The 121,148-nt window shown below is 41.9% G+C and overlaps 5 protein-coding genes across 5 annotated transcripts; 3 read left to right on the plus strand and 2 right to left on the minus strand.

Annotated features, from left to right (window-relative positions):
• The first annotated feature begins 11,107 nt into the window (after positions 1 to 11,107).
• Positions 11,108 to 79,811, plus strand: grin2bb (glutamate receptor, ionotropic, N-methyl D-aspartate 2B, genome duplicate b). Its single transcript, XM_041934169.1, has 15 exons — positions 11,108 to 11,134; positions 11,481 to 12,167; positions 40,196 to 40,339; positions 42,048 to 42,318; positions 45,008 to 45,200; positions 56,699 to 56,813; positions 57,006 to 57,211; positions 59,462 to 59,633; positions 61,919 to 62,072; positions 63,346 to 63,471; positions 64,767 to 64,996; positions 66,755 to 66,915; positions 68,819 to 69,006; positions 74,159 to 74,397; positions 77,400 to 79,811. The coding sequence occupies exons 1-15, from the start codon at positions 11,108 to 11,110 to the stop codon at positions 79,809 to 79,811; spliced, it is 5,325 nt and encodes a 1,774-aa protein (XP_041790103.1).
• Positions 79,812 to 83,915: 4,104 nt separating this feature from the next.
• si:ch211-243a20.3 (uncharacterized protein LOC100151507 homolog) lies at positions 83,916 to 89,729 on the minus strand. Its single transcript, XM_041934276.1, has 5 exons — positions 89,567 to 89,729; positions 88,279 to 88,413; positions 87,875 to 88,004; positions 86,463 to 86,854; positions 83,916 to 84,190 (listed from the first exon to the last, which is right to left on the minus strand). The coding sequence occupies exons 2-4, from the start codon at positions 88,391 to 88,393 to the stop codon at positions 86,506 to 86,508; spliced, it is 594 nt and encodes a 197-aa protein (XP_041790210.1). The 5' UTR covers positions 88,394 to 88,413; positions 89,567 to 89,729; the 3' UTR covers positions 83,916 to 84,190; positions 86,463 to 86,505.
• Positions 89,730 to 92,086: 2,357 nt separating this feature from the next.
• On the plus strand, positions 92,087 to 95,873 carry si:ch211-243a20.4. The gene is made up of 6 exons (XM_041934165.1): positions 92,087 to 92,278; positions 92,664 to 92,933; positions 93,985 to 94,100; positions 94,953 to 95,081; positions 95,227 to 95,337; positions 95,430 to 95,873. Exons 1-6 carry the CDS (start codon positions 92,185 to 92,187, stop codon positions 95,490 to 95,492), a joined length of 783 nt encoding a protein of 260 aa, XP_041790099.1. The 5' UTR covers positions 92,087 to 92,184; the 3' UTR covers positions 95,493 to 95,873.
• A 291-nt stretch (positions 95,874 to 96,164) lies between these two features.
• Positions 96,165 to 101,048, plus strand: f8a (coagulation factor VIII associated). The gene is made up of 12 exons (XM_041934061.1): positions 96,165 to 96,255; positions 96,711 to 96,757; positions 96,876 to 96,948; positions 97,878 to 98,037; positions 98,266 to 98,334; positions 98,481 to 98,601; positions 98,735 to 98,827; positions 99,070 to 99,134; positions 99,590 to 99,671; positions 99,820 to 99,866; positions 100,264 to 100,319; positions 100,432 to 101,048. The coding sequence occupies exons 1-12, from the start codon at positions 96,197 to 96,199 to the stop codon at positions 100,511 to 100,513; spliced, it is 954 nt and encodes a 317-aa protein (XP_041789995.1). The 5' UTR covers positions 96,165 to 96,196; the 3' UTR covers positions 100,514 to 101,048.
• Positions 100,785 to 105,763, minus strand: emp1 (epithelial membrane protein 1). The gene is made up of 5 exons (XM_041934062.1): positions 105,649 to 105,763; positions 104,711 to 104,801; positions 104,075 to 104,174; positions 103,583 to 103,723; positions 100,785 to 102,400 (listed from the first exon to the last, which is right to left on the minus strand). The coding sequence occupies exons 2-5, from the start codon at positions 104,783 to 104,785 to the stop codon at positions 102,246 to 102,248; spliced, it is 471 nt and encodes a 156-aa protein (XP_041789996.1). The 5' UTR covers positions 104,786 to 104,801; positions 105,649 to 105,763; the 3' UTR covers positions 100,785 to 102,245.
• Positions 105,764 to 121,148: the final 15,385 nt, after the last annotated feature.

Consider the following 121,148-nt stretch of genomic DNA (forward strand, 5'->3'; position numbering starts at 1 on the left):
CACTCATCCAGTTTTCACTGATATCTGTCTGTGCAGGCTCTGCTTAAACTGAGCACTATACAGACTGTAGCTATGGCTATGGAAGTCATTTTCTTTTTCCCTGAGGCATCAGATGCAGAAATACAGCCGCAGATCTGTCTGTCACCCTGTACATGTTCACTAATAACATGATCAGAATGTCTGGGCTGGCACATGCAGAAATTTCATCAGAAACTGTCACTTTTCATTCCATGCCAACGGGAGGCTTTTTGATGCTCTTCCACTGACAGTCAGGGAAGAGAGTCAGAGAGTGTTTTTTCATATGTTTTTTTCACATTTTCTGACGGACGGATGAGACTGATTGGAACAAAAGGCAAGCTCTACGGCCTGAAAAAAAGGTCGAGGTGGGGAGATGAGAGGAGCTGATGGAGGGTTAGATAGCCGAACGAGACTGAGCAATATTTGATGATACTGTCCTCAAAAGGCGCATAAGAAACAGACATCAGGACTCACAAGAAATCACATCGTGCAGATGGCTTTGCTTAGAGGGGATGATATGGTGATAATTACGTCTTGAACGAGAGAGAGGGAAACGATTAAAGAAAGAGGAGGAACCCAAAATATTTGATTGAATCAGGAGAAGAAATAAGTCTCATCAACGGCCTTAGTTTACTTGAACTAGGAAGAAATCTTGACGGGTTCAGATCTTACTGGTGGCTAATTCATTCGTGTGTACACCATTTATAATACCTGTTGCAAGGAAGGATGCAATTATTGTTTTAATTTTCATCTTTTATCATTAGAAAAGCTATTATGTCAAAATTGCACTGCTTGCTCTGTTGTCTTGTTGATATTTCACAACTTTTTAGCAGTGCCATTAGCTGGTGGCAGCTATTTAACATCTCCAGAGGCCGTGTTTGCTAACCTCTTCCAAGTGTCAATGAATCTGTCTCCATTTGACCCTCTGTGGGGCCAACTTGTCAATTCATTAGCCATGACTTGAGGCTTGAGAGGAGTGGGTTTGGAGTGCAGACATCTGCAGAGATCAGGAGGAAATTAGACTCGAACATGAAGGATCAACACAAGCTTGTCCGTTATTTATTCTTTTTTTTTTTTTTAACAAAGCAGAGGAACAGGTGATCAGTGACCCAGAGGCAAAGAAAAACCTCACGGGAGAGTAAATTAGAAGGTGCGGAAAGAAAAATAGAGGACATGTGTCTGGGGCTCTGCTGCTGCATTTAGGCCTAAGTGAAGGGGAGTGTGTTGGTTTATATTACTCAGATTTATTTGTGTTGGATCAGGTCTGTGTGATTGGATCTTGAATTAAATGTTCCAGGTTCATGTTGGATAAAGAGCTGAGGTGATTAGAAAATTAATTTGGATTGGACAAAACCAGAGATTTGAAAATGTCACTTTGGGCTTTGGGAAATTATGAAAGACATTTTCATTTTTCTGACATTTTTCGACTATAATCTTCTGAAATCGAGAAAATAACCGCCAGATCGATTGATGAGGAATATAATCATTTGCTGCAGCTTTAGTTGGATTAAAGATTTGTTGTCAGTGCAGTACCTAATGTTTACATAAGGAGTGAGTACATTACATACACTGTAATATCATTTTACACTCCCTGACAAATCCAGTTGGTTACAAGACAGCAAAAGTCAGTTTTACATATGTCTGAAGTAGAAAGATGGATTTTGCTAAATAGATCTATTTGACAATAATAAAGGTAAATGCAAGACTGTAAACATCCAGTCCTGTCATAGACTCAGTGGCCACTTTATTAGGTAGGTTCAGTTTTCATTCAGGTCTGTAGTTTGGAGGGGTGTTGCAGCTGGACTGTTTCTAATGTCAAATAGACATGTCAATATAATGTGGTCCAGTTCAATACCTCTAAAAGTGTAGAGAGTAAAAACAGACCAAACAAACAAATATACCAAACAGACTTGATATTGATTAGTTAACAACCATTTGCAAGTCAAGAGTGTAAAAGCCTTCTCAGTCTGCTGCTGTGTCAAGAATTCTCACATCTGTTTCAGAGAGCTCCAGCTGTGTATGTGAATGTGCTTCGACCACATCTGAAAGATATAACGTTAGTTAAGCTCGGTCATGCTGCATGATTATGGCAATCTCTCACGAAATCCAAATAGCTGCTACTAAAGCCTTTACAAATCAAAAGCATAAAGAATTTCACGCTAACACGAGGTGGAGGATATAATCAGTTGTACGTCTCAGGTTATCAGCGACAGATCTTATGGGAGGCTTTTTTTTAAGTCTAAAAGCTCTTGTTAGATGAGCCAGTTCAGAGAGAATCAGTAGATCCACTTAGATTTAAATGAAAGCCCAAAATCATGGCATGATTCCCTACTCATATAATTGTGCGGCTGTGATGATAATGAATGAGATGGTCAGTGGTTTTCGGCTAAGAATCTGAGAGAGCTGATGAAGTGTGGAGGTCTAGGACCAGCTGCTGTGCAGAGATGTCTTTCCAGTCCAGATTAACAACTCTTTGGATGCTCAATTGAATGTGTTTTATTGAGTTTGCTTTGTAGACATGAATGTTAAATGAGCAATGACACCTTTGTATAAGTATTGAATAAAATACTCGGATGTAGAAGTAATGAAAAGCAGCCCGTCTCTACCTGAAATACAAAGAAAAACAACAGAAAACCCTTTTTTTTCACAATTTAGGAAACTCTCATGACTTGTGTGTTGATCTTTCCACCTTTCTTTACCACTGTAATCACAAAAATCTGCACTAGGTCACAAGCTCAAGGCCAGTCAGTAAGAGTGTAAGTGCACATTTGGTATTTTTGTTCAAGGATACAAACACCAAGCTGTGCACAAAATGGGTTGATAAAGTGGCATGAAAGTAGTAATGATAAATAATTGATGCTCAGCCAGTCACATTACTTGTCACACCTTTTAAACAGCTGTGCGTGTTACAATTTTGCCGTGTGTGCTTGGCTCACACAACGCAGGTTCTCTAAACAGGAAAATAATGGCGCCGGAGTTGGACATGAATATACAATGCCACAAATATGCAGCTAAATATGCAGCAAATATGCAGGTTATGTTACATTTGTGGGGATACTTAAACCCAGTCACCTTTTTTCTATACAGAGTAATACATATTTTTTTGTTGTGAGACAGTAATGTCCAAATATTAACCCCTAGCTCAGCACAGCATGTGAATTACGGTTATATTATCCTCATTTTTTATGTAGTATGTCTACTGACTGAAGAGAAATAGTGTTTGTGTAGCGTTATTCTGTAATTGCCTTACTCTTTTGCATTTTGTTTGGTTTGGCTTATGCAATCTCCAAAATATCCTAAAAAGATTTTTGGGCAGATCTCATCTTAAATACTGTATTTGAATTTCCATTTTTTTTAACCATGCACACTCTGCAGGATAAACGCCTCTCCCAAACAAATGGACAAAGCGCGTTTGAAGAACAGGAAAATAACAACATGTCCCAGCCTTGCATGTAATAAGTGTCTTTGCACACCCACGCAAACTGGGCTCAGAGGGGTTTGTGGTGACTGAAATGTCTTTGGATCATTTAGACCTGCTCTAAGACACATCAAAAGTGTGCCGTCTTTGATATTCGTTATCAGTATGTAACAGTCTGGGTATATTATTTGCAGAACACTTAAATAAATTCAACAAATGACACGGTGTGGCACAGAGGGCTTGCTTGCAGGCAGTGCGGCTACAGGTGCCGGCAGAGGTGTAAGGATAGCTTGTCGGGGACTATAAAGGTCCTGGGCCGCTGTGAGGCCTCCGGTAATTAAATGAAATTATAACACTTGCATAGTGGATTGCCGGTCTTTCATTGCGACATGTGTCTTCAGTCTTAGGTGCCATAGGCCTGCTATCAAATCCTCAAGAGAGCTATAGGTGTTCAGTGCTCAAATTTTGCAGCTGGTTGAAAAGTCGATAACAAATTGGCTTAGAACGTGGATAGAAAACTCCAGTATCATGCTTCAGCTTTTCAGAAAGACCAGTGAAAGAAACCAGAGAAAAATATATTATGGGCTGACGCTGAAAAGTGTGTGACTGGCTCTCTCTTTGTATCAGAGTGAGACAGAAAAAAACAGACTGGTGTGGACTCTTGTCCTGTTGTCTGAATTCTACTTTGTTTTATTTTTTTACCTTGTTTTTATTGTTTCATAGCATTTTTTTATCATTTGATTTTATGTTAAGCACTTTGTGTTGTATTTTTTGCATGAAGTGTATTATTATTGTTATTATTACTGTGACATATTGTACATATTGCAGAGACATGGCATAGCTCCTCTTGCACTGTGTAGCTGTGAAACAGTGGTGGTCCAGACCCTCTGAGGCTGCACAGACCCCTGTATTGCTGCAGAGAGGGACACGTCACTTTGCTGCTAAATTAAGTCCAGAGCAGGAGATACTGTGTAACCTCAGTGGAATAAATGGCTTCGATGAGGTAATGAAGACTTTGGGGAATACATAGATCCTGTCTCAACCTTGCGTTTTCTTCATCCCTTTGCCTCTCAGTGTGTGTATTTTGTTGTGTATATATGTGTGCCTATGCATTGCACTGGTGTGGTCGTGTGCGTTTGTGTGCGCTCGCAGTTTTGCGCATGTGTGTGTGCTCTCAGTCTCGGTCAGTTTATTTGCCTGTGATGAAGAGACCATATAATGTTATTTAGAGAGCTGAAGCGGCCCCAATACGACAGTAGAGATCTGTAGTGCGTCTCATTATAAGTGCAATTAGCAGAGAGAGGATTCTTGACCAGACGAAAGTGCACTTAATGAAACACCCAAGGCCCTGTTCAATAAACTAGTGATTTTTTTCAGCCATTTTGGTCCTTCCACAAGACAGTCGCGAGGTGACAGATTATTCAAGAGAGAGTGCAGTGTTAAAAGATTCCTTAAAAAACTCTACATGCTATCATAATACACACTGTGGGTTACTGTCCCTCACATGATATATTCCCCGGATGATGCTGTTCTCTGTTGCCTACGCTGCTTTGCTACTAATTCTATAACAGTGTCTCCATTTTTCTCTCTTTTGTCGTGCCGCCCTGTTGCTGAATAAAAACTCTTTAAGCGTCCAAAAGAATCAACATGATTCAAGGATAGGCCTGGTGATATTCTCTATTTTTGTCATTGTCAACAAATCCCATAAAAAGACCAAAACCAACAATTCATTGATCAGAATCTGTGTGGCTAAAGCGTGATGCGGTTTAATCCTCTGTGCCGTAGACCTCCATTTTATTAAAAAGATATAGCACAACTGTTGCAGTGGGCCATAAGTTCCTTCATTACAATGAAAATAGGCACTGTAGTTTATTTCTAGTCAATCTCTAAGTAACCATCCTGCTGCAGTAAATACTCACAAGGCCACCAAATGTGTATTAATCCACATCTGAATGTAGCTGCGATGTAGCTAAGTGCCAACACACATGACTACGTACAGCAGAAATGGTGAACTTTTGGCTCAACAGCAGTAGAGTATATTTTTATTACATTTTGACCATGGCAGTGTAGTGGAGAGTCAGTATTTACAGCAGTCATTCAGCTCATGGTGGCAGTCGACTTTGTGAGAGTGAATTGAATAATTACAGAGGATGTAAATAGAACTTGTGCTGGCTTGCACCACCCCTGCAGAAGAGTCATTACAGCTGCATGATGTCTGATTACCTGACTGAACACAACAGTGTCACACAGCTCTGACTGACACATCAGGATGAACATCATTCACCAAAAACAACACCAGTGCCGGTGATTTAAAACTGTGTTTTTCTCAAGATTCCACTCCCCAACAATATTCTCATTCTTTATTTAGTAAGAGTAAACAAAAGGCAAGTATTGAGTTCAGTCTGAAACTAGTGAGGACACACATGCAATTTTAGAGGCGTAACTCTCTCCATCTTCACTAAATTTGCTTGAACCCAGAGGAAGCGTTTGTAAACAAAATGTAATTTTCTTTTCCTCTGCTGCCTTTTTTTTGTATGCAAAGGTCACCTGCAATGAAATTTGAATACTAGCTTCTTACTGTATTCTCAAGGCCCCTCTGGACACTGAGATGTGTGAGACACTCTCACATAAATCACATGCTAACACTGGAGATAGTGCCCTTATTTTGTCACTTGTTTACTCTTTTAAAGAAAGAACAGAAACAGTTGTTGCTGCAGTCTTGTACCCACACAAAGCTTTTATCATAGGAACTGTGGCGGCTCGATGCGTAGGCAAGCCATTCTTGTGTTAATAAGTACATTTTTGAATTATTGATGATTTATTGTAGTTGTGACAGTTAACAGAAATGTCAAACATTGTCACCTGCTGTGGCATCTCTCCAGGGGATAACTAGACCTTTAAACGAAATGAAAACACTCAACTCTCAAAGATTTTCCTGTTTTACCGTCGTCAGGGCACACTGACAATATATTGGAGCGACAGTGCTGTTAAAATGCCTTTTATAGTTTGTTAAAGCTCACTGTTATTTGTTGATTTGCTATCATTTATAAATCATGCCTTATGCAGTGTGTGCTTGAGTGGAGTTGACAAAAGTACCCCTCTTACCTGTAACTGACCACCCACTGAATGTAAATGGGCTCCTTAATAGATATGCCTGTCAGCTTATGTTATCCACAATGCCTTTCAAATGCTATACAGCGCAGCCCACCACATCGAGTCTCCAGGGATATAGTAGAGCCTGATAACGATGGCCTACGTGTGTTTTAAATAGCGTGGCAGATTCAGTTTTAATGTCTCAGGCTGCTGCTTGGAGCCTCTGCAGTGTATACACTATAGTCTGTAATCCCTTAGCAATATTAACCATTAAAGCCCACAAGTATTCATTACTATGGGAACTGATGGGAGACGAGCTGATCGCTGCTCATGGTTCATGGCTTGATTGATCATGTGGAATCTTTATTGGCAGATTGGAAGTCCACGAGTGTGAGTGTGTGCAGCTACGCGTCTCAAGCAGCTCTGCTTATTCTATTGGCGGTTTGTGCCATTTGACAGAGTGCCGTGATCAATGCTCTTTGTAAATGTTAAGTGTGCTTCTGTCTTATTGGCTTGATCCAGCTCGACCCAGAGCCTGCGGTCTGCACTTGAACCCGATTTTGTGTGTGTGTGTGTGTGTGTGTTTGTGTAATTGTGCATGCATGGGTATAGGAGAGCGAACGCGTCTTTTAAAGTTGGAAAAACAGAAGCCATATATGCCATCAGGAGGGCATGGATGTCATCTGAACCGAACTGTTGCCTGACCCACAGTGCGCTTGTTTAAACCGTTTGCACAGCCAGCTCAGCGCTCATGCATGTGGCTCTTTATTGAAGCGATGGGTAGAACGTTTGTCACGTCTGCAGCAAATTGCTGGATACAAGCAATGCACACATGTGGGTGTTTTATGTGGCCCTTCATCGCCACTTATTGCGTGTTTCCCTATGCTGCGTATGTTATTATAATTGCTGTGTAAGTGCTGTAATGGGCTCACAAGGGCACATAAATTCCTGAGTCATCTTGGGTTTGTTGATGCAATATTAGCTGGTTTACTTTTGCTCTGAGTACATGATCCACTCTTGACACCCCACATTTAAATGATATTAATTGGGGGCCATTAATGACAGTGGAGATGCTGTATGTAGGTCTGATTAGTCCAAATGTCACAGCAGCTCCTGCGCAGGCTGTTTGCTCCCTCCATCGTGTTATTTCTGTTTATTTGCCCGTAGCCCTTTTGAGATTCATTTTTAATGTGAGGTACACTAAAAGGCGGAGCAGTGGATCATCTCTATCTGCAGGAGTGCATTAACTTACCTCGTACGTGTCTATGTGGGTGTGCATGCACACGTTTGTGTGAAGGCACCATGCTATTTATTTTATGTTACAAGCGTTTTATTTTTGTCAGTGAGAGTTGGGCGCAGCAATATGCGCCAGCTTGGATAAAAGTAAATTGTGTATTATTAGGAGAGGGCACGCACTGCATGGAGTGTACTGCATGAATTAGCGCGAGTGCGTGAGTTGTGTGTATCTTCCTGTCCATCAGGGTGTTATGTGGAGGCATATTTGAATTGTTACTATGGAAACCGTGCACTGCTGTTATACAGAAAGGCATATCCGAATGGGTCTCTGTCTCTTTTTGCTCCCTCGTTTACTGTCACACTTCTTGCATTATTTTGAAAGATTTTTTTCCAACAGTTTCCCTCCAGTGCTGCCTCTCAGTAGATTCATCAGCCCTTTTGCAGAATTTCCATCCTTTTTTTCTTGTGGATGCGACCATCTCTTTCCTCTCTTCATTTTTTTTTCTTTAGTTTTCTTTAACCTCCTCCCCACCCTTGACTCTTCTTCTATCATCCTGTGCTAATCATGTCCTCTTTTCATCTTTCTCTCAGCTGTGTTGCCCTTCCACACCTCCCTCTCTCTCCCTCACTCCCTCCCTCCTCTTGGTTTCTTATTGCTGTTCCTTCCTCCACCTCCATCTCTTTTGTGTATGTCTCTATTTATTCTCTTCCTCGCCCCACTCTCCTCTCTTCTCTTCTCTTCTCTCGGCTGCCTTCCTCCCACTTGTTTCCTCCTCCTCCTTCTCCTTCTCCTTCTCTCTCTCTTGGCTCCACTGTGGCGCCCCCGTGGAGAATTCAGCTCGTTTACAATTAGCATGTGCACCTGCAATTAAGCCTGACAAACCTCTGGTAATTAGACCTTTTAGACAAACTGCTATTTACATGAAGATCACATTTCGTCCTCTTCTGATTTTCCACACTGTCCGGCCTCCTCTCTCCGTGCTCACCCTATTTCACAGATTACTTCTTGCTTTCTGCCGCTGCTTTCTACCTCTGTCACATTTCAGTTCTCCTCAAAACTTCTCTCTTTCTCTCTTGTTTTGTTTGGACTTCTTGTTTTCGGTGCCGACTGGATCGGCTCCACAACACCCGGGGTGCTTGATAAATAAAAGATTAGCAAAGGTGTTGTGTGAGCAAAGAAGAGGAGCGAGCCTTTTGCTCTGCCCTTCATTTATCCCTCTCCTTTGTGCTTAATTTAGAATATGAGCATGAACATATACTCATTAAGATTCCTCGTCTTTATCTATGCAGAAAATATGCCCAAATTTGTACTCCTGATACACTCGGCTGTGCGTGCACTCACACACATACACACCACAATTTTCACATCAGGCTATGACTAATTGTGTTTCTCCGAGCCTGTCACCTCCCTCTGCTTACATCTTTCACTCTGCTTCTCTTGTTCTCTCTCACTTTCTGTCTCCTCCACCCTTCCTCCACAATTTCTCCTTGATACTCTACTCCGCTGCTCTTTGTATGCCTGCTAATAGAGGAGCAGTAAATAATAGCAATAATAGTAAATAATAGGTCTGCAGTTGACTTCAAAGAGCAGTGAAGGGATCTCGGAAGGTTGGAGGGAGCTGCTGAAAGAAAACAGGTTTGTAGGGTAAAAGGGAGAGAAAAGCAATGGAAAGAGTGTGGGAGGGGGAGAGAGATGGAGACACAAAAAGGAGAGAGAGAGAGACTCAGTGCGATCGTCTAATGGTCACTTAGCCTGGCAGCTAGTCCATGAAGCTGTGAGGCTGTCAATCTGTCAAAATGCACCCAGTGCTGTCCCGAGTCTCTCAAAACACACACACACACACACACACACACACACACACACACACACACACACACACACACACACACAGAGCTCACTCTCTTTCCCGCTCTGTCTTTGATGTGTGCCACAGGGTTCCTCCAAGGAAGGCACAGCACAGTATAATGGATGTGGCGTTGTCACTTGATGCTCTATGAGAGCTTGCAGGCATCTCTCAGTGTGTGGTGCGACACCCGGCTATGTGGGTCACTTAGTTTGGCAATTAAAGGGTTGACTCATCAGTATCGTTTAAGATCCCGACCAATACTGGATTTTTAAAATTCTTTTTATTAGCGCTATACATAACATCGAGCCAGCAGCGATAGTGTAATCACAGAATACTTTTTCAGTTAGTGAAAGTTAGTGGATCCGTCAGATGAGGGGAAAAAAAGGAGAAGATAAAAGAAAAAGAAATTATAGAATGAATAAATTCATATGCACATGAATATATTCTTAAAAATAGAGCTGTGTTTTCTCAGTTCAGCAGATTGATTCAACCAGTGTCATCTCATGGGCTGGCGTATAAATAGCGCACCACATGTGAGAACATTTCACGTGTCGTGTCATTTCTGGATGTGCAGGAAAGAACAAAGTCAGGTGGCCTTCGTCATTTGTCGTCATACTCGGGTGACCTTGGTCGTCATGGTAACAACAATAACTGTTGCTAACATTGTGATATGGTTGCTTTTTGGTTAGGTTTAGGAAAATTATGGTTAAAATAAGTTAACTTATGTAACATACCTGACATTTTTTTCTGTCTGACATGCACGTCTAAAATGGCACGTGAAAAGCTAAATGGGATACTGGATGATGGAATGGATGATCCTCTGATAGCAAGCAAAATGTCTTGGGGTGTTTTTATTCGTATGCCATTTGGTGAGCCCGAGCTGACTCAGCCATTTCCTTTCAGCGTCTCTCATACAAAGGTTAGCTCCATATTCATTCTTATGTTTTTTCAAATGTTGTGTTTGCCCATTTTGGCAGTTGTGGATATATTTTTACTGCAATTCAAACTGTTATACTGAGATGCTGACCTCTTTGCAACAATCGTCTCTCTCGTTTCTCTCATGTTTTCCCTCAAATTACAAAATGACAGGTAGTACGAAACAAAAGATGAGTGACTTGCTCCACAGTTTCACCGTTGTTCCTCCACAGTTTCGATGAAATTGATGATTATTAAACCCCTTGACGCCTGAATTTATTTAGAATTATATTAAAAAATTAATTATTTGTGTTTTTGCTTTCAAATTGATCCTAAATCAAGAGGAGTTTTTTAATTTTTCTGTAGCACATACAATAGATATAAATTTAGGTGGGTTCACCAACTAGAATAGGGTTCAAACAAACAGAATATGTCCACTTTTTTCAATGCTTAAATGCAGTAAAAACATTATTTTTGTTTATTCAAAATTCATTTATTTCATCAAAACAGCCACAAAATTGGCTTAGAACCATTACATTGTAACAACAATTAGAACAGGGGTTCTTTCACTGTGACCGGTATGACGGGAAACCAGTGCTTGCAAAAGGTTCCTAGGTGTGTGTTGAATATGCACAAACCGGCATTGGAGGAATGCATGCGCGATTCAGCTGCAATGTGGATTAAAGCGGTATGATGTGAATTCGCGACAATAGGTGTTAAGGGGTTAACTTGCTGTAGGTATAAAATAATGCAGATATATCCTGTAGTGTGTGTAGTATGTACTGGATTTTCCAGGCACACAATATCCACCCAGTAAAAGGTTCAAATTGAAAATGGAGATTTTTATGCCTAGCTGTTTGTGGTCATTAATGTTTTAATGTTTTTCACTTTTGGTCAAATCTGAGGTGTTACATAATTTTCCTCTGTCTCTCTTTTCCTCTCCTTCCCTCCAGGGACGGCATTTACACTCCTCCACAATGCTTGTCAGCCTCCACCCTTCTCCCTCCCGTCATCAGGACAAGCGCCTCACCTTACCGTCCTCCCCCCATCATCCTCCTCCTCTGGACCAGCCCTCTCATCATCCTTATTCTCAGCCTCGGATGACCCTCCCCTTCCTCTCCTTGTCCTTCTCTCTGCTCCTTGTCTTCGTACTCCTCTTGCCCATTTGCGAGTCTCGCAGGGGTGGAGGTCCAGGTACAGGGCCTGGAGGTGCCCCAGGGGGACAAGGTGGCCAGAGGGGAGGCGGCACCCAGAGGGGTGTTGTCATCCCTCCTCAATATTCTCCTGGCTTACCAGCTCTTCCCCCAATCAGTCCCAAACAGATCAGCTCACTCAGTATTGCTGTAATCCTGGTGGGCAACTCTAGTGAAGTAACCCTGGGGGTTGGACTTGAGAAAGAGGACTTCCTCCACATCCCGTACCCTCCAAAAGTCGAGGTGGTCACCATGAATGAGACCGACCCCAAGAGCATCATCAATCGGATCTGCGCACAAATGACGAGGAACTCTCTGCAAGGCGTTGTGTTTGGTGACGACACGGACCAGGAGGCCATCGCTCAGATCCTGGACTTCATCTCTGCGCAGACACACATCCCCATCCTGGGCATCAGAGGAGGCTCTTCCATGGTCATGGCTGCCAAGGTAGGAAAACTCGTTGTTGCCTTTTTTTGGGGGTGGGGGGCAGTGAATTGAACCATCAGTAATTTGACCACACTGCACAGTCATCGGGACCAAATATTGGATGAATGGTGAAGTCACAACTGACTTGTTTTTTAGTTGTTGCTACTTCATCCAGCAGTAATTATAATAATATTTCATGGATGTGATTTCGAAAGCTTATTCTGAAATATTTAGCATTAAGAATATAGCACCTGGGCGGATCTCTGGATTACATTGAACAGCCACCTTAAAGAACCTGCAAAATCATGTTAACTGCAACAGTTTCAATCAAGAGTCAACCAAACAAATAGCTGAATCATTTATATGTAAGATAATCTGTTTATTTGGGTGACAAATCCATAAAAGTCATCATAACAGTTTTATTTAGGGTGTTTAGTATGAGCTTTTTGGATCCATTTAAGATAATAAGGAAATGTGGAGAAAAAAGAGAATTTTCTCTCACACTTTTTAAAGATGCATCGTCCTCACACCACTCAGTGCTGCTTCTCATTCTAACCCAGCCTCTCTGCTGATTGATTTTGCTGTTAATTGACCTCCCCTGTGAGCCTGACACCGTATTGAAGCTCCTGACAGTGAGTCGACTCAACTCTGAAAGGACTCGCAGCATGAAACAAAGGAGTACATATCAAGTAAAAAAAAAAACAACATCTCTGTGGGATCAGGATACAAGAGAGTTGGCATAAACCAGGCTACACGAGGAGAATCTATGATCCGAAAATGGAACAATAGCTTTGAAATGTATCCTTAAATAATGTTGTGGAAATAGGCTTAGCAGTGTTTACGTCCCTCACAGAAGAATGACAGAATCTTTACGATGCTGAGGATGGGTTTTTGTTACATCTTTGATGCAGCCTACCTCTTGGAGAAAATGGGATGTATAAAAGAGATTCTCTGCAGTTTCCTGTTTGGTTTGGGTAATGGCATTGGTAATGTACGACATTTGAATGTTGAATGCTTGTGCAAACACACAACAGGTAAGGTAAAAAAGGTGGTAAAAGGTACGGATGTGCGCAATCAGTCCGCCAGTTGATTAAATGTTGCTTCCCTTGCTAATCGACACCAGAGATATTTGTTACTAAAAGTTATTATTGTGCACTTTTAAATTACAGGGTAATGTGCAATGCTCGCAATGCAGTGTAACTACCTGGGGTTTTTTTTACTAGGAAAATCTGTTCAATTCCAGTACATTTAAATCTCATAATGTTCTGTGAAAATAATTCCAGAGGCAGATGTGACATTATTCTGGCTCTCCATGCTGTTTTCCACCTCTGCTCCTCTGATTTCGGTGAAGTAAGGGTTTAGTACGACCAAACCAGTAGTGTTGATTTTTGGAACAGTGAAAGATGAACCTAGATGGTTTTGGTGAGTTGTATTTTGTCGCTCTCGAGTTTGAATGAAGTGTGTTTTACAATGATAAAATTACTGTTTCTGTAAATGGAGTCTGGTGTCTTTTACAGGAAGAAAGAGGATCTTACTCTAGGTCTGCCTCTGTAGGGATCCTTTCTGTTCAGAATAACAATCTGAGCCTGTCAGTGGTATAAACAAACACTTTTAGTGGATGTATATTGACTGTGCAGAGGGATTAAGTCTTTCGGCTGTTGGCTCCAGCCATCTCACTTAATACTGGACCAATTTCAGAAGCTGTTGTCCCCATTAGTCATGTAGACATAAAAACATGGAAAAATTGGATCCATTATCCACTTGGTATTTGACTGGAATTTCTCCTGTCATACTGAAATCTTGCGGGACACGTGGACCTGTACCAGTTTTTTCTAACTGAAGTCCTGACGCACAGCACAAAGTGTCACATGTTTCACATTTAAAATTCCATTTGGTTATTGAATAATGTGATTAGTGGTTTTAAGTGGCTCTTATCCACGTATTTTTTAAGACAATGTGCAACTTATAGATTAAACTGGGTTCAATTGTCTTACTTTTAAACTAGTCGAGTAGTCTAACCTCAAGCTTCCGTTTAAACATCAGGGAAAGTAGTTATGAGGAACATCCCTAGTAAGAGGGCATTAGATGTACCTTCAGTGAAGATTTTTTGTCAAATACGTTCCGTAAGTTTATTCACAATGCTGTATTGTGCTAGAGGCTGGTGAAGAGATAAAAGCAGGTATTTAACAGTGGAAACACTTGAACTCCAGCGTCTTAATCTCCAAACTAAAACTTAATGAAATGTGTTTACAGAAAATTACAAAACAGCCCAAAATAATCCAGATTCAGAACTTCATTGTCTGTCCCATTAATTTGCCTTTGGCTCATAAATAAGTTAGTAAGTAAGTAAATATTGCTGTGCAAGAAGTAGCAAAGAGCACAATATGTACCAGCATGCATACTTGTTCACTGCTTGTGTCTACTGTTAATGGCAGGTAGAATTAAAGTTTTTTTTTGTGTGAAATTGTTCAAAAAAGAAACCTGTAGAATTCCAAGTGGACTACTGACTTCCAACAAGAAAATCCTTAATGATTCCTCCTTGGTGTATGGAATTGTAGGAATAAGTGTTTGCATTATCTTGGTCATTGGTGGTTTAACGTCCAGCCACCATGGTGCATGATACAGAGGACTTTGTGTTGTCATGAGACATGTATTGTTGCAGGAAGGCATTCTTGAGAAGCAAATATCTAACACACACAACACAAAGTAATAAACGATGGAAACTTCATTCTTACCCTGCAATTTATTCCTGTAGAGTCCCAGATCTGATTAGATTCTGGAGACCATGTTGCCTAAATCAGCATAATAATTGTGATTAGACGGTTATTTCTTGAAATTACTGTAGTTAAAGCTTGAATTCCATTCATGTGTAATGTGAAGACACATATCTCAACAAACATATTTACCAGTTGCTATCGCTTACTAAATGCCCTAATTAGAAAAATTGCTTGTTTGATAAGTTGCAGCGATTATGGTGGATAATAAGCAACTTTTTAGAGCCTTAAAGTTGACTGATCTGGACATCAGATCTGCCGGTTTACTTGCTGCTTCGCAGAAAATAGAAATCAAGGCTATATTTGTCAACCTGAATGAAGAAAGAATCAAATAAAAGCTCCAGTTTAAAGAGAACTGCATTTCTGTCCCCTCACAATGCCGTCAGGGCCTTTTGTTTTTTTCCTTCTTTGTTCTGTGTTGCATATGAACATCCAGTAGTGGACAAACAACTTGATGGAGTGATGATACTATCGAGATAAAGAAGGAGAAAACAAGAGAATAAATGTGTGTGTGTGTGTGTGTGTGAGAGAGAGAGAGAAAGGGTGAAGGTTATGAAATAACACAACTTGTGTGGGTGTGAAGGAGGAAGAGGATTTAGCTCAGCATATAATTACCACATTTTACAGCTGACAGAGAGACAGAGGGCACAAACTGAGAGTGACAAGGGGGAAAGTGAAGATAAGAGTGTACCAGACATGGAAAAGCTGAGGGAATACAGCGCATAAGAGTAGAGGCGGAGGGAGGGGGGGGGGGTGTACGTGCGTTCGACACCATTTGATGTTTAGTTTTTGAGGAAATCTCGATGTTCCCCCCCTCGTTCTCGGTGGTCACCATTCACTTGGCTTGGTCTCCTCAACTCTTTATTCTTCCTCTGTTGTTTGACAGCCACACACACACAGAAGGAGGGGTTGAATGCGGTGGACACGGTTGGCATGGCAACCACTTGCTTATATATATTTCTCACTCCATATTGTATGAAAGCAGCTAGAGAGGGAAAGAGAAAAGAAATGATTATTTCTGAGTCTGACATAAGCAGTGACAGACGAGAAAAGGGATAATGCCGTAGTCATGGAGGGGGTTGGGGGCGAGGTTTTGAATAGATGGATGAATAGATTAAAGTGTAAAAACAGAGGTGGACACACAGGCAAAAAGGAAGCAAAAATAGGGCTGTGAGCTTGAGAGGGAGGGATGGAGAGGTGAACTGCATTTGCCTGTTGCAAAGTTGTGATTGTCAGTGCCACTGTAGCTTTTTCTGTGCGCTTTTAATGTTTTATTTACAGCTTTTCAGTCACACAAACCAAGAGAAACATCAAAATGTCGCGAAAAACCCTGAATCCTGGCATCCATACCCATATCCAAACCTATAAAAACAAAAAAGCATTAAAATACTTCAGCTGAAAAAACTGGTAATTAAATGAATTACTCAAAATTATTCTGCAACCTTTTTGATAATCGATTAATCAATAAACAATTTTTTTTTATGCAAAAAAGACCGAAATTCAATGGTTTCGCCTCTTCAAATACAAATATTTGCAATTTTTATTTAGTTTTCTATGTTTGTAAATTGATTATATTTGGATTTTGGACTTCACCTTGGTCTCTGTGAAATTTCCACTATTTCATAAAATGTTACAAATAGCAAATACATAAAAAAGTAGAAAAAAAAGATACTTCATGACAAGCAATCTTACATGTCAAGTTACTGAAGTAATCTCATATATTTCACTGTTTCATTTCACACATGGGCCCATGGTCCTGTCTGTGGGATGCCTTCTCAGAGCATCTTGTATATATACTGCACACATACACACTTACTGCATTACAGAGTAGTACTCCACTTCTTTTCAAGAAACAAACCTTATGATAATTAATTAATCATTTAAGTATTAAAAAAAAAACCCACACAAACTAAGAAGCCTAAGTTTGCAGTTTCTTGATTGCGGGTGAATTTGTTTAGCACTGGAACACCTCTGAGCAGAACGTTTGCAGATAATGGGAGAAAGCCAAAGCTGGTGATTAAAAGGTTAGGGTTAGGATTGATTTTTTAAAGACCATGGTGGACTTGGTGGACAGTTAAGTTGTATTCTGGTTCTAAATAAATCTCTAAGGGAGACTGACAGGCTTAGAGAGGAATGACAGAAATCCCAGGTGTAGAGGCAAAGAGCTGTGAAGCCTATAGAGTCGAGGCGAGCTGTATGAACTTGACTCTGTGTGCACATGTTTGTGTGCGTGTGTCTGCGAAAGAGCAAGTGAGTCATTTTCAAGCACCAATAACTCAATTCCCTTCAGCTTGCCAAGTTCATTCCTTATCAGTCCCCAATTATGTCTAATCTGGTGTGCTCTGAATCCACCTGAAGTCCTTAACTTCAGGCTTCTGTGTAGGGCAAACCACTTGATCTCTCAATATCTTGTTACTTAGCACTTTGATTTCCATTTAGAACGACACTGAACACACACGTCCTGTTTATGGCATTTGATCTTTAAACCGTATTATTCCACATACTTAACAGTCTCAATGGTGATGATGCAGCCAAGTAAAATGGCCCAATACCTCACAGCACTCCTGGCTTTACTTTCCTTTCTAGGACCCCATTATAATGAATCAGTGACAGCTGCAGGTAGGCCCATTATGCAACAAACAATTTGCACGCTTCCATTTAGCCATTAATTCACTCCGTGCCATGTGTCGGTATTGGCATAATAGGACAACAGAGTTGGCCCCGGCCCGCACTCAACTCCGGCTCTGGGACTAATGAGGTCTTCCAGATCTATTGTTGGGACTTAAGCTGTGTGTGTTGACGCTTTTGTGCACATGTGTGTCTGTGCATGTGTGTGACACGTAGAGCATGCTGGTGCTCAGTGATAATAGCCTCTTTGCCTGTGTTTGGGGAGATTACAGCTGTTGTTTTCACTGCAAACAAGGTGCCTAGGGGCACACAGCATCCTGATGCCATTTCTCATGATCGTTCCGGGCTCCTTAAAGTTGATTTTTTTTTTTTCTTCCCAGGATTTTGTGGTTCCATTCAACACGACCCACAAGTTTTTAACCATGCAGGGGGCTCGAAATTCTTACTTGTTTAATATAAACCTCTCTCGGGCTGATAAACTATCTGTGTGGTTGTCACTAGTAAAACTCATGGATGAATGGACTGCTGTGTCGTGGCTCTCTTTTGGTGTGATTTCTCCAATCGAAAAAGAAAGACAAAATACTGTGTGCAAGAAGAACAAACAGCCATTGTACTGCTTTAGAAAAGACTTTTTTTTCTATACAGACATAGCACTGCCTGTCAGTGAAAACTGATTCACCGCTCCTTGATTGATTACTACAATTATACACCCTCTCTATCTTAAAATAGGCATCCCATTTGCACAGAAATGTGTGAGGCCTTCTCGTAAAACAGACTAGGGAAGTAAATTTCTTTGCGGACCTGTTTGGCCACTTATACCTACATTATTTGGCATTAGGTCGACCAGCTGGTAGCTGTGCAGTGATACGTAGGTCGTGCTAATCTGTTGCAGGTGACATGATTGTTTGAGCCAGGGGTGCACTCATGTTTTCTCATCCTATTGTTCTCATTCCCAATTTGTGACTTTATGAGTCCCCTCCTTTCATCCTGCATGCATCATGTATGCCATTATTCTTGCTGGTTGTACATGAGGGGATCATTGACTGCCTCTGTAATGCCCCCTTTTGCAATTAGGACCAATCCCAAAAGACAAGAGAATTAAGGAACAAACTACAATAATAAACTGCGCATATGCATATTGCACCTCACGCAGCCATTATCTGATATTATTCTTCAGGGCTCTTGCTTCTGCCACTCTCGTTCTTAAGCCCTATTTAGGGACAGGATTCATTTTATGAAAATAAATGGAACGTTATTGTTAACACAGGACATCCGTAATGTGAAAAGCCAGTTTGTCCACCCAGAGAGTCGGCTCCATTTTTGCGTTGTCACTGCAACAGAAATTATCCACACAGTATGTCAAATGAAGCTTCCACAACTGATGCAGACACTCTTGAAAAGCAACAATTTAACTTGTTTACAAGAGCAAAGGGGCGTCTGAACAAGCCTGCCAGTTTGAGTCGGTGGTCCTTCCCTAATCTAAATAGCGCAGTAGCCTGAGTTGTATCAGTCTCACAGATCTCATTTGTGACAAGACCACTTGTATAGTTTATTTTACTGGACATATTAGGATTACTTTATAGGCATGAATGAATAAAATGACTGACCAGATTTGAACGGCACTGAAACAACAGACATGCTCCAGTAATGATTACTTTCTCCATCCTCTCCCTGTAAAACTAATCCCATTCTATTAGAGCTTTAAACACACTTTCTCTCACCTAGTCTGACTTTGAGAGATACTACGGCAGTCAGCATTTGATTGATGTTCCTATTTCCCTGGCTTTGTCATACATTTAACTCTTTGAATGTGCAACAGACGGGTCCTGGGATAGGGAGAAAATCTGCCCTACATAAAATTCCTCCTGTTTTGTGTCACAAGTGTGAGGACATGGATGTCTGTCTGTCAAGCTAAAATCAAAAAACCTCACATTAATCTGTGATGTCAGGAAACTCATCCTGTCAGTGAATGGAAGACAGAGTTTGTGAACCATGTGCACTACCTTCAGTGGGAAAATGTGCCAACATAAAACCATGTTGCAGAAAATAATTTAATACTTCTCATCATCTGGTGTAATCTCAGTTAAACAGTCGTGAACAACAAGAAGTGATTTGACCTTTGTCATTGTTACAGTTCCATAGAAAGTCTGTGGAGCTGAATATTTCATGTTTCATGGGTTGTTTTCAGAGTGCTCCAAGGAAGACACGGATTTGCTCATCATACCTTCCTAAACTCCCTCAAACACACACACACACACACACACACACACACACACACACACACACACACACACACACACACAGTGAAATCAAGTGAAGGGGTCAAAGAAGTTGTGAAGCTAATACCCTTGATATCCTGATTTCCCATCTCTGTGCTCTTTCTCCTAATTTTCCGTTCTTTATTGCATTGTTCTCTGAAATGACATCCTAAACTGTTTATGAATGTGCTCCCACCCTCACTATCCCATGAATTCACTCTACGCTCACACAATTAGCTTTTTTCCGCACTCCTTTTTTGTCCAATAAATTCCTAAATTTTAATTGTGCCCTTGAAATGGACTGCAAATCCTCTCGTCTCCCTTTTCCTCTCTCTTTTTTCTCTTTCCCTCCCTCGTCTTTCTCTCCATATAATGAGTTCGTTTTATCAGCGGCCGTGCTGTGCGTGGACAGGATGAGTAATTTTGGAGATCACAGGAGACTTCTCTGCATTGCACTCAGTTACAACAGGTTGTCAGAAGGCTTTGGGAGCCTCGATTGCCTTCTCCCTGCCAGCAGCAACTTTTAACATCCCAGCATATGAGGCCTAATTACCCAGCTAATCTTATTTTGTATGGTAAAGATGCCATATTATACAAATGAAATTAGATTAACCTTTTGTGACACGGAGTCACAGTGGTGAGCTACTTTATTCCTCACCAGTGTGGTGTTTGAGACAAATTAGATTTAGACATATCTATCACTGGGACTGTTTTCACAAGAAAAACAACAGCATAACTAACTTATGTTTCCCTTTACCTGACAAGGACATCTAGCAGCCGTGTGAGTTGTGGCTCTTGTCTGTTGGAGGCAACACAGAAGTCATGTGACATTGTTAATAAGGCCAAAAAAACTAACAAACATTGCACACAGGGGTTATCAGAACACCCTAACCCTAGTCAGCATTGATTTATTTTATTTTATTTCAAGCAAAAACTAACTTCCAAAGCAGTTTGTGTGTTTGAACAACCAAACTGTAACCCTATGTTAATTTCCTTTGGCCACTTGGAGACAGTGCACCAAGGTGTAAACACAACATTTACACACTATTGCCTTATAATGTTGAAAGAAGACACGGAGCAACATGAATATTAGTATGGAGTCATGTTTCTGCCCATGTGTTGGAGTCCCATGCTCTCCTTTTAGCTCTGTTTTTGGTCTCCATCAACCCCTTCCAATAGGTGATGAGTTGTGTCAACCCAACATTGCCATCCCCAGAGTCATTGAACTAACATGAAGCATGAAACAGGATGTGTTTAGTTGCTCAATATCTAACCAAAACCACTATTTTCCACTATGTTAAACCAAACCATGTTCACTTCCTTCACAGGAAAAATGTGCCAGTGAACATAATCCATGTAGGAATTACTTTTGCTCTCTAAAAACATATTTTAGTACTTTGTAATTGCTTGCTTATTTACACATCCAACAGATACAGAGCAACATTAACATTTACTTTGAATCATGTTTCCATATTCTCCTTTTAGTATTTAGTATTTTTGGTTTCCACCAAATCCTGAGGAATCTTTGGCTGCTAAATGCTCTGCTATGTTCAGCAGCTCTTTGCTTTGCCTTTGTCTGTTTGCCATTTGGTGCTATGTAGGTAACATACAGCAGGTTCATCAGAGCTTTATTGACTAAAAACAGCTGCTGCTGCTGCTGCAGGAAGCAAAGTTGATGCGAGTGTTTAGCCTGAGCCAAAAAAAGTAAAGTTGTGGGGCACAAACCAAAAACAATAAGCAGAAAGACACAAAAATACAGTGAGGTGAAGCTAATGTTGTTCTGCCAATAGGGCCATCAGATTAGGAAACATTCAAATGTGTTGTTTTTGAAGGAAATGACATACAACACATTTTGTTGTGTAGTTTAGAGGATTTGTTTTGATCGCTGACTGACAAAGAATTTGTTCCCACAGCTTTGAAAAATAAGCATTGATCAGACTGAGTGATGGACTGTTGTGTTTTGTGCTATTCTGTTTATGTGCCAGTCACAGCAGCTGTCTGTGTTGGTTTAAAATCAGACCATCAAGTGATTGCCAGTGGGATTGAACATATTAATGCTGACAGATGTCTCAGTCATGATATCATAGAGCATCTACCCGGTGAAGCCTAGGTGCTCAGTATTAGAACATCTGTGCAGTAAAGAAAGTCTCAATCTTATAGTATTACCAAGCAGCCATATACTAAAGGCCATAACTAATACATAGTCCACAATACACAGCGGTACGTTCAGTTCAGTAATTTCTGAAATAATTTTCCACATTATAGCACAATATTCTGACACATTATATTCACCACAGACCCATCCTCAAGGCAGTACTGTTGCCTCAAAAAGTTCAAGATGACCCTCCTGCAATTTTTTACCATCCAGTGTCATAAGGGCCTTAAACTTAAAACAAACTCTCCCTATGCTAAGTCATTTTTTCTGAAGCTGTACATATTAGAGGGAGCTCTTGTGCCATCGCTCATGACTTTGAGCTTCATCATGTAGTGGTTTTTATGTTTGGGGAATACAGAGAGAAGAACAGTCAGTGAGAGATAAAAGATACAAAGATAAGAGTCGGTGCAGGGAAAAAAATGTCACATAATGTGGTGGTTTTCATGGTTTTGCGTCAGGCTGAGGAAGGGCTCTTAAATACGAAGTGAGCCGGCTGACTTGTGGGTATTTAATCCCAAACAGGCAGAAAGGTTGGGTTTGTTCTGATTGCATGGAGCTGAGGAGGGCAGTCATTTACATTCATCAGTGAGCCTCTGTTTGTTAGATAAGGACAAAGAGAGAGAGGGAGAGGAGCAATGCAGGGGAAAGACACAGAAGTGAAGTTCTGTTCTTATTTCAGCACCACCCCACCACTGCGCTCCGCCAGAGTGTACGTTCATATGGTGCATATGTTTCTATGGGTACATGTTCATCAACCTGTTAAAAAGATAATAATATATTTGTCTATCGTCAATTTTTACATTAACACATAATATAGACACTCTTGATGTGATTCCCATAAATTTAAGTTTGATTTGATTTTACGTTATATTTACGTTGTCAGTACTCTGGTCAACAAACTGTGTAATGGCAACACTGTTTGTAATTTACCTCAAACACATTTTGCCATTTCTGCACTGTAATCGTCGTTACTTATTGCTGTCATATGCGCCACTACCAGTGTATCTGCTGGTTTATCAGCACATATACTCTTATTGCTCTATATGGGTTTATAGCTGTATTAAAAAGCTGTTTATCAGAGCCAAAGGCTGAGAGCTTTTTATTAGCGCTATCAGCTCTAATAAAGAAGTAGTACCATACCAGAAATTCAAAGAAGACAAAAAAGTTTGTCTGCTTGACGGAGGAGGAAAAGTTGGCATATCACAAAAGAAAAATTAGGTTGATGCAGATTTAGATTTTTTGACACTGTGGTACCTTGTTCTTGTTTTTGTTGTCCTTCTTCTGATGTAACCATGCCATTCATGTCAGGCTGCCACTCACTGCCACATTCCTCCCACTGCATCCAAAAGCCCAAATGATAGGAGAGTATCACTTCAGGGGTATTGGGGTGTGTGTAATTGCAATTTTATGTCCAAAAGGTTACCCCCACACTAGTACCATAGCAGCCAATAATAATCATACTTAAGTACATATGCATCAGAAAGACCACCACGTGTGCTGCATGTTTTTCTTGGCCATGTGCGTTCGCCCCGCCTTGTGTGCGTTAGCGATGAACAGCGGGACGTAATTTCTGCTGGTGACAGCTGGCGAGTCGCTCCAGTAGCACGGGCTGACGCATCTGACTCAGTGGTCTTTATCTGTGGCGAGAGCGACACTCAATGAGTGGCACGTCCTCTGGCACGCGTTCACTCTCTCTTTTCTCTAATAAGCCTTGGCCTGATTCTCAACACTCACGCTACGCAGCACTCAGACCTCCTGCTGCCGTGTACAACAACGTCCGCTGACCATGAGACGAGCCATCAAGCTGTTGCTGTGCAGAGAACTGAGTCTCCAAACTGTTGCTGAGACAGCTAAACAATCACACTGATAGAGTTCTAAAATGACTCTGCCACATATTACCTCATGTACTAAATATCACTTGCTTTCAAGCCTGGGGGCTACTTTCTATATTTAGTACAAGGGATTAATACAAGCGCACAGAAAACCTGAAAAACAGTTCACGTCAGCTACTGCAGAGGTATTTTAACACTAAGTACGAGAGCCTGTGATGAAGAGGAAATCTGATTTTTTTTTATTTCCATCCAAAATGATACCTTATCGTATCACACCTTTTGAGAGAGCTGCAGTTGTGACAAGTATGGGTTAGCTTGTTGTATGAGTGAGCACTAGCTGAAGCTGATTGTACCAGGGCGAAGGCAAGAGGTGATGTGACACTGCAGCTGTTAGCCCCTGCAGAGTGTTATCACACACAGTCCTGTTTATTCAACACACACGTGGAGAGTGCCAGACTCAAAATATTCAGCTTTGTATATGGGCTGCCTGCCTCTCTTTTGCTATTCTTGGCTGTCTTCCTCTAATTTTCTTACTGTTTCCTCACCGTCTCTCCCTCTCTGTTCCTCCCTATCTTTATACCACATCGTTCTCTCTTGGCTTTTCTCTCTAATCTCCCTCTCTTTCCCCCTTTTTTCCCCTCTTCTGTTGTGCATCAAAGTAAGCCGACGCTCTCCGGCAAGCACCGGCTCAAAGCTTACATTCTCACCCTTCAAAGCCACCGCTTGCGTATAAGTTAAGAAAAATGAAAAATCATTCAGCATTTCTTGCATTTTTGACATGCTGAGACAAAATGTAAAGTGTAACTGGGGAATAATAAGGATGTGATTCATCCTCCCTCAGTGACTGAGTGGACGCAGTACATTAAAATGATGTTACATTGTGTTAGCCATTATACAGCAGGTGATACACCAGTTTTCTCTTGTCTTTCACACAGTACAGAGTTGAACAGTAGCTCTGCAATGCCAGACCTCCTATACAGCAACAGAATAAGAAGTGGATCTGGTCGGCGAATTCAAAAGCAGGCAGCTCATGTCTTCTGTACATTTGAAATGCACAGTTTGGTGATAAACATCACAGGAAGATTACAAACCTGAATGTGCTGGGCACTGATACAGACGATGTGTGACCTGCTACAGCCTCATACAATAAAGACTCTTGTAGGTTTCGTGGAAGTCATTCGTCCCTGTCCATGAAGAGCCAGCAGCCCGAGCACACAGACTTAGTGCATGAAATGAACACAAAGTTTGTTTGTGTTGTGGATGTTACTTTGCCATAAATTAGGCAATGTGACCAAAGCACAAATCAGACTTGTGCTGGATAAGACAACCTGCATCATTAGTGCTCAGGGATTCAAGAGAAACAGTCAACCAATCCGAGATTTTCAGTTTTGCTTTAGAATGGGGATGTCGTCTTCCTACATAGCTAGCTGCCTAGCTAAATCCATGCAACATAACAGCAGAAAAATGTGATGAGATTGTCACAGTAGCACAGGTTGTTGACCTACGAGAATAACAGCTATGAAGTCGACATGTTTCTTTTCCACCTACAATGAGTCGATTCATTTTTCTTGCAGAAATGACAGATATTGTCTGCTTTCAGCTTCTCACACGTGAGGATTTGCTGTATTTCTTTGTCATATATGCAACAACGAAAATTTAATATCTTTAGATTTTGGACAGTTGGTTGGACAAAACAAGCAAATTGAACCGTGTTTGTGGGAAAATCTTTATTTTGAAGCTTGAAATGGAAAATTCATGCCAATCCGTTCATGCTGCCAACTAGGAATGGTTCGCAGAGTTTTGTAATATGTTGTATATGGTATTAAAGCTGCAATTACTTGGTAGTTCGATTGATAGATGACAGATAGATGACAGAAAATTAATTGGCAACCATTTTGATAATGGAATAATCGGCATAGCTATTTTCTAAGCAAAAATGGCAAACATTCTCTGGTTCCAGCTTTTCAGTTGTAAAGATTTGATGCTTTTCCTTCGTTTTACACAGTAGTAGACTGACTATCGTTTGCCTCTGGCCAATTGGTTGGACGAAACACAACATTTAAAGATGTTACCTTGGACTGTGAGAAATTGTAGCTGTACTTTGACATTTTATAGACAAGACAGATGATAAACAAAATAATAGTTAGTTGCAGCCCTAGTATGTTATTGTGCCTCAGGGGAGGGTGTGGTGGTGGTCAGGGACGTTTTGTTCTGATGAAGCAGTGACATAACTCAGTCCCTGTTGTCGTGATGAGACCTCATTATGTTGAATCATCAGCCTTGTTCCACAAAACAGTGGAGATGGTTGAAGGACATCCACACACGACTCGCACATGCCATTCATTATAGGCATGACCCCCCCGTCCAGTACATACTGTACAGCAAGTAGGACTTTATGTACAGTCCAAGTCTGTCAGACCAGGTTAGCTTGTGTTAGTTATACATATTGTGTGTGTGTGTGTGTGTGTGTGTGTGTGTGTGTGTGTGTGTGTGTAGATGAGTGGGTGGTCCCAGCCTGCAGACTGTCATGGTCAATGAGACAATATATGGAGAATTTGGCCCCTGCAGCCTAATCTGAAGGAAGCAATTTGAGAAGTGAACTCACAACAAAACTCAGCACCAAAGCTGAAAGTAAAGCTAATAATATTAGCAAGAGAATTTGTCACTTCTTTTCCCCAAAGGGCCAAACCTATAAATGAGCTACCAGCGTAAGTGGTAGCTCATTGAGCTATTATAATTGACCTCAGGTGTGTCAGCAGATAAAACGCACTCATGTGAATCTTCTCTCATATGAGTAACTGCAAATGCAGTCCTGATGCGCAACAACGGATATGTTCCTATATTTGTGTGCATACAGTGCAGTAGAGTGTAAGTAGGTATTTTTTTTTCACACTAATGGCATCTTTAGCAAGACCGTTTCCATGGAAACCGAGTTGCCACGGAAACACTGCATGTCTCTTTGAATTAGAAATGTCTTTCTCTATCCCTCACTCCTCCCTTCTCCGCATGTCTCTCTTTCACTTTTTGCTTCCTAGTCCTCTTCTTTCTGACTTCCCCCGACTTTGACAGGCCAGCTGCTGTCAGTCAAAAAGTCTGGTGCTGTTAATGGAGACATGAACCGCAAATGCAGGAAATGGAGGGATCTGCATCTGTGCTCTCCAAGGAAAAAAATGAGGAGGGAGGGCATCTTTTTTGGATTGTGAGAGGACTTGGTTTTTAATCAAAAGCAACATATTGAAATAGGAAGGAAATGTTGAATGACATTTAAAAGATAATGATGACGAGGAGGATGCTGCGAACTGAAGAGCGGGAAGATTGAAGGAGGAAGAGAAGGCTACAAAGACAGAGAGGGGGAGAGATAGCTGATGAAAGGGGATGGGAGAAGTGATTGATTTTTGCTCTCTCTGATGCCTCTGGTATCTGTGTATCTGATTTAACTGCATGCGTGATAAAGGGAAGAGAGAGGGAGAGATACGTGCACACAGAGATAAAGCGTTTCGGAAAAAGAGGCTAGGAAAAGAGCAACAGATTGAGAGAAACCGAGGAGAATGGAGTTATTGAGGTGCGTGTGTACAAATGAGAACGTGGAGAAAATCCGCCACATTCCCCAGGCGCTGATGAATGTCTGAAAGTCGAGGACGAGTGAGAGCAGTGCTTCAAGGGAAGTAGAGGGGGTGAGGAGACACAGAAAGGGAAACTGGAGTCAAGATGTGCTGGAGAAAAGAGCGTCATGACAAGGTTTTGAACCACATGTCTCTCATTGCACACTGCGCTTGACTTTAGCCTGCACTCTCACCCTGTGTGCTTGTTAGAGAGGAAAAGCAGAATAGAAAAGGCAGGGTGCATGGACGAAGGGAAGACAGACGGAAGAGAGGGGGCGAGGTAGAGGGAGGAGAGGGGTCAAACATGCGTTGTGACACGGTTAAAGGCTGACATAAAGCTTCTACCTGTAGATCAGCCAGTGAACATGTAGTGACACGCTGCAGTACACAGTAGAGAGTTCACTTTTACTGCATGAGCTGATACATAATCCTTTTTTTTTTTCATCTAATTTTTAACAGTGATCCCAACTTGGTCACAGCACAGCACTAAATTGGTATTACATGTATGGTAAGTTCTCAAAAAGTGGGCTTTTCTTCACCTCAAATGCAGAGAGAAGCAGACCTTTGTTTGAACAGGCTTATGATAGGCTTATTATTTCGTCATAGTTTAGTTTCTGACCTGCCCAGTTTTCATTTTCTTTTCCTGTAAACTCAACCCTTCCTTCACATTTACCTGTTGTTGTGACAAATTCAGGATTATGCATGTTTTTATTCCACCTGTACATCTACAGAGTCGTGTTATACTTACCCCTACTTTTTTTTAGCAGAATGGAGACAGTAATTATTTCTAGTCTCTTCCACTTTTCTATATTTTCTTTGCTTTTCTTGATTAGCTTTTGAGTTCCTGTCAGTGAAATGAAACACTTCCTGTGTAAATGTCTCACATTAAAAGCCTTCCGGTGGCTTGAAGGACATAATTTCTCCATTTCCTGGTAGACTTTTAAATGTGAACCATCTTCAGGAATTGTCTAATTGACGGTAGCTGAACAGAAACACAAAGTAAAACTGAATGGAAATAATTAGTAATGAAAGGAAAACAGTTCATGTTAGAAACTGTAGAAGCTCAAGTAAAAACAAGACAGTTGAAATGATATTATTTCTACTTATATCAACTAAATCTCTGATTTTTCTGCATGCATGATGCACTCAGCTTTAGTTGAAGGCATAATCACAGTTGCACTGCTATGGGTCATAGAATACAGTGGCAGCAAGCTGAGGCGAAGCGTTCATCCTTCTCAAGTTATTAAATGCCACAAGTTCTTGCATGTATTTCAGCATGGTAGTGGGTAACCTCCCATAAATGCTGCATTTTGCGCTGTTGTTTGATTGATTTTGGTAAAATGTATCCACACATTTAAATGGGTCCTTCATGTTCAGTCAGTCTTGTTAATAACGCAGCGCGTGTTTATGTCACCATATATGTAATTTTAGTATAGTATCTAAGCAGGATTGTGTATGAAGGGTTCATTGGCCACAGAGTTGAACAAATCCAGGTATTTTACCAGCTGAACCAGATCCAAAAAGAAACCGACCATCTGAACCGATCTCTAACTGCAAAGTACCTACAGTTACAGGACAGGGATTTTGTGTGCATGTGTCTGTGTGTGTGATTCATTAAGGGTACCTCACTCATATGAGTCCACATGGAAGTAACTGTTATCCAAACTGCTCTTACCAGTAGTGCAGATGTGTTTGGTTTTAATAACGTCAGACCACTTAGAGAGGAGCAAACACACCTGACTGGAGCCGGGTCACTGTGATGACCTCACCTTCAGTGGGTGAGTGCAGTGAGAGCAAAGTACAGAATACATTTTGGCTCATCATTACAGGAAACTCACAGGTGCAACTAATAACAGTAACAATGGCTTGGGTTGACAAAAAAAATCCAAGCACGAGGAGTACTACTCAGTTTGGGAAAACAGATATTCATTCTGTCCTGCAGCACTGGAGGAGCTAAATTACCCTGATGATGTCATCAGGGTTATCTCTGCTTGAGCTTGGATACTTTAAATTCATAACAGGAAGTAGGCGTTGCAAACTGGGGTGTGGAGTTTGAAAGACGTGGGCGTTGACCGGAAATGGAAGGCCAAACAAAATAATGCCATTTGTTGCATTGTGGGAAATGTAGGATTCAATGTTTTTGTGCAGTAGGGACTGTCAGGATATCTCAACCTCTGCTGCTTCTCATTGAAATCCTATGAGGTGAAAACAGGTTTAAGTAATTGAAGCGTAAAATCAACAGAAAATGCAGCTCCGTTTGCTTTAAGGATTTATCGGAAAGGAAAACAAGATTTTCTCAATATTCAGTCTAAATGTCTTTATCTAGGCTTGGTGCTACATCTCTTTCTCCCTTCTTCTTTTCTCTCTGCATCCCTCTCTGCACTTCACTCTCTCACACACATACACACACATTCACAGGCACGCATACAGATGCTGGCGCACCAGTTGGTTAACCAGGTCATGTGGCAGCCGGGGTCAGATCTAATTGGGTCTCTGGCTCGTTTGGATTGGTTTGATGTGGCCCAATCAGCATGCAGCGCTCCCATGTGTCAGTGATTAATTACCTGCGTTCTTCACTGTGCTAACGAGCTTAATCAACTCCTCGTGACAGAGCTTTCCATTAACTTGCAGGGCTAAAGATGATACTAAATTGACTCCCTCTCTGTCCACCTCCTCTCCTCATCATTTCACTGGGTTTGCTGTTTCTGACAATTTTCCATGTCTTTCTTTATGCAGTGTTTTTTTGTGTCTGGCTTAAATTCTTTACCGCTCGCTTCTACTCTTCATTACTTTAACCTGTGTGTTGCATACCACTTGTTCTACGGACATGATTTCATCTGTTGTTTGCCGCCTTCATCTCTGCCACTCTGTGTTAGGACAAGGCTATGGGCCTGACTGACATGATGTGAGTGCTGCTGGAGCGTCAGATATAACAGTGCAAGATTGAATCAGACAATTAATTGTATCTTCCTCATGGTGCACACAGTGGCGATAGCGTGGTGGTGGAGTGGTGGAGAAAGCTGGAGGCAAACACTAGTTTCTTGTGCTTTCAGTGGATACTTTATGTGTGTGTGTGTGGGTTTGCTGGGCATTGTGTGCCTGTGGGCGTATGTGTTTGTACGAGAGTGAATGTGTTTGCGAGACAAAGAGATTAATTTGTCCTGATTAGACATTCACTTGATGATTGTGTTTCAGTAGCTATTGGTGCAAAATTGAAGACATTATGGAGTCTTTTAGAGAAGATAATAGAAACCCTCTGGTGTTTCAATGGATTCTGGTGTTAGAGCGCCAGCTGTGGCTTTATCACATCTGGTATACAATAAGAGAAGAATATCTCAAATATTGGTTTGTGGAGCTTAAACAATTAGTCAGTTAACTGATTAGTTGATCAACAGTAAACTAATCTGTTTCCATTCCGATAATCCATTAAGGAAAAAAGGACGTTTTTTTAAGGGAACATGCCAAAACGTCTCTAGTCCAGCTTCTCAAGCGTATCTATTTTCTGGTTTTCATAGTCTTTGTGATAGTATGTTGGTCAGACAAAACAGGACATTTGAAGATATCACTGTGGGCTCTGGGAAAAAGTGACATTTTGTTTAACAAATGATTCATTTATTTTGACTCAACAGCGAAATTGATAATGAAAGTATTGTGCAGCTCTATATACACGTTTAGATCATGAAATTATCTGTAAATTAATGCTGGAATTAAATATGTATTGAATATGTCATATTAATCGTAAATGATTAAAAGTCTTTAGTTATGTTTGCTCCTGTTAGTGGTGCACACGTAAGTGGAGTGTCAGGACAAGCTCCTACCAGAGCTGCTTGTCATGTGTCCCTTTTCAATTACATTCAGCTGCTGAGAAACTGTCTCTCTTTCAGTGCTCCAGGCATATTTGCATTTCATAATGGGGAGTAAATAAATGGGAGCACTGTGAACATTAATTGAATAATTGGCTTTTTTAAGTGACAGATTGAAGTTTGAAGTTAGTAAAACCTTCAAAATAGAGTGTAACAGAAGGGACTTTTATTCCCTGAGTGACGGCTGAATTCGGCCGCCTCCTCTGAGCCTGTCAGCAGTGGGCTAACACTGCTCGCTTAGCCAAGTACAAGCCTTGCTCATTTCCTCAGCCAGTGATTAAGCCTGTTTCTCCCTGAGATTTGCAGATGATGTCATTGTTACTAAGTGTCATATCAACTTGATAAATCAGGATAAAGTTGACTCATCTAGACAGCTTGTGAACATGTGGCTTAGCTGCTATCTGTCAGATACATTGTGGGTAACAGATACTGTCACTGCTTCGCTGCTAAATGTTGGGAAAATTATTTACATTTAAACAAGAAAAGGCCAGCTAGAGGTTGCAATATTTGTGACAGTGCACCACAGAGTATACAGTAAGAAAGAGACTTTCAACATATAGAATGTAGATATGGAGAATGGAGAGTCAAAAAAGGAAAGGGTTCATCCTCTTGGAAGCATGAATATTCAGAGTAAATTAAATTTTCCAATGGTGGTTTGCAAGATCGCTACAACTCTTCACATCCATAGTAAATTTAATGGAAGTGTAGCCATTGCTTTTTTGAAATACTTGTTATGCATAAGTGCTGGTTGAAAGGTGAGATGGGTCAATAAAGTCTTTCAGTAAATACTGGCCAACACCATCATTCGTGAACTTTTCTGCTAAAACAGTATAAAAAAAAAACAGGTTTTTATCTCACACTTTGATTGGGCATACCTACATCAGCAGTATACAGTCATATAAAACAATATGCAAATATGTTGATGGCAGTCAGCATCCTGTGGCAGAAATGTTCAGTTTTTAACCAATAACAGCTTCATGCAGGAACTGCCGTGTCGAGCCTACTCTATAAGTAGCTAGGATGTAATTTGCATGATTGGATTTGTGAGCTTTACTCACCAGGTGGGGAGGAAGCAAGAAAGCTTCTACTCACTACAGAGACACTCAACCTATAATTATACATATAGGTCTTGATACACTTTCCAGGCCATTGTTGTAAACACAGGTTGGTTATGCAGTCCTGATTTAACAGCAATAATCTGTTTTCAAAAAAAAAAAAAAAAAAAACAGTTTAAAATTTTCCCAACCTCACCTTTAGAATCAGACATTTAGTATTCTGCTGGAGCTGTAGAGAGTTATTTTTGTGTAAACTGGTGGAGGCTTGTCTCAAATCTCACTTCCCCCCTCCTCTGTGGTTATTTGGCAATATTTGTGTGTGTGTGTGTGTGTGTGTGAATGTATTTGCCAGTTCTGACTGTTTTTCATCATATTTGTAAATTTGAAATTCTAAAATATGTGTAAATATATTAGATTAACATCTCTGTACAAGCATTTCCTTTTTGATTTCATGTAGTTTGCAGTGTGTGTGTGTGTGTGTGTGTGTGTGTGTGTGTGTGTGTATGTGTGTGTGTGTGTATGTGTATGTGTGTGTGTGTGTGTGTGTGTGTGTGTGTGTGTGTTTCAGCCAGTCCTAGAAATCTCTGTCTGTTAAATCCTGCAGGGAGGTGCAGTAGTTTGGACCATTGTCTTGTTTTGTCACGTGGCAAATGGTCTCTGGTGGTTCTGTAAAGGTGCCCAAACAGTTTGTAAATAAACCCTCACTGTTAAATGCAGCAAACACATTTCTGCTTCACAACATTGCTGGCTTGTTTGTTAAGGTCACTTCCACTGGCGATGTTTATTCATTCCAGATTTTCATCAAATTAGGAACTAAATTACTGGGGGAAAAATTACAAGATTTCCTTCCTCTCTCACATCTAAATGCTGCTTCTGTATCTTGACCCTAATGTATCAGAATTAGTCAAGTTGCATTAATGAAAGACAGAACAAAGAACATAAACTACAACTGTGTTATAAGAGGCAAACCACTGATTAAATGTGTTTATTGCTGGGATGAATTAATCTGTCGTGTTTACCCATTATTATCATTATACCCTTTATAAAATTAGCAAATAACATCCTATTGTCTTTTTGGCCACAGAATGATAGTGAATAAGGTATCCGTTTCATACTCACAGCACTAACAGGACCAGTGTGTAGGATTTAGGAGGACCTATTTGTGGAGACTTCCATAGTAATGTTTTTATTTGTGAAAAATCACCTGAAATTTAAATAATTTTTTTGTGTTTCTGTTACCTTAGAATGAGCTCTTACTATCTAAATCCTACACACTGGACCTTTAATCAGTAGAATCCGACTTTAATCACAAACAATACCATTTAAAAGCAATTCTCAATTATTATAAGTTAATGCATTTTCCTTCTGTTCTGTCTTTGTTGTCGCTCACCATATTTCAGCCTCCTATCTGGAAGATTGTCCAGTATAGAAAGCGGTGCCATCATCATTGCTCCACTGGCTGCTGTAGGAGTGAATCACATTTCAGTGCTTCTGAAATCATTTTCTCGACAAAAATAGCAAGAGTAATTCAATCACAGCATTATGGGATGTTTAAAATGAAGTGTACTGAATGATGCCGGGAAAGAGACGTCGAAACAGGGTCATTGATAATTAAACAGCCGAATATGAGATTAATTAACACAGTGTGTGCGCGTTTGATTAGAAACATGATGATGAAGCACATTGGGCTCAAACTGTGGACGATTGACAGCGGCAGTGGCGGCGCTCAGACTGTGAGGCGGAGGGATAGACACAGGGAAGAAGATGAAAGGTGGAGAAAGACGAGTGTGATGAAGTGGAAAAAGCTGAGTGTTGGAGGGAACGATGTGTACGCTGCCACTTCTGTGTGTGTTTTTATGTGTGTGTGTGTGTGTGTGTGTGAGCCCCTGTCTCTGTGAGTTCTAAGGGTTTACCTGTTTTCTCTCTCTCTCTCTCAGCCTTAACAGTCCTACCCCCCGCCTGCCACTCTCTCCCTCTTCCCGTTCCTCTCCTGCTCTGACTCTCTACCCTCCAATCCTCTCCCACCAGGCCTTGTTGAGCAGTGGGCCGATATGTCGCTCTTCCTCTGCAAATCTAATTGGAGACAGGCTTTCATTGGCATGACATGGAGATGAGTTGCCAAATCCTTTCAGCCGTCCTGCTTGAGGCTCGCTCCCCTCAGCTCTCGTACAGTACTGCACCCTGACGCAGCAGCCGCAGCCGCAGCCGCAGAGGCAGGCTCGGCGTCCAATACCAATCCAGAGAAGTGTCTGTGACAATCTGAGCGCAATCAAACGCACCCAGCGCTCACTGGCTTAATGGGTTTAAATCACGTGACGCTTCACTGGCAGACATGTTTCATTTAAATGCGACACTCAAAGGGGGAAGCTTCAGCGCTGTGGGGATCAATCTGTGGAAAAAAGAGGAAACTTTGTGTTTTATTTACATAGATGAGCGTGTGCATTAACATACTGGATTTCCATCAGGGCCTCCAGTGAGTTCACTGAGAGTGTGGAGTCACCGTCTTAACTGAAGGTTATACTCACATGTTAGACTGCTCTACAGTACCTCAGGGAGCGGGGATGAGACACAAAGGTTTGTGTTACTAAGCTAGCTCTCTGGTGCCGTATCTGCACAAAGGTTGAATAAAGCCTCCCAGGTGATTCGCTCCTCTACCAGCATTTTTTTGGGGGGGCTGATTCACACAGCTAACTGTTGCAGATTCAGTGCCACTACACCTAGACTATTTTAAGATTCCTGTGCTAAAGCTGAAACACCAAAGCAGTGTTTGATGTGACTCAGGATGTGAAAGAAACAGTGGGAAGATGCAAGAGGGGAAGTGTGATTAGTGGCATAAAGAAACGACTGAAGTGACAGTAATACATTTAGCGATCATGACCTGCCACAGAATAAAAGGAGATATGAAAGTACGTCAGTGGAATATGAGACTTTCTTTTAAACCTTTGCCATCAATTTACATGATTTTTAAAAATTAAAATGCTCAAGATAGAACTCTTTGTGGGATTTAGCTCTACTCTGTCATCTTAGCATAATAAACACAGCAAAGCAAAGGGCGGGGCCCCTCCCAATTCCTACCTGATTTATTGACAAACTTATATTGACAGATAGACATTATAACCACATCTTTAGATAGATAATCTCATGGATTTTGATTTAATAAATGTCTGATAAGTCGATATCGATACGCTAATTGAGTTAACATGGCGGCTGAGTCTATGGCCCACCAATGAAAGTACTGCAATATTTATATATATTTACAGTAATAAGAGCTGGGTGTCTGGTGACATTCCTGAAAAAAAAAGCTGTATTAAATTACTGCTAATGCAAACCAAACATTTTCTACTGCTGCGGCTTTACATTTAAGGCTTTTAACTGGCGAAACACGAGTTGACTTCTATTATGAAATAGCCACAGGAAATACTTTGCATTTGTCAGTGAGTTTGCACTTTCCGCTGTTGTTCATCAGAAATGCAAATTCAAAGCAAAACAACAGCCATTTTCAGTTTGAAATATTGCAGGAAGTAATGGAAAAGGAAGGAGCAGCCAGGGGGAGCAGTTAGATGAAGAGCTGCAGCTGACAGGCAGCAAACCTCCAACTTCTCTGTAAGGCAACATACTCTTGAGATTTTCTTAATATCTTACACCAAAAGGTTTTAAATTATAAAATTCACCATCAACATATCTGAGTCTATCTTGATTTTGTATTAATTTTTTTTATCAGATCACAAATAGAGAGACACGGTCACATCGTCAAACCTGCAGTCCCTCCAGTCATCTTCAACGCTGTCTAATCACATCTGACAGCACAAATTACAAAACATAACCCACCTCACAGGCAGTAACTTGCAACCTATAGAAAGGAGAGACAAAAACGGAGCATGAAAATTAGGTGACAAACCCCCCTCTTGGGCTCATGGTTGAGTTGTGTATGATGTGAAATGACAAGCAAGAAAGCAAGCGGGCTCCGGTAATGACACACACAGAATGTGCCCTGCAGGACATTTCACACCTCTGTGATATAAACTAATGGAGCTGCAGGACATTATGTAAAAACAGAGGACAGAGAGGAGGGGGGGTCAAGAGAAAGTGAGAGTGTGGAAAAAAAGGCTGACACTAATACCATGTGAATAAAGGACAGAAATTAAATAGGGATATGAAAGAGAAAGTAGAATGAGATGATGATTAGCTGTAATCTAAGAAGGAGAGAATAAAGTAAGCGGTGCCCTCACGATCCCGCTGAATGGCAGGTTTTGGTCTCACAAGTGATTACACCTCTCTGAGCCCACTTTAAGAAAGAAAGAAGCGAGAGAGAGCGATACCGAGACAAAGAGGGAGTTTAGAGGGTTTGAAGGAGAAATGGCTACTGAGTGAGAGGAAATGGAAAAAGCAAGAGCCAGAACAGCGGAGCAAGTAAGTGATGGAAAAGAAGAGGTGGTATCTGCACAATAACGTCAAGCTGAGGAAAGTCAGTACATCCAAATCAAAAAATAAATACATTTACCTCGAGTGGTGTAGATAGTTTTGGATTATTTGTCCAGGTTTTCAGATATTTTTCTCTGAGATTCTAGAGACCCTAGATCCTGGTTAGATCCTGGTTAGTCTGGATAAACAGTTTTCGTTGAAACTGCCGTCTGCAGATGTTGCCAGGATTTGCAAGTACTGAGGTCATGAATCGCACCAACACCCACCAAACCTCCATCAGACAAAAATGACCAGAAACCAGAAGGCCTCAACATTTTCTTCAGCTGCTTGGATTTTGCATACTTTATTTATTCAGTTAACTGTTGAATTAAACATAAAGGTCTAAATGCAGTATTGAAGTCTGTTTTTCACTGCCAGGAATGCAGTACTGGTGGAGTAGTGCTGAATGCATAGTAGTAATAGTAGTAGTCAAATTTAAATGTATTGACTCCTATAATACAGGAAACAGCTTATACAAAAACCACCACCCGTTTCTAACTGTAAAATGTAAACTCCCCTCAGGTTGCTAAAATCCCTAAATTCACACATGAAATGAATAAATGAAATAATGATGACATGACTTCAGTGTCCTCAGTTGTGGCCATTACCTTCGGCAGAAGTAGCCTTTCTGTTAACTGTTGGTATGTTCTGTTGATAATCCACAGTAACCATGACATTTTTTCTTTAATTTTTTTATATAGCTTTTTACTGTTGAACATGACAAACAATTCCCCTTTATTGTGGTGGCATAAACATCTCAGAAATATCTCTAAATGTCGCTTTTTATTTCACTAATTTCCCAAAACAGTTTGGCACTGTAGCTTTTGGCAAATGTTACTCAAGTGGGAGTAAATAGCACATTTGCTGGGGACTATTTTCAGCTGCGGATTAATTCAGTTTGTATGTTGGATTGATTGAAAATAAACTACAGTGGCTATGTGCATAATAATAAAGGAACACGTCACCCAGTGTAACAGTGTTGCTTAACAATGGAGATCCATGGCACAGACAAAGAAATTATATCATGCTTTAGTGCTTTACTAGCATTTGTTAATAAGATCAGCTATTTATTGGTTTTGGTCTTTTCATGAGATTTTTTGACGATGATAGAAAAAAAAATCACTAGCCTCATCCTTTGTCAGCAGGAGGAGGTTTCTGTGTGGTGAACAGATGGAAGGTCAGAGAGTGAACATGGTTAAAAGAAACGACTGGGTCCACAGATGGAATGGTGAATTACATGTAGCCCTCATCTTTACAATTCATTTAAAACTCAGCATGTTGAAGCTGAAGTGCTCAGAACAATGATGGATTTTGATGGAAATGTGAGGTTAGAGGTGAATGGTGCATTAGCTGTCGTTCATGCGTGAGAATGCCTTCATTACCTTCCTAAGCAGTGCCGGGCGTATTTACTGTCAGTGTAGGTAAAACATCAGGTTTCAGCCAGAGCACACACACACTCTCCTTCCCCCCTCATTTCCACCCCTGCCAGTCCCTCCACCATCACTTGACACTGCGGTGTTATTACCTCATTACAGTGAAAAGTAGGTAACAGATCATTTCTGTGCCTGTGGCAGGAAAAGTGGAGGAAGGGGGAGGTGGGCTTTGATGTACAGATGTAGAGAGGAGGTAGCGCACCTAACTCGAGGAGTACTCAGCCTCATGCATGACTAACATGTATGACCGATTGCACATATGGATGGATACTCGTAGTTCACGTACGTATGTGAATGCACATGAACATGAAATTGCAAACATATACTGAGTATGTAGCAGTTCATGCAAGTGTAAGTTGGTCTTCGGGGCACATCTAAACAGTCACTGAAGGTCGAATTTTAAATTAAATTACTTTAAATTAAAGTTCAAGACAAGCGAAGCTTGTGAGAGATAATTGTAAGTCCCCACTAATCATGTAGTCCTCTCTTATCGTGCTCTAATGTGTTGATTTTACCTAGATTTTAATTACATTCTTGTCCTAACTTCAGAGTAAGTAAACAACAAAGGTGATGGACTTAAAAGAGAGACAGATTAGTCGATACCATTGTCATGTCTGTCTGTGCATTCAGAAATGAGCTCTTAGCTTAGCTTCTCATTAAGACTGGAGGCAAGAGGAAGCAACTAGCCTGGCTCTCTCCAAAGTGGAAAAATTATGCCTACCAGCACCTCCAAAGCTCACTAATTTACATGTTGTACCTTGATGTATTAATGCATTATACACTTTTAAATAGGTGTGCTTTAGAGGTGTTATCTGGTGTATTTCTGGCAATGCTAGTGGCGTCACTCTACAGACAGGCAATGTTGGTGAATCGGTCCACCACCATTTTGGTCCGGACTAAAATATCTCAATAACTCTTGAGTGGATTGCTTTTAAGTTTTGTGCAGACATTCATGGGGCCCAGAGGATGAATCTTACTTGCTTTGATGTTCCCTTAATTACTTTTCCTCTAGCACTTTTATGAGCTTTTTTTAGTGAAATTTTGGAGGAACTATTGGATGGATAGGATTGCAATGAAATTATGTACTAGCACCACTAATATGACTGTAGACTCCTCAATTTGAACAGGGCTGGGCTAGCTGCTGGTCCAGTTCCAGTCTGCAGCTCTGTATTGTGGTGTTGATATTCTCATTTGACTCCATTTATCTAAAAATGTTTTTGACTTCTTGAGTGACGACGACTATGAAGCAGTGAAACAGCAGCCAGTGTTTCAACATGACCCAACACCCATCACCTTTCAACAATGTAGTTCATTCTGGACACACAGTGGACCCATGACATGATGCTGTTCTCATTACAGCCACTCTGCCATGTCGCCTCCAGTCACTAACATTTGTGAATAATCCATCTTGACTTCTATGTCCCGATGAGTTGCTTGGCAGTTTTACATGGATGACTGTGACTGACCTTGACTAATCCATGGCACTAGACATCAGGCTCCTAGAGCTCCAAGAACTCTTCTTACTTGGTCTCTTCTTCCTCTCTCCTTGGAGAAAAAAAATCTCTTGACAGATATCTGTCTATTCGTTAGCCGGCATTATTACCTGTTATGCTCCTCACAGCACACAGCTATGTTAGCATATAAATGTGCTAAACATAGCTGTGATAGCACTCCTTGATAATGAATGTGTGACCTTGTCTGTGTAGTAGGAAAACCTTTTTTGACTTTGCATGGAAGTAAAAGTCTCTGATTTAAACATCAGCAGATTTATGAAAAATATATCATATTGTTGCATAGTCTTGAGTGCAGTTACATAGCATAAGCAGCGGATGCACAAGTCCAGTCTATAAACAGGACTATATTCGTTCCTGAGGCATGCAGTAGCTGGACACGCTCCATAATCATCTGTGCCCTACCTTCCAGTTCTCTCTCATACTGTATGACTCATGACCTTGTTTGCTGATTGGCTGCGTGTCTCTGGTTTCCAGGACGACCACTCCATGTTTTTCCAGTTTGGTCCGTCCATCGAGCAGCAGGCCTCTGTCATGTTGAACATCATGGAGGAGTATGACTGGTACATCTTCTCCATAGTCACCACATACTACCCTGGCTACCAGGACTTTGTCAACAAGGTAAATAAACACATATACAGACACTCTGATGAAGACATACATGTAATATACAGTATGTACTGAATACAGTGTACCTGTAGGCATACAGCAGTAGGTGTGTATGCCAGTTCTGCTACATTGCTACATCTTCTACACATCATCACAATGCAAACCTTTATACTGTACATGATATAGCACTTGGCGATATTTTCCGGCCGAGAATTGCAAAGAAGATAAATGTATTCCTTTGATAAAAACTGACTCCAGAAGCAGTAGGATGCTTATTATTACTTATGCACCTAATGGCTGTAAACTTTTCCAACCATGGATTCAAATGAGAGAATCACTCGCGCTCTGGGTCCCTGACACATTAGGTATTATTACTTTTGTCTTTTGGGGACCCATTACAAGAGGCCTGACAAATACGGTAGTTTACACATTGTTTTCTAATCTTTCTTTAAGATTTGTATCTTATCTTTTCATTTTTTTATTGTTTATTTTGTTGTTTATTTAGGTAGGACTATGTACAGTTGATGAAATTAAATGAACAAAGAGCAACTATTTCTGAGGACACGATTGCCTGGTTTTAAGCCATAATTTCAAGCTTTGAAAATGATAAGGTTTTAATGGAATGCTTTAATGGAAAAGGCAGATTGGCCGAACATGTCTTTTTGAATGCAGCCACTCAGTGAGGCTTCAGCCTCCTTATCTCCAGGGCTGAGAACAGACTCTTTAAAGAGGATGGTATGAGATCCTGAATAACTTTGAACATCAGACGCACATCTGAAAAGAATAAAGCGTTATTGAAAGTCAGCTAATCATGTTTCTTAATAATATTAATAACATAATGGCAGTGTTGTCCTTTGAACAAAGTTAGAGTAACAGTCTGGTTTAAGAGAAAAAATCATATATTAATGATCTAAATGAGGGTTGTGAATGAGGATATTTAGTGTCTATCCTCCTCTGAGGGGCATTTATCAGGAGTCAAACTAGCTTTATGTTGAATATATATAATGTGTAGAGTCTAAAATCACTTTCTATATAAAGCCCAATGAATTAGGCTGCGAGAATAACTGAAATCAGCTCATATTTGTGCAGCCAGTTATGATGTTAAATCTCATTATATCCAACTGTCTTTTAATAAGCAGATACAGAGCATACATATAAAATTCAATGTCTCTTTTTTCTCTTTCAAAACAAAGAAAAATGAGTGTTTTATGGGATATAATACACAAATACTTTGTCCTGCCTGTTCCTCAGCTTGTATAACTCCCTTTGCACTGACGCACTTAAGGAACAGCTATTGACCCTTAAATACAAATATAAAAAAAATTTCTGGCATCTAAAAGCCATAAATATGTAAGTTGGGAATCCACAATCCTAAAAATCACTTCTCGCTGCTTGTAATCTAATAAGGTGTTGTGCTCTGGGATTGAAAGTGCCCATAGACAAATAAAATAGACACTATCTCCATGAGTTTCCTCTGGGTGTATGAGGATATAGCTTTAAGATTTGGGAAAGGAGATTACCTAATCTCCCTCTTGTTACATTTAAAAAAATCGACCAGTGCGTCCTACTCCCAAGAGATGCGTAAAGACAGAACAGCTTTGCAATCTGGGAGCTGGAGGAGGAGACATCTCAGTCAGTTTTGTTCCAGCATCTCTTCTTAACAACTCCACTGCATGTGTGCAGCCTACACTTCAAAATCACCACTCCCTTCCCTATCTAGATCCGCAGTACCATCGAGAACAGCTTTGTGGGCTGGGAGCTAGAAGAAGTCCTCCTACTGGATATGTCAGTGGATGATGGAGACTCCAAGATCCAGAACCAGCTGAAGAAACTGCAGAGTCCTGTTATTCTGCTCTATTGCACAAAAGAGGAGGCTTCCACTATCTTCGAGGTGGCCCATTCTGTGGGCCTCACAGGTTATGGCTTCACCTGGATCGTGCCCTCGCTGGTGGCTGGAGATGCAGACCATGTTCCTTCTGTCTTCCCTACAGGTACACCTGAACACCAGGGGGCAGATTCACAAAGATAAACTTTGACTTAGATCTAACTGCTAGTCAGACTTCAGACATGTAAATTCACCCCTTACAAAGAGAAGTGTGGTTCTTGATTATTTTAAATAGGACTACTTCAAATTCTTGTAAAATTAAAAACAATATAAAAAACTTCTTGCTGCATAAAATCTCTGCTGTGCAGACATGCTGCTGAGCTCAGATGCTGTTCTTACTGTAGCAGGACTCAGAGAGTCTTCTAAATCAGTCGGAAGAGTTTCTTTGGCAACATGTCCTCAGACCTAAACGACTGAATACGTCAATTGCCTGTGACGCACAAAATGACATAAGTGACCAATGGAGAGCACCCGTCTCGTCACATGGTTAACGTTGTAAAACAGTCATAGTTTGCTTAGGTTTAGGTTTAATAACCTATTTCCACAGTTGACCTATACGGTTGTTTTCCTGGTTGGGAAAACGAAACCATCTTATTAGTCATTCCACAACATTAACATACCTCAAATTATGAACCATGTTTTAATCTGTTTTTCTCTTTTGGTGCCATTGGTCAACAGGTGTCACCGCATTGCTCTTTGTCCACAGTTAGCCTAGATATGTCATTTTTTTTGGCTTAAGATAAGTCAGTCTTATTTTTGTGAGACTATTCAACTTGCATTAGACTATTCTAAGAGCAAAATCAAGACTAGCCCAACACTAGAAACCAGTCTAAAATGTCTTTGTTAAACTGGCCCCAGATCAGTAGGGGGATGTCTCACCATTTCAGGGTTTAAAGAGAGATCTCATATGGTCAAAGCATCTCACCATTGCTGAGTGAAGAAATGCAGCTAATTGCTGTTCTGCAGAAAGTGCTTCATGTCAAATTTGAAACATTAAGTCCCCATTGCTAAATTAATTATGATGCTTTGTATTTAATGATGGCATAAACAAATAAGACCTCCCTCTTTCTCTCTCTCTCACACACACATGATGTAAAATATGTGGATGCTGCCACGGATGCCCTTGTTTCTCCACAGTGGTTGTACTTTTCTCTCAGAATTACATCTTAATAGTTGATGGATGTTGGGGCACTCCTGTGGACAAAGGGGTTTAAATCACTGAGCATGAACCTCAGTGAGCCCAGTTCAACTCCAGCTCTCCCCTCATCTCTCTACTGTCCTGTCTCAAGTGAACGCCACTTAATGTCATTATAATACGCAGTGTTTCTGCATCACTGTGGACTGAGCCACAGAAATCCCTGATCTTGGGTTATCTTACAATTCCCAAAGATTTTCTCACAGTGGGAAAAAGATGGTGGCCGGAATCTGTATCGCGTGAGAAAACCTTGTGTCAGTGCATCCTCAGTTAAAAAGTGTCACTTAACCTCCTGAATGTTGATATTTTTGGAAGTACTGGAGAATACAGTAGCCTTGATTGATCAGTCAACATATCAGTATATAATATCATTAATTCATATCAGTATAAGCTTTAAGTACTTACATATATGCAGATTGCGTAACTCTATTGAAGAAATGTAGTGACAAGATCAATGTCCGACCTTTAATGGATATAAATTAGTGAGGTCAAACATTAAACCAACAGGGTCCTTTGAGCAACTCATTTGCTGTTCTTGAACAAAACACTGAAATCTGTATTACATTATTTTTTTGTAAGTTTATGAAAAAAACAACAACTTAGTATTGAAATATGGGCACAAGTGACAGATGGGCTTGTTTGCATATATGCAAATGTTCTCCTGGTGTATTTGCACTGCAGTTAGCCAGTCAGTGCCAGAGTGCATACTGATTTCTGTTAACCTCAGGTAAGGGAGTTTATCATTTGTTTTGGACTCCTGTGTTGACTTTTCATGCAATACCCCACATACATATGAGATGAATGTGGACTGACAACCTTTATTTTTATATTGTGGACAATCAGTTCTAATAATTGTCTGAGCTTTGGCCTCAATGAAGTCCATCATTAAGAGAATTTCATTTTGAAATTATCTCTCCAGGGAATCAGGGCAGGCAGCAAAAAACCCCCTTTGTCAATTTGCGCTTGCTCTCCCCCTCACCAAGCATGTATCTAAAGCATTTACCCTCGTATTTCAACACCAAGAACACCAAGGTTCCCTGAAAATGCAGGTTTACCTTTTTCTATTGGATTTATGGTGCAGGCTCCAAATGTGAACACATAATCCAAACCAGCCACGGAAAGTGACCTGAAACCTAGTTGTTTATGGGTGTAAGAAATGGATGCTGACATCTGATAGCCAGCAGTTCCTCATGCTTGAACAGCCAAGCATAACAAAATGAGCTGAGCGATTGACCATGGTCTCGACTGACGCTCATATTCAGCTTTTGATTCACGTGTCTTCAACCATTATGAGTTTTTTGTAAATAGCAAAGCAACAGATCCACTTTGGCTTAGAACAAATTAAAATATCGTAGGTATGATTGCGCTCTTAATTATGTATCAGCGTTTTTCCACTTTTCAGCTTCCACTAAAATGTTTTGTACATCTTCTCCCCCTCCGGCAATTTTTCACTGCATTCTGCCTCTGCTTGCTCCCTCTCCTCCTCACACTTTTCTGCCTCTCTCTCCCTCCTTTTCATCTTTCTCTATATTTCTTTTCCTTCCATGGAAGTACATCCCTTCCTCTCACCTCATTCCATTTCTCTCTCTCTCTTTCCCAGGGCTTATCTCGGTGTCATATGACGAATGGGACTACAACATCGAGGCCAGGGTACGTGATGCAGTGGCTGTCATTGCCACGGCGACCTCCACCATGATGCTGGATCGGGGGCCACACACCCTGCTGAAGTCGAGCTGCCTCGGGACACCTGACAAAAAGAGCTCAAACACCGGCCACTCCAAGGAAATACTGAAGTGAGTCAATGTTAGGGGCGTGTGTGGTCAGGGGAAAGCAGGGCAGAGGGGCTGGGGCAGCCAAATACAAACATGGGTGAAGCTTACTGAAAATGTGGACGCGAATTCGCTCCCCTGAACATATCCTGTAGCATACCAACTGTAGCAAGGCCTGCTGAAGTGTTACACATGGGCCTTTACAAAAGCAAATAATGCCAACTTGCAAGTGCCAGAAACTGCAGTTCCTCAACTAGCCACTTGAGGCTGGCTCCAAAAGTGAGTCAATCCCTCCTATAGACCCTATAGACCATGTTTACAGCCTGATGCAAAAACAGTTTTGGTCTCTATAGCTAATTTCCCTGTTCATGACAGCCCCTCCCTGTCGCAGCTGCAGCTCCACCCACGTTCCATGGCCATTTTTGGATTAGCCAGCAGTTTGGCAGATTCAGGTGCTGCCAAATGGTGACGTCCAGAGCCACTGTCACTAAGCTTCACAATGACTTTTCAGAAACCTGTGGGTGGTGTCACAGAGACTACGTCCATGTTTTATGGTTCAGACAGACAACAGCAACAAAAAAAATGCAGCCCCCTCATTCATTTGAATGACAGCTGGTGTTACCCTACAACACATAAACAATGCTACTCATCATCTCAGGTGGTGGCAACTTGGTGGGAATTTTGATGTAGAGTCTGCCCTTGTTATCATTACACATTGCTTCTGTGATGTGCCACAATGGAAAGTTTGAGTGGAGTGGGGCTTTGCGAAGAGTCAGGTCATGACCGTCCCATTCTTGGTAACATGATATCTCAGGAAACCCTCAAAGGAATTTGGCACAAATGTCCTGGTGGACTCAATGATGAACTCATTAGATTTCCATGGTCAAAGGTCAAGAATTTTACCGCACTGTGACATCATAATGTTCTGCACCTTTCTTGCCAATCATAACCATAACTCAGGAACAGAAGGGGGAATAGTGACTATAATTCACATTTGATACTGAATTGGTGATTAAAATTTGGTGCCCACCTTGAAACTGTGCTGATTGTAGAGATCGTCTGTGCTGCCGGGTTGAAGAAGTGTGTGAAGCATCCACATTTTACAATCTGCAGCTTTCTTGCAGCAACATCCATAATTGAAGTATTGTAGTCCACCACAAGCTCGTTGGTTTTGCTGATATTAAGCTTCAGGTGATTGTTGTTGTACCATGTGATGAAGCTCTCTATCAGTCCTCTGTAAAAGTAGTCTGTAAGTGAAGACAGCATGTTTCTCACTGGAAATTATTCACTGGAATCATGGAGTTCACCAAGAAAGACACTGAGTACATTTTATTAATGCCTCCAAAGTATTCACTATATATATTTTATGAGTCCGGGCAGAAATGGATCTAAACTGCACCTTGACTGGTTGGTGGAGGCAAACAACATCATAGTTTCAGGACAGATCCTTTGTGTTTGGGAGCTGTAACCTCAAATAAACAATCTGTCCTTTTGATTAAATATTGTTTTGATTTTGAGCCCCGGTTTATGAAAGACAATCTTCCCTGCTAAAGAACATGGCCAATGAAGAATCAATGAGCTATGTTCACCTAGTTTTACAAGCTTTGAAATTTATTTTGGTACAGAAACTGTGCAGGGCATCAAGCACAATGCAAAAAAGATGGGCTGAAGAAAAGCAGATGGAATCTTTGTTTAATTCATGTGAGTCAGAGCCAAAGGAATCGGTTGCTAAAATAACAGGAAAAAAATGTGCAGCTTGGTTTCCAGTTGCTGAAGTGCAGTTGAAACTATCAAAATAAATCCAGCAAATGTGCGACCACACACATACAGTACAACATGGACGGCAATAACACACAGAAAGGCAGACATGTTCCCTCAGGAGAGTCAGAATTTGTTTAATTATCCAATAAAAACACAAGATGAACAGAGACATTAGCTCTCAGACTTAGAACAACATCTTGTCTTATCTTTAGCTTAACCCACAGCCATCTTTAAAGGAAAATATCCATCTTTTCCTCTTCCTCTGAACCTCCTTGTTTTGCTTTTTTGGCACATTACAGAACACGCACGAGCATTGGTATTCAATAATTAATCCCCATTTAACTTCATAGGGCATGCTTTTAGTGTTCACATTGATCAGAGATTCCACAGCTAATTGAATGCTCGGGGACAACCGGATTAATGAAAAAAGAGCCAAAGAATGAGGTTATCACTAGCACACAGTAACACACATGCAAACACACATGTGTTACAGCATGGCATTTAACTGCTCTTTAAGGTTTAATCTAGTAAAAGCTTAGACTTACTGATGTCATTCCTTATTAGATGTATTTCAGCCTTACAAAACTATGCGCCTGCCTGCCTTTAATCCCTCCTTTTTCCCTAATATTTAATATTTTCTCTGTTTTTGTTTGTTTTTTTCACTGTCAGTTTGAATTTGAGGAATGCAAAGAATTAGGGAAACATTATGCAACCTCCCCTGCCCTTACTGCATTAATCTCCAGCTTGAGGTTGATGTATTACTGTACATTTTGGTCTTGTGTTTACCCATGTTCCTGTTTTTAATATCAGGGGCACTTATGCACGCCGGCTAGGATTCCGCCACCAACAGGACTGAGATAACAATAACACCACAGCCATGAATATTTCAGTTCCCAACGGGCACTATCAGACACAGGGTTAGCTCTCAATCATCCTTCAGGCACACACCTGGGACGCTACTGGGCTGTGTATGTGTGTGCTTGTGTGTGTGTGAGAGAGAGTGGTGTGTTGCGAGTGTGTGTTTTCCAACCAGCCCTAACATTTTTCTCCATTCAACTGAGCAAAGGTAGAGAATTTGGATCGGTGGATTCTGGTGGTGACCCCAGAGGCTAGAACCAGCCTAAATACACACACACACACACACACACACAAATGCAAACACATACACAGTGTTTCTATCACTTCTGGGAATGTTACATTGACTTACATCAATTTCCTTTACTGATTTGTGTCCCCACAATGTGGGCAATACACGTCCACACACACACACACACACACACACACACACACACACACACACACACACACATGCAATTCCACCTATTCCATCCCCTCAGCCCCAGAGACAGAAGCAATAATAACGCCATATGTCTCTGCATGTTCCTGTATAGCTACAGGCCACAATGGGCTGCATGCACGCTGGATAAGCATGCCATCCTGTCATCGCTGATGGACGGAGATGGGAGGCCCCAGTGAGTCACGCTCTCAAATTTGTTTAGGGGCTGCTTGACCTTATGGGGCACACACACACACACACACACACACACACACACACATACACACAAACTTGCATGCATGAATACAGGCATGCACGTTTACACGCTCCAACATAAATATGCACACACAGACATGCAGAGCTCTAGAGGCCATCCATTGTTTCCTGCCAGACAGAGAGGACAGGAGCGCTAGGATAATGAGAAAATGTGCTCCAAATGGTTTTGGATGAGGCGCTTAGGGGCTTATTTATGTGTGGATGTTGCAGGGAAAGGAAATGTTTTTTGTTATTTGTCTGACTGTTGATGTGGCCTTGCGTTCAAATTCCCTCTCAAATCTCTGCGCTGCTATAAAAGTGCCGCACTGGTAGATGTGATGTAAGAGATGATTAATATTTCGTAGTGAGTTTGTTTGCATGTGATCTGACGAGACATTTGTCTTCATGTCTGTGGGCTGGCTGCGTACGCTCAATCTGAGCTTTTCAGCAGAGCTCGGTGGAAAACCTTTTCTTCAGGCCATTTGACCCTTGTCCTGCCTCTCATGCATGTAAGGCGAGCATGTTACTCTCATCCTATTTCACCTTTAAAGTAGTTTTTACTGTAGCAGGAGAGCGGTATTATTGCATTTCTTCACTGGTACAATAAAAGTGGTTGTCTAATAAATCCTGGTGCTGTTTATCAGAGGGCAAGCAGGCCATTTCATTGTGCTTTTGGGCATCTAGAGCACAAATGGTGGTCTGTGTTCATAGAAGTGGGTCAGAAAGTTACACATCTGTGTCGCCTGCACTTCATGACACTCGCTTTATGTTTCTTTTTTCTTTTGTTAACCTCTTCTCCATCAAGGTCTCTGTCTGGACTGTGTGGATCCTTCACTTTTTGTTCCTGGATATTCGCCGCTTTTCAGCCTTTTGTTCGTCTTTCTTTTTCTTTTCACGCTCTGTGATGCTCCTACAGCAGTCTATTCTCACTGAAAAGCGCTGCTAAAACGTTGAATCAGAGAGCAATGATGGCACTCCTCTTCCACCCCCACACCTTCTCTCTCTCTCTCCCTCTGTTAGAAACCGTTGATCCTAATTTTCTATATATAAATACATTGTAACGAGGGAGGATGAGGACAGTTTAAGGACAGGATTACTTATATTGAGCATGAATTCAGTTTTGCTCATTTAACGTTGTCACCTCTGTACTCTGCCTATTTGCATCACCAATCAATATTTCATATGACCTTTTACTTATTGGAATGTTCACTTATTGGGCCAGCGAACACCACGGCACATCTGTTACACTGTGCATGCTGCTCCGTGTGAGAGAACATGTTTCACTGTTCTTTCTTTTATCATGATTATTTTTAGGTACATTCACTTGATGATAACCTTAGTTTTATTTACTCAGAAAGAAGGTGGTGGGGGACTTCCACTAACTTCCACTTTAATTGAAACAGCAGTGCAACACCACAAAAACTAAATTGATTTTTATCATTGATTCCCTGCTGGTCATGTTACACGTTCACGTTTTCTCTCGTGCAATAAAGTGCGACTGATAGTGGATTTTTGAGGCAGACACCAATATCAATATTTGAGAGTTTAAAAAAAAAAGAGTTTTCATCCAAATATGTTGCAAATTTTAACCGAATTTCAAGAAAATCAATAAAAGTGCTAGTGAATGCTGAAGAAGCAGCCAGTGCCAAATCTCCAGTCAGAAAGCCACAATATACCACTGCAGAAGAAGAGGGTGCAACAAGATGGTGCAATTAATAGAGCACAGCCAGTGAAAAAACACACGGGAAATATTCTTGTTTGTTTCGTGTATTAACGTGAGGGAAGTTACGTCAGATCTATGTGGAGCGATGAGGAGATGTTTTCATCTGCGGAAACAGCTTCTTCTCTCTGAGTGGAAACAGCTGATCAGTCATGTGAATTAAATGTGCGGTACGTCAGAAGTTATTCGAAAAAGGCGTTTCCAGCTCCAATAAACCGCATTAACTCAATTAATAACTTAATAACTAAAAAAACTCAATAGATTGTAAAAACCTTTGCAAAACTGTGGAAATGTTTTTTAAATTTTGCTTTTGTTTCCATTCACTTTTTCTAACACAATATTTCAAAATGCACACAAAAAATACACTGATGGCATACAGCTTGTGACATTTCTTGCATTTCTTGTTACTTTTCATCAGATATATAAGTTATCATCCCAGCCAGTCTACTGGTCAAGGTTTAGTAAACTAATGTAAGGTAGAAAACCTTTTCACATGGGAAGAGTCCTGCAAAGCTGTTTCCTTCTTATCAAGTGTAAGTTCACACTTTCACTGTAAGTGACCATTGAATGACGAATCCGTCCTTACGTACTGTACTACATACAGTTTGTGATGTTCAGTGCATTCAAGCAGTTATTTTTACTTTTATGATGTGTTCCTTCATTATGATTGTTAAACATCATTGGAGGTTTAGGAGTTTAGAAAGAAGCTCCTTGATTCAGAGAGACAGCACCAAACCACGTGTGTGGCATGACATCACTAACTTTGAGAAATACACCAACAAACAAAAACCTACATGGCCAATGGCTGTTTTAAGACTTAAATGAAGTGTTTTGTGTTGGTGGACTTCTCCGTTAATGTGCCCTGCAGCAGTGTTGTTCTAACAGTGTGGCCTGTCAGATGGAGCTAAGATGTCTCTTTCAATTTTGTTCATGTTAGCTCATAAAAATGATGCAGTCTCTTAATATTTTTTTTCCCATATATATTTGTAAGATGCTTTGAGTCAACATTTTCTCCAAGTTAATATGTTTGAGGTCCAGTCCAGCCATTCCTCGTATTTGTTCTTTCTTATGTAGGAACACAAGGCTCATACAGTAAGTTATGTGGCTCTTGTTGGTGTTTAGACAAACAAATGTGAAAGGGTTTGAAAAGGGCTCTTGAATCCAGGTTTTTCTAGAGGGGGTGTCAGCCAAGAGAAACAGTCCTATATCGATGGAAATAATGTCTCTTCAGACACAAAAAGAATCAGCTTATTAAAGGTGACAAAATACGACAAAAATTTGCATGTTTTGGTCATAAGACCATTGTGAGCACAGCATGTAATTCCAGCCACTCAACTAGGCTGTCAGTAGTTTCCAGTCAGATGAAAGGCAGGTGTTGGAGTTTCCCTGTAGTGTTGAAGTATGCTTTGGCAAGTTGCCACAAATGTGACGAGTTCATCAGAGAAATTCTTACAAAGCTTTTTCACCATGTGCCAAATTACCTCCTTTTCTCCGTTAGTTTATTTTTTGGTAATATCTGCTCATGTGCTGTTGAGGACGCATTGCATTTTCTGAGATTACACAGAACTGATAGGAAAACGTACGTATCAGTATTTTAAGGTTTGCAGACTGTGGAAGGTCAGCGTCCCGGCCCGTTAAGTCCTTGTTCACATTTGAAATGAGAGAGAGCTCTCTCTGACACAGTGCTGGTCTCTCCAGGCTCCACAGGTAGCCTGTCTGATGTCTCCTCCTCAACAGGGGTCCTCATGGGCCCAGATCACATCGAGCTCCTGTGGACTCGCTTATTAAAGGCTGCAGCTCAAAGAGATTCAGAGCCTAACATCTTTTCTTATGTGCGGTCCACATCACTCTCTGCGTGTATGTATGCTGTCAGAGCTGTGCCACCAACAACAAATGAGTCAAAAGTCAAAAAAGAATTCATTTATTTTTTGACTTTGAAATTTGTTACATACAGATTTTACATGCTTTTCAGAAATCAGTTTCTGTCTTAACAAAGGATATTTCCAGAGTTATTGTTTTATTTGAGTGGAAACTGAAGTAAAAGTCATAAGTTCATCTTACTTGCAAGATTTTAGTTTGTGGCAACTTCAAGGCACTTGGGAGTCGAGTTAAATTATTTACAGCTAGGCTTCTTGTGCAAATTATTCTTCATATTCTACTTTAAAGACTCCTTCTTTATAGCTCAGTTTGATTATATCTGCAGTCACACATGTTGTCAGTCATTATGCCTCTGCGCCGGCCACAGCGATGGCCATCTGTCTGTCCTGTTCACGTGAGCACAATATCTCTCTTTGCCATGACTCATGAATTCACGTGCTAATTATATAAAAAAATACATATAAATGTCTCATAGGATAAAATGATGACGTGATGACATTTTAGATCCAGAAGGTCAAAGTTCAACTTTATAGTGACGTCATAATTTTTTACAGAAGGGGAGATTGTGACCATATTTCACACACTAGCTCAGATACTGAGTTGCTGAGCTGATCTTGGGCTCCACCTTGAAACTGTGCTGATTGTAGACCTTCTGTGTTGTCGGGGTGAATTTGTGTGTAAAGCATCCACATTTTACAGTTTGTAGCTTCTTTGCAGCAACATCCATATTTTAAGCATCATAGTCACCACAAGCTCATTGGTTGTGCTGATATTGAGCTTCAGTTGATTGCTGTTGCTCCATGTGATGAAGCTCTCTGTCAGTTCTCTGTCCTTCTCTGTGAAAGAAGTCTCTAAGTGAAGACATGGCAGGCATGTTTCTCACTGGGAATTATTCACTGGAATCATACATGTCAATATAGTGAGAACTTTCATTTCACCAAGAAATACACTTACATAAATATTTACTACAAGAAATAGTCAAAATATTCACTACATACATTATATGACTGGTCGGTTTAGGTATACAACTGTGAGGCAGTAATTCTAGTCCTTGCTGTCCACTAAGTAAAGCAACTGTCTGCTAAACATTCATATGTGTACCTGTAACTGTATTGTAATAATACATAGGCCCACTTGTTTAAAAGCTACTGCCGCACTGTCAGATTTGTTCTGGAGTCAAACCAAAGTACCACAGCTCTTACACTGTATGCTCCCTGTCTAACCAAAATGTACCATATTCTATAGTTGCATGTATTGCACACAGTCACTGTTTCCGTCCGACAGCACTTGCAGTGTGCAATACGCATTTCATCAGTAACTGGTAACTCTTCAGAGGCAGGTCTCCCACAGTCATCCCAGATTATGAGTCATCCACCCAAACCTGATACAGTATGTACGTGCGAGCATACGTGCACCACACACTTCCTCACACGCATGCACAGCAGGGATGTATTTGCATCCCTGCATTGCAGCGACGGAGAAATTGTGACCCTGTGCAGCTTCACTCGGAGATAAAAGTCATAGCAAATGGCTCTGAAATACATTTGAAGAGATATTAGGAAAGGGGGTGGGGAGGGGGTTGTGTCCATGCCATTGATGATTCAGAGTCTCTGTAACTAAAAAATAAATTCCCCTCACAGCCAGTGATTAGTTGGGGAACAGTTGGTGAGCAAGGCGCACACAAGCGCTGCATATGGCTGCGATGAAGCCGCATGAGGTTCTGTTTGTAGCTCAGTCCTTTTTTTTTTCTTCTTCTTCTTCCAGCAGAGTCAGAGGGGAATTTTGACATGAGGAGGATCAAACGGCACATAAAAGCTACATCAATAGTACAGGGATACAAAATGATAAACAGAGCAGCCTCCTCTGCTGTAAATTCACAGCATGCATCAGCCTTTGTAAAGGCACAGGTTAATGGACAGGCAGATGAATCCTATTGATGTGTGATTCGATGCGCTGCTCTGAGGTGAGATGGAGAGATTGATCTGAAAGTGAAAGACAGCATGAGGGGAAGTGGGTAAACACTCAGGTTTAGACAGAAAAATACTCCTCTCTCTCCCTCTCTCTGTCTCTTCCAACCAGCTCTGCTCGGGTGAGATTACTGTTCCCATGGCAACGCAGCTGATTGCATGAAAATTGCTGTGGTTGTGGGTGCCATGGCAACACATTGCATTACATTATACCGGTGTTAAGAGCCTCCCTGCATTCCTGTGTCGTGGTGTTGTGTATACTTACACATGTCACCCCATCATGATGACACACACACACACACACAGAGTCCGATCCTGGTCACATGGGTCGCCATGGCGTCAGGACGGCAAACAAGTTGGGGACCTCCTGATCCTCCACCCACACCGCCTTGATCTTGTTGGTTCCCCATTCAGATTGAGATTATGCTTAGAAGGCTAATCCCATGTTACATGCGCATTACAGCACTTTTAGTGCGCTAGCCAGCCAATATGCAGCAATAGACATTTCATGGAGGCTTGAGTCATATTATTGACTTGCTCAAAGCGTGTAGCCTACTTAGGTCTGCGTGTGTGAGGTAGGATATAAATACAGTCGAAGACATTACAGATAGAGGTACTGAATGTTCTAGTGGGAGGTACTTGCGATAAAATCTTGGGCAAATTTCAGGCACATTGTTCATCTGCTGTCGACATTTTTTTTAATTCACTCGTGAATAGATTTATCGTCTTTTTCCACAATGTTGACTTGGTTGGAGGTGATGGAGGGTAAAATGTGCACGGCACCTCCTTTAACAAGTCTACACATACAAATACACACACACACACACGCACGGCCCTACACTCCTTGCATTCAGACAAGATATTTATTTCTCCAGTGGATTGTTTCAGAGGCAGAGCGTCTCCATGGTGATGGCAACCCACAGATCAGGACGAGGTAGAGTGAGGGAAGGAGGCGGCGGGGAGGGAGATGATTCCAGCTTATCTGCCATTGCTGTACACTTGTTGACACACATGCGTGTATGCTGATGTTTATTCACACAGGCGGTTAATACACTCTCTGCTCTTTCCTCTCCGTTCCACCTTTCACTCCTGGTTTGTTGTTGCTCTCTCACTTACTCTTCCAGCATCCCTGCACGCCCTCTTCATGTTTCTCAGTCTTATCAGGTGCCATATGTTTCACCAACCTTCAAACTGGGTCATCTTTGACACATTTTATGCCAACTGAGCAACCTCCTTAAAATTATGTCAACTGAGGTGGATAACGGCAGCATTAGGAGCAGTGTCCTTGCATTTAGTTAACATACAGCGGGATCCTGAAGTTGAACTCTGTGATTCTGCTTTTTCAGTTTTCATTCTTCATAAAAAACCTCATTAACTAGAAAATTCAGAATGGTCTTTTACAGGTTTCTGAAGCACTGCTTTTTGTGGTATAACACAGACATACAGTTTGATCAGTTACATAGAAAGATATGAAATGCAAAGAGAGTGATCAAGACATCAACAAAGCAAATGTGTTCAAAAACATACTGTAAAACCCAGCTATTATACATAGCCATGTCCAGACATTATTTTCTGAACCATGTACCAGCACATTTCATAAAAAAAAACATTACTACTATTTCACTGCCAAGTATTTGTGCTGAATATTTGACAGCACTGAGTCATTACAAATACCAGCTGTGTACGCTTTGTGATTGAGAGTTCTTGGCTCAATATTTCAATGTTCAAGACATTTGAGTCTTATATTTATAAAATCCTTGATTTTGAGTGTGTGCTGTCTCCCACCACCTCTCCCACTGTTCTCAACTGTGAGTATGTTGGCCTTATGACATCTGCAGTTAAGTTATCAGCCTCTTATTCTATGATAGCAGCGCTCTACTGGCACTCTTGTTACGTTGTATCGTAGCCCTTAAAGCTGCATGAATCAGTATTTAATCGTGTGCAATGTGAAAGGTGCTGCTATGATGAACTCACAGAGGATTGTCACTCGACTCTGCAGTTCCTCTCAACTCTACGGAGCCATTCAGTGTCCTTCAGCTCAACGCTTTGGTTCTGCGTCACACAACTTTATGCAGCTCTACACATGATCGTGGTTTGTAGCAGCAGCTCACAGCAGAAAGTCTGCAAAAACTGCTGCACTACCTGCTCAGCGACTAGCTGGTGAACAGAGCGAACCATTCGGCAGCTGAAAAGACATTCTCCTGAGGAGTTTGTGGAAACTAAAAACCGAGATAAAAGAGAATGAATATTGGATTTACAGTCACCAGGTGGCCAGAAGGATGATTAAAATGACTGCTACTGTGTGTAGGCTGGATGTGTAAATAAGCAGCTGTTTGTTAACACATAGCTACAGCAGTTTGGGTGATAATATATCAGTGTTGTGTTTACAGGTTTTTCTGCTGCCCCCAAGGCCAGAAAATCAGTCAGTGCAGTTTTAAAGAAATCCCAAATCTTGGTTTACCTTAAATCTACCTTATGTTCAAGTTCATCTTGATGTCACTGTTGAGTTTGATAAGTTTGTTGAAGGGACTTTTAATTATGCACATGTATCCATTATGTACTGTATTTTTTAAACCAGAGTTGTGGCTAAGAAAAAATGTTTAAAGTCTGAATTCTGCAGACAGATATTCATACTTCCAAATCAAACTTGAATTCTCATTCTCAGGTACCTCATGAATGTGACATTTGAAGGCCGAAACCTGTCATTTAGTGAAGAGGGTCACCAGATGTTCCCCAAACTGGTCATCATTCTTCTAGACAAGGATAGACAGTGGGACAGGGTGAGAATCGTCTCTTTTTCTATCATCTCCTCTTTGCATCTTGTTCCTTCCTTCCTCTCTTCCTCTAATCTGCCTGCTGCCTGTTTTCCAGGTGTGTATTTTTCACCCTCTGTGATCTGTCTGTCACTGGAAGTGCCTGTTACAGTAGCCTGTATATCACACAGCCGTCCTCCCACTCACTCACTCACACAGGTTGGCAAGTGGGAGAGAGGCTCTCTGACGATGAGGTACCATGTGTGGCCTCGCTTTGACCTGTACTCGGCAGCAGAGGAGCGGGAGGACCACCTGTCCATCGTGACTCTGGAGGAGGCGCCGTTTGTCATTGTGGAGGACGTGGACCCGCTCAGCGGCACCTGCATGAGGAACACTGTGCCGTGTCGCAAACAGCTCAAGCTCAGGTGAGAATTTAGAGTCGGATCTTGACGTAAGAAAGAAATATGCATAGTATGAAGTTGTGATTCCTTTTTCTCCTTAAGAAGTCAATTTTTGTCTCACAGGAGTGAAAAGTGTCCTCCCAGTGTGAATCCATGAGGAATATGATAGAGTCATGGACGCTTTTTCTTAATGAATCTTAGTGTATTGATGTGTACAAGGCTGCAAAATGAATTGTGTAAAAGTTTTCTGGTATACTGTGTAACCTTCTGCATGTATTCAAAGTCATTTGTCACACCAAAGGTACCACTAGTTATTAAAAAACCTAAAACATGAACAGCTGCATGTGTAGTTGAGCAGATTATAATGCAAACTGTGAATGTAAACAAAGGGAATGAGTCACACATGTATCGAGGAATGCTCACAGTCATTAATTATTGTACATTTCCTTGGGAACATCCCCTTGGCTTCTTTGTTCATTATTTTCCCGACACTGCAGCATGTTGTAGTGATTCGCCCTCTTTTTCTTCACTGGATTTTAAAGCTGTGATCGTTTTCACCCTTTCACAGTCTCTCACTGTCCTGGGATCACCTCAACCCGCTTCACTACTGCTAACCAGATCATGGTCTTGGTTTCTGTCACTGTTTTCCTCCCTCCAATGCCTCTCCACCCTGACCCTCTTGCTATCTGCTTCTCTTTGGTGTGTGATAATGAATTTTCTTCAATGGCCTCCTTTTCTATCACTGGCATACCTGAAACCTCCTGAGGTTGTCCTACATCTTCTGGCTCAGTGGCTTTTCTATTGACTGATCTTTCACCCTGTTCTTGCTCGTGTTCCCCTATTCCCCTTTTTGCCTTCCCTCTGCCCGTTGGTCTGTCTCTTCCTTCAAAGGCATCCTCTCATACAGCATTACAGGGATAGGCAGCACTATGCCGCAGAGAATATGCAGGATTTCTCTCCAGCAGAAAATATTCCATGAGCCAGCTGCAGGGAACTGGGTAGATTCGTCTTCGTATGCACAAAAGCAGAAATATGTGGACACAGCCATAGTGCCAGATAGATAAACCCCATTGTTCATATTGTTCCATGTTACACGGTGCATTTTATCTCATGGGTTTCATTATTACCTCCACCAAGGAGATTATGTTTTCAGTCTGGTTTGTTGGTTTGTTTGTTTCTCAGCAGGATTACAAAAAAAAACTACTCAATTTTCATGAAACTTGGTTTAGGGGTGTCGCCGGGGCCAATGAAGAAGCCTTTAAATTTTGGAGCGGATCGGAATCATGGGGTGGATACACAAATTATTTTTCACTTTCATTAACAATGCAGGTATAGCATTTGGTCTAGGCAGAATAGATGCAATACATCTTAAAATCTAGTAGATGGTAGTAAAGTTGAATAGTAACAAAACAGCCAATTGTACAAATATGATGTAAATCCACATTCAAGGGTACAAATAATCCTCAGGGGTAACCTGTAAATGTAGCTGCTCAGACTTCATACAGAAAGCTCTCAGGGACCTTGGTTTATGTGGGAACCAGAATAGTTGTAAAATCACCACAACTGTAACGTTTTCACATCCAAATGTGAATTGTCTGCAATAAACTCCACCAGAGATATTAAATAAAATTGTTCAAGCTTTATGCATCACTAGAACAGGGAGTAATATTGTCCGTGAAGTTTGCACTTGTAGATTTGGGTATTGTAAAAGAGTGGACTGTTGGCCTGGGCAGACATCTGCGCTCTCAAAGTGCCCTTCTAGTTTTTATTATTGGCTAATCTGCTGATTCTTTTCTTGATTACATTTTTGGTCTAAAATAAATTGTAAAAATGCACATCTCAGCGGCCAAGATGGTGTCATGTTTTGTCCAACCAACAGCCCAAATCACAAAGATACGAACGATCATATATGACAAAGAACGGCAGCATATCCTCACATCTGAGAAGCTGCAACCAGTACATGTTTGACGATTGATTGTCGAGTTTGTTTTCTGTCAACATCAACATTTATACATCTGACCCCTTTCACTGACCACTTCCTGTATTTGAGCAGGTATTCGGTTGGAATAAAAGCCTACATGCTGTCATCACATGACGCCTGGTTGTTTTTACTTTAATTTCATGTCATCTCTGCTGCTTTCCTCTCTAGTTTTAATCTTCTTGTTTTATGTACCTGAGACTCAAATAACAGTCAGTCTCAGATTGCTGAAACGTTTTCTCCTCTTCCTCTGTCTTTACTTCCTCTCCCCCCTTCTTCTCTGTACCACCTACTAGCAATCAAACAGGTGATTCAGGGATTTACATCAAGCGCTGCTGCAAAGGTTTCTGTATAGACATCCTGAAGAAGATCGCCAAGGCAGTCAAGTTCACTTACGACCTGTACCTGGTCACCAACGGCAAACACGGCAAGAAGGTTAATGGGACATGGAACGGCATGGTTGGAGAGGTGAGGACTTTTCTCGTCATTTTACACATAAACACAATCATTCTGTGGTGGACAGATGTTTTTTTGTTTTGTTTTGTTTTTAGATTGTATTGAAGTAAAAAAGGTGGCTCTATTCTGACAGGTCTGGCCCAACACTAGAGAGAAGCAGCAGCTTTGCATCGGCGTTAAACTGCTTTAAAATACCCAGAATGACAGTTTGGTCGATCTCATGCAGACCTGCTGGCACATCAGCTGATTATTGGATTTCACAGCTGGCAGAATGCCGCAGCAGAACGCTGCAGACCTCACCATACAGCCATCATTGAACCAGCGTGACTAAATAGAGCAGTATACTTAAACATTGAACTAGTGTATGTTCAGTGTGTCCCATCAGAACCAGTATGGTGCACCAGCTCTGTGTATCAGCCATCATTGTGGATGGTGTGTCACAGTATCCCCACCTTTTGACTGTTTTCTTAAAAGCCAAACACATTCAGTGAGCGTCCCTGAAGACATGCAACTCTACACTGAAAACAAAAGTGATTTTCCAAAAAAGAAATATCTGCTTCAAGCGGCAGGGATCAAATGAAACATCTGTTATTCTGAGTGAGAAAAGCTGTGAATGTAGCTGAGACTTTGGTTACCAAGCTTCACTCTCATTGCATTTGATTAATATAGCCTTTCAAAATGTGCAACACTAGTATTTGGCGAATTTTTGGAATAGATCGGACTGAACATTTGCTCTCCATGGCGATACAGGCGTACAGTATATGCCCGATCAACCATGTGGTGGGGTATGGAAAATGGAAAATTAATCGTTTAATGTTGACCAGTTTCAGGCAATATTGGGTGGCTACAAAAAACAGACTAAGTAGAAGTAGCAATTAAAACCAAATGCAAACAAAAATCTTTTGTGGCATAAGCCCACCAAACTTCTTGTAAGAACACAGCAACATTGATTGTATTTGGAGTTTCCTGCTATGGATTAATATGTCTTAAATTTCATGCATTTTCATTCACTCATTGTGCTGTATGTTTATTTACTCAAGGTATGTATGATTGTTTTTTTCACCCTCTTCTTGTTTGCTCATCACTTTTGCTGCTTAAGCATTTTGTAATTCGCTTTTCTTTTACAGTATGAATACAAGGCACGGACTGAGTTCCTTTTTAAAATGTAAAAATCAATCAAACAATCAAGTAAATATATAATCTCATGCTAATACTAACTTTGCGGCAAGTGGGGCAGTGTTTTGGTGCTCATGGGAATTTATCTTTATAATAGGTCTAATTATATTGTCTGAATGTCTCTTTCCCTCTGTTAGTTCCTCACTCTCTCTGTCAGCCATCGTGCGCTTGTTCCCCCACAACCTGGCCTGAGGGCGAGCTATGATCAGCTCTGCAAAAACCTCACAAGGAGGGGAACGAGGCTCCTAATCAGACATGGTGAAAGAAAAAGACGTAGAGGAAGAGAACGGAGAGAGAGGGAAGGCAGCCTCAGGGAAAGACCCACTTCTCTCCTGCACACATTAGACATTCAGCACAATGCAGCCTTTACAAATTGACGTAACGTCCGACTTAATTGATTATGGCATTGAACGAGCGACTTTATTATTATGTTAAGAACATAGATGAGTTAAGATGTGCAGGGTAATGTAAAATTACAGTACCTACAATAGTACATACATCAGCATAAAGACAAGGCTATGCAAATGTACAGTGCATGCATGGATGCATTACTCCATGTCCTTCAATGCCTAAGCAAACAGCTAATGATTTAGTATGAATGGAGGAAAACAGGGCAACAGGAAACATAATAAGAGATAGCATAACACACAAAGAAAAAAACTGCAGACAGTGCCAAAGCAAAATCTGAGTAAGATGAAATATCTTAAATCAAGGCACTACCAGGCATTTTTAATGTTAGAGCATTTCACTTGTTTTTGAGTTTTTGCAGTGTAGGATCGTTGTTTATTCCAGCATACTGTACATATCCACATCTTAACACAGTCTTTTGTGCTCCATTTTTATTCATGGCCCGAGGCACCAGAAACTTAGGCCTAAATATACCTGATCATACTCAGGGGGAGGACCCAGCGTAAAAATTCCCCTCTCCTCCTGCGTCAGTTCGACCAAAATAATGTGTTATACCTGGAATAGATGGTGGCTTTTGTGTGAACTGCAGCACTGAGTTCCTTTTCCCATCATGGTTCTGTTCCCACAATCCTGGGAATATTCAGCACGGTACACCCGCTGACCTTTCATGTTTCCCTCCTGTCTGTCTCTGTCTGTGTGTGCTTGACCCTCAGGTGGTGCTGAAGAATGCCCACATGGCAGTAGGATCACTCACTATCAACGAGGAGAGGTCAGAGGTCATTGACTTCTCTGTGCCCTTCATCGAGACAGGGATCAGTGTCATGGTCTCCCGTAGCAACGGAACCGTCTCCCCCTCCGCTTTTCTTGGTGAGCAGATGTGCAGCACGGTCGCTTACATGCACACACACACATCATGTCACATAATAAATGATGAATTAGTAGGTTTTTCACAAAAAAGGGCATTGTTTACTAGTTTTGATGAGTGTGTCTTGGCAGCACGAAACATAAATGTTTAATAAAATGAGCATTTTTCCTTGAAAATCACTAAAAACCAAAATGTCTGTACTTGTATGTCAACATTACTTTGTAAGAAGTAGAATAAACTCTTGTTGTTTTAATAAGCAAGTCAAAAGAAGTCACTTTCCCACCATCCCGTGAGCAACTTGCAATATGATGTCATGGTACACACATAATGAACACACAGAAAAAGCCAGAGGTGCTGTGTAGACATATTTTTGATGAACTGTCCTGTTATATATTGTGTTTCCTGTCACTGCTTCAAACATAAAATTCACCAGTCAAACACTTTCAATGTGAACTAGCAGCACTCTGAAACATTGGCTTTGCATCATTAGTAACTAAATACTAGTCTGAGAGGGCCGCCGGAGGGTCAACAGTAAACAGAGAGGCTATTAGCAATGAGATGCAATAAAAAGAAGTGGAGCTAGATTGCAGCTGCTTTGTTTCCTGTGGATCCTTCATGCCCGTGAAGGCAGTTTGAACCCAGCATGTGAGTGGCCGACTCCACCACTAAGAATGGAAACTGCAACATAGAGAGGTACAGTAATTTTAAACACATTGAATGGCTTTTGCTGAAAAATGCAGACTATAAATAGTATGAAAAGTGGGCATTGATACTATCAACTTTAAAGCGCTCAGAGAAATAAAGGTCATGTGATTCAATGGAAAGCTTCAAAGAGACTGGTAAATGGACCTTGTAGTGAGGTTGTTTTGTTCACGACAGTGCTGTGGGGTTTGTCACAGTCTGTTCTGTGTGTGAAAATTGCAAAGCAGAGTGCAAGTGGTGCAAAATGTGCCCATTTCACTGAGTGCATCTGTCCATTCACACCTACCTACCTTCCTCAGTTTCTCTCTTGCGAAGTGCTTGTTAGTGTTGACGCAAACACAGATTAAATCCATCAACGTGCTACAATGAGCTGACAGAACATAACGTCTGAATACAAATAATCGTGTTGACACCAGGGGGTGATTTTATAATTTCCCTTAATTTGGTTTAATGAACTTCCTCTCTCTTGTCTTCCCACAACCCTCGCTCCCTCCGCTCCCCTTTCCTCTTCCTCTGCACCCTGTATTCCCTCTCGCTCTCACCCACTCCCCCCTCTCTGTCTCTGTGTTTTAGAGCCCTTCAGCGCTGATGTCTGGGTGATGATGTTTGTGATGCTGCTGATCGTGTCGGCCGTGGCCGTGTTTGTGTTTGAGTACTTCAGCCCGGTGGGTTACAATCGCTGTCTGGCAGACGGGCGAGGTGAGAGGATTGCACACACTGGCGCACACACAGGCTCAGACCCAGTCAATCTGTGCACCAAAACGGTGACAATGAGGTGCATTTTCAGGCAATCTCATGTTCTGAAATGAAGACCGAGTTGACATGTTTTGTTACCTTGAATGCATCATTCAAGCGGAGCTCTCCATGTGCTAAATTACTTTAAACAATCCTGTCTGAGTGAGTGCGACTGGAGCGCAGGGATTTACTCTACTCGGTGTCTTGGAGTACTTATCTACATCTACAGTCACTTAAGCTCTTTCACTAATGAAAAGGATCGTTGACAAGAACCAGATAGGTGATCTTAAGTATTCTTAGCATGACTGCGTGAAAAACGACTCGCATTACAATGTCTTTTCCTGTACTGTGCCTTTCTCAAACATAACACAATGCTGCCTCACCGCTACGGGTTGTAAAACCTGACGAATAAGTAGATCTATTACCATACACTGAAAATATGTGTCAGGTTTAATGGTGTCTGACAGTATGGAACAACACTACCCTGTTGAATCAGATTCGGTTCCAGCAGGCCGTTCAAATAAATTTGGCCATCAAAATCAATGGTTCAGATTCAATTCATTTTTTCTCCAGGTTTTATACACCCAGTTCTGTTTGACTCTCTGGATTGCATTAGTCTGCTGCAACAGCAGCCACTCAAGATAAAATCAGAAAAGTGCTATATTGCTGCTCGCAGTCTTTTTATCAAGGACCAGCGGGGATAAGAGTGTTTGGTTTGGAGTTACGGTTCCTGCCATAGTGTTTTCTGAATGTCTTCTGTCACAGCAACTGTTATGTGGTGTATGTGGTTTAAGCACTTGGTTATGTAAGGCTGTTGTCCTAAACCGCTGCTCCAGCTCTAGCATAATTGTAGCCTGCTGCGTGCCGATCTACACCCCTCTTTTTCTTTCTCCCTGTCAGTGATGCCACGGAGCTACAGTAGGTAGTGTTTCCACCCTGCCACCTTGTCATAGTGCCATAGAGGTAGGTGGAGCAGAATTAGTCTTTAACAGTAGGCTGTCACAGCAGCGGCTGGAAGAGCAGATGTGGACCGTATAGATACATCCTGCGATCGCTGACAAACTAAAGTATGGGAATAAATCTAGTCTTTGTCGCCACCATCCATCAAGTGCCTCCCACATTGGCGGTCATGAGTAAATGCAGATAAAGTGAAGTAGTATTTCTGATCTGTGAAACTTCTTGCATCCTCTTTCATCTTTCTTTGTGCCCCCCCTCCTCACCTCCTCCCTCTCGCTTTTATGTCTCACTTTGACTCCCAGAGCCCGGCGGCCCCTCTTTCACCATCGGCAAGGCCATCTGGCTGCTTTGGGGTCTGGTTTTCAACAACTCTGTCCCCGTGCAGAATCCCAAAGGTACCACCAGTAAGATCATGGTGTCAGTGTGGGCCTTCTTCGCTGTCATCTTCCTGGCCTCCTACACTGCCAACCTGGCTGCCTTCATGATCCAGGAGGAGTACGTCGACCAGGTGTCGGGCCTGTCAGATAAAAAGGTGTGAATTTGAGGCAGTGTGAGCGGTTGTGGGGTGGAGGGGCAGGTGTGTCAAAGTACGTCAGGTGGGGCGTTGAGAGACTGGACGGATGCCTGAGCAACTAAACTACTAAAGATTATTTTCATTTTTCATTATTTTATTTAATTTAATCTTGCTTTATGTGTCTTTATTCAACACACTGTTAATACGATAACAGAAAGGTGAGATCAACAAGAACAATCCACCATGTTTCAAATGTGTTCATTTAAATTGATTTTAAAGTAATTTTCTACTAGTTCTATAAAAGTGTATAATGTTACAACATCTTTTCATACAGTTGAATCATCAGTGTTTTGGCTGGTTTGGTCCATAGACAGTATAATAAGTGGAGCGAGCTTCAGGGTCAGCCTCATGTAGAAGAGTCTTAAAACTGCTTTCTTTCTAATGGCCAGCACTGGGTGCAATAAGAAGTGAGATTGCATGTCAGCTTATGAGAAAATGACCCTTCTTCTCACTTGATTTATTACATCAGTAGACGTTTTCGTAATGAGTTTATGGTCTCAGTTGCTTGTTTCAAGTATTCTTCAATAAAGCATGATGTTCATTTTGTAAATTATGGTTCCATTTAGAGTCAAACAGACAATAAAGCAGGATATAATTTACGACGTGGCAAGTTGCTACCACAGCGCGTCCTCGGGTTCTCAGTTAGATCAAGTCAGGATAGAGGAGTAGTGATGAGTATCCGCCCCAGCTCCAACCTCTTATCCAAATATGGTCACTCCTGTATCCAAAAACCAAGATGGTGACGGCCATAACGCCAAACTGGAGCCTTCAGAACACAAACCAATGGGTGATGTCACAGTGGGTTTACATTTGGGTTGGTCACAAATGTATTTGTAAATCTCTGTTTCTCTGTTTGCTGGTAGTTTATCATTTTTCATTCATTTTTTTTGTGACAATAAATATACTAAAATTAGCCCCAGAACAATTTGTAATCAAATGTGTCTGTTTATTTTCCTCCTAAACAAAGATATGTGGAAACGTTTTAAATCAATTTTTTTCAAAATAGATGAGCTATTCCACTTATCAGGTACCCCCTGGGTTAGAAGTGGGAATCACTGTTTTAGTTAATAACAGTAAAAAAAATGGTATAATAAGTTTTGGACAGTTGTTCAGACAAAACTATAGTATATATTTTTATTGCATTTAGTAATATTTTTACTGCATGTTGATTTATTTTATTCTAGTATCTTAATTTTATTTTATAATCTTTCTTATCTGTCTTGTTATCTTGTTTCTAACATGGGGGTTGCAATGCAAATTTCATTGACATGTCATGCTCAATGACAATAAAGAATCTTGAATCTTGAAAACCACCACCTTGGGCATGGGACTATGATAGGCATTTATCACTTTTTTCTAACATTTTATTGACCATACAAAAGCTCAGTTAATTGAGAAAATAAATTGATTGAACAGCAACGAAAATAATCACAAGTTGCAGCCCTGGGCTAATCATTTCAGTACTTGTATGCTTCTGTCGTGAACGGTGGATCTTTATTTTTGAACTTGACTTGGGCATGTTTGTTCTCTCATGTTTGTCTGTCTAATGAGCACAACACTCAAGTCATTTTGAGCTCTCCTAAAGCATAGTCCCATGCTCCTGCTCAGCAGTGCATTAAAGGTTATTTGATGCAGCTCAGTGCCTTTTCTATGCTAACGAGCACTCCTCTGTCATTTTCTCTGTGTGGTTTCTTTTCCGGAAAACCCCCACCACAGTTCCAGAAGCCGAACGAATTCTCGCCGCCATTCCGGTTTGGCACGGTGCCCAATGGGAGTACAGAGCGCAACATCCGCAACAACTACCGGGACATGCATGCTTACATGACCAGCTTCCACCAGAAGAATGTAGATGAAGCGCTGTACAGTCTGAAGACCGGGTGAGGAGCAGAGGGAGAGGGGGGGGGGGCTGGAGAGGCAGATGGGGGGATGTGAGGAAGGAGGGAGTTGAAAAGGATCTCAGCAGGGAAAGAAAAGATGCAGTGTTATGGAGCTGTGAGGTCCTGTGCTGATGCAACACAGAGAAAAGATGATCAAGGAATAAGGAGAGGGAGACAGAGGAAGAGGGGACATTCTGGGCAATGTGGGTGGGCAGCCGGTTGAGCTGTGTGTATCTGCCTGCCACTGCCGCCCAGAATAGCAGCGTAGCCTGTGGTTGCTGCAAAAGCTAGCTGATCTTCACTCTCCCTGCCTCTCAAAGCTAGCTGACATCTTTCTTTCCTATTCACTCTTTCTCTCTGTCTGTCTTCCAGTGTTTCCGTCAACCACTGCTAAAGAATTAAGAATGCAAAGCAGCGATGTACCTCTGGTGTTTGGTGAGAGTTTGAGCTGAATGACCGCAGAGGCCTGTAGAGCCCTGAGGCACCGTTTGATGGTAGTTTGTGAACAAGCTGGACACTGTCATGCCAATTTATTTTGAGCTGAGATGGCATGCCGCGCAGATCCTGACATACCTTGTCACATGGTCGGTTTAGTTATTGGGCCTGAACAATTATACTCGAGCTTGAAGATCATTTCGTGACCTTGGATGCAGCAGCTTGACAAAAGCAAATTCAATGCAAGGTCCAACTTACCTGGCTGTTTCCAAAGCTTTCAAAAACGTCTCGTGGCCTTCCTCATTGGATGGAGACTCAGTTGTCATGGAGATGGTTCAGGTAGAGGAAGACCACAAGATGGGGTTGAAAGCCTCAGATACAATACGTTAGATGTATGTTGAGAAGCGTTTGTTTTGTTAAATGGCCAGACTTACTGGATTCAAGATATTTGCTGGAATAGCACTGCTGCACTTTTTTCCTTGAAGACTAGTAATTCCACATTTTTTAAAGAGGAAGGAAGCAAAGGTGGTCTTTGTTTCAGACATGGTGGCCCACGATAAAATACTGAGGGAAACCCATGAATTGAATAGATTAGAATAGACAGTGGTTGTATCCAACATAAGTCCCCACCTGGATTTCTATATTGTCTGATATTTTATTTTAGTGTATGAAAGTCCTAAATCCAAACTCTCACAATGAAAACAAAAATGATAGTGTCCCAGGCATGCACACCACCCCCTCCTAAGTATCCCTCAAGGCACTAATTTATGGACAAATAAATTTCTACTAATTTTCTTGCAAGTTTCCTTGAAAGACCCATGCAATTTGTCATGAATTATGAGTAAAACAGAAAGAGTTCAATTGTCACACTTTCAGTTAATTAATTCAAATTAAATGCTAAGCTAGCATATCCTAGAGTATTTAATCATTGTGCAGCAGCTCATATGAACATGCAAAAATGTGCACCGGCAGGCATACAAGTCAACATGAATAGAGAATACAGTTTCCAATAATAAATGATTGATTGATAAAGATTTATATGGAGCAGCTCTTGCATTGAGATTACTCTGGAAATCAAGAACTTTTTCAACTCAACACAACTACTGAAGTGAGCAAACATAACTGCCTCTGAAGGCTTGATTTTCTCTGTATTTGGTATCAAATGACATTGTTCTTTCCGTATAACTTTCAAGAAATAATAAGGAAATAAACCCATAATTGAGTGTTATCCTTCACCATTAATGAATCATTAAATTTGGGCAGCAATACAGCAATGACACAAATTATGTCATAAGTATCCTAAAATCTCAATTTATTGGTAACTATTGAATAGTGATGAGTGAGTGAACAAGGGAGTGATTTTTGACACATTCATTCACCGTCACTATGATGATTGGAGGTACAAGAGGCTCCAGAACACGACGTAAAGGTTTCTTCTCACAAATTTTCCTTCCATCGCGCTCCGCAGTAAACTGGACGCCTTCATCTATGACGCTGCGGTGCTGAACTACATGGCGGGCAGAGACGAGGGCTGTAAGCTGGTCACCATCGGGAGCGGAAAAGTGTTCGCCTCCACCGGTTACGGCATCGCCATCCAGAAAGACTCGGGCTGGAAACGGGCTGTGGATCTGGCCATCCTTATGCTGTTTGGAGATGGTGAGGACTTAAATGATGTTTTTATTTGTTTTTATTTATTTATTTATTTGAATATAGTTGCTTAAAATAGTCCAGAGCAGGGCAGGAATTTCATAGTGGCTATGAGGGCCATGGCTTTCCCTGGGTTTGCCCCTCAAAAAGTGAGGTCCCACAGCCACAGAGGCCTTGATGCCCCGCCCACACTCCACAGCTGACTTTCTCCTCTGCCTCTTTCTTGTCAATAAAGTTTTTAGATGCCAGTGTCTACCACTGTTTACTGAGGATCATCATCAAGTAAAATGCTGGACACAGAACCAGCGGTGGGTTCGTTTAGGAGCCTCGTTTGATCCGCTGGAGAACAGTCGCTATTTATGATGACAGTATTTTAGCCTAAGGAATTATTTTGTTAAATAAGCAGCTTTTTTTTTTCTTTTTATTCATAGTTGAAAATAAAATCACCCTTAACCTGAAGTTAAATAAGTTACAGTTAGCTTAAGTTACAGAGATGAAATTCCAGGCCTGACCCAGGGCCAAATAAACTCAGAGGGTTTTAAAGCAATAATGAAAGACTAATCGAATCCAGTTTCATTTTCATATATTTTTGGAGATAATGGTTTAAGCAGTGTCCTATTTTCTTTCTAATATCCTCACAGTGAATAGATTGGGCCTACACATTATTTCATTATCTCGGTGGAAACAGCCATTTCAGAGGACAACCAGCAGGCTGAGAGACTGCAGCTGCTGCAGTTGCAGAAGCAAAGGCAGGAGTGTGGAAGGAGTTTGTTTGCTTGGGAACTCTGGAGGTTCTGGCATGAACAGGAAATATTGACCTTATCTGGAGATAGACAGAAGGAAATGCATAAAACAGGGAAACCTTAGTTCTATTTTTGATTTGTTGACACTGTAACATCTCAACAAGGAAAGTTTTTCAAATTTATCACTGACAGGAACTGAGTTTGAGAGCTTGTCTACAGTCTAATTTGTTTTTACTCTTGGTCCATGAATTACTTTGACATATCAAAAGTAAAATCCCCCCTGATTTGCACTAGTGTAGAGTTCTAGGATATTCTTCCTGGTAGCTACTAAGCCACCTTAGAAAAAGCAGACATAAAAGCTGTAAAGCTCAGCCTACGATTTAGAAAAGTGCATAAATAATGTAAACCCTGTTCCACCTCCAATGGCTGATAAGTGATGTGCAGGGAGCGCAGGAGGACCGTGAGCGTTCATAACCAGCACACGTGTCTTTGTAGAAAATATTACTGTAGCGCTGTGACACCAGCTTATCAATTCAACAATATGGTGGCAGGATATCGCTGACTCCAGCAGCACTTCATCATGTGAATATTTATATAAGGAGGAGGCTGAATCCCCATCAGTGTATTGTACACTGCATGTGCCGCAGAGCAGCGCTCTCAGTTAGAAGGCCGGCTTTTGTTTTGAGCCCCAGCTGCTGTTGTGTGTTTTGGGTAGTGACCGGGAGACGGCAGCAGGGTGTCTGGCGTCACTCTGAGAGAATGACAAGTGCAGTGATCCGCGAGGGCCTCTGCATCGAGCTGCTGCTCTGTCATGATGAGACAGTCGAGCCAGTTGAGGTGGTTTGTGAGCATGTTTAGGATGGCCATTTGGCACCTGTGTTTGAACGGGCAGGCAGTCCCCATCAGTATAGACAGTTAATGAGACAGTAGGCCCACATTATAAAACAGCACTCGCATCTCATAACTCCAAAGTGCTGCAGTGTTGGTTTGAGAATTGAACTGCAGCTGAACTTTAGTATTTTGTGGAGATGAAGTGAACGCTTCCTAAAGCTTCAGATCCACATTGCAACAGGAAATTACGGTTTATAAAATATTACAGGAAACCATCAGTCTGTGATGCAGGTTTTCTTTTCTTTAAATCACTTATTCTGCTATCAAATGTACTAAAATTGTTTTATAGAAAATTCTCATAGCATGTTCCGCTCACTTTGTTCTCCCTTTGACATTTTCTCACTCAACATATGGACACCTGTTACGACGTGACTTACATTCCGCTCTAAGGCCGTGTGATAACAATTTAACTGTTGCCGTGACAACTGAGCAGTTGAGGAGTCTGACGAGATGTGTTTGAAAGCTTCGCAGGTCACAGCGTTTCTGTCAACTTCGATTTCCAAGGTCAAGAATTAATATTTTGAGGTTGAAGGTTCAAGACTGGATTGAAGGTTTAATGTGGGCTTAATGTGCAGCAGTATAATAAAAAAACACATCTGATCATACTTGGTGTTCACTATTCACAGGATTGAAAAAAATGATATGGAGACCCCGTCTACTGCCTGATGTCTCTGCAGCCCTTTAATAGGTGCCAGAAAGTGATAGTGGATGTGGATGTGGATGAATGTTGTAAGGCATATTGGTTGTTTACTGACAAGTAGGATACTTTTGCTCTCAGGAATGTAATGAATTAATGCATCATCAGTTACTCCTACTGTACTACATGTATTACAGTGTGTCCCATGTTTTCGTCATTTGTGACAGGGGAAGGGTTCCTGCCTATAGAGAAGGCATGAGGTTCTTATGGGAACATGAATGTGGAATAAAAGATTTAAAAATGCATCACCAGTCATGGATTTGGCAGCAATTTTACATTTTGTGTCTTCATGTAAAAGAGACGATTGTCCCGCTGGGAATCCTTTGGAGAAAACACCTACAGTAACGCTCCACCCCCAGTCATTGTATGTGCTCCATACTGCTCACCAGCTGCCAGATCATGTATTCTACAGCACACTGACGCACACACACACACAGTTGCCTTCAATGTGCTATCACTTTCCATCACGGTGTGTGTCATGGACGAAGGGGTCAGAGCAGAGACAACATTCACCATGAATCAGATGTTTAGGAGCCAGATCGACTCAGACCTCGACATACTCTGTTCAGTGTTGTCCACTAAAGTGCCAGTGTGTGTATGCAAGATGTGTGTGGGTTTGTCACATGTGACTGCGTGCATGTTTGAGTGCGTGTTACGCGAAGATCAGACAACATGTCTGCACAAATTTACCAAATGGAAGTAAAGTCTTATTGTTCTGTCAAGTGAGTACATGAGGCCAGCACATCAGACATTACCTCTCATTACTTCATGCAGACTGTTTGGCTGTCAGCACACATATGTTAGTCCAGGTTTAGAGATCAGACTCATCGATGTTTGCTCATATCTGTCATGTCCTGTTAGGAGTCCAGATATGACCATGGTGTATGTCATATGTGCAGAAGGAGAGGAGCCTCCTTACAGGAAAACTGAGTGCAAAGCAGATACAGAATCAGGAGGAATGTGGAAAAAATATAGATGATGGAGGAGGAGAGGGGTGGGGAAAATGATGGATAAGAGTGGAGGTAGGATTCGAAAGTGGAGAGTAATTAGAATAATATAGATTTCAATTACATCATAGATTCTGCTCATTGATTCATTTACAGTGCTTAATCAATATCTATTGTGATTGAATTGGGTTCTTGTTGTGGGGTCGATAACAATTACATACAGATTTAAAAGCATCAGGTGTGCATGCAGCAGAGCGTTTACCCTGCCCTTATGTCATTGTCACTGAAATCTGCAGGCTTGTAATAACACACTTCATACACAGTTTGGCTCTGAATGAGAACCAGTTTGCAGTTCCCATCTGGTCTGGAGACAATATCTGTTATTAATTTAAAAACATCTTCATATTTTTCTTATTGAAGGAATACTTTGACATTTTGGAAAATACATATACTCACTTTTTTTCTGAGAGACAGATGAAAAGATTGATATCACTCTAATGTCTGTGCATTAAGTATGGAGCTGGACGCAGGAGGTGATTAGCTTAGCTAGCTTAGCATAAAGACTGGAAGCAAGGGGAAACAGTAGCCTGATTCTAATGCTGGTACCTCTAAAGCTAATTAATGAATATGTTGATTATCATTTGTTTAACAAAACAGAAATGTAAAAACAAATATTTGTGGTTTCACAAGGAGTTGTGTGCTCTAAGTATTCCTTGGCTATCAACACAGTGACTTTCTTGAGTCATCACACTGAGGTTGCCAGGTTTGGAGCCGTCGTGCAGAGACCCTGGGGTGGGCGATATGGACTAAAATTTATATCACAGTATTTGTTTGTTCTTTTGTTTTTTACCGTATTATATTATTCCAAACATAAAGGTAAAGTCCACTCAAAACATGATTCTTCCTCTTTTCACTCTATTAGCAATGTAAGGGAACATATCTTAAGATATGTATTGGCTCCCAGTAGGAATGAAAATGAGGAATAGGCATGACCCATAATGTTGTAGTGACATTTCCATCAATTTGATCCACTGGGTCCTCGGTGGGACTCGATGAAGACTTTTTGTGTTGTTTCTTGCAGGAAACAACAGAGAAATTGAGGTGCGTTGTTTGTCACGTTACCTTCCACATCTTTGTGTCACCGGAGTCTTTGTTACAGCGAGGAAACACTAGTTAATGGATGTAGCTGCGTCATGAGTCACATCCAGTACTAGTTATCAGCATGATAACAACTAAAAGTTCTTAGTTAAGTAAGAAAGTCTTCGTGAAAACTTGTGAAAACAGCTGTCAGACAAACAACACACACACACACACACACACACACACACACACACACATCTGTACACAGAACAGTGTTATGCAAGCATTGGGAAAATATATATCCCCTTGATCTTACACAGACACACACAGACAACAGACCATCGGTGCAGATCAAACAAATCTCTCTGGACGTGTCCTCCCCCTTTAGCAGCCCCCCCCCCAGAGATGTGGAACTGAGGGGGACACATTTTAGGGGACGGAAACACTTGTCACATGACTACGCACACACTTCCTCCCTGAGGACTGTCAAATCCCAGCAGGCAGTTGTTTTTTTTCCCACAACAAGGAAGGGATAGCCTTGCATAAGCAATCCTTAATGAGGAAGATCCTCGGGGGGGACATTCAGTCAAAATAATGCAACATGACATTTGTTGCACGTACATAAGACCTGAGCTGTTTTTGGCATCAACTCCAAAACCCCATCCAAAAAATGTGTCCTCTCTTTTTGCACTCACACTTGCATTTTCAGACACCTACGGGCAAACTGTTTTCACAAACATACACACAACAGCACCAACACGTTGATACAGTAACCTGTGTGCGTGTGTCTCTGCTCCCTCCAGGTGAGATGGAGGAGTTTGAGGCCCTGTGGCTGACAGGCATCTGCCACAATGAGAAGAACGAGGTGATGAGCAGTCAACTAGACGTGGACAACATGGCGGGGGTCTTCTACATGCTTGGGGCCGCCATGGTCCTGTCATTAATCACCTTCATCTGTGAACATTTATTCTACTGGCAGCTGCGCTTCTGCTTCATGGGCGTGTGCTCCGGAAAGCCCGGGGTCACCTTCTCCATTAGCAGAGTGAGTGCGCTCGTGTTTTATTTTAGGTCTGACCTTTGTCCTCCTGACAGAAAGATCACAGGAGTGGTTGTTTTAAAACCACTGGCTGCGGTTGAGGCGTATCGAGTCGGTCAGGGGGATACGATGACTCACCTGACGTACCTGTGGCTTTTTTAGCTCAGGCAGTCGTTAAACAACAGAACACAAGTCAAAAGCATCCTGAGCTATATGAGCAAAAAACCCCTTCTCCTTTCTTATTTGCATATTTTAAAATTGTTTTTATTATTTTACAATAACCTCATGTTATTAGCAGTACAAATTGAATTTAATTGGTGTGCCTCTCCAAGACACTTAAAATACTGTACTGCACATTTTCTTTATCAGAGTAACCACAAATATTTGAATGAAGAAAATGTCTTGCATTGAAGATTAATGACAATCATGTCGACTTGAAAAGGTTTGTTCCAAAATATGTTTAATTAGAATTCTGAAGGTGTGAAATATGATTGAGGTGTGAGGTTTCTGGTGTATCTGACTGCAGCTACAAGCTTACAGCAGACGACAGATGTTTACTCAAAGTAAAGGTGTAAGTATGCTCAAAACAACCACGTCTGAAGGCAAAAGTGTTGATAGCTGTTACAAACGGCCACATTTGAAGGCGGGCTGAAAAGGCTGCCGCAGTAGAGAGAGGCGAGACGTGATCGTGTCATTTTCAGACAGTCTCTCCTCAAAGGCATTCATTGTGTTGCTCTAGTTCTTTACACAGTAAAAGTAATTTTGCTAAAAAGTTCAAAAAGCAAACTAAAGAGAGAACCCAGTCGTCTGAACTCTCTCACCTCCACACGCCTGGCCAATCGCTGCATTGTCAGTTTGTCCAAATTTTGGACGCAGCATTGGTGGAGACTGTTCTAAAGCAATTTTTTCAAACAATGTTGATGTGCACGTCGCCACACAAGAAGCGGTCACAACAAGCATTATTGCTCGCAAGGAGCATCACTATCAGTATGTTGACTGACAGCGAGACCCAGCAGCATCAGTCCCTGACAGGGTCAACGTCTTTGAGAAGGTCTGCTGTTCATCAACTTCGTGTTGCTGAAATAAAAGCTGTTTACTATGCTGCACGTTCTCAGCCGATGACCTGAAGGTGTGTCTGTGGATGTCGGAGAGCTCGTCTCAGCGTGGTTAAGACTCAAACTGTTCAAACGGGTCACTTAACAAGGTGCCACAGTGTTACTGATGCAGTTTGTTAAGGTCCATGTAAATAATCACTGCAGGTGTAATTCATCTGCATAATGTTACCTTTTAAGAGAGGGGTCAGGGGCTTATTTTGTTGCATGCAAACAGTCTCAGTTATTATTCGCCTGCGAAAAGGACACCAGTGTTTATGCATTTGGTGTTGAGGCTGAAGGTGATTCTAATTGTAATGTAATTTGGTTTGCACCTACTCATACCAACCTGAAAGCACTTAAAACACAGATCTGGCCTCGAGCACTTCAGAAACACACACAGAAACTCTTCCTTTTTTGTTGAATTGGCAGCAATCGCTCTCTCTTTTTTGCCCCTGCAACTAATATTTTTATGCAACACATAAGCATCCATTTCTGCATGGCAGCTTTAAGATTCACTCTAAGCTCTAATGTGCTCGAGACTAATTTTGCTTGTTGTATTACGACATCCATTTTAAGTGCATAACACTGACGCTGAAGTGCGGCGAAGATAGTGCAGCCTTCAAGAAAATTTCAGTTCATATACAGTATATAGAAAGAGTAAGGATGGACAAATGATGAGACCACAAAGGGCTAATAACATACAGAGGAAGAAAAAGAGATCAGTTAGCGAGAGTCATGATAAAGAATAAGACCGTCAGCAGGACAAAGGCAGAGTAGAAAGGAACAGACACAGCGTTGTGCCAGTAACCTCTGTTCTATTACCTTTCACAGCAGCTGTAGTAGCTATAGATGTAGGGAGATAAAGACCGACAATCCCATTGGAGCGTCTGCCGCTCACCTGAGCACCCGGAAACGGAGATAAAGCAGACACAAAGAGAGAGAACGGAGGCATGAAAGGAAAGAGGGTTGACGATTCAGATTCATGAATGTAGCTCGGCGATGGGGAAAGTGACTAAGAGACAGACAGAAACTGTTTCTGACAAGTTGACGCCTTTGAGGAATGCTGGCCGGCGCGCCGGCTGGTGGGTAGTGTGTCCTCGACCTTTCAGATTTGGCTGTTGCCTCGTCCACAGATTCCCTCAGCCCCCATTTGCACACGCTTGTTTGACTTCGCTCGCAAAAAGGCTTCCCCCTCTCTTGAAAAATCCTGCTTTTTCCCAAAGAGCTAAAACAAACACACACACGCTGATGGATAATGACATGTCAAATAGAGGATCGTTAGCGCGCGTGTCTCGGATTTCAACAGAGAGTCCGACAAAATTTTGCAAAGTGATTCATTTCCTTGACGAGGTTTTTTTCATGAAGGGAAAAAACAATCACAAGGTGGAAAAGCAGTGGCATCAGTGTCAGCTGAATTTAAATGACATTGATTAAATGTATTGATTGGTGGTCAAAACCATGAGCTTACTGCACCCCTTGTGTAATCAATCAAGGCTTTGATCTGCTCGTTCGCCCCCCTCAGTCCTCTGCGTCTTAGGTGGAGTGGCGAGCAGCTGAAAGGGTCCATGCTGTTCCCCTGAGAAAAGTCATTTATGAACTGAGCCTCTATTACTGTTTAATAGTGTGTAAATGAGAGGGTGGTCAGAGAGGACAGAGCAATGCATTAACCTCTCTCTGCCTCTGTCTCTTCTTGTGTCTCTCTGTCTGTCTGTCTGTCTCTTTATGTGTCTGGTGTTTGACTCGCTAACATTAAATCCTGTTTGGTTCTCGATTCCTTACGACTGCCACACATTTCTCTGTTGTTTTCTTCTCACTCGGGCTTCATATCTCACCACTCTCACTCTTGTTCTTCCTTCCTGTCTCACCCTCTCTTTCTCTCTCTACCTCCCCTTTTTTATAATTTTCACGCTCCAGGGTATCTACAGCTGCATCCATGGGGTACAAATCGAGGAAAACAAGTCAACCATAGACTCGCCCTCGGCCACCATGAAGAAGAACATGAACAACACCCACTCCAACATCCTGCGGTTGCTCCGCACTGCCAAGGACATGACCGCCGTCCCGGGCATTAACGGCTCTCCACACGCCGCTCTGGAGTATAGCCACAGTGGTCGCGACTCGGCCATCTATGATATTCAGGAGCACCGGCGCAGCTTGGTAGGTCACCCTGTTGACTGCAAGTCAGCGCCGCCCTACCTGCCAGAGGACAACATGTTCACTGACTACATCAGCGAGGTGGAGAGGACTTTTGGCAACTTGCCCCTGAAGGACAGCAACCTGTACCAGGACCATTACCTGCACCACCACCCGGCCTCGGCTCTGGGTATGTCCGGCCCCCCGCCTAATAGGCCGCGTAGCTTAGGCAGCACTAGCTCGTTGGAGGGGGGCTTGTTCGATTGCGACAGTTTAGGGGGAGGGGTAGCACCCATCTTCACCACCCAGCCCCGCCCCTCTATGACTCACAGGAATACCAATAAATTTGACCTGATTGCTGGCCACACCCCTGCGGATTCCAGCCAGGGTGGGTTCAAGGGGAGCAATGTGTACGGGAGGTTCTCTTTCAAAGGAGGCGCATCCAGCACGGGGCTCATCGGGGGTCATGACAGGTACTGTGGTGGGGGTGGGGGAGGCTCGGGGGGTGACGATGGGAACATTCGCTCTGATGTTTCGGATATCTCCACGCACACTGTCACCTACGGCAACCTGGAGGGCAACAACAAGAGGCGTAAGCAGTACAGGGACAGCCTGAAAAAGAGGCCAGCCTCGGCCAAATGCAGACGGGAACAGGACGAGATAGAGCTGAGCGGCTTGAGGAGGAGACCCCACCACCACACCGTCCACCACCACTTCCCTCATGGGCCCCAGGCACACCGCACGGTCTCACCTCCCCTGGAGCGGAAGAGGGGAGGAGGAGGGGGTAATTCTTCACCTTACTTGTTCCGCAAAGACAAAGAGAACCTGAGGGATTTCTATGCGGACCAGTTTCGCTCCAAGGAGGGCAAGGCCAAGTGGGAGCAAGAGGGTGGAAGTGGAGGAAGTGGTGTGGGCGGTGGTAGCGGTGGCGGTATCTGTAAAAGCTTGGTACCTGTAGAAGACTTCCTCAAAGGTAAAGGCAAGAAGCCGGAGTGTAAAGGTGGGCTTGGCTCAGTGTCAGCAGGGCAGCAGGCCCACACTTGCTGGGAGAAGGGGGTCTCTGGGCTAGGAGGGGGGGGCATAGCGGGGGGTGACTGGGAGTGTCGTAACTGCCACAGTGTGTGTCACCATGGTGGAGGCGTAGGAGGAGGTGGCACGTGCCCACCTAGCGGAGTTGGGGGTACCAGCAGTCGCCCCAGCTCCGCTAGCTGCAAACGCTGCGACTCCTGTAAGATCCAGCCGAGCAACCTTTACAACATCAGTGAGGATAATAACATGGTGTTCACCGGAGGGAAGAGTAGCGTAGGACCCAGCCAAACACAAACTCAGGCACAGCGCAGGAAGCTAGGGCCGGGTGGGAGGGTGTTACGGAGGCAACACTCATATGACACATTTGTGGATCTGCAGAGGGAGGGCGCAGGCCGCATGGGAGGGGTCGGCGGAGGCGTCGGGGGGCAGTTTCCCCAGCCCCGAAGTGTGAGCTTGAAAGAGAAAGACCGCTTCGTCGAGGGCCCCAGCCCTTACGCTCACATGTTTGAGAGGTACGCAGGTGACAGGGAGTCCTCCATGTTCGGAGGAATAGGCGGGGACAGGGCGAAGGGAGGCTCCTCCTTCAGTTTGTTCCGTGGAGGCGAAGGTGGGTTGCATCAGCGGTCGGTAGGGGAGAGAGACCTGAGAGACAGAGATAGAGCTATGATGGGAGGTGGGGGCTGTGGTGGTGGTGGTGGTGGTGGTGGTAGCAGAGGGGCCGGGACTTACTCCTTGTCTAAATCTCTCTACCCAGATAAGGTGAACCAGAACCCCTTCATCCCAACCTTCGGCGACGACCAGTGTCTTTTACACGGTGCCAAACCGTACTACATCAAAAAGCCACAGACGCAGCAACAGCAGCAGCAGCAGCAGCAACTTCTCAACAACAGCCGAGGAGGAGGGGACTTCCGCGGCTCCATGGGAGCGACTTCCTATTTGCCCGCGTCTGCCACAGCTGGGGTGATGTCCAATGTGGCCCCCAGGTTCCCCAAAGAGCTGTGTCTAGGCGGGGTGGGAGGGCCCATGGGGAATCACCACGGGGCCAACAAGCTACTGCCCGGGGGCAGGGACACGTTAGGTTTGGGGCAGGGACAGAGACCCTTCAACGGTGCCAGCAATGGACACGTTTATGAAAAGCTCTCCAGCATCGAGTCGGACGTCTGAGGGTGAAGACGGAGGAAGGAAGACAGAGAGAGAAGACGGAGTGGGTGAAGAAAAGAGGGGGAGAGAAACATGCCGAGGAAAGAAGAGAAAGAGCACAGGCTGATGGCCTCTCTGTGTGCGCCGTCCTCACACCAATAAACGGAAAGAGTTTGGACGATGCACCGAGGCCACTGCAGGCTAAGTTGTGGTGAAGTCCGACGGAAGACAAGTTTTTAATGAGAAGAGAGGATTCTGGTGCTGCTCCGACGCTCCGAGAGAGAGAGGGAGGGAGGGAGGGAGGGAGGGATGGGAAAAAAGTGAAATAAAATCTCCGGCCTCTGCTCTCTTTACGTGCTCATTGTCTTTCCCTCCCTCCTGCAGTTCTTTAACACCAAAACAAACATTTTGTTTAGCAATGGAAATACAATCATGAATGAAAAATCAACGCTTCTGTTGAAGTAACAGGGTAAACTAATAATTGTATTGATAATGTTGATAATATTATTGAATATTATTCCAGTGTTTAATGATGATCGGTTTGGGTTGTTTTTAAATTTGATTTCTTTAAATAGTTCATGTTACATATTTGTATGATGTTGATTCTTTCTTAGCTTACCAATATTACAGGACACTGGTAGACCAGTTGTCAGTACGGATCTTTTTTGGGTTCCTGTAATTTGGTCTCTTCTTTGCTATTAACTCTTCATGTTTGATTTTTTTATACTTTTCTTACTTTCGAGTGCTGTGAAGTGTATGTGAAAGGCATGACTTGCTGGGTACATTCTATGTACTTATAAATTTGCGAAGAAGGTCTTTTTTTCCAGCTGCAGAAGCAACATCATCATACTGATTTGCCGCTTCCTCTCGTTTTTCTGCTTGGCAGAACCCGAATGGGTCTCACATTTTGAGCTGGATGTGCCTTAAAGGATTAATACTGATTTTTTACACATGAGATCTGTTTTGTTGGTCGACAGATTCACCTGCAAACGAGAAGTCCATTGATCTGAGAGTGACACATCACAAAGCCTGATATGAGAGTTTCATGAGCATAACAGACTTTTAGACATTTAGCAGGTACAAAACAAAGCAGAGAAACTACTGCAGCACAGGAAGCTTAAATTCCTACATAGATCCCCAACAATAAAAGTAACCAAAAGCAGGCTTACAAGGGTTAAAACCACAGTGCCACGATAAGTAAACATTCCTGTTCCCCCTTAAGTCAGGTTCAGTAGAACCGTGCCGCTGTATGCTAAGAAATAAACCTTAGAAATAAAATTACCGAGCTGCATCTTGTACTATTAACTCCTCAATTAATCTAACTGCAAGTCAGTTTCCTTTGAATCATTTACTAAGAAGCTCAAGAAGCTCTATCACACCTCACCTCCTCAAGCCCCAGTGTTCACTTTTGCGTAATGGATGACCCAGGAACCAGCTTTCCATTAAATACATGTAAATCACATTTAATGTCCACTAGTTGCACTCGTCGCGTTTCATTGGGTCCGACTCAATTGGCCGTGACAGTTTTTCTGTTCGGGACAGGGACATAATGGACTCTGAGTGAGGCCTCCATTCCCGGAATGAGTGGCCCGGCTCGTTAATTATTGCATGATTACAGCTATGAGCCCTGCCTGCTGGATGAGATGGTCACATGCGAATGGTGGGAGGAGAACAAGTGTGGGACATCTTCACTCTGCTGGTGTAAAGGCTCACAGCAGGCTCCTAATCTCAACCGCGCCAGTGCACAGTCCCCAACGGTCTCCTGACCTACTGTCACTCATTCAGAACCTTCCTGGTGCTCACCTTTATAGCACGACGTTGGATTTCATGCAGTGTTTTTGGCTTAGGAACAAGGCAAACAGTATGAACGCTGTAGAGCTTCTGAGCAGGTAACAAAATCCAAATACCAGCACCTCTAAAGTTCACTAATTAACATATTATATGTTATAACTTGTTTGTTAAATTCATACAAGACACACAACTTCTCATTTGTACACATTTTTAGAGTTGATGTCCAAATGAAATGAACAAGATAAACATGTTGATGAGTGAGCTTCAGAGGTGCTGGTCGGTGGTTTCTGCTACTTTTGGACAGGTCACCCGTTTCCCTTTTTTTAATCCATATGCTAAAATAAGATAAGCTAACCGGCTGCTAGCTTCAAATGTTACACAAATATAATGTTGAGGTATTCCTTTAAGCTATTTTCTTGCAATCAAGAGAACCGGGATAATAGAAATCTGTACCTGGGTGGACTCAATCATCAATTCTCCCACCGTGTTGCTCAAACTTTGTTTCAAACATTGTTCACCAAACAGCACAAAAAACATAATTTCAGCGTGGACTGTAACCTTGATTTCTCCCTCCACCAGAGCATAATCTGTTTCACATGCTGAGATTTTGATGAAGGAAAGAATTTGCCCTCAAGTGCAAGGTCCTGTGTGGATTGTGTCAGCTGCAGACGTTTGAGGAGAAAAAGAATAAAAGAGGGAGGCAGGAGGAAGTAATCAGCATCCCAAAAGCAGGTGGTACCTATAGTGAAAAGCATCGGCTTCGTTTCTTATCGGCTCGTAGTTATTTTCATCAAAAGGCGGCTCCTAAATCCAGCCTCAGACACACAGGTCGCCTCTGCTCGAACACATCATAGAGACGAACACAGACGTGGTGCTTTGTTTAATTTACAGCGCTCTCTACCATGAAGTATTATAAGTTCCAGTTATTTACTGTCACTCAAACCTGACACTTTTAGTCATTTTTGCCAAACCAAATTTTAATACCTAGAGCACAATCTGTCTGAATGGGTCCAGTATTTAGTTCATTGTACATCCCAGTCGAAGCTTTAGAAGACTTTCTTTCTCTTGGTTGACAAGTCAGTATGTATGATACTAGGGGGTCTCTAGTGTTTGTGAGGACTTGCATGTATACACTTTTTCTTTATTTCTGTTTTTTAATCTTAACTTTTAGCCCAGAAAAAAATGGGTGTTTTTGAACAATATTTGGAATTTTATCAATTTCATTGGTACTGATGATCCATGTGGTACTGTAGGTGTGTGTGCGTGTGTGTGCTTGTTTGTGCAAGAGAAGACACCAATCTAACAGTCAAAATTTTGGTTTTACTTCAATAAATAACGCTAAATTGATGAAAAATTTCAGTAGGACAGAGAACACTTTTTTATTGTTAGTGTTATACAAAGATCAGTTTTCTTGATAGTTTGTGTACATGCTTTTAAACAAGGTTGAGGTCTTGGTTAATACGTTCATCGTCACTGAAGACACCTTCTTCATCTCAACTACTTTTCCCAATTTTTTTTCTTTCTTTGAATATCTCAGTACGTTTCATTATTTCTGTTAATGTATGTGCCTGAATACATACGCTCGATTACCTCGTGTGTGCTCATATGGAAGAGAGACAGAGTGTGTGTGAGAGATAACTGTTTATTGTACATGTATTATAAAACTGTATGTAAATACTTTACCTCACGCTCACGGACTTTTGATAAAAAAAAAAACTGTACAAACGGCAGAGAATAGATCTATTTGGGATAAATCTTTGATTCGTAGGTCCCCTTGCGAAATTGCTTTTGTATCAACTTCAGGCCAGGATATGTGCAATCATTTATTACAACATAGATAGTGTGCACATTTAATAAGTCAAGGTTTGTTCATGTGTTTTGGTTTTCTTTTGGATTTGGCCAAAGACCAGCTAAGACGCTTGTTTTCTCAAAGGACAAACTGTAAAGCACCATCACTCACTGGTACACAGAAAGCACAATAGATTATCTGTTGCATTTTTACAAGGTAGTCTCTTTTTTCCCCCTCTTCGGCTAATCTTCTGTTTTTGTGTTTCACCACAGAAGATCGATTGACTCCATCCCTGAGCTGTACAGATTGTGAAAAATGTACATACGACAAAAATCTAGTTCACCCTCGCATTTTTTGTATGGAGAGAAATTACTCGTGTGAAGAAAGTATTTCAAATTTGATTGAATATTTATTAATACTGAAAATGAGATTAAACACAGTCAATGTGAAAATAAGTGCTGAGAAATATTATTCTTCTGTCTCTTTGGAATAAAGGTGTTGAGTATTAATAAAAAATAAGAAATCTAAAACTTGTTTGTCTTGTTTTATTTCATTTGGTGCGTCCACAGGTTGGCAGCAGGTAACAGGACTTCTTTCATGTGTGTCATGTTTATATTTGACATTTGAATGCACTGAGCACATGTTGCAACAGATCACATTATTATGTCCCAGCGGTCGTGTGGCGGTTTGAGATAATGGCCGTAGATGAGTGCCATCTTCTGCTCCTTCGCCTCGTCTTTTGTTTGCTTCTCTCCGTCTTCCTGTAAACAGGACTCCCTCTTCATCTGAGATTGGTGTTACCCGCCGTGTCAGACAAGTGTTTCTGTAGACCAACGAGAAAATGAAGAAAGAGGCTCGAGAATCGTATGTAGAGCGAGAGGGAGAGGAGGGGGAGAAAACATATAGAAGTGATGCGAACTGAACCGAGCAGCAGAGATCAAAGCCCCCCAAAAAGCTCACTCCCCCTCGCTCCTCAGACTCTCTTTGCTCTGAAAGCCTCGTCCAGCAACAGGAGTTATTTAAAGAAACCTGCAGGTTGGAAAATGTACCGATGCCTTGTGTGTATAGATTTTAACGTCTGCAGTCCTGGATGCTGGCACAGAAGAAGGTGAGGCGCTAGAATTAATCTTTTAATCAGTTTCATCTCCTGCTTCTAAATTAAAAAAAAAAAAAAAAAAATCCTCCCTTTTCTATTTTCTCTCTCAGCCGTCTTTTCTGCTTACTTGTTCACTCCTTACACCAACCTCAACAACCTCAGGATGCAACACATGTAACTACTTCTTGACAATTAACTGTTACCTAGCAACTGGCTCTTTTTCCAGAGATGGGGAGGGATGAGGGTGAGGGGGGGGTGGGGTGGGCGGGGGGGTAGTGGAAGAAGAGAGAGAGAGATTTATACAGTATTCCCACAGCATCTTAACTGGATTGGATGCAACAATGCATTGACAATACAATACCAAAATGGAAAGTACAGCCTGAGCTTAACGCCCACACATAGCAGCGTAGAGAGGAGAGAAGAAGAGAAGGAGGGAGAGAGATGGAGGGGGAGGAGGAAGAGGAGGAGGGGTGGTTGATGTACAGATTACAGTATGATGGGGGAAAAAAAGGAGGGATGAAACACATGCAGGGGAATCACAGGGAGACAAAAGAGGACATGACAAGCGGCGAGTGTGCGGATGCAGGTGGGGAAGGGTGGCACACTGCAGCGTGCGGTGTGGGTGACTAGCGCAGCTCTGGAAGAGGCGCGCAGATAAAGCGGTTGCTGTAGAAACACTTGGCAAAGTTTTAATGAAGGCATAAAGTTTGGACGCCTGTGCCCACATGAGCGCACGCACACACAAACGCCATCAGCGTACGCAAGCAAACAGTATAATTATGTTAGCAGATAATAGCCCCCCCCCCCGCCGGGCCCACGAGGACCGCTCCTGACTCCTGAGCAAAAACACAATATCAAGCCTCAGTGAATCAGCGGTTGGGTCACTTCTGATTATGGCAGCAGGCGAGCACTGACACCCGGTGGCAACAGCACGCCATCCTCCGGATGCTGCGTGTGGTTCAGGACATGGTGCACAGGTGGGCGGGACTGGTACCTCAGCTGTTAAGCATGGCACCTTCGTGAAGGACTCACAAGAGACCAAAAAAGAATCAAAGCCGCAGAGGCTGGGATATCCTGAGCCAAGCTTCCAAAAACACTGGATCCTACATTTCCCACAATGCAACTCAATAGCATCTTTCATGAGACCCTCTCTGACTGGCAAATACGTCTTTCAAAGCCCACAGATCCAGTTTGCATTGCAGGCTACCTGTAAAAACTTTAAAGCCTCGAGTGATCTGTAATAACCCTGATGACATCATCCGGGTTGTTGTTTTTTTTAACTTCCTTGCACTACAACTGTTTTCACAGGCTGAGGAGCTGCTGCTGTTTGCATATGGAGGCGCCACATGTTCACTATAAAGAAGACATACTGAAATAAATACCTGCTGGTAAAACGTAATGTAACACAACCATAAAACATTGAACATCTTATCTATCCTACTTCTTCTCACACTAACAGTAAATTTAGTTAAATTTAGTTTCATAAAAGCACTTCTCATCACCAAATCTTCACCTGTCAATCATGACAAACAGGGTAGTTAATAGGTAAGTACTAAACATTTGGCGTCTCCATATTTGTTTAAGATCAAAGATGGAGGAGAAAAAACACATCATGTGATAACAACTAAACTATGTCCATCAGCTCAGGAAGACATGGGATGAGTCTTTCTGACAGTATTTTCTGTCGAGCTGCTGCTTCCAAAGTCAAGAATGAACTGATGATGAGATCGAAAAATAACCAGATTTTACGGATGCTGCGGAAATAAGTGTCGACATAAGCAATGAGACTGATTAAAATGTCATATAATACAGCTTTATAGTGTTAAAGAGGTGTGTGTGTGTGTGTGTGTGTGTCCAGACTTTAAGAGCAGCCCAGTGAAACAGTGATAATCACAGTTTATTGGTTATTGACTGATACAAACTCTGATCGCCCCACTGATCTCACAGGACGAGCAGTGTGTCAAACAGGACATCTATACAGTTTAAATGGCTTTCTTACATTATATATACTCTTTGCAGGAGCTCTTTGTGTGTCACCATGCTCACTTCCTTCCATCAGTGCGTCTCGCCCTCTGCACCGGCCTCGCTCCTCCGTTGTGGAGGACTCTGACCCGCCTCCTCCTCACCACCCGGCTCCCGGCCGGCGGACCCGCTCTCCCCGCGCTCCTCGGGCTGTACCGGGCCAGCCTCGCCACCTCTCCTCTCAGGCTCTGAGGCGCCACGGCTCCCTCTCCCGCTCCCTCCCCCGCCGCCTCCCCCTCCTCCCGGTAGCCGTAGTGACGGAGGAACGGCTCCAGCGTTGCTAGGCGATGGGAGAGCTCGGTGATGCGCTTGCGCAGCAGAGACACCTCTCTGAACAAGTCGTTGACGGACTCGGACAGAGGGCGCACCCTGCAGGACGAGCGGAGGAAGGTCAGCTTCACACGACAACACACGTTCATAAGCATACTGATGGAGGCGAGAGCAACACATGACCTGATCTAAGACATTACAACATCCGGCTTTTGATCATGTCACATGATCTTCATCAGCAGATGTCATTGAGTTTTGAATTAACTTTTTTTCCCAGAGGAATTTCTTTTTTTAATGTCTGGTTAAAAGCTTAAATGTAGAAATATACAATTGTGTGAAGCATGTCTGCTAATGAAGACCATGAGACATGATCAAAAGCTTAAGAAAAGCTATTAAATAGACCTTGTGGTGTTTTGTGATACTAAATCCCTTTATTTACAGCTTAATTTCACATATATCAAGTCCAAAAGTAAAGTGAAAAAAAAGTGAAAAAGTCAGAATCAGCCTTTAACAGCCCATCATGTGTAATTGTAGATTGTGGACTCTTCCTCAGGTCATGACATTTGTTGTTCTGAGACTGTTTCATGAGTGCAAATGAATGGTTTGCATGTTATGTTTCTATATCTGCTTGCCTCAAATGAAGAGGCCTGTTTGAACTAAACTGAAATGAAATAGCGGATGTCCTCAGTAGCTTCAGGTCTGAATGTCATAAATGTCACATTATCAGATCACTTATGAACCGTGCTTACTAGCTATCTAAAATATGACAGACCACGATTTGCGCCTGTCAAATATGTTTAGATAAAACAAGAACAAAGCACAAGATGTAAAAGATAAGGAGACGATGAATGAACAGATATCACAATAATGAATGGAAAGAAAACCTTAAAGACTGTCCTGCTAACTCAAGCTGCTCATGAGGGACTGACGGTTCTGTGATGGTCTGCGTGAGACAGACTTCACCGAGAGCTGTCGTACAATCTGTTATAATAAATGTTTGAAAAGGAACCACTGATGTAAAAGTCACAATAAAATGTCTTTCAAGTATAAACCAAGCTAATGCTGCGCAGACAGCATGTGTTTGAATATACTGGGCTGTGACACAGGTGTTCAGGTTACCTGGAGTAGTCAGGCAGCAGTGTGCTGGGCTGAGAGTGCAGCAAAGTCTTGATCTCGTTGAAGATCCGTTTTCCCCAGGCGTCTAAAACTCTGGTCACACTGCGCACGGTGGCCACATTCACACTGTCAGCTGAAAGCACAACACCATCAGGCTTCGGCTGGGAGGAAACAGCCGGAGTGCATCAGGGGTATTATTGGCCATGTGGAAAGGAACATGTGTTCAAATGATTCTGAGCTCCAAACTTATCTCGTGTCTGCAGAGTTGCCTAAATGGCTGCGTTTCATTCGGTTCACCTGTAAATTATCTTTATAATTCACGACTTCAAACGCTTTTTGTCACTCAGTGATTTACAGGCCGCCGTGTCTCTAACACGCCTGAGATCAAACAGAGGCTTGTGATTTACCTCCCTCTCTGTAGTTCCAGTACCCGTAATCCAGCACATTCTCCTCGCTGGCTGAGCGGGCCCCTGTTGCCATGGCAACCACCATCAGCACCATCAACAGAGAGGGAGGGGCCATGACGACGGACAGACACTCCCCTTCAAAAAACAGAAAGAGAGAGAAGAAGAGGGAAAGAGGGAAAAGTGCTGAAAGTGGGCAGATAAACTTCTTGACGTGTTTTCTTTTTTTCTTTTTCTATTCCAAACAGAAGAAAAACATTAAAGAAGTGATGAAACACAGACTTCACGTGTGCTTCACAGCTTCCACCAGAGCTGGAGACTCAGCAGCATGCAGATTTGCATACACAGCTGGATCCAGAGCTGGAAAACAGCTAAGTACATTTGAGCACAATGGTTAAGAGCAAGTGTTACACAGACTATAAAACATTTGATCAGTTTGTGAAATATGCTGCATAGATAGAGATTAAACTAAACGATTGTTCAAAAAAGCTGTTAAATAAGATTCAGCTCAATCAGCACCATGAACTAAAGTTATGCTACTTTTTGCTACTTTTTGCATCACTGATATGATAATGATGAATATTATGGTGATACAGCAGTGAGGGGAGCTTCTGCTTCTGATACGTTTAGGAACAATTTTTTTAATAATAATTCAGCTCTTCAGTCAGTCAGTCTTCACGTCTTTTTACTTTTAAGATATTAATTCATAAATAAATAAAATCAATAAAAGTGCACACACACAAGTTTTGAGACCTGCCAAATTAAAAAAAACAACAAAACAACTACTTTAACCGAAGGCCTGAAAAAGCATTTTGTGTCTGTTTGACCGCCGTCCAAACTACAGAAAACACAGGAAGTTTTCTAACTTTTCTTTCTAATCCCACGACTCCAGTTTGAGTATGAACAGCAAGAGAGGAGGCGAAAGCGGTGACCCAGAAAGAAGGACAGCAGAAGAAGAAAGCACGATCGCATCCATGTGACAAAGTGTGTGAATCACACTGGACAATAATGAGCCGGTGAGTCATTGCTGAGGTATTACAAATGTTTTCAGGGAGTATGAATCTGGAGGCCGATCAAAGGTGCAGGGAAAATCAGCCGCGCGGTAATCTGATGCAGCTTGTTTCACATCTGGCCAAACGAATCAACAACACTGAAGCTCCAAACAGAAACGTGTCCCTTCACTCTGATGCCTGTGGTGTGTGTTTGTGCTGCAAGAAAAACATGTTTAACTTCACGCTGGCAGAAGTGTCACAGGCGGTTTGGAAAAAGGAGCAAATGAGCCGATACTCACGACTTGAAATGATGATGATGCTCTGCAGGAAGTCTTCCTCTGGTCTGGGGTTTGAACACCTCTGCTGCTCTCTCCTCTCCACTCTGTCACTGCCCCACTCCTCTCTGCTTATTTCTTCTCTCTCTCTCCCTCTCTATCACTCTCTCTGATGCTCTCTCCACCCTCGGCTTGCAGCTGTAATGTAATTATGTGGCAGGTCCAGAGCTCAGACACTCTTATCTTTACACCCCAAAACACGCCCAACTCTTGCTCTCTCTCTCTAAGTCTCTCTCTCTTATACACACTCTCTCTCTCTCTCTCTCTCTCTCTCTCTCTCTAAGTCTCTCTCTCTTATACTCTCTCTCTCTCTCTCTCTCTGTCTATCTCTCACTCTCTGTGACATCCAGCTGCTGCCAGATGTGTTGCACTGTCACCTCCTCTTTACCTCTTTAAGGAGCAGCAGGTATATGTGTCCGAGGCTGTACTGTCACCCTGCCGCAGGATCGAGTTTCTAGAAAAATGTGCTGTGATGTCCTCAGAACTTGAGTTATGGACCTTCTTCATCTGTCTCTGCTTGCCACTTTCTGCCCTTTGCCCTCAGAGAAGCTCAGAGCCTCAGAACACCTCACATCTGTGTTCTTTAGTATTCTGCCAAGTAAAAGAGAGATATTTTCTTTTAGATTTGCTGCTGGAGAGCAGCTCAGAGTATCCACTCTTTGATTATATGGAGATAATTTGTCCTTTTCTTTACTTTAAGATGTACAAACATGTGATCAGTGTATAAAATACGATGCATTTTTTACAGTTTAAGCTGTTAACTGTTGCTGCTTAAATCACAAATATAAAGGGAGAATATAATACATAGCACATATACTTTGAAAGGAACTTTTGATACTTCCACCAGTGGTGAAAGAAGCATTCAGATTCTTTATTTAAGTAAAGGAAGTATTACAGTAACACATCATAAAAATACTCCTGTACAAGTAAAAGTCTTGGATTTTACTTCAGTAAAAAAGCACATCATGTATTTACAGTAACACAACTAGAAGTTGTCAATATGCTCAAATGCCCCCTGTTAATGTTATGTTATCATATAATTGTGATCATTATTGTTGATGCATTAACAAGTAAGCTGATGGAAGTATTACTGGTTGATTGACAGAAAATGTATCTGCAATTATTTTGATTATAAGTTTACTGTTTAAGTCAAATTTTAAATGAAGAATGCCCTTTGATGTTGCAGCAGGTCATGGTGACACTGTTTTTACCTTACTTTATGCACTTTGGGGAAGTTAAATCTGTATCAGTGCATCATATTATATGAACTGATCATGTGTTTTTTATCTGATTCTGTTTTCTGAACAGTAGCCAGGATCTGCAGTGAGGAGAAAAGAGCCAAAAGTACAACATTACCCTCTGAAATGAAGTATAAAGTCCAGAGAAAAACTCAAGTGAAGTGAAGCTGCTCGAAGCTGTGGCACTGTGCTTTAGTAAAGTTCTTGCTTACTTTCTACCACAGGAGATTTATAAAATCAGGGGATATTTAATTCATAATGTTTTCAAGCAAGTAACTTGTTTCACACAACTAAGTCTTTACAGCTAATCTGGATAAAAAGATCAATCTGTTATTCTACCGACCATTTGAAGGATTTGCACAGCATACTTAACTCCCCAGGAAAGAGGGGAGATAAGGAGCGTAGGGGACGGGATATGAAATGGAATGAATTATTTCTTTATTGACTGGCATCCAGATGTTATTCCAGCTCTCTCTCAGTCTGTTTTCATGCTGCGGCTGAGGTGAGGTCAGAGTTGGCCGCCAACACGGCCAGAAAGAAAATGGTGAAAAAGTCAAGTGTAGAGGCGGAGAGAAGGAAGGAGGCTTAAAGGGGTGGAAGAAAAACAGACAAGCGGACAAATGAGGTTAAATAATACTAACTGCTCTTCAGCATCTGTACACCTCTTCTGGCAGCCGCGATCCGACCGAGAGTTACTGCTGTGAAGAAGCCACCACCATCCACAGCTGGTTCACATTAACAACAGGCAGTTTGTCACCTTCAGCTGAATTCCAGCCTCTCTCTCTCTCTCTCTCTCTCTCTCACACACACACACACACGTTCCCCCTGCCTGCCTGGGTGAGTCTTTCCCATATTCTGTCTTTTAAAATCACATGAAGAAGTGAGCGCTCGAGGCTCACACTTTTGTTTCTCATAGGCTGTCTCACTGTGGACGAGAGCCAACACTGCACTTCACCTCACCTCTAGAGGCTGACGTAAGAGAATAATGCAACCAGAAATACTTCCCCCCAACACAGCACAAAGCAAGTTAGGGGCAAACTTCATGCAGTTTTTATCCTGCTTGTGGCTGCATCCTTGCTTTCAGGCTTTAATGTTAAGTCGTGTATCAAACAGAGTTGGAAATGATCTTTTCTGGAGCGTTCTGGTCCCTTAAGTCAGTGTCCACAATGAGTCAGTGTCCAGGAAAACAGAAAACTAACATTTTGAGGAAGTGACCTTGCTAGAAACAGGAAACTCAACACGGCAGTTAATGTACCAACGAAACTGAGAAACACTGAGCAGATACGCGAACAACCTGAGTGAAGAAGACCAACAACGACCTTCAAAACCCCTTAAAATCAGAACATGGACGCTCATCGACTCTGGCAGCTTCCTCTCGTGTCCACCTGGATATTTGTCTGTTTCTTCCCTTCTGTGTGCTCAGGAGTGGAAACACCAAGTAAGCCCTCCAAACTATGTGCTTCCACTGTCACTGTGCTGAGAGGAAAAAGATCACTAATGGAACTTTTGGATTGTCTCGTTTTTTTTCAGTATGTGTTTATTTAGTGTCAGATCAAGAGTAATGATTATTTCCATTTAAAATGTATTGTTTTCTGTTTTAATACATGTCACAGTTTCCCATAATCCAGGATAAGGTGTTTAAATTGCCTGTTTTGTCAGGCCAGCTCTCTAAAACCCAAAAAGATTGAGTTTAGATAATTATTATTATTATTATTTGCTTAGTAACTGATGTGAAAGACTGATTCATTCATCAGTGTTGTTGCAGATTAATCGACCAACCGTGTCAGCTCTGGCATTAACCTCCGTGTTACGTCCCCCCACAGAAATAGACCTGGAGAGCACAGTCTTTGTGGCCTTCGCAGGCGATGAGCTCAACATCGAATGCGAGTTGAAGATGCCAGCAAACCAAAGCAGCGACATCTTGACGTGCTTCGATCCTTTCCACATGCAGGTATACAACTGTGTCATCCCTGCGACGGCGGGCTTCCCCGAGAGCTTTAAACGGAGGCTGGAGCTGAAAAACCTGAGGAGATCAGGAGAATACTCCTGCCGATACAAAACGGCCAAGGTGTACTGGTTTCTACGAGTGAGAGGTGAGCACCAGAAGGAACTTCTGTCTGAAATTCTTGATATCTCTGACGCGTGAACAGTTTTTCTGGCTCTGGCGCTCCTAATGATTGCTTCGGCGATATTCTTGAATGCTGAATATATAATTTGTTGAAAAACCAAAACAGAGTATGTGATTGGACAGGAAGTTTACTCTTAAACAGATGAAACCTGAGACTGAAAACTGCACCTCCTCAAATGGCCACTTGAGGCTGAGTGTAGAAGTGAGTCAATCCCCATAGACCCCAAATGAAAATGTCAAAAAACGTTTTTGTCTCTACAGCTAATTTTAAGTAAGGCTGAAAGTTATGCATAATTATTGCCATGGCTGCTTTGAGTGACAGCTAGCTGCTAGGTTTCAGCAACCAGGCTTCATTCGGCCCGCCTCAGCTCCACCCACGCTCCACCCCTTCCCTCATTTTTGGATTAGTGTTGTTTTATACAGTATATGGTATATGAATATTAGTTACTGGGATCAGTCTGTTTTACGTCTCTTGTCCAACAAAAACAAAATTCTGCTCAGCACAAAGTCACATAAAATGTTGTTGGCCCTTCATTTACACAATCTTTGCTACTTAACTCATGGCAGAGGCAATATTGCATAATTAATTCATTTCCCATAAGTCTTCAGTGTTTAGGTGGACACAAGTTGTGAGCTGCTCAACCCGCTGAAGTATCATTTGAAGGATGCTTCATCAAAGGTGAAAATACTGTACATATCACAAGAAAAACAAAACTATTGAGAAATGTCCAACAAAATAACAAACAGACTTTGGTGCAACAGAAATCCTTTTTTTTTCTTTCTTATCCCTGTGATTACTTTGCAGCCCTTCAGCTTTATCGTGGGACCCCTTGGAGGGTCCTGACCTGCAGGTTGGGAACCACTGTATATCTAAAATGCTAGTGCTAAACTAATTGTGATGCTGACAATGTATTCACCTTTACCTGCTTAACAGATGAGGACTTCATCAGCTAACCTCTGCCGTCCAGTCATGATGCACTCCCACAGACTGACACTGAACGCTTTGTGTTTTCCAGAGGATGGCTTCAAGGAGATATGGGATTACACAGAATGCATCATAGTTGCCATCCTCACAGGGGTGCTGCTGGTTTTCAGTGTGGCCGGCTCAGTGTATGTCTTCGGAGGACACTGGGTAAGTCGTGCCCTGCTCGTAACCTGACAGATGTTAAGGCACTGCCTGCTGCCGTGTAAGAATGTCATGGAATAAACTGTGGCGTTAGGAGGGAGACTAAGCTGACAAGCAGTGTTGTAGATGAGTCCCATCTTGCCTAACTGATTATTCGATCGACACAGAATTAATCAGCAACTAAACAATTGTTGATTAATCGATCAAGCCTTTATTTAAAGGAAAAGTGCTAAACATAGTTCCAACTTCTGAATTGTAATGATTTGCAGCATTTTCTTCCCATATTTGATACGAAATTGAATATGTTAGGAGTTTAGACCACTGTCTGGACAAAACAAGCACCTTCAAGATGTCACCCAAGGATTTCTGAAAGTGTGATGGCCATTTTTCACTGGTTTTCCAAGTAATCAAATAAGAAAATGAGGAAAATAGTCACTACTTCACTCTCATATCATGTCTATGTGAAGCATTAGATCACCTCTGAGCTGGTTTTCTTAGATTTACTAAAGATAACTGAATCCACGCTACATTACAGAAAAGAACATTCAATCAAAGACATTTTCAGAAAGAATCCTGCACAGATTCCAGTTGAAGTTTGAGATTTCACTCTTTTCCAATGTGGTCAGCTGATGCTCTCCCAACAAGCTTCTTTGAAATTGTTCTCAGCTGGACTCGCTGAAAATAGCCAACACTAGTTTTCTATTACCTTACTGTCATCAAGCCTCTTCTAAGAAAAGAGTAGCCTAGACACATGTTTGATTAGCAACAACAAACCCAAATCAAGCCTTCCCTTTGTAAGCAAGACAACTGAAAATCCTCAAGTTCCTTAGTCTAGTTTGTGTTTTTTATCATTTTTAGAAAGAGTGCATCACTGAATGTGGCGACACCAGCAGAAAACGAAAGCAGAACAGAGAAGAAAGGAAAGAGAACGAGACAGAGGAAGACAACGTGGATGTAATAACAGCTCGGTCTACGTCTTTCTATGCTGTAAGCACCTTTCTATTCATCACTACATAGACTGGCACATTTCATTTGAACTAAATGATACCATGTCATATTTTTCCTCCATCTTCCCTCCTTTCATATGCTCATTGTTGCATTTCTTGGAAACTGATGAGAGATATTTTCCCAGAGTCTAGAGCATCGGCCCAGCTCCATTTATGATGTGCTGGACCGCTCAGCTACCAACACCGTGCCAGACCAAAGCAAAGCTAAACCCAAGAAAAAGACAAAACAAAATACGGTCAGTGTGAAGAGCAATTGCTTTGTCACATTTTCTGTGATCGGCGGGAAACAATGAAACATGCCGTGACCCATCTTCCACTTCCTCCACAGATGCCGCAAACCACACAACCCCAGCAAGAAGACATATTTGAGTGTGTCTATGAGAATTTTTGAATCATGAATAAACATGTTGCAAAAGATTGTGATATTTATATCAGTAGCTGAGATTATCTCAGTTTGCTTTGCTGTCTTTGTCACCTGCTACCAATGTAGAAATACTCCATTACATGAAACTGTCTAAGTAAAAATTCCAAAGCATCAACAGCAAATACTTCTCACTTTGCAGGAAAAAGGGCACCTTTCAGTGTTACATTATTTATATTTATATTATTGCATTAACAAGTAACTAGCATTTTAATGTTGTCACTGATTGCAGTGGAGCTAATTTTAACTATTTTATTTACTGTTGGGAGGTTTCAGTTACAGTATAACAATACATTATAGGTTTTTAAAATGTGAAGCTGCAATTACTAGTAACCCAATATCTGTCAAATAAATGCATTGGAATAAACATATAAAAAACACGGAATAGCACAGTACTTGAATAAATCTACTTAGTCATTTTCCATCTCTGTCTGCAACTGATAATGGAAAAAAAAAATCTGTCCCTGTCCTTGCCTTTGATTTATATCTTGAAAACACGATTCCTGTGTTTCTGAATAATCTGTCTACCTTTGGACATTTCCCCCTACGATAAGCACCACCCTTTTACGTACGATGACCAATGAGAGTGGGAGTTCTCGATTCTATGAGCCAATGCCAACGCTTCTGTCGTTTGGACTTCCTGGTTCGGTTTGTTGTGTTTTCCTACATTCATCATGGCTGCTGAGGGCGATTTTCTGGCGAGATACCGTGCTGTGTCAAATAAACTGAAAAAGTAAGGCTTTGAATTACACTAGAGCAAATAGAAAGAGGGCAGAATATCAGGATTAGCGCAACGTTACTTTACAGTAATGCTACACATGAATTATACAGCTAGCGCTAATAAGCTAGGTTAAGCTTACTGTTAGCCATTGTCATTGCTGTCATTGTCGCTTGGCATTATTTAACCTTTGGGTGCGTGTACTGTACTTTCTAAAGCAAATATGTTGATAGATTTTGACTGTTTAGATGAAAAGCAGTAGTTAAGTTAGCTGACGTGTTGCGTTATTCGACTGCTACCGGTAATGTTAGCTAACTACAGTCGTTAAAACCACCGAAGCACACATTCATTCTTCTGGTATAGTGCAGTTGCCGTTGGCTTTAGCTAACTGATGCGTGTTTACGACAGCTTGTTAATCTGCAAATTGTGATATTTTAGAAAAGTCAAAGGCTTGTGTTTCCTTGTCGCAGACGGTTTCTCCGGAAGCCTAATGTAGCGGAGGCGAGTGAGCAATTTGGTAAGTGCCTGATACCTTTACACTTTTAAATAATGTTTTGACGAGTATGTAATCAAACTGTTTCGTCACGGTTTGCCTCACATTGATTTTCCTGTTTTCGCCTGTATTGCACCTGTAGGTCAGTTAGCCAAGGAGCTGAAGCAGCAGGACTGCCTGCAGTATGCTGCCTTCTGTAACCTGGCCATGGCTCGGTGAGTGCACGTTTGTGTATACTATATAAGTATACCAGATTGACCTGAACCATCTCAGTGTATAACACAATACTGGAGACACCTGCAATAACAAAACACAAGACATGCAAGCTCAAACTGCAGAAAACTAAGTCTGCATACTTTTTGTATGCAGTTATTTTCACAGTTTTATTAAGTTCACTTAATAAACTCCAATTCTACTGCAACATACAATGATGTTTGACACAATAGCCTGCCTCCAACTTCAGTAGCTTCAGCCATAAAGTGTGCTCAAAGTCCTTCCTTCACATCACATCAAATATGCATAAAGTAACATCTGTTGTTTTAAATAATGTAAATCATTGTGTAATCATTTAAAATCATTTAGGGCGCTTTAGGGCTCAAACAGATTTCATGACAACCTCACCATAGGCAATGAATTTAAAGGATGTGGACTTGCACTGAGCACGAGGTGAAACTTTGCATGAAAGGCTTATTGGTGATGACATGCTGCAAGAAACTGTTTGTACAATGTAGTATCACCACATCAAACTCATTTGGTAAGTAAATAGAAGTAATTTTTCTGTGGCTGAAATGTGACCTTTATATTACATATATGACATATCACAGGCACCACAGAAGATTTTGACAACTTGTAAAACTTATGTCGGCCTGCTGAGCTCTAGAATATTTAGAATTATGCCAATTAAAACCCAAAGAAATGTAGTACAATGTCTGTGCAGACATTGGTCAGTCAGATCACGACATAAAGACACAGTCCAGCGAGTGCTGACTCCTCTCCAGCTGTTATCCCACACAGTAAACCACCACAGGAAAACAGAGGTGATGGTAATTATCCCAGAGGGAGTCGGTATCATTCATGGTGATGACATGTTTACTGTTGATGGTGCATCTGTTTTTCTTACAAGTGCTAAATGTCTTGACTGCAGGTGTGAGCAGACTCTCTTTAACGCTCCCGGAGAGGCTCTGGCGTTAACTGATGCCGCCCGCCTCTTTCTCTCATCTGAGAAGGAGAACAGGGCGCTGCAGGCCCCGGGCTTTGATGAGCACCTTCAGGCTGCACTCAACTGCTACAGTTTTGCCATCAAGGTACACTCGAAGTCCTGGTTTTTGATAACATTTTTGGTGCATGAAGCAACAGCTCTGGAAATATCTGTGAAAGGAAAATTTTGCAGTATTTATGTCCCGCAGGTGATTTCTGTTGGATATATAAACAGATTAAGGGTTGGCAGAATAGATTATAAAGTGCATTGCCTGTATTGTTTCCATATTTCTATAGAGACAGAAAGATAATGCTGTTGTACAAATGGGTTACAGGTGTACATTGAGATGAACCAGCCGGTGATGGCAGCCAGCCTGTGTTTAGAACTTGGCAACGCACTCAAGGTAAAATTGAAGGAGACAGCTTGAAACTCCGAACCAAAAGATAAATGATCTGGATCATTGATTTTTTTTATTATTTTTTATTTTTTTACAGTTGATATGCTGTAATTCAAATGACGTGATAATCTGAACTCCTCTGGTTTCAATAGGAGATGAACAGACCAGGAGAAGCCATTGTGCATTACCAGAGGGCTGCAGAGTTGCAGACACAGACGCCAGTCGAAGCTCTGCTGTCAATGGGCGAAATGGCCACATGTAAAATTCTCACCCGTGAGTTCAGTCAGTCCATTTACATCTGATATGTAGCTGCTGTGTGTTTTCTGTGTGAATATAATTTGACTTAGTTTTCTGCAGTTTGAGCTTGCATGTCTCTTGTGTTTTTGTTTTGTTTTTTTTTTTGCAGGTGACTACGACGGTGCTCTGTCGGTGTTCACAGAGATGCAGCTGATGTGTCAGGAGAGAGGACTGCAGCTGCCAGGCACCAGCACCCCTGTTGGTGAGGCTCTGCATTTATCTACCTGCTTAAAATATTCTTCGCATGAGGCTGAATGTGATATGTCAGAAGGTATAAGGTACATAGGTATAAGAACTTTTAAAGCTGTGATCAAAAGCTGGATGTTAGTACAAACTAAAGAAAAAACATCATCAGTAGTTTAAGGCAGTGTTGGTTCTCTGCTTTAATGTAATTGTTTATGTGATTACACTGACTGGAAAACTGTCTTCATTTTCCTGAAAAAGGTGCATTTTTGGACATTGTGGCAAAGTGTGAGATCTCCAGAGTACTACTGCTGATGCTGCTTGAGGTAAGCATATTGATTTTATATCTAAAGACAACATTTTGCAAGAAAAAAAATCACAGTATCTGAAGTGGAAAATATACCCTCATACTGAAAGTATGAATCCAAGAAGTTCTGTGTTTTTCACTTCTTTTATGAAAAGCTGTATTTTCTGCAGGGTTTTATAGGCAGTTGAAATGAAACATGGTGTATTTTTACCACAGATACACAGAAATATGAACATCTGCCAATACTTCAGTGTCAAACAGCCATTAAAGGCCAAAGGATGAACTGCCAAAAAGCAGAACAGTTACATTTTAAGCATTAAAAGCAGGAACCACCTCCACATCAGCAACACAACAGAAAATATTGCATTACTGATGCCAAAAGTATTGATATTTTGTCACAATATTGTTTTTTTATCCTACATCTGTATGTGACTGACTGGTTTACCGGTCCAACCTTTCTGTTTTCCTGTGCAGCCTCCGCCTCAGAAGCTGTTACCTGAACATGCTCAGACCCTGGAGAGATATGCATGGGAGTCTTTTGATCCTCACAGCCAAGGTGAATACACCTGAACTATTACTAGAGCAAAAAGATATAAGAATTCTATACAGTCTCTTTTCACTGAGGATGCAGAAATTGTATCATGGATGCTGTGAGTGGCACTTATTTGAAGTCGTGTAAACATGCATCTTGTCCTCTCCTTCAGTGACCTTCCTGCCGGAGAATGTTTTCCTGCTCTTGCAGTCAGTAGTGGTGAGTTTCATCATCCACATACTTGTACAGTTCACAGGATTTCCTGATCCTTCCTGCCTCATACTGGAAAAACGATGGTCCTAATGGCCTTCACGTGACAGTGATAAATGTGCTGCAGTGTGTTTTCCTTTGCCAGTGGAATGATTTTTTTTCTGCTTGCAGAATTTGCAGTAGACTTTAACCTGTTTCTCTCCGTGTGAGGAAATCAATATTTACAGATCTTAATTGACGTCTATTCACGACTGAAAGATTTTGTAAAACAACTTGTTGTGGTCCAACAGGCTTGATTCATAAAGGAGCACAAACAATGAAAAGACTCTCAAAACTTGTCAAGGTCATCTGAATCTGCAGTTATGGTTATATTTGTGTAGCGTGTAACAGCAAATCTGTTTTGCAGATGGCATGTCAGGAGAAAGACACAGAGTCCCTCAAGGCTCTTCAGACCGAGCTATGGTGAGCGTTCAAAAATGTTAATTTCCGCCTTGTGATGGGGATTGTGCAGCATTTTTATTGCTTCTCAATCTTAATTTTCCATATTGATTATGTGTTTGTGTTCCTGCCTCAGGCCGTTTCTGACTGCTGAGCAGAATCATCTTCTCCACCTGGTGGTTCAAGAGCGCATCACACCGTCTGGACAAGGCATTTAGCACCGTCCAGTTTTACTCACTTCCTCTGGGAACGATACTTTATATAATGGAACATTCCTGTTTCTGACTGGGTCTGTTGTAAGGCCTGAAGAAGTGCTGTTTTCAAAACCTCAGTGTTGTAAGTTGCATGCAATAGAAAACTTTGCCCTTATTAAGCAAAGTCACACATTTAGAAACCAGTGAAAATCCAATAGCGTTTTTAAGTGTTGTTATCATCCTGATGTGTAATAATGACTGTTTTTTGTTTTTGTTGCATTTACTGCAGTTGAACAGATGAAACATGAGATTAATAATTTCTTTTATTAATAAATGATATGGCTTAAATTCCAATGTAATTACAAACAAAACCTTCTATTGCATAGTTATTATGAAATATGGTGAAATGAAACACCATTGTCCTCCATCCCTGGTTCACTTATGTTCACTTGTACACATTGCATGTACATTTCTTATGATAGCAGCCAACTACAGACACAAAATCAAACATGGTTAAAAAAAAAAAAAACACTCAGTACAAAATGTTACAAAAATATAATGGTTACAATGTACATAGATTAAAAAAGGATACACGATACTTCAGTTGTAAAATAATGATACATGATTAAAACTACTTGTACTGTAAATTAAGGCTAGCCTCTCCTGATTGTTCAAGTACTGCAACAGGAATGTTGTAGTTTTGCCAACATGCTGAACCTTCACAGATGCAGCATTTTTCCACTCAACTCTGGACACCTGCAGTAGTAACTGTCAGCCTCACAACGTGATGATACAGGATGATAGGTACTAGTATTTTGAACGACTACATCTCAGAAGGGCTTTAGCTTACTCTCTCCTCCTCTCACTCAACTTTGGTCTATTCTTACAGGAATGTTTTGACATTTTGGGAAATAATTCTTTCTTTCTTGCAGAGTTAGAAGAGAGATTAGACTACTCATTTATTTATGGTAAACATTAAGATGTGGGAAATGGGGGTGGGGGGTGTTCAGCTAGCATGGCTCTGTCAAAAAAGTGAGACAATCCATCAACCAGCACCTGAAGTTCACTAGTTTCATATATGTTAAAACCATGCAGGTGCTCCCACTTACAGCTTTTCTAGTTGTCTTAAACAAACTAAATAAACTGTTAATTTGTGAGCTTTAAAGATGCTGGAATGTATGTGGATTTTTTTTTTTTTAACTCTTGGAGAGAGCCGGGCCAGCTGTTTCTGGTCTTTATGCTAATGCTTGATATTTAACAAACAAATGCAAGACATTGATCCTTTCATCTAACTCTTAGCAAGGAAGCAAAATAGTAATATATATTTTCAAAATGCTTCACTGTTCCTTTACAGTACTGACAGGTATGGGCTGAGTTCTCCAGACCTATATGTAACTATCTTTTAACAATGGAAATAATTGATGTGTTAATAACTATGATTATACTGCTATGAAACAAGCACTTGTAGGGGATTCACCCTGCCAATCACAACCATCATTATGCAGCCCATACTGCCACTTCAGTTCAGCCCTTCATGTAATGTAAGCATAATTTCCATTTCAATTTATAATACTCAAAATATAAACAAATGGCTCTTGTTAGCAATCAAACATTTTTCCCCCATTTTCCAAGCTGAAGATTTAGATCAACAATCTTCAGGTTTTTTAGCTTAATTTTGAAACAAATCCTATTCTTTAATTTCCCAAATTCAAACTGGGAATATGATCCCAGGCCTGCCCTCGTTCCTCTTCCCCTCTCACTCGCTCTTCTTCCGCAGGATGAGGTAGGTGACGGCTAAGAAGAAGGTGAGGACGAAAGAGATCCAGGCCAGGACATAGGAGTGTCCGTACCCGCCCTCTGTCTTGCTAAGCTCCGCCGTGTAGATAGAGGCTGCTATCATTATACACAGGCCTGCAGGGCAGGAAAGGGGAATATTGTCACATACACCAGACAAGGCAATTAAGAAGTCATTATTTTTCCTATCATAAGATAAGACTCATGAACAGGGACGGTGTAGCTGACGGTTCCACTGCAATCACAATGAAATGAGACAGTTTCACCTCACTAATTTTCCAATCATACCAACTCATGACAATACATGTTAAAGTCCCATTATTTGTACTTTGTGCACGTTTTTTTTATGTACTGCGTATTAGCAGTGCCAAAGATGATCCATTAATGACCATCTGTGTTTAATTGTTTCATTACAGGGAGACATTGTAGTTCACAAAATTTCTGTTTACATGAACCATCATTTTTTTTAAAATAAAGGTTTAAGCACTAATAAAACATGTAACTCGACTATGTTCATTGTTCTGCTGTTTCTTAGTAAACTGAATACCTCTGGGATTTCACTTCTCTGTACATAACCTCAAAAGCTGATTTTGATTTCAGCCATATTTGAACAATATTTACTCCTGCCCCAACATCCTATTACAACCAACAAATTCTTCCAAAACCCCCCATTACATTGACAGAGCAACGTGTTCCGAAAACACCATCTCAGTGTGAAATTTGAGACTGAGAGGCTGAAGCTGGAGAAGATTAATCTGAAGACGGGGACAGTTACATTCTGCTGCAGTGATTCTCAATCATGTGAGATTCTACAGATCAACAGGTGGAACCAGCTAAAGCCTGCAGACTCTTGACCCTGGATCGCACATGAGTGACAATCACTGACCTTCTGTACCTGCGTCCATGTTTGTTTTAACACTATCATGCAGACATCGGCTTGCCCAGATTTTGTTTCACATGTCATGTAAGGGGAAGGAAGACGATGTCTACAGATGCTGTTAACATTGTTAGGGACACACCTCGACCTCTAGGTTCTCCTCTGAGAGAAAATTAATACATTTTAGCACATCGGTCTGTTGGAAGCTAAGGCGTTTTATACTCAGTCCTTTCTAATGAAATTATTCATAGTTACACATAAATACAAGTCTAAAGCACAGACTTCTCCATTATTGTCTTTTACAGTCAAGCATTTAGCACACTTCTTCCATAGGTACGTACAAATCTCAGCTAGAAATAGAAAGCAAATAAATCAATATTTCTTACAGCTACAGACCAGACTTTCGACTCCAGTTTACTTACAGGCGATTAGCTGTAAAATGCCAGTGAAGGTGAACCTCTGGCCTTTGGGCAGGGTGAACAGTTGAGCCACAAACACAAACAAGGCCAGAATAGCAAAAACGCAGGCCAGCACTGAGGTGGCCTGAACCGTCTGGAGATATTCTGCAACAGCAGGACGGAAAACAGACACACAGTCAGTGAAGGGTCGACATGAACACAGATACAAGGCAATCTGCATTACAACTGCTCTAATAACACTATTAACATTCATAAAACTATTACTGGTAACTTATGAGCATGTTGTAGAATTGTACCAACAATTTTAGCAGCATATGGTTTTGATTTCAGGTCGTTCGTGATCATTTCTGACCAGGTAAAATCCCCTGATCAGCATCCTGTCTCTTCCTACAACCTCCAGTTAAATCAAATCGACATATGAGCTTTTTTTTCTGACAAAAGTAACAGCTCTCAGATCACCAATCTCATTCTTTAAAAGCAGCCATAGAGTTTTACCCTCTGGGTAGTTTTTCAGGTTGGTGTACTGCCAGACTGACTTCGACAACTCCCACCTGCCCCACAAGTCAGTTGACACCGTATCAGTGATCCACCAGGCCTGAAGACACACAATGAAAGAATAACAAACATCAAGAATGTCAAGGCGCACAACACACACGCACACACACACGCACACACACACAGCGGTTGCATCTCATGCAACGAAATATTTAGTAAATGTTTTGCAGATTTACTGTATCAGCAAACGTTTCAACTTGTCGTCCCCCACATGTGCATGAAGCAGTTGACGGACCTATTCAGTGTCAGTTTTCTCATATTATGTAACTTGGTGAAAGTTTGTTACAGGAGGTACGTGGATGTGCAACATTGTGGGTGGCAAAATAACAAAAAACACACAGTATCTTTACACATTTGAATCTGGAATATTCCCACATAGTTTGATGACACACGTGCTGGCTGGAGCGTCCACAGAGGAATACATGTTGCTTGATTTGTTTGTATTTGCTCTGAAAACCCTTGTACGAGCCTTTTGTTGGCATTAAACATCTGGTAAACAGTAAAGCCATTCTGCTCTTCCTCTGAGCACAGGTGTGTGTTTAATGAGAAAACACAACACAAATAACGTCCACTCACATTATCGATGGTGGCCACCAGCAGCAGGATGATGGTGGTAATGTGCAGAACAACGATTCCAGCCAGCATCAACATCGTGGCCCTCTGAAAACTGATAACAGGGGAATGGAGGAAAGAGGCACACCATTATTTATTTTCCACACACGGACTTATGTAACACAGGCTTGTAGACGAGAACGCATCAATTCTCTCTCTCTCTCTCTTTCACACACACACACACACACACACACACAGCTGTCCCAAATAAATACTGTCTCCAACAGAAAGAAAAAACTGACAGAGGAAAGGAGATCGGCTGCATGCAAGCCCAAACTCGCCTCGCCAGTCTCACACACAGTCACATTTGAATCACACACACATCTGCTGTCAGATACACCTCTCTGCACAGAAAACCAACAGTTTCACATCTTTAAACTTTTTTTTAAAGCGTATTTGCTCTCATTTGACAGCGATAATGGATTCCCATTCCTCTGAGGCGCAAAAACACACTCATCCGATTGCTTAATGACGCTTTTTTTTCACGGCTTCGGACTGTTTCCGCCGACAAGAAAGGCGCATTTGTTTAGGCGGTGTTTGGACATTCCCAAACGGGTGCTGCTCCGTTACACACAGGCCCTGACCTACAGTCAACAGCTCTGAAAAGAGCGCGAGAATACGCCGACAGAATAACCACAAACACACTTCTGACCCACAGAGCCACACACAAACACTGCTGACTGATCGACTCGAAGCTCGTCTACGGTTTGGAGTCGCGCGTCTTTTTAAGGCTTTTTTTGCGCTCACGGTCACATCCGTACAATTCTTCAAAGTGCTGATGAAAATCTATACAGTGCAGAGCTCACTTTCCTGCGCTCTACACACACACACACACACAAGCCGCCTGTCCCACAGCGTGAACTCCAACTTTGCAAACTGGAAACAACGTGGATAAACGTTACCTGAAAGCGCTTTAACGCACGGCCCGGGAGTTATTTGGGAATGTGAAAGAGTGTAGACCCACCCAGCTTTGAATTCACAGCACACACACCACCCTGTTTTCCCTCTCCATTCCCTCTCTTTCCTCTCACCAAGCCCCACCCATAAAGTTTCAATTTTTTCCCCCTCAATGAAACGCCCAGACGAACCAAAAGGCTTCAGGTTGCCCCCTTCAACCTCCAAGCGGTGCGTAAAGAGAACTAAAGTCTTCACAGTCGTTCATTGCCACACGGATATTTAGCACCTGGAGCAGCTTCAGATGTGTCACTGTTTTCCCCTCAAATATCTTCCCCACAGGCTGCTTCAAACTGACTTCTTTCAGTTCAGTTTCTCACCTGGGTGGCCACAACAACAGAATATGAAATCTAATTTTGGACACACATGAACATGTCTTTCAGTGCAGTGAGAGTACCTCTTATTTGTGCTTTCAGACACACTTACTGGCTCGTTGTGGACTTAAAATGACCTCTCCATGATGGGGCATCAAGAAGTGATACAGACAGCAGCGCACTCTGAGCTGCACACACCGGGGACATCTGATGTTACACTCTGATGGCGACATGTTCTCCTAGAAAAAGTGAGATCAAATACTGGCTTGTGTAGATGCAGTTTCGATCGGTGCAAGAGAGCAAAATTAAAATCAGTGCCAATCAATAAAAAGCCTTCAATAGATGCGCCTGTCAGTCAATCTCCTCACACTGCATTGATTGTGCTCTCGGCGCAGTAACACGTTGCTTCCAGAGACAGTGGTCAAGAACCTGTGCACTCAAATATTCAGGAAAATTTTATATATCTAATGTGTGTAAAATGTCTCTGACATTTGATGTTTGAAACATGTTGCTGCATCAAATTCAGAATCAGGAGATAGTTACAAACATCAGTGAAGACGATGAGGTCGAACATTAAATATATTGTCTTCAGGACAGTTTTTTGGGGAATCGGGGTTGTAATACATGTCAGAAGCTTTTTCCGACATTCATAATCTCAAAGTTGACTTTAAGACATTAGTTTTTTCCTCCGTTAAATGGGAGCACAAAAGGGTCGGCCTGAACAAGAAAACACACTTACATTATCATCTTACATTATCAGTGGAGGCCACCAGAAGCAGGAAGGGGCATATTATCTCTTCAGATAAAGGCATATTAGAACCACAAACTGTCATATTTTAAATAGATACTGTCAGATAGGTATTATTATTGGCTGCAGTCAAATGATACCATGTTATTAGGGGATTACTCAGCAGACAGCGCATATCTAGTAAATCCATCCGTCTCAGATGAGAGAAAACTCCAATAGCAACGGGCCATCTTTTTCTCTTCAAAGAAGCAGTACATAAAAACAGTACAAGATGATTTCTTTTCTCCCCTCCCCGAGGAACTGAGGAAGTCCTGATCCTTGTACTACAATGGCTGCTTTATCCTCCTGGAGGTGGGATGAGGATAGATACCATAATTGCTTCCTTTGCTCTTCTACTGACCACTCCCTCATTTGTTGACAGTAGATTCACTCGGCCTGACCTGGCTATATATCAGGATAAGGAATTAAACTGACACTTTCCTACTCGGGCATCTGTGGCCGGTACAATAACATGAGGCTGGAGATGAAGAATCAAATGCTCAAAGGTACATGATGTACAGCGATGGCTATGATTTAAGTTCTAGAATGAGAAAAGTCATCACAATTACCCTGAGCACAAAGTAGCAACTTCACAAACTTTGTTTTGTTCATCCAATACCTGGACATCAAAATAATTAAAAGAAAAGGCAGCAAATTATTGCCTTTAAGAAACTGGAACCATTAAATGTTTGTTATTTTTGCATGAAAAATCACTTAAAGGTGTTCTGTGGGGGTTCCTTGTAAACAAACAGAAGTTATTTTTACATTCAGTGTTACTCGCCAAAACGCACTGTGTGTACCCCTGAGATCAAATCCAGTATTTTTTACATCCATTATTTAGATGTACTAGCTTGCAATCTCCTTTTACCTTGACATTGTTGCCACATTGCTGCATTTTTGGTGTGTAACTGGCAACCGTAGATGCGTGGAATAGTGTGAAACCATTGGCAGGTACAGTATGTGTATCGCAGCACTTATGAACACACACACACGCACATAATACACATTGCTGCTGACTCTATCACTGTCAACTAATTTTCTCAATTAAACTGTCAGTCAACCAGGTGATTAATTTACTAATCATTTCAGCACTCAGTGCATAAACTGTTGGATAGTTTAGTCTACAATCCAGATTCCAAAGAAGTTGGGACGCTGCAGATTGAAACATGAATAAAACATAACGTGATCATTTGCTGAGCCTTTTTGAGATATACTAATTTGAAAACAGTACAAAGACATTATATTTAACACGTTTCAACCAAGTTGTAACAGAAGCAAACAAAGTCTAGGAAAGTTGTGGAACGCTCCAAAAACACCTGTTTGGATCATTCCACAGGTAAACAGGTTGATTGGTAACAGGTGATAGAATCATGATTGGGTATGAAAGGAGCATCCTGGAAAGGCTCAGTCGTTCACAAGCGAGGATGGAGCGAGGTTCATCACTTTGTGAAACACATGATTGTAGAAAGGAGATTAATACATGGGCTCAGGAACACTTTGTAAAACCACTGTTGGCAAACAGTTCATTTGCAAATGATTGCATTCTCTTTTTATTTACGTTTTACAGAGTCCCAACATTTTGGTTATCAGGGTTGTATGTAAATTACATTTCCAGATGGAAGGTCAGGCCACTGCATGCAAAAAGCCTGAGATTTGAATGTGAGTACATATTATATTTTCTGGTATTTTGCCACTAAAAGTGATGCCAATCCTCTTGTCTCTTTGTTCACATTTTCAAAGAGATGGTGTCTTAATAAGACAAAATAATGATAACAGCTCATGTCAGGCCACAGTGAATGTGTATAGCGCCACTGGTATACATATACATGTGTGGAATGACAACAAAGTGCGGGACATTATACACACATTAGATATATAAAATGTTTCTGAATATTTGTGTGTAATACAACCACTTTATGTGAACAGAAGTCCTTGATATCTAAAATCATCTATTCATATCTAACCTCTTCTGTATTTCATCTACATCACTGTATGTGTTGTATGTCATGTGAGCCTTGGTGGACTATTAACTTAATCTGCAAAAATCTGTTTTAAAGAACAAAAACCTGGGCTGGATTATATGTGTAGTTTGTGTGTGGAATGACAACAAAATGGAAAACATTTTATGACATAGCAGTCCAAACTTTTTCTCTTTTTTTTTGGAATTGGGGTTGTATAACAAAGTGTCATATTTTATAAAGTTTTCATATATTTTGCATGAAAAAGCTGAAATCTTCAACAAGTAATTCCTGCTGGATGAGAGGACACATTTTTTCTTGCAAGTAAGTCGGAGTAGAAGATTGAAACCATTATATCTGACCCCTGACGGTTTGTCATATCCTCACAGTGAATGGTGAGTGGGTGCTTAGCAGGGCTGGTTTCCCTTAAATCCGTCACAAGTGAGTCACTGGAGCTTTTCTATTCCCATCACAACATGTGGGCCTCTACAGGAAGTGCAATCTAGCCAACATCCATGGGGCAATGGGTGTCCATTGGGAAAATATTATACAGAAGTAGCTGCTTCAAGAGAAATGACTTAAAATAGTGAAATCTTTTAGGAACAAATGCTGCAAAACTAATGACATTCCCTTCAACCTTAGCTGTACTGTGTGCTTAATGCTAACTAGCAACTGTTAGTATGCTATAGTGCTCTACTAGATGGTAAACATTATACCTAATAAGCAAATGCTACCACTAAGATGGCGAACATGGTAAACATTATAGCAAATGCTAGCATGCTACAATGCAACAAAAGGATGGCCAACATAGTAAACATTATACCATCTAAGCATCAGCATGTTAGCATTGTCATTGTGAGCATGTTAACATGCTAATAATAGCATTTAGCTCAAAAACCTTTGTGTGAGAGTACAGCTTCACAAAGCCAGCGTGGCTATAGATGCTTGTTTCTCTTTTAAGGGTCGTCCAGGAAGAGCAGTAGAGGTCACACGGATCAACAATGTGCTGAAGTTGTTGTGCAGCTCACAGCTTCCCACAACACATCCCTTTGTCAAACACTCCCCAACTGCAAACTCCACCTGATGCCTTTTGAACTGTCTCTGCGCTTTACCTTAACGTCCAATTGATTACCACAGTCATCACTGCAGGGTCAAGCTCCAAAAGTCTGAGCCTTTCAAATGAATCCCAGGCGCTCTCTCTGCCTCTGGACACTCAGGCTTACAGACAGTCCATCCTGATGTAGCATGTTAAAAACCTGCAGCGGCAAAATATCTAGGAAACTTCACAGTCACGTTTGAGCACACATGACTCATACCTGCAGCTATGTCAAACTATCCCTTCAGCTTTCATTCCTCCACTTTATATGCAAAGTATTGGTTTATAACTGCCAATCTCTGCAGTGGCTCCCAACCTGGGAGCATTTGGTCCGATAATAAATCAAATAGGTTGCAAGATGTTTAACAAGAAAAGAAAGCAGGAAAAAACACTTCAGAAATGTTTCTGATAGACTTCAGGAAGTCAAAGTATTGACACTGATATGCAGCTCTGTTTGTGTAGTGGTAAACCTCATGAACACAGGATCTTAAATATAGGACTGCAAATGCATGCTTAAAATGAAGTCATTATTAATGAAAAGTAAAATACACAATGCCTATTTGACATTAAAAAGCCTTTCAGAAGTATCTGGGAGAAGTTGTTTTTTCTTTTTGAGCCTTACCTGTGTGCACTTGTGGCTTTTTCATTGGTCCATTCTTGATGACTCTTAATTGATCGCCCTCATGTTCAGGTGACGCCTCTGCGCGTACGTGAGCAAATAGCATCAACAATCCAAGGATGTCTTGCGAACAGAGAAGAAAAAACGAATTGTTTTTATTTACAGTCACCGTTTATTTCTACGCGTCTCAAGTTTGTCATTCGGTAAGTTTGGAACGGCGGGGGGATGGTTTCACTGCTCACCAAGTTCAAGAGTCAAACGCTACCAGGTGGGAGAGGATTCAACGCGACAACGACGTGCAGCAGGGAGACTGGCGCTTGGTTGAAACAGTTACCCGCGGACCAAATCTGCGCAACTCCACCCAGCCTGGTCTCCGGGAGCTTCGGCCCAAATCTGCTGCCTTTCCCGGAGAGCCGCTCACATTTGTCAGCGTACCGAAAGCTGGTCAAACTCACGGCAAATTTGCGTCCAGCAGCCTTTCTCGGACTAGTGGTGATATCAGCAGACAACCAACGTCACCGGCTCCAGACCCTGAAGATGGATACCACGCAGATTTTACAGGTTAAAACTACTTTAAGAGAAACTCCACCGACTTCACAGATCCAAGTCTGTTTACAGGTGTTGTGGAGTACCGTTAGCTAATTTAGCCAACTGTACTTTAGCTAACAGCGGAGCTGTGGGAAATATGATACGCTGTACCTCAAGTGATGTAATTTGAGTCAGCGTCGGTTGGGTCTGAAGACTACAGGTTTGAAAATGAAATACATAAATAAATAAAATGTAGGATTGTGAAATGAGAAGAAGGGAGCTTTAGCCCGCCCTTCATCTCTGCTTTAGGCTAGCAGCTCGAGGCTGCATTAGCTGCTAGTAGCATAATACATTCGAACCTTTGACTCAACTGTCGGCCTTTCGGTTGCATTATGGGTAATGTATGTGCCAGGGTTTGACAAGGAAGAAGAATGTGTGGAATTAATAAAAACTGTCCATTAAGAGTAAGACTCATTATAGGCGTGCAATGCTATATCCGTCGAGTACTCTTGACGTGGAGCAGTGAAAGATAATCGTCTTATCTCTTTTTTATTTACATCACGTTTCATATCCTTTAGGTTTTGATGAAGCCCAGGGGAAGGTCATGGGCCTGTCGCTTGACTCCAGTCCACATTTCTCTGAGTGGCAGGCTATGAGGCCAGTTTTGCAGTGTGATGATAATGTCATGACCTTCACTGCCTCTGGAGAAGGATTCGCACACCTTTTAGTAGACAGAGGTAAGACATGTGATGCTCCTTATGAAGCTGTTTGAATGTAGCTAATGTAAAAGGGTTTCAGTGCAGGAAGGAAAGGCCCTCAATTCACTCAGAGATGACAGTGAATGTGACGCGTGCTTTCAGAGATTTGAAATGCATGAGCCTGTTTTGCCCTTTGGTAAATGCTGGAGAAAATGATTACTGCAACAGCAAAAGGTTTCATATGCAGGTCATTCAAAATGCGCATGAAACTCTAGGCTTTGTAGTGGAAACCTACAGTGAACCAACCTATTGTGTAAGTTATTATTTATTTTTGCTGTGAAATGTGAGAAAATATTTGGAAATTTTCCATTTTTCCAAGTGCACAGGATAAAAGTCCTTAAATTGCTAGTTTTGCACAGTCTAACACTCAAAGATGTGAAAAATGCGGTCATCTACAGTGAAGAAATTCAGCAAACCACCAGAAGCGGGTGAATCTAAACCAGTGAATATTTGGTAGTTAAGCTTGTTTAAGCCCTAAAATCAGCTGTTCAACATTTTGTCTTTACAGAGGGGGCCTCTCCCATCCCTCTGCTCCAGTTACCTTCATACTGTGGTTACTCGATGAGGACATCGTGGAGTGACATTGAGATGATGGTGCCGTATGATGCGTGTTACATTATACAGGAGGTACCAGCGGCACCTGCATTATATTTCCAGCAGTAGTGACTCCTGGCAGCTGTGTTCATCACGCCCTTGTTTTTTCTCTGTCAGAATGGCAGTTATGTGCTGCCCATGTTGTGGTGGGGCAGCCCGCTGAAGCTCTCCTGCCCGATGCAGATGGCCACTCCTGCTCCCCCATTCTCCCCCTCAGTGTTCTGCTCTCCCTACGGCATGGCAGTCCAGATAGATGGGCAGGAGGAGGATATTTTGATGCTGGGAGTCATAAGTATGTTTGCTTTCTTGGTGGAATTCATGCTAAGTTGTTTCCGAAGTTGATCCTTTGTTTTTCATTACAAGAACTTTAATGGTGTTTTGAAATGTCTGTGTAGTACTTTTATAGCTTAGTATTAAAAAATGGATTTCAGCATGTTTTTTTAAAAATAAATATTTATTTTCTTCAGTGAATTTGGATTAATTGGTGTCAGTATATGTCCACCAGAATTTGATTCCTGGCAGCATGGAGAAAGCTTTGAAACAGAATTAAACATTCATTTTTGGGAATTGAAATATGGGTGCATAATTTCATAATACATTCAGGACATGTCCTGGAAAGAAATACAGTATATATTCTGATACTGTGTGCAGGAAAACAGTTTTATCTAAATGTAGCAGTTTTTTCAAAGTGTTTCCTCTGAAGTTTAATAGTAGAATGTAAAACCCACCAAGGTTATTAAAAAAACCCTCAAAATACCAACAATGTTGAATGTGCTCTACAGTGAATGGAGGTTGGGGTCCGTTTGTGTCTGAGGACTGTGCGTACCATGTCTCCTCCAATCCTGGAGAGCTTGCCTTCTTCGTCTCCTACAGTGCACCTTGTATCAGTAGTGGAGTAAGTTATTTAACTCCAATGGATTATTGTGACGGGCTCCTGGCTTGCACTAATGTTTTCATGTGATTGTGTGTTTTTTCAGGATGGTCTTCATCTCCATTTTTTATTCGATGATCAGGAATTCATCCTCTCCTGCCCAGTCAGTCTTCACTTTCCTGACATCCCCTCTCCTCCCCCATCTCCTGGTGACCCCCAGATTCCCTATATTCCAGATCCTATTACTTCTTTACCCACCTCCCCTGCACCTCCTCCTCCCCCAACACAGGAGCAGATTGCTCAGCTTCCTTTATACCCCCACTACCCCTATCCTGGATTCCAGTACCCCCAGCTTCCGCAGGTCTATCTTCCTGGCCCACAGCCTGCCCGTCCCCCTGCACCCACTCCTGGTAGTCCCCCTGGGCACCAACCTGAGCCCGAGCCCAAGCCCCAGCAGCAGCAGCAGCAGCAGCAGCAGCAGCAGCAGCAGCAGTCCCTCTACCCCACAGGGCCTGACAAGCTGCCCTACTCCTCTGGAGATCATCCAAAATACCCCTCCCCTTCTTACCAGCCTCCTGTGGAGGTACAAGCTCCACCTTCCCCAAATCTTAACCCAGCGCATGATACTTATTCCCATCAAGTTTCTAAATTACCTGTTGTTCTTACTGAATATCCATCTGCTGTGTATTACCCCTATGAGAAATTCTACTATCCCACAGTGACACCAGCTCAGACCCCTGCAGCTAGAAAAACTACTACTGCTCCTCCAGCTACCCCACCACCCAACCCTCCAATAAGTCCTCATTACCCTCAGTATTATGTTCAGATACCTTACTATCCTGTACCCACTGCAGCACCAGTGACCCAAGGACCTGCTCCCCTCACTACCAGCCCACCTTCTCCTCCTCCTGCTCCACCAAAACAGCCTGTGGACTCACAGTACCCACTCGGTCCATTTTATCTACCCGCTTCTTATAGCTCTTACTATCATTATGGACAGTTTCACCACCCACAACCTGGTCTTCAAATGCAGCCTGCTTCCACTTCACATCCTACTATTGCTCCACCTTCCTCTTTGGGGCCTCCCACCACCACAACTTCCACCAGGACAATGGTTCCCAAACAACCTGCCGGTCCCAGTTATCCCTTCAGCCAATTTTACCCCCAAAGACCCATTTACTTCCCACCACCCACAACTCCGCCACCTGTTAAAGAGAAGCCTCACACGATTCCTCAAGAACCTCAGAAACCAGAGGCTCCACACGCCGTCTGCCCCCCTTACACTCACACCATTTGTGGCTACTACCCTTATCCCTATTATCCCTATTACTATCCTCTCTACCCGCCACACTATCATCCACCTTACCCCCCTGTGCCCCAGTATCCACCAACTCAACCACAGGTTACCACGAAACAACCTTTCACCACCACCACCACCACCACCACCACCACTACCACTACTACACCTCCTACCACAAGTTCAACAGCGTCTACGCCGACTAGGCCCACACCACAGGCCCCTCATCTCCAGTGTCTGACGGAGAGGATGGTTGTCTTCCTGCCCTTTGCTCACCCAGACTCCATCCAGGTCAGAGGTCAGTGTTGCTTCGCATCTTTTCATACAGCCATTTCTAAAAATTCTATAGACATTTTTATTTAACAAAACAGCGCTGAGTGAAGCTTAAATTCTGCACAGAAATAAACACACTAAGACAGACACACACGTTTTATATATTTGTATTCTCTTTGTTCATTGTACATGTAGAAACTGATGCTTTGATTCCTCTGTGTAAATTACTTAATTGCTATGGAATGATGACTGTATGATATTGACTGTTTTTTATTTAATTTTTTTTTCAATTTATCTTTATATAATATATTGTTGCTGGTCCCAGATGAGCACCCATACTGGATCCACACTTTGCCTGGCGTGCTCAGAGACATTTAACAATCATTGTTTCTAACATCAGACCACATGAAGACATGGCTGTTCCTCTCCAGTGTGTCTTCGCTGTGTGGGTACATGCTACAGATGGCTGAGCACTCAGGGGTAATCCTTCACTCTCCTGTGCCTGCCTGCCACAGTGAACCGCGGGTGAGATCCTCCATAATGCCTCATCACTGCCTGCAAATGTGTCATCTTTACATAATTGCTTTGACTTTATTTATGTCCAAAAGAAAGATAAGATTGTTCTTCTTTGATGTGCTTTAGTTATCTGAGGTGAACTTGTAGGAACACTTATTTAAAAAATATTTTTTTCTTAAGTTTAAAGTCCCCATGGAATGGCATCATGAGAGCTTTTTAAGTCAGAAGGTACAGTATTGTTCTCACAGTGCTCATAGTTTTTGGGACATCATGAAGCCTTGGTGTGTAGGATCAAAAGCTCTTGACAAGGAAAGAAAAAGAATCCTGCACACTGTCCATCACTTGTTTTCACTTTACTGACAACAGGTCGAACCTTTGAAGGTCTGAGGACTGACACGTTGCCAGACTTTGGTTGGGTCCATATAAAAATATATACATGTTGTAAATACAAATACACTCTTAACTACACGATGGCTGAGAATGCAACAGCTACACTTGTTTAGACATTAAATTAGTCTGACAAGAGGTATATGAATAAAATAAAAAAGCCAACATGCGGTCTAGTACAATGACACCATAAAGGGCAAAATGATCTTGGAATGCTGACATTGGCAGTTTGTACCACATGGGTTGTCACTCCAGCAATTTATGACACCAGACCTGCTTGTGTATATAGAACACAGATGAGCAGTTTTTCCCAGTCAGCAGCTCAGTTTTTACGATTAATCCCATATGGACTATATGCACAGTTTGCTCTGCATGCATCTGTTCTGGGTGTAGCTTTTTATGTTCTGTGCAACCCAACTGCTAAGATCTCCGTTTCGTTTTTGTTTGTATATGCTAGTTGATCTCAACTTTGCTGACTCTATTTTTAAATACAGTAGCTGGAAGCCATGCCTGGTGGTTCATACTGATTTTATTGATCTTTCTCCCTCTGTCTTCAGACTCCCACGACCATTTCCTTACCTGTAAGGTTTTGGGACCTTTCCATGACGCAGTACAGGACTCTGGACCTGCAATGCCCGTATTTATCTACCCCTGAAACTCCTGCACCAGTTACCCCATCAGTGTCACCTACTTCACCCTACACTGCAAAGGGCAAGGTCAGCCCGCCTGTCCCAAAGCCTAAAGTCTTCTGCTCCTCCAATCTGATGACCGTGGAGCTCCCCTCTGGTCCCATCGCTGACATTATTGTTAAAGGTGTGTGTGCGTTAGTGTATGTTGGCATATAAGGTCCAGGTGCATATGGTTGCCATCAGCTCTGTACGAGTTGAGTTTGTAACATGTTTTGAGGGGGCTGCTCTGGTGTGCAGTTGAATGGGGGTGAGGGAAAGTGCAGGCTTGGTTTTTGTTTTGACTGAGCAAAACACTTTTGAGCACTCTTTGCCTCGTCATGCTGAGAGCTATAATTGTGCCATTCTAGGTCTATACAAAAATAACTTATTGTATTTTTCCACATGTGCTTTTTCAGACATCAAAGGGAACCGGATGAACCTCCAGGATGCCCCAAAGCACTGTGGGTATTCTGCAAGAAATGGCAAAGATGGCAAAATCCATTTGAGTCTCCAGTTACACTCACGCTGCCACATGAGTGTGCAGGCAAGTATTGACTCAGATTTTTCACACTGAGCACATGACCTTTTGTATAATTGACCATTTGCTTTACCCATTAACTCTTGTGTAAACATTTTTCTCTAAAAGGGCAAAATGTACATCATCACTGTCATCTACCTGACAATAAATGGGAGACGGGAGTCTCAGTTTTTCTGTCCAGTTCTCATCCCAGGGTCTGGACAAGGTAGATGGATTTTATATTTACACCTCTGAAAGGCTATTCAGTTTGCCAAAGGGTGTTTTCTCCAGGCCATTCAGAGTTGTTTTAACTGTGCGGCTGACATTTGTCGTGCTGTCCCTCAGAGTGCAACCTTCCCAGCGAACAGCGTCTCCCCTGCGGACCCGGCTCTGTAACCCAGCCACAGTGCCTCTCCATGGGCTGCTGTTTCAGCAAGCAACCCCCTGCCTGCTACTACCCCATGGATGGTGAGCTGCAGTTTGTGTCCCCCACTGGCATTTTCACGCCACTTAGCTGAGTACAGTTGAGCTGTTTTGGGTAGGGAAACGTAAGCGCTGCAGCTGCTGGATGTGTGAAGAGGCATATTCAGGGCCTGCATAGCATGATTCAAGCTGGCAGTGACACAGAATGTGAAAAGGGTATAAGATACCTTGGGTCTCATTATCAATTGCCTCCTGACATTTCTAACCTTTTGTTCATCTGACCTTCACATAACTGCATGTGTATCTGTATGTGTGTCTGTCCTCCTCCAGAGTGCACTATTGACCGTCACTTTGTCTTCTCCGTGCCTGCCTCCCTCACCGAGCCCCCGCTTTCCCCTGCCCTGCTTGTGGCTGCTGGTAACTCCACCTGCAGACCTCAGAGAGTGACTTCTGACTATGCCTTGTTCAAGATCCCGATGGATGGGTGTGGGACACGCAGAGTAGTACGCTTTATTATTGACAACATTTCCCAAGATGCTGAAAATTTGAGTGAGACTCTAACCCTGTTTTAGACTGCCAGTTTCAGTTAACAGAGTGTTGGTTTAAAGGACTTGTGTGTGCACTGATGAACTGAACTGAACTGATGTGTGTGCACTGATGAACTGATCCTGCAAGTGTTTCCTGTGTAGCCAACCTGCAGCAACCACTGTCTTGGACCATTTAGTGTTTACTAGTGTCCAAATATAAAGTTACATGTATAGTTCTGTCCTGACAGATGGTGGGGAAGACGATGATCTACATGGTAGAGGTCATCAACAAGGTTCAGTCCATCAGCCTCAACTATGGCACCATAACAAGGGATTCTCCTGTCAGGTCAGAGATTCCAGCAGGGAGACCTTCATAGCAAGTCCCCAACCCCCCAGTTGCCAAATGATGGCATAAGTGCAAAAAAGTACATGGAAGAGAAAAGCATAGTGTATAGATTCCTCTCTCATTCTCAGGTTGTTGGTGGAGTGCAGGTATCTGCCAAGCACTGTTCTGAGTGTGAGCTACATGGTTAAAACTCCCAACCTAGGATCCGCAGTTCAGACCCAGGGGGTGTTTGGAGTCCAGCTCAGGATTGCCAAAGGTAGATGCTCTTCATTTCAATACTAACACCTGCTTTTGCATAAATAAGAATTTCTAATTCTGTGCTGTTGTGTCTCTGGGCACAAGTTTATGCTAGTCAAGATGGATGGAAACTAATAATAACAAATCTAATCGTATCCAGTATTTCGGCTGTGTATGAACGCTTCAGACACATCCTGATCAGCTGGAGGAGAGCTGCTGCCTAGCTTGCAGTAGGTGATATGTGGTTCCAGAAATAACCCTCTATTCCAACACACCTGCTCTCATCCTAGATGCTGAGTACAACAGCTACTACCCTCAGTATCACCAGCCCCTGCAGATGCTGCTGGGGAAACCCCTCTACCTGGAAGTGCGGCTGCTCAGCACCCCAGATCCCAGTTTGGTGCTGCTGGTGCACTACTGTGTGGCCTATCCCCGCTCTGGAAAAGCTGTGTGGCTGCTTCTTTACAACGGGTACGCTTACAAACATCTCCTGTGTCAAGAGAACATCAACAACAAAAGATTCACGGCACATAAATGTCATTTTGAAAGTGAGAGGCAATAACTGGGAAAATGAACAGGAAGTATATTTTTGATAATATTGTCCTGTTATCTAATTGGCTGACTAATTCAATGTTACTCCTTAGATGCCCCAACCCCTTGGACCCAGCCCAGCACCAGGCAGTGCTGTTTGATCCTCAGCCGCCTACTCCTCGGGGTCACACCCGCCGCTTCACCATCAGCACCTTTCAGTTCCTTCCTGATGGCCAGTTCACGGACCCTGACGAGGAGGTAAGGATAAGCAGAGTACCCCTGAGCTCTGTAAATAATGGTGGGGGGATATTAAATACATCTAACTGTATTAATCATGTTTTCCATTATTTTTCATCATGTTTTATTAGGACATGGCATTTAAAATTTGTGGCAACGTGAAGAAATTGTTGGTAATTTCAAGAAATACACTTATTTGCTTTCTTGCTGAGAGTTAGATAACAGGGTTGGTACCACTCACTTACTTGTCTCCTTGCTGTAGCATCATATTTATCCATACAGTTAGTTTAGCTTAGCCTAAGAAATAGAAACAGTGGAAAACAGCTAGCCTGACGCCATCCAGAGTCTGCGTAGCACACCTCTAAAACTCAACAATAAGCATGTTATATCCTGTTTGTTCAATCTTTACAAAAACCAAAGTGTCAGTGACAAGGTTTTACAGGGGTTATGGAGTGCTTTTAGGGTGATTTTTGTTATGTTTGGACAGAGCCATGCCACCTGTTTCCAGTCTTTTATGCTAAGCTTGCTAATCAGCTGTTGGTTCTAGCTTCATATTTAATGATATGTGATGAGATGTCATGTAAGAGTGGTATCAAACTTCTCATTTAACTTTTGGAAAGACAATGAAGAAGCATATTTTTCCAAATGTTTCACTATTGCTTTAAGTGTGCTTCTCCTACAGTTTTTAATTTATTGTAGCAAGGGAAAAATGTGGAACAGCTGTCTGCCAGAGTCTCTGTGAATTTGTCCCCTCGGAATGACTGATGATCATTTTGGAGTGGCAGTTGGCATTTGGCCTTTTTTAATTAGACTCTCAGTCTTGATTTTGTAAAAAGCACAAGCAAGTTTGTAAAAGTATATGCTGTTCTCTAAGTGGAAATTCACACAGCTTTTATTTTTTATTTTTTAGCATGGAAGCAAAGTCCATGGAAAACAAAACCATTGACAGCTCTATCTCTAAATCTCCTAAGTCAGCATTCACGACTTCTGGCCAAATCTCAATTGGCAGCAGCTGTTTGTCATAGTACACTGCACACTCACGAGAGTGGACACTACATCAAATCCTGCTCCACTTTCCCCCTCAGATCTACTTCATGTGTTCGACTGAAATCTGCTCACCACGTGACGGGCCGTGTGTCGAGGGATGCTTTGGCCAGTAAACGGTAAGGAAAATGAGCGCTCTGTCCTCAAATCACCCACCGCACCCTCATGAACTCGGGAAGATCACATGAAAACACCCATGAATGAGCCCTGTTACAACACTCCTGACTGAAAGCAGCCTGAGAGCCAGTCGTGCACTTCCATATGACAGCAGGACAATGATTTAGTAATGAGGAGAGTTTTGAATTATTTATTAAGACTGATCCATTTCCTGTTTTTCAGTTACAACATGGAAGAAGCTTGACGTTGGTGGGAATGAGGATGATCTGGTAAGCGGTACTGTCGTGTTTTTCTACTTTTTGATGTATATTTTACCTGTGAAAATACACCAAAGTTAAGTTCCTATTCTGACCATATTTCCTCCTTTTCAGGCCTCAGACATCCCTCGTTCACCACCAATAAAAGCTCTTAAAGGACACTTTAAGGAAAGTGTGCGTATGTGTGTTTGTTCCAAAGCTTGCAGCCGCTAGGTTTTACAGCAGGAAGTGGCACTCCATGAAAAGGTGGGAGGCAGCTTTGTTTACGTGAACATTTGGCTGTGGGGCACTCAGCCTGGTTTGCTTTAGAGGTTTACAGAAATAAAAGTATAGACGTTTGAACAACATAACAAGGTTTTACAGATAACTAAAGGAAGATGAGATACAGTACATCAGTATGGGGATTGTGTTTGAAAGGGAACGTCAGAACATTGCTACCCAAACATGGCCAGATTAATTTAGTTGAGGGGTCCTGAGACCGAAATGAGTTGCTGTGCCCCTATTAACCCCAAATGTGCAGTGTGGGATATTACACAGCCTGAGTGT

Source organism: Chelmon rostratus, chromosome 3 (assembly GCF_017976325.1).
Source record: "Chelmon rostratus isolate fCheRos1 chromosome 3, fCheRos1.pri, whole genome shotgun sequence".
NCBI classification, from domain to species: Eukaryota; Metazoa; Chordata; class Actinopteri; order Chaetodontiformes; family Chaetodontidae; genus Chelmon; species Chelmon rostratus.

Excerpts from the sequence above, each read along its gene's own strand:
- grin2bb (XM_041934169.1), top strand. The coding sequence starts at position 11,108 with ATGACGGGAAACCAGTGCTTGCAAAAG. Across the intron at positions 11,135-11,480 it reads GAAACCAGTGCTTGCAAAAG|GGACGGCATTTACACTCCTC; the intron begins GTTCCTAGGTGT and ends CCTTCCCTCCAG. Across the intron at positions 63,472-64,766 it reads CTGTCTGGCAGACGGGCGAG|AGCCCGGCGGCCCCTCTTTC; the intron begins GTGAGAGGATTG and ends TTTGACTCCCAG.
- si:ch211-243a20.3 (XM_041934276.1), bottom strand. The coding sequence starts at position 88,393 with ATGGCCCCTCCCTCTCTGTTGATGGTGCTGATGGTGGTTGCCATGGCA. Across the intron at positions 88,005-88,278 it reads CTGGAACTACAGAGAGGGAG|CTGACAGTGTGAATGTGGCC; the intron begins GTAAATCACAAG and ends TTGTGCTTTCAG. Across the intron at positions 86,855-87,874 it reads CTGCTGCCTGACTACTCCAG|GGTGCGCCCTCTGTCCGAGT; the intron begins GTAACCTGAACA and ends CTCGTCCTGCAG.
- si:ch211-243a20.4 (XM_041934165.1), top strand. The coding sequence starts at position 92,185 with ATGGACGCTCATCGACTCTGGCAGCTTCCTCTCGTGTCCACCTGGATA. Across the intron at positions 92,934-93,984 it reads CTGGTTTCTACGAGTGAGAG|AGGATGGCTTCAAGGAGATA; the intron begins GTGAGCACCAGA and ends TGTGTTTTCCAG. Across the intron at positions 94,101-94,952 it reads ATGTCTTCGGAGGACACTGG|AAAGAGTGCATCACTGAATG; the intron begins GTAAGTCGTGCC and ends TATCATTTTTAG.
- f8a (XM_041934061.1), top strand. The coding sequence starts at position 96,197 with ATGGCTGCTGAGGGCGATTTTCTGGCGAGATACCGTGCTGTGTCAAAT. Across the intron at positions 96,758-96,875 it reads GGAGGCGAGTGAGCAATTTG|GTCAGTTAGCCAAGGAGCTG; the intron begins GTAAGTGCCTGA and ends TTGCACCTGTAG. Across the intron at positions 99,672-99,819 it reads TTTTGATCCTCACAGCCAAG|TGACCTTCCTGCCGGAGAAT; the intron begins GTGAATACACCT and ends CCTCTCCTTCAG.
- emp1 (XM_041934062.1), bottom strand. The coding sequence starts at position 104,785 with ATGTTGATGCTGGCTGGAATCGTTGTTCTGCACATTACCACCATCATC. Across the intron at positions 104,175-104,710 it reads TGGTGGCCACCATCGATAAT|GCCTGGTGGATCACTGATAC; the intron begins GTGAGTGGACGT and ends GTGTGTCTTCAG. Across the intron at positions 103,724-104,074 it reads CCTGAAAAACTACCCAGAGG|AATATCTCCAGACGGTTCAG; the intron begins GTAAAACTCTAT and ends CTGCTGTTGCAG.